The sequence below is a fragment of the Mchenga conophoros genome, linkage group LG1 (assembly GCF_057382185.1).
Source record: "Mchenga conophoros isolate Kocher_MC1m ecotype Shallow Benthic linkage group LG1, M_conophoros_male_GT1.1, whole genome shotgun sequence".
Taxonomy (NCBI): domain Eukaryota; kingdom Metazoa; phylum Chordata; class Actinopteri; order Cichliformes; family Cichlidae; genus Mchenga; species Mchenga conophoros.
In genome coordinates, this window is record NC_140526.1 from 23,300,514 (window position 1) to 23,443,736 (window position 143,223).

The 143,223-nt window shown below is 40.0% G+C and overlaps 6 protein-coding genes across 10 annotated transcripts in view; 4 read left to right on the forward strand and 2 right to left on the reverse strand.

The window, feature by feature from the left end:
* LOC146583376 (uncharacterized) overlaps positions 1 to 2,124 on the forward strand; it is a 7,260-nt gene extending 5,136 nt beyond the window's left edge. For 2 of the 3 annotated variants that reach the window (XM_085270596.1, XM_085270613.1), the window contains exons 6-9: positions 1 to 272; positions 571 to 729; positions 808 to 864; positions 1,294 to 2,124. The exon at positions 1 to 272 is cut by the window's left edge and continues 1,694 nt beyond it. In XM_085270596.1, coding sequence (XP_085126722.1) covers positions 1 to 272; positions 571 to 729; positions 808 to 864; positions 1,294 to 1,541 — 736 coding nt within the window. In that variant the 3' untranslated portion in view covers positions 1,542 to 2,124. The remainder of the gene's footprint in view (positions 273 to 570; positions 730 to 807; positions 865 to 1,293) is intronic. The other variant, XM_085270604.1, reaches the window with a different exon arrangement.
* Positions 2,125 to 4,547: 2,423 nt separating this feature from the next.
* Positions 4,548 to 38,041, forward strand: ano5b (anoctamin 5b). Of its 2 annotated transcripts, XM_085270624.1 has the most exons (21): positions 4,548 to 4,853; positions 9,475 to 9,519; positions 16,393 to 16,451; positions 20,186 to 20,293; positions 25,665 to 25,733; positions 25,910 to 26,194; positions 26,386 to 26,505; positions 26,581 to 26,687; positions 26,768 to 26,902; positions 30,365 to 30,470; positions 30,743 to 30,803; positions 31,119 to 31,270; positions 31,596 to 31,670; positions 31,756 to 32,002; positions 32,101 to 32,279; positions 32,405 to 32,502; positions 33,934 to 34,064; positions 34,170 to 34,375; positions 34,496 to 34,674; positions 35,428 to 35,533; positions 35,651 to 38,041. In XM_085270624.1, exons 1-21 carry the CDS (start codon positions 4,787 to 4,789, stop codon positions 35,876 to 35,878), a joined length of 2,763 nt encoding a protein of 920 aa, XP_085126750.1. In that variant the 5' UTR covers positions 4,548 to 4,786; the 3' UTR covers positions 35,879 to 38,041. The 2 variants fall into 2 exon arrangements, with proteins under 2 accessions (XP_085126750.1, XP_085126759.1); XM_085270633.1 differs by lacking the exon at positions 9,475 to 9,519.
* Positions 38,042 to 40,080: 2,039 nt separating this feature from the next.
* Positions 40,081 to 57,088, forward strand: slc17a6b (solute carrier family 17 member 6b). The gene is made up of 12 exons (XM_085270646.1): positions 40,081 to 40,732; positions 42,706 to 42,961; positions 43,816 to 43,934; positions 45,614 to 45,728; positions 46,904 to 46,991; positions 47,105 to 47,191; positions 47,600 to 47,742; positions 47,940 to 48,089; positions 49,272 to 49,404; positions 49,759 to 49,869; positions 52,363 to 52,490; positions 53,229 to 57,088. Exons 1-12 carry the CDS (start codon positions 40,659 to 40,661, stop codon positions 53,568 to 53,570), a joined length of 1,746 nt encoding a protein of 581 aa, XP_085126772.1. The 5' UTR covers positions 40,081 to 40,658; the 3' UTR covers positions 53,571 to 57,088.
* Positions 57,089 to 77,247: 20,159 nt separating this feature from the next.
* On the forward strand, positions 77,248 to 92,151 carry gas2b (growth arrest-specific 2b). The gene is made up of 8 exons (XM_085280663.1): positions 77,248 to 77,270; positions 81,097 to 81,366; positions 82,912 to 83,021; positions 83,570 to 83,711; positions 85,618 to 85,681; positions 86,094 to 86,658; positions 86,753 to 86,860; positions 91,776 to 92,151. Exons 2-8 carry the CDS (start codon positions 81,144 to 81,146, stop codon positions 91,995 to 91,997), a joined length of 1,434 nt encoding a protein of 477 aa, XP_085136789.1. The 5' UTR covers positions 77,248 to 77,270; positions 81,097 to 81,143; the 3' UTR covers positions 91,998 to 92,151.
* Positions 92,152 to 93,180: 1,029 nt separating this feature from the next.
* On the reverse strand, positions 93,181 to 108,142 carry tmem276b (transmembrane protein 276b). Its single transcript, XM_085270657.1, has 4 exons — positions 107,411 to 108,142; positions 101,807 to 101,920; positions 97,074 to 97,211; positions 93,181 to 96,829 (listed from the first exon to the last, which is right to left on the reverse strand). Exons 1-4 carry the CDS (start codon positions 107,805 to 107,807, stop codon positions 96,579 to 96,581), a joined length of 900 nt encoding a protein of 299 aa, XP_085126783.1. The 5' UTR covers positions 107,808 to 108,142; the 3' UTR covers positions 93,181 to 96,578.
* Positions 108,143 to 110,603: 2,461 nt separating this feature from the next.
* On the reverse strand, positions 110,604 to 130,535 carry slc39a13 (solute carrier family 39 member 13). 2 transcript variants are annotated; one of them, XM_085270669.1, is made up of 10 exons: positions 130,273 to 130,535; positions 125,060 to 125,441; positions 122,646 to 122,753; positions 122,302 to 122,444; positions 118,278 to 118,394; positions 115,200 to 115,289; positions 113,076 to 113,126; positions 112,806 to 112,938; positions 112,601 to 112,700; positions 110,604 to 111,527 (listed from the first exon to the last, which is right to left on the reverse strand). In XM_085270669.1, exons 1-10 carry the CDS (start codon positions 130,312 to 130,314, stop codon positions 111,449 to 111,451), a joined length of 1,245 nt encoding a protein of 414 aa, XP_085126795.1. In that variant the 5' UTR covers positions 130,315 to 130,535; the 3' UTR covers positions 110,604 to 111,448. The 2 variants fall into 2 exon arrangements, with proteins under 2 accessions (XP_085126795.1, XP_085126805.1); XM_085270679.1 differs by having other exon boundaries at positions 125,060 to 125,425; positions 130,273 to 130,533.
* Between the last annotated feature and the right edge of the window lie 12,688 nt (positions 130,536 to 143,223).

Here is a 143,223-nt window from a genome sequence, read left to right on the forward strand (position 1 = left end):
ACACCAGTGTGGAGCAAAGCAGCCTGAGTATCTAAGATCGACACAGCTCAGAAAACATGTTGCCACACTCTCACAAGTCCTTAATTTGAAAAACAACGAACTTGATCAGGTTGCAGATTTCCTGGGTCATGATATCCGCGTTCACCGCGAATTCTACAGATTACCAGTTCCCACAACACAGCTGGCCAAGATTTCCAAACTGCTTTTAACACTGGAAAAAGGACAACTTTCCCAGATCCAGGGGAAATCACTGGATGAGATCAAAATAGAAGGTTTGTATTGAAAGGAGCAAATATTAGGGCAGTAGTTGAATATTATGCTTTATCAACCGAATTAAAACCTAAAAGCACAGACCATTCTGTTAAATGTCCATGATTTAAGGTTCTTGAAGTCTATTGTTTCATCACTTTGCAACATTTGGCAAACTGCAGAGTGGTGGCCTTAAATAGTAAAACTATGTACTATAATTTCCAGTATTTGTTCTGTATTTTGTCATATCTCGTTGTTAATGTGAGGTTTTTGGGGGGTTTGTGTTTGGTTTTTTGGGGGGGTTTTCCCACAATTTCTCAGATGAAATTGCATTAAGTGATGCTGAAACAAAGGACAGTGAGAGTGAATCAGATGATGATGACACAGCACTCACAATGTTGGCGTGTGGCACCAGTGAGCCTGTACATGCAGTAGCTGATTCCACAAACACAGCGCAGCTCCAAGACACTGTAGATTGTGGTAAGTTACCACTAGCTTGGTTTCTGTGGATAAAATGTTTGTTACAAATATTAAAACTTAATCAAATTGTGTAATCAGCAGATGAAGGACCACTCACAATGCCTGCAGCAAGTGAGACTGCTGCTCCCTCTGAAGGTAAGGGGTGCAGTTGGTTCTCTAAGCTTATTATTGTTTCATCACTTTGCAACATATGGCAAAGTGCAGAGTGGTGGCAAAAAGTCACTTGGATGAGTGACAAAATGTTTCTCCCACTGAAAACGCTACGTCCAGATTAACAGAATCAACGTTTTGGGATTTACTTACCTGGATGATTGAGCATGCATCAAGAGACTTTTATTCAACTTTTTATTCAGTCTTTTATTCACAGCGGAACACTAAATGTCTCATTTTAGAAATTTGATAAATTTTCAAAGAGAATTTTAGCTCGTTTTGATATTGATGGTAGCAACACATTTCAGAAGTTAGTACAGGGTAGCATCCATTCTTTTAACCACCAAATGTTTTTTGTTTTTTTTGTTTGGTTTTTTGTTTGTTTTAACTACTACTACTTTATATATCTTCCAGAGAAAAATGCTGCTCAATCCCACAATTCCCGAAGAGCTCCCAAAAACATGTGGTCCAAGGCTGAGGTTGCTGCAGTGATGAGGCATTTTAAAGACCACATAAACGAAGGGAAACTAGCCACCAAAAATGAATGCAGTCATTGCAAATTGGTAGAAGATCCGGTGTTGGCAGGAAGAACAGTTCAAAACATAAGAGATTTTGTAAGAAACAGAGGATTAACTGCAAAAAGGCAGAAAAAAATGAACTAAAATAACTGTTTAGAGAGCTGTGGTTTTACATCTTGGTCAGATTGCCAATTGTTGTTAACACTGATGTTCTGTTTAAAGAAAAAAAAGTTCTTGTTAAATACAGAAGTAGTTTGTATTTCATAATTTTTACATTTAATTTATTTAGGGGTTTTTTTGACGGGTTATATTTAAAATAAAAAATTATAAATGCATATTTTCTCCCCTTAATATTTACCTTTAAACTATTAAAATTCATTTTAAATGTTTTTAATTTTTCTGTTTTCTATATTTTTATATTTCTGTGGGAAGCGTGGGCATTTTTGTCCATAGATTTCTTTTTTTATTTATGGTTAAAATTAATGTTCAGATCCAAGAACACTAATAAAATGATGTTCCAGTAATCCTGTGTCCTGTCAGATGTGTATTCATGGTAATGATGAGCTATTTACATATTACATCATTGTCCCTTTAAAGACCCAATATTGTTTTTTTTGGACCTCATAAAACACATTGTTGTCAAGTGGACAATGTCTCCAGAAAACACAATAGAGTCTGGTTGGTGTGTATCAGTGTATCTAGACTTCTATAGGGAGTGTATGAGGTCTGAAGTGACCCAAATTTTTTTCAGATTTTTTCGAACACTTTAACCTCGCTCCCTTGGCTCTAAGTCCTTTCAAAAGGGTAGTCCACTTAAACCACCACCGGGCGGATTGACGTAGTATAGTCCCGCCATACCACATAGACCCGTGTGTGTGTGTGTGTGTGTGTTTTACCCAGAGTTTGGTGGCTATAGCATTGGCTTGTGGAGGGAGGAGGAGGCCTTTTCTGTCAAGCAGACAGAGACCTTGTGTGTGCTGCGAAATAGCAACAAGGGTTGAGAGCAGTTTATCAGATGTAAGCATCAGCAAGGTCTCAGCAAAAAAAAACAATTAGGCAAAGCAAAAAGCTTGTACTAATGTGTGTGAATGAGTGAAAGATGTGTAGAGTAGAAAGTGCTTGAGTGCTCAGTTAATGTAAAGAAGTGGTCTACGAGTACTAAAACATCCTCGTCAGCTACTGAAAATCATCTTTAGCATCTTTAGTTTTTGCATTTGTTGTGGTCAGGAACTGGCGGGAGAAAATGAATGAGAATATTCCTCTGGTCTTTAAGATAGAGTCATTTTTTTCTGCTCATTTCCAGTTAAATATTTTATTTGTGGATTCCACTATATCGCTTCGCATAACTCACAGTTTTCTCTCTCTCTCTCCACATATATAGATATAGATATAAAATATCCCCCGCTCACCCCTGCAGGCAGTCTATCCTTCAAGCTCAGGTCTTCTACCAGAGGCCTGGGAGCTTGAGGGTCCTGCGCAGTATCTTAGCTGTTCCCAGGACTGCGCTCTTCTGGACAGAGATCTCCGATGTTGTTCCCGGGATCTGCTGGAGCCACTCACCTAGCTTGGGAGTCACCGCACCTAGTGCTCCGATTACCACGGGGACCACCGTTACCTTCACCCTCCACATCCTCTCGAGCTCTTCTCTGAGCCCTTGGTATTTCTCCAGCTTCTCGTGTTCCTTCTTCCTGATATTGCTGTCATTCGGAACCGCTACATCGATCACTACGGCCGTCTTCTTCTGTTTGTCTACCACCACTATGTCCGGTTGGTTAGCCACCACCATTTTGTCCGTCTGTATCTGGAAGTCCCACAGGATCTTAGCTCGGTCATTCTCCACCACCCTTGGGGGCATCTCCCATTTTGACCTCGGGACTTCCAGGTTATACTCGGCACAGATGTTCCTGTACACTATGCCGACCACTTGGTTATGGCGTTCCATGTATGCCCTGCCTGCTAGCATCTTGCACCCTGCTGTTATGTGCTGGATTGTCTCAGGGGCATCTTTACACAGCCTGCACCTGGGGTCTTGCCTGGTGTGATAGACCCCAGCCTCTATGGATCTTGTGCTCAGAGCTTGTTCTTGTGCTGCCATGATTAGTGCCTCTGTGCTGTCTTTCAGTCCAGCTTTGTCCAGCCACTGGTAGGATTTCTGGATATCAGCCACCTCCTCTATCTGCCGGTGGTACATACCGTGCAGGGGCCTGTCCTTCCATGATGGTTCCTCGTCTCCCTCCTCTTTTTTGGGTTTCTGCTGCCTGAGGTATTCACTGAGCACTCGGTCAGTTGGGGCCATCTTCCCAATGTATTCTTGGATGTTCGTTGTCTCATCCTGGACCATGGTGCTGACACTCACCAGTCCCCGGCCCCCTTCCTTCCGCTTAGCGTACAGCCTCAGGGTGCTGGACTTGGGGTGAAACCTTCCATGCATGGTAAGGAGCTTTCTTGTCTTTATGTCAGTGGCTTCTATCTCCTCCTTTGGCCAGCCTATTACCCCAGCAGGGTACCTGATCACGGACAGGGCATACGTGTTGATGGCCTGGATCAACACATATATATATATATATATATCGATCGATCGATAGATAGTGATATTAAAACTTAAAAAAGTAAAGTTTCACAGCTCCTTGGTGCAGCCCCTCAGCTCATCCACTGTTTTAGCTCCCAACCCTTTAAGCCAACTTTCTTCTGATTTGCTGCCCCTTGCAAACAGAAGGTTTGAACAAAAGATGGGATTCTGTGCTCATATCAAGAACTGCACGCCCATAGAGATCACTTGCACATATACTGAACTCAGTTATTTGAACCTCTAGCTGTGTTGAATCCATTGTAACACTATATGTATATATATGAGAGAAAATAAGTCCTTTTAACATGAGCCTGAATCGAACAAAGTAGGATTTTTAACTCTTTATTTTCAAACTCTTCATATGAAATATTGGCTTGTCTCACTACAATAGGAGGCCATAAAAATAAAGGAAGTTAAGCTTCAGTACTACAAAATGACCACAAGATGGTGCTATTTCTCAAAAACAGCCTCGCCACATGACAAATGTTTCCTACACGATCTCTCTCTCTCTTTTGCACACACACATACACCCAGTTTTGCCGACGTAAAAAAACAGAAAAAAAAAATCAGAGCCACTCCCCTTTATGCCTGGTCTCCTCGGTTAGCACTCAGGAGCCGTGTTGGGACCGTTTCAGTGAAAATCGATTATAGTGTAAATATGATCCATCTACCCTCCCTTGACCTGGATCTCTTCGCTGATTTCAGTGTGTGATCACCCAGTGCTGGTCTTCACAGACACCGAGAGGAGACAGCGGCATCCTCACCGCCTTACCCACTTTCCCGAGAAGGTGAAGCCGTTATAATAACAGCGCTAGCCGCTATGAGACGAATAAGTGGTAAGGCGAAGGATGAGACTCTGATCGAGCTGCAGAGCGCCAGGGCTGCAGGTAACCGCATAAATGCACGGTTTTATTTCTAAATGTGGCAGCTGCTGTGGCAGAGCGACGCTCTACAAGTTACAGTAATCCGAGGTTCATTGTAAACTCGCAATTCAGCAGTGAAGGGTGAATATTTATATGTCCTCTAGTTGTTTAGTCTTACGTGGCAAAACCATTTCTACATGTGGCTGTAATTTGGTTACTCGGCTTGTGCTTGTATACAGCCCAGTTAGTGATGCTGGGTTGCACCAGAGATCCCATGACCAAAACACACATGCTGTTTGTTCTTCTTGTCTACTGCTTTGATACAGCCAAGTCCCTTACAACTGCAGGGTGACACTGAGGTCACACACATAGTCTGTTTCCCAAACTGAGCCAGACTGCATATTTATTTTTAGCGCACAATATCTCAGTGTACACTGTAGTAAACTATCCTAGAAGCATCTCAGGCATTTTTTAATGAATTAAATTAGAGAAGAAGACAAATTGATCCATGCTGTAAAGCATGTGAGTAAACATACTTTTTGCTATCTGTCAAGCCTAACATGTGTCACCTTATCTAATGGGACTAGCCCCCGGTGAGATAGTCAGGCTTTACTGACTCTTCGCCTATAGTCACATGAAGTCACCTCTCTGGAGGTTCACAGTCTGAACAATGTGCCACCACAGGAATGCTTTCAGACGTGGTTGAATTATGTCGGCTTACCGTGATTTGTTGCTTCTACGTGGACATTAGAAAGTCAGTTAAGTTGATGGAGCACTGTGAAACCTAATGGTTTGGTTCTGCGGTCGTTTTAGTCCTGAGAGGATTGTATGACATTGCTGCACAGGACTTGTGTCCTGAATGAATCTTACTAATGAATGAATGAATTAAATGACTTGCTTTCACTCCAGTATCTAAAGTAGCAGATCTATGAGTTAATGACACTTTTAATGTTTTGAGCACTATGTGTCAGTCCATCCCAGTCTGAATAACCCATGTCTTTGCCTCACAAACACTAAATCTTAATTTTTATGCTGTCCTCTCGCTGACATTTGAAACTCTGCACGTGTGCAGTGGGAAACTTTTCAGCATTTCTAAAACTGAGCCACAGACGTCTGGAGGCATCCAGCAAGATTTTGCATAAGTCAGGAGACGCTCTGGTTTCCAAAAGAAACACAAATCCATAACAGGAAAAATACAAGTATACTCAAGTTGCAGTAAGAGCATGGCATGTGCTGATATCTGCTGACCTGCTGGAGGACAAGATGAATTAGGTTCACTGGAAACCTCTGTTGCTTTTGTGACAAGAGCAGCCGGGCCTTTTAATTTGTGAGCCTGCTTACCTCTGCCTAACAGACCACTGCATCACAACAAGACCATTATGAGAAGAGAAAAACAAAACGTTTATAGAACACATTTTCCAGCATTTTCATTCAATCAAACCATGTCTGAGTTAAGATTACGATGCCTCAATTACACCTTTCCCTGTTTGTATTTGCATATCCTCCGCTGTGTGTATTAGAGGGTTGTTTATAAGGACACGTGGCTGTTTATTTAGAGTGAGCAGTAGATTAAAAGACTGCTGTTCTACAGAGGCTTTGTTCGGGCTCTTATCAGGCCAGACTTTCAGCCACAAGTGAAAGGGGAAACAAAGGAGAGGAAGGATTCAGTCCTCACTTCAGTGTGTGTGTCTGTATGTGTTACCTTGTTCACAGCTGCCCAAACACTGATTTATAATCGTACATGACATTCTGCTGCTGGATAAACACCAGATGTCCATGGACAGCGTATACCGTTTGGTGGATGGTTTTCTAAAATCAACCTGCTGCTTGTTGTCACCCTCTGTCAGTAAATCTTTTTCTTGGCCAGTTCACAGTCAGGGAAAAAATCTTAATGACTCCACTTTTAAGTGCCCTCAATAGTTATTAATTACTCATTTATATCGGGATTTGCCTCCTTTTAAGGTGATCTCAATCCGCAGTCCAGCTGATGAAGTCATCTGCCAGTCAGAGGTGAAGCAGAGCAAAAGAGTTGCTATGGAAACAGGCCTTGTAATTAAATTACTCCCTTTGAGGAGGCAAACAGAACAGAATAACACATGGCAGGCAAGCAAGACGTCCTCTCACCACAACCACAGTAAGACTAGATGAGGTCTTATTGTGCTGCCAGAACTATTTTCAGAGTACAGACCTTTTGTTTTGGGCATGAAATACATTTTTTGCTCTATAAATTTTTAATCATAGGTGGCATATGCCTCTTTTTTTCCTCTGGGCTTTCACCTTTTGGTACGTTTTTGTAGAGACAAGTGACAAATAAAAAACCCATCATGTGTCTTAGTAAGGTGTCGGGCCATCGCACGATGCCAGAATAGTTTTAGCGGATTTTCAAAAGTTGTTTTCACACTTTCAGACTTCCCTGAACGTCTCTAGCCACTGCCTGACAGAGGTGCACGTGAGAAGGCTGATATCAGCTGGATCAGGCATTAGACACTCTTTAAATGTCAGTTCCCAAGTGCAAAGGATGCTTGATGTTACGCTGTGCTGATGTGTGAACAGCGCTGTTTAGAATTCGTTGCATTTACAGCTAGTGAATGGGCGTCGTCTGTGCCGCCTCCGGCATGCAGGGAGCTCCCTCGCCTAAACCACACAGAGCATGTGCAGTAGCGCGAAAACAGCTGAAGGGAAGTGTTTCCTGTTGTGTTTTGTTTGAGAAAGAACAACAACATCTATCCTGACTCAATTTTTGCAAAATTTGCCCAAAGCTCACATGTGAAAACACCTCTGAAAAGTCGCTGGGACTCTGATGAAAACTTGGAATATCGTTTTTCCAGAAGATACGCCCCTGATTTGGTGCTTTGATGACTGTAGAGGAACGCACTATCTGTCACCACCATCACCGACTGGGTGGAGATCTTGTGAGGGAAAGTTCAGTAGCAAATGATTCGTGTCATTTTCATACTGATCAAAAGATTCAGTGACCCATTGTGCCAGTCCCACCAGGATAGACGTGTTTTATCAGGGCAAAAGGTAACACCTCCATATTGATTCTTTTCTTAGGTGATAAGGGCACTCAAAGCAGCAAACCATTCCCCCTCACCAACATCCTTACTGTAGGAGTGTAGGAGTTTTTCCTTTAATATGTCACCAGTCTATATGGGTGCTCTTTACAGGGCAGCTTTGGATGCAGGAACCTGACTCACTGTTGTGCCGTCTCTCATTGGTTAATGTTGTTAATCTACTTATTGGGCAAACAAAACGCCCAAGGCCTTCATATCATAGACGCAAGGAAGCTACTTTTGTGCCCTAATCTGTCTCGTCCAGTCATCCTTTCAAAAAATTTCGTCAAACATCTCTTCCTTAAAAGCCCGTCAGACACGTCAAGTGTTGAAGTCCAGGTGTGTTATGTTGTGTCTGTTTAACGCGATGAATTATGACTTCTGCTCTGCATATGACCTCTTCAGCTGGCACTGTTCAAGCTTTCCGGTAATTGTCAGGAAAGTATCAACAATTTCCTGATGATAAGAAAGGAAACTTGTGTTCTTGGCAACAACATGAGCATGATACAAATGTGAAAACACAACTGTCAACATTTCAAACAATGCTTTCTAAAAAGAAGACACCATTAAAAAACAACCCACTTTATCAGTAGTGTTCCCTTGTATATGTTTAAAGCCTCACGTATTCAATGTTTTCAAACAACATTTATATTAATCTGGATGCATTTTGAATATAGTCAGCTGTATTGACAGGAAATGTTGAGTGGCAGACTTTGAGGATGCCTCGTCCTAGAAGACAGAGGCCCTGGGTTTGAGCTCAGGATGTTGTGGTTTGACTGAAACAGGGTGTGCACCGTGCTTGCAAGATTAAAAGTTCTTATTTGCGTTTTTGCATCAAATTTTAAAATTTAATTCAGTTCTTTTTGTAAAAACCTGACATACTTGCCTGATGCTCTCATCAAGACTCACTTGTGGTTCGCGTGATCCTGCATATTGGATGACTTTGAGTGGGAACCCCTATTTAGACTACAGTATTGTTCATCGCATTAATATTTCATATACCTCGATTTGCAATTGAGCCCTCATGCCCCATCTGGTATTATTAAACTCATGAATAGAGAGAAGTTGTAGAGCAGTCTGTGATATGTTTGTATTACTTCTCTTGAGAAAGGATTATGCTGTCATAATAAACCAGTGCTGTGTTTTCCATTTGTCAAAGTGGAAGGTCGAACGACACTCTGAAGAGCTCTTAATCGAGTAAAATATAGAACGCCTGTTTCAGTACAGCAAGCAGGACATTCTAGCTCTGTGCCAGGCACACTGAAGAGCTACACGAGAGTTGTTAGCGGGGCCTCTTCTGAACCATAGGCGCCCACGCATGTTGCTTGAGTCATAGTAAAAACGATTTGCTTGATACTGAATCAAAGGTACAAAAACACAGCGAGTGCTTTTCATCAGTGGTCTCGATGATCTGCAACATATAAAAGCTGTGGTCTGATTTCCAGCAGTGATAGGACTCTCTGTTGTACTTTTATGCTGTTCTTTTAATGCTTGTGTAAGTGAAAGTCTGATGGCTCAATATTTAACCTTTGTGTTGTCCTGATCTACAGTTTAATTCCACCTCCTAACCACTGTCTGTCTGTCCCTTAAAGATGTTCCTGCTGTGTTGACTGCATTCAGGATTAATCTCCACCCAGGTATGGGCAGATCAGAGGCTTTATGTGACGCCTGTCTGTCCGTCCTCGCGTCATTGTAATCTCTGCTATTTCTCTTCGCACCCTCCATCGCGTGCCGTCATCATGTTTAATGTCACTGCGTATGCTCCATTTATGTAAATTTGTTACGGCTTTCCTGTTTGTTTGCTGATCAGAATCAAATGCCTCTCTGTCTGCTATCTCAGCTTTCATATTGTAGCCATTTGCTTAAGTGTCTGCCGTCTGGTAGCTTAATGTGCTGTGTACTGTGTCAAATTTGTACTATTTGTACTGGTGCATGCACCCAGACGCTGAATTAAGATATGTGCCCATGGTATTTCAACTTGTGGCTAGGCTATTTGATGATTTATATCATAAGCAACATGTATAACTTTTTATAGCAAAGTTTTGCTAGTACTATAAAAGCAGAAAAACTCCTGCATGTATAATTTTACTCACAAATGCGGTATGTAGCACAGCCTGTGGACTCTGTGGGCCCAGGAGAGATATGTTGAAGCTCTAACAAGCTTCTGCCTGAATACTTTGCCTCAGTGCTTCCACTACAGCATCAAGAATGAGCAACCTTTGATAACATTACCCAAAAAGGTCCACTAATCACCGAGAAATTAGGGACTACCATATTCAAACATAAGTCTGACATAAGAAGAAGAAAAAAAAACTCATTTGGCTTCAGATAGTCTTTTGCTGAGTAAAGAAGGATAGCTACTACAGCTAGCTTTTTCTTTAGGTAGCCATCAGTCCTTCTGCAGTAGCTTATTCTTAGCCTGTGGTATGTTAGCCTGTAAAGTATGCCTTCATTATTACAGGGAGTAACACAATCATACTTTGAATGCATTCTTATAGTTCAAAGTAAAAATGAAATACAGTGTGTTCCTCTCAAATGTGGTGGCACAGAAATGCAAATAAAGCACAAGCACTGAAGTAAAATGTAAGCGCAGTCACAGGACTCCATGCAGGTTTGTGAAAATCTATGTTCACCCCACGAGTGATTAAATTGTATAACCGTCCTTGAGAGCAATAAGTTGAAGTGACTTTATCAGACTCTGATATCATTTTGGAGAATGCTGTTCTTCGAGTCATTGTCCTGTTGCATGATTAAGTTTAGCTTTTGGACAGATGACCTTTCATTTGACTCCAGAATTCTTTGGTATACAGAGGCGTTCACAGTGGGAATGAGGTGTTTGTGTCATGTTGTGTGTGGTTTCTGCCAAACGCGGTGCTGTGAATTATGACCAAGCATTTCCACTTTGGTTCCAGAAGTCTTGTGGTTTGTTCAAATGTAACTTTGCAAACCTAAGTCTTTTAAAGTCTGAGATTCAACTCTTTTTTGAGCATCGCATTGAGGTGAATTTGCTAGAATGTGTTCTTGGGAAGAATGGAAGCTGTCTTGTGTTTTTCACTTGTGGATAATGTTTCCCACTGTAGAAGGATGAACTTCAGACGGTGTGGAAATAGCCTTATAATCCTATCCAAATTAATGAGCAGCAATTGTTTTTCTATTATTGATGTCCCTCTTGGTAATATGTAATAACACATATTGTGTGTATTGTGATAATAACACACACCTAGACCTCCAAATTGCCCAAACGTCTGCTTTAATAGAGGTGTTCACACTTACAGTGATCTTTAAATCAAGTGTATTTGATTACCAGCACCTGCCTGCTATTCTTCCTCTTAATTCCTAGGGAAGCAGTAAGGGGGTGTACATTAGCCATTCATGTGGCTAACGTACACATGAGTGGGTGACTGAGTGGGTAGGTGATGTAAACTTTCACATCCTCATGTTAGATAAACACTAAACCCAGGATGCTGTTTCAGATTGAGAAATGCAGGTTGACTTTCATAATCTTTGTTTCGGTGACTCAGTGTGATGAGGCTGCTAGCCTTACAGCGTCACACAAAAAGTGAAGCTATGTGTGCGTCTCATCTGGGGGCTGCATGTGTCCCCAAAGCTGCAGAAATTAGAGACACCTTTTCTGTAACAGGCAGTCCTGTAGCAGAAATGATTGTGATTGTGCAGAGGTACATTTGACTACTTTGGTTGTACCTTAGTCCAGCTTTGCATATATCTTCATGAACACATATCCTTCGAGCAGGCTGCCTGCCTGCAAAGAGTGGAGCGAGCACAGAATCAAGTTTTGTCAGTTTACTGTAAATAGAAAGGCAGCACGGGCTTGTCTGTATTTTCATATCATTAGATTGTCTGGATAAAGATAGATTATTGTTAGACGATAGCAGTGACAGAAGTGTTATAGCCCCTGCTTTCTTTTCTTTCTATTCTGCAAGATCAGTGCTGTCTTTAGGGAACCGGTATCCTGGCACAAGGTCTCCTCTTCTCTTCCACTCATGTAATGTGAATTGATTTCTGATTTCTTTAATTATTTAGAGTAATGGAGATTTTCCAACTCTGATGCTGGTCACTCCTCACTGTTCTTAATCTTGCTGACGGAATAAGTTTGATGTGAATCAGTAATTGAGGGGAGATATTTGTCTGGAACGCAGCGCCAAACCAGGACGGCGCCTCCACTGTGTTTTACAGATACAGATGTTGTATCAAACCAAAGGTCTGAAAATTGGATTCATTTAGTCCATTCCTTGTGTAATTTGGCATACCTCAGCCTCCTTTCCTGGTTCCTGTTCGTTAGAAATGGCTTATTGATATTTCTGATGTGGCTTCAGCAAACATTAGATGGATCAGTGGGTGCATCTCCCAGGTCCTGTGTCAGGTTCATCTCTTGAGTTGGTGATTTTTTTTTTTATTGTTGAACGATGATTAGGTCAGTTTTAAGTAGAGATGGCACGATACCACTTTTTTATGTCCGATACCGATACCGATATCATAAATTTGGATATCTGCCGATACCGATATGAATCCGATATAGTGTTTTTTAATCAACAAAACTTTTTTTTAAAAATATCTTGCTGCATTTTGTATAAGTTCATACTCAAGTTTAAAACAACAACTACACTAAAGCTATTCTGTTATACCTATATGCAAAAAAAAAAAAATTTCATAGTTCAGCAATACTGATCAATCTAATAAACTTAAACCTGCACCATCCTCCCTATTCTGGTATTTTAAAGAGTACTTAGCGTAAATATTAAGCAACCTAACTAATAGGGTTCCAACTCCCAGCAACAACAAAAATAAATAAAAAATAGGGAACCACCCCTCACACTCCACCTCATGATGCTTAATCAACGTAATCAACTTTAATTTGATGCAGTGTGAAAAAAAATGCACAGAAATCAATTATTTTTCAAGAAATATTAAATAGATTCAACATCTTTCTTCAACAAAATTGCAGACTGCACAGATGGTACCTTCTCAAAGGAAAAAGTACTATAGCTTACTAGGGTATATATATTAGACTTAATAGTTACTATATACAGTAATGGACTTCTATTCATTTTACATCAAATTAAAACTTTGGGTGTCAGATAATTATTTATCAAAAGCTAGACATTTTAAATGAGAATAAGAAAGAAAAGTATGTCTTTGTGCCCCCTTTTCCCTGTTAATGCCCTATCGGCCCCCCTGGCTAAACTTTGCTAGATCCGCCCCTGCACAGTTACCAGCGTCAGCTACGTAGAAAAAGATCCTCGAGTAGAAACTAATATTAAATACATTCTAACAACAGCTGATCAAGCTTAAACGTGCTGCTGTTGTTCAGCCGCTGGTTTCCTCTTTCTGGTGCAAAGTGGGCCAAAAGCAAACTAGAGACATGGACTCGCGACAGAAAAGCCGATCAGCTGATCATTAAGCAGTTTCATGATTGAAGTAGCAGCCGGAGAGCGAGAGGCAGTCGCTTGTTAAACTTAACGCAGGAATGCTTTACAAACATTCAGAGATGGACTTACACACTTGCTTTACTTCTCTCGGGGATAACTTTGTCGGAGATGAAATGCCGGGTTGCTAGCGAAGCTCCAAATAATATCCAGACCACCGACAGGTCCCGCATGCCACAGCCGCTCTATCACGTGATGCATACTGCTCGACATGCTAACGTTCTGAGGTGAGTTACGGCATGTTGCAAGTTTTGTGAGGTGCTTTCGTGATATTTAATGGATCGGATTACATTTTTTATTTTTCTCCGATATCCGATCCAGTAATTTAGGTCAGTATCGGACCGATACCGATACGTAATATCGGATCGGTCCATCTCTAGTTTTAAGTGGCTTATACAATAAAACAAATGTTCCTCTGAAAGTGGGGATTTGTAAAGAGTAGACTGAAAATAAGTGAAAAAACAGCTAATGACAAAAGAAAACTTTGAGAGACCTTTGGAAGGTCTGAAGAACTATTGCTGAAGCCCACTATTACAAGAATGAGGGGTGGCTCAAGACTTTCGCACAACACAGATAGACTTTATCTTAAAGATCTTAATGATTGTTATTTCCTAACACGATTCAAATTCCAATGATGCAGAAAGTAAAGATGCGAAAATAGTTTTTCGATTGTTCTTATGATAAAGCTCTGAAAGCTCAGTGCGTACATCTGCTACAACCTTGTTCTGTTTACAGCTCATAACACCAGCAGATGCCTCTGCTTCGGCTACATGTGAATCTCTCGCCTTCCTCTGCTCCGTCTGAACATCAGTACAGCATCATGTCTCTGGATAGAATCAACTCATTTAGGAAAAGAGATTAGTTGATTCTGTTCTTGGCTGCATCGCACATGTATAAAGTCACTACCTCCTGGATGAGTTTGCACTGATCTACTTCCAGTTTTGGCCTTGTGGTGTGTCTTACAGGGCAGGACCTATGGGCATGAGGTATGCACAACTTTTTATGAACTGGAATCACTAAAAGCACATCTCTCAACTGCATCTCAGTCATGCAACAGGTTTTGAAATGCTGTTTGGCTATATCAGGGTCAATACTCAGCAATGGTGCTCTAATTTGTTTTGGAGATGGTTCAAAATGCCACTGTTCATTTCCCACGAAGTTAGTAACATGTTTTTTGACAATCATGCTGACGAGAGAGTATCTCAGCTCCTGTAAATAGATAGCAGGAGACGTGTAATTGGGTTAAATGGGTGGAAAGTGGGTAGTTAAAAGAGCGCATGGCACTTCTCACTTATTCAGTTTTGCCCAAATTAATAGCTGTCTCATTTTAATACGTGGTAGTAATTTCCAGTGAAGACTCATTTATGGCCATCTGTTCTAGTAAGTGTGTCTGTTGCCCTGTTTCCCAGAGGGAACGCTACTTTGTGTTTTCCTTCAGTCTGTCTCTCTGTGGAAGTTGCTGGCCTTTTGCCTTTGTTTGCTCTAAGCCAGGTTGTGATAACTGTGGACGGCTTGGCACAGTTGGAGTTAGACCAAAACAAGTGGGATAAAAAAGATAGGAGAGGAAAAAAGCAGCTCACACAGGGTTAATTGGAAAGACGGTGTAATATGCTACTTATATTTCCTGTGGATTCTTATAGTCTAACTGATATGCCATATTCTTACTCCAAGTGCCTCTTTAGGCCTCTCAGTGAAGTACTGCTGCTATTGGCTGTCACTGCTGTCTGTCAGACCCTCCTGCTTAACGAAAGGTCTCTGCCAGTGCAAGCTGAGGGAGACTGAAGCGCTTTGTGTTCTTTGTGTGCTGCGTGTGTGCTTCTTTTAGGAGGAGGCTGGACCCTTTGATACAACAGCAACCTCAACGGCCAGCTCCTCCCTCTCACTGATGTTTTTGTCATGCAGCCTCCCCCACAGGAAGTGCAGCTTTCCCACCATCCAGGAATAATAGGGAAGCAGGCGGCTAGCAGAGCAGTGCAACATGAGCACATTTCCTCTGCCAGAGTCTGCCACGCAGGGCCGGAGAGGCTCTGCTGGAATGTGGCGAGCCATTGCATAAGTGTGTATGTGCAATGTGGCCTTTGTGTTTTCATCTCTCTCAACTCAGTACTTACAAACATGGTGATAGTCAGTATCTCCTGATATTGCCTCCTGTAGTCTTTTTTTCATTGGCTCTTGTTATATTGATGCTGTCTACTATGCATTTGTAGCCATAACAGTAATTTGGCAGCTGATTCTTCTTAAAGGGATGTTTTTGTTATGAGTGAGCTTTAATTTATCCTGCGGTCCAAATTATTTGAACTAGTTTAACAGTTACTTACTGTCAATTTAGATGATATATATGCAACTATTGCTTTTGAGAAGTTAGAAAAATCAATCATGTTTAATTCATTAATCATGTTTTTTGCTTAAAGTCTGCAAATTTGTAAGTATGTGCATTTTAAGCTTAATTCACTTCAACCAGGTACCCGTCTCTGGGTTACCTGTTTAAGATTGGCTATGTTTGAGTTTATGTGCTGCTAATCCTTCAGCAACACAAACTAACATGAAAAAGACCACTAAGTCCTACGTGAGACAACCATTTACTGACATGAACAAATATATCATTTAATGATTCGACTTATTCGACTGGGCAGCAAAGTGGTGGAGTAGTTAGCATCTTGTTGCACCTCAGAGCAAGAAAGTCTGGAGTTCATGGGACCGTTCTGTGTGGAGTTTGCATGTTCTCCATGTGCCTGTGTGGTTTCTCTGCAGATATTCCTCACACTGAGTTGTGTGTCAAGTTAACTCCTGTCTAAGGTGTATGCCACTTTTAACCCTATGGCAGCTGGAGGAGGCTCCACCACCTCCGTGACCCTGAATTGGATTGGAAGCAAATGGATGGATGAATGGATGGAGTGTATTTAGACCAGTTCAATTACAATACAATAATACGATAATAACTAGATAATTACTATGCTATTACATACCAAAGACTGAATTCTAAAACATGAACAGCATTGTTACTGCACTCTTCTGTACAGCTGTATAATTCTCTTGATGTTATTCTTTTCTTCATTTATTTTGCAGATGAAAGCAGCGGAAATGGTTCTTTATCTGAAAGGGCACCACTGCCAGGAAATACAGAAGTGAGTGCTGGTGTATCTGTGAGCATTTCAACACATTCCCTTTCTATCTAGCTAGCTAAAAAAAATTAAGACATTTTGGGAATGACAGTTAAAGGTTTATCACTTTTTTGCTAGTTGTATGAGAGGAGCTGGTCAGCTCAGAGCAACTATTTTTCAAAAGTAAACCGATGTGCACACAAAGCACTGGTTAATGTGCTATGCCTCCTTTGTTTAATACAATACATACTGGATGCATTGAAACGCTGCTAGTTGCTAACTTCATGATGATTCCTATCTCCCTACTAAATGTAAACAAGCATATATAAAAATATCTATTTCCATTAAGATTTCCATTAACAGTTAATTGAGCAGCCTTTTGTCTGTGTGTTATTTCCTTTGTAGTCAACTAAATTGTTTATGTCAGTGTTCACTGTATGTATGAGTAATTTTAAAATCTTAGATGACCCTTTGGTGACTCACCCCTCTGATTGATGACTCTGATGAGTCACAAGATAGCCATGTTATCACAGAGTGCCGCTCATTTCAGCAAGACTGAAATAAACTGTCTCTTTGGTTTTTCAGTGACATAATGAGGTCATTCCACAGATGCACTATGTATCTTAATAATACAAATGATGGTATATTTCTGATATGTGTGCATGAGGTTTCAGTGCATAACCATTGAACACTGAATCGCTATATTTTTAAAATTTTCTCATTAGGTCAAAAGATGTTTTATTAACCGTCCAAACAGGGTGTAGTTGACCAAGCTGTATTCCTCTGCCTCTGGTCTATATGTCCCTGCTTCTGCCAAATTATTTTTACCGCCCCATCTGATTTTTAGCACTGCATCTGAAACGATCCACAGTGCAAACAACACTTAAATCAGATGCTGTCTTTCACTTTCAGCACTGTGATCCTGTGACAGGTATGACACAAAGTAGGGGAGGGGAATGATCTGGAGTGCTTCTATTCTATTTTTTTTTTTATTAAACCACTAAGCACTGTTGTTTCAGAGTTAGCTAAATTACCTGGAGAAATCAACAGGAAACTCACAAGAAAATCCTAGAAATATTTCTACTTTGTGTGGAAAAAAATACTTGAAAAATACTGATTATCCCCGATTGTTAACATCTGAATTTCCTACAACTATGAGTTCTGCAATGCTGTATTTAAAATCGTTGAATTGCACTCAACAGGCCGCTGTCTATGAAGAAATGAAGTGCACTGCTTGCTGGCTTTGAAAGTAATGGTGCCGCTACTGTGATGGGCCGATAAAGAATAGCAGCCACACTCCTGAGTGAAAAGATCGAGCCTAACCTGAGAGTCATTCACATATGGTTCAGGATGCTGTAAAACACATAACTTGCATATATGTTAACTCTAAAAATCAGAAAACAGACTTTTTCTGCAGGATTGCAGAAAAAGTCTGTTTTCTAAGCCTAATATTGCTGCATTATTTTTAAACTGGCAGCATTTTGTGCAGTTGAAATTTAAGATTTTTTCATTTAAAACTGAGGTTAAATAGCAATAAGTGGAAATGTGATTTAATCTGGGATGTTAAACAGTTTGTCTCGACGGGGTCACCTGTGTTTAAAGCCATAATAAGACAGATAATGTCACAGAAAAATGTTGTAATATTATTTTAAAGGCTGTGGTTGTGTGATCTTGTTTAGCTGAAGTTATAATTAGTTTAGTTGTTATAAATGGGAAACTGACAGCAGTAATAAACACTAACAGGATTCAGACAATAAACCCTCTGTGGTTTTCTCCCCACAAATTGCACCCTGAATATAAGAAGCTGAGTCACACTCCTTTAGAGGAAAGTCTGTTAGTCAATGACAGCGTCTGATAAGAAAGAAAAAAAAAAACCCTGGGTGGAGTGCAGCAAACTGCTCAGGCAACATGGCACTTCAAGTCCTAGTCAAGTCACTGTAATAGTATATAGTTCTTAAAGTATGTTTTGTTTTTTTTAAACATTTCAATTCAAATGTATGTTACCTTTTTTATTTTGTTATTCTTTCATTGCAAGACGGGTCATGCAATCAATGACAGACAAAAATGATTAAAATAAACAAAAATGGAAAAGCAGCAAAGATTTAATATCATAATAAGAAATGAAGCCATATAAATGTGAAACATACTAATAGAACAACAAAGCTAATCCACAAAATGACATCATTTAAACTCAAGTTTTCCATGTAGTGTGTTTTGGGCATTAAATTAATTAACATTATTTTTAGACTTTATCTATAAACATTAAAAATATATATACAGGCAGTTCACACTAACTAGCTCAAAGTGGAGTTAAGACATGCTATTTCTCACTATTTTTATTGAATATCAGCTCAAATATCTCGTTTTGCTACCTACCATGCAGCACCAGTTATTTCGAGATCCCAAGCTAAATTATTTAATGTATAGTACAAACTCAGATTGCCTTTATATGCAGAGAAAACTAACATACATTCAATTTCTTTTTTTGTTTAATGATCGTGCGTGCATGGATGCATGATAGATGAAATTAGAGTAGCTGAAAATAATGGTTATTGTTTATTTAAGCGTAAAGGTTTCTTATATACGGAAACAGTAAAGATGAATTTCTACATTAATGGAAAAGTATTTAATGTTAGAATTCTAAATGCATTCAGGTAATCAAATACTGAAATTTAAGTAACGATACAGACACGACACATTTTTCCTCTACCGTCCGCTATTTTTGTGTAATGTTAGGCTTTGATTGTGTAGCGTTCAGGCTTTGCAGTTAAATCTGGTTTCTTTACAGTCATCATTGTTGCCCTCTAAATGTTTCTAGTCAGAGAAAGTGTTTTTTTAAAAATGCTTTTCGGCTGAAGAGCCAGAACGGGTTGATGTCTCTGTAATCAGTGGTCTAAACTGCATATATCATCCTCAGACCCAGCAATTAATTTTTTTCCTATGTTGGGGACATGAGTTTACGATCACTTTGTCAAGCAGCATTTATGGAATCTGCATGACTTCTCTGACTTCATTTCAAAATGATGGAAATTTCAGCTTCCATATTTTATGGCCACAAGAGAGGTTAAGTAACACTGTTTGTTTTGGGGACTTTTTGCAGATATTATAACTCATGGAGTGGGTGTGAGCTATTGTCAAGCACTGTCTTTATCTTGGACAACATCCACCTCTCCGACACCACCTTTAAAGAGTTCATTTCCACCCCTACAACATTACAGGCTTTACGGATGAGTTTATTGGGTCTGTTGGCATCCAGAATCCTCAACCTGCTGCCCCAGCATGCAACAGCATAGAGTATGGCACTGACCACAACAGATTCATAGAAAATCCTGAGTATTGTTTGGATAAAGAAAAAAAGAATAGAATAAAGCCCTCTGGAAAGTGAGAACTCTCTTAAACAAAGTGGAACAAGGCTGCCATGGAAAGATTATTTCCTTCAAACATCTATCATATACAATACTTCTTATCCATAATGGACTTTTGAAGTTGTCATTTTAGCCCCTTCTCCAAATTTTGACACAAGGTGTTATGTCATCTGTATGATCTTTAAGTATGATTTCAGCTTAATGTCAAAATATTTTTTTCTTTGTGACTCAGGAGGGTATATTTCCTCTGTGCTTTTTATGTATCCAGTTGTATGAGTGCAAGCCTGAGTCAGTTTAATTTGTTTCTGTCTGTATCTGTCAAGGGTGGACGTATGTTTGGCTTCCCAATGTTTCAAAGCTAAAAGCTCTACTTTGTGGTTGTTTCTCCTGCAGACAGACAAACTAGACCCAAGCAGAGACACTGTGTTCTTTAGGGACGGAGTACGAAGAATAGACTTTGTGTTGTCCTACGTAGATGACAAGGACGGAGAAAAGAAACAGGTAAGCGTAACAGAAAAGGGCCAAATTGTCATTACTTGCCTACTCAGCGTTTTAAAATGCTAGCAGACAATATTATTATGCAATTTCTAACTGGAACAGGAATCCATGCTGTAAAGAGGAAGTGAGAGTCAACCCCTTTTCTGTGAACATATGACATTTGTAAATGGAAACCCAGGCTGTTAATCATGTGAGACATCCTATGAGCCAAGATACGAAGCAAGGCCAAGATGTGAAACCTCTATAAGACACTGTGCCTCCTCCTCATCATGTAACTTATTGAGATCATCTCAAGCAATGTGAGAATGGGGCTTTAAACATCCTAATAGCAGTGGGTCAACAACCCTCCAAAGAGAAGATCCTCTCAAGGGGTTAAATATCTTGAGTTCTCCCTCAGTTATTTAAGAAGTGAAGGTACACGAAATATCTTCGTGAGCCTTCATGAGTTGCCTTCCTTTCAAGCAGTGAAGAGGGAATAGTGTCATACAATTGCAAGCTATGACACATCCTTGTACCGGACGCACAGTCAGCACTAAATCAAGATTTCAGACACTTAACTGGTCATCATCAACTTTGCATTATTCATCACAGTCATCGCTGCGGTTCCATTATGGGAAGAAACTATGTTTGCATAGTTTATGTTTGCAGAAACTAATATACAGGCCTTGGAAAACTACTATATGTTGCATTGTGGATTTGGTGGGTATTGTAGAAGAAACAGATTAAACAGAGAAAGATAACATTGTGGATTGTTATATCGTGCCCTCGAAAGGGGCTCTTTTGGACACAGAAGCTGGATGGTGAACATAGCGGATCCAAACAGCCAGATACATCCTTCAGGAGACTTTAAAGGCCCAAAAACAAACCTTTAAAGAAGTGAATACCTGCAATATTTCGCTGTGTGCTTCTTTTGTACTCAGAAATTTGTTTTTACTGTCCCCAAGTGGTCAAAAAATTGCTTGGGGAAAAAAGTAGACGTGCAAACATCACATAGATGATAAATGGTAAATGGCCTGCATTTGTATAGCGCTTTTCTAGTCCCTAAGGACCCCAAAGCGCTTTACACTACATTCAGTCATTCACCCATTCACATACACATTCACACACTGGCGATGGCAAGCTACATTGTAGCCACAGCTGCCCTGGGGCGCACTGACAGAGGCGAGGCTGCCGGACACTGGCGCCACCGGGCCCTCTGACCACCACCAGTAGGCAAACATGGGGTTAGTATCTTGCCCAAGGATATTTGGCATGCAGCGAGGAGGCAGCCTGGGATCGAACCACCAACCTTCTGATTAGTGGCTGACCTGCTCTGCCACCTGAGCTACAGCCACCCATAGATACAAAGCTATTAAAGAAACAACAAGGGAGTGGTCACCTGAGGAGTGGAACAAGTTTAACATTGCCAGGCTTTGCTGGCTAATGCCATCTAGCTCTGTTTATGGGTTTTTACTCCAGTCAGAGACAATATCAGAGGAACTGATGAGAGTAATTCTGTGGAAATTATCACAAGTGCACAGAGTGGTAAAATAGGCCTAAATATATTAATATATTTCTACTACATTGGCACTACTGCTTATTTCTAATGTGAAAACTGCACTTTAGAGCTCTGAAACTTAAAACTGCATGCACTTAAAGATTACAGGTTGCTCAGTGTGTTTAGCTTTTACACTTTTCCTTAGCCTCCTAAAGGAGAATTGCTTAAGTTTGTCGCCAGATCAAAGTGGAATTAATTTTGTTAATTGAATATCTTCAGTGGTTAATATGGTGCAAATATAAATGGACAGTTTTCTCATTTGTGTTCTAGAAGCTTCAAAACAAAGCAATGTTTAAAAAAAAGGCCAAATCTAAAAATGTACACGACCTTCTGAATATAAATGAAAGGAAATTACTGTGACAGTGTGACACAAGGCTAGGCTTTACTCAGTAGCGTTTAGTCAGCTCTACTGATTATATTCTGAGTAGTCTTTAGCTCAAGAGGTAGAACAGGTCATCTGAGTGGAAGGTTGGTGGTTCAATCCCTGGCTGCTTCAGTCTGCATGCCAGATACTGAACCCCAATGTGCATTTACCAGGATGTGAATGTTACATTAGCACTCAGGTGTAGAAAAAAGTGCACGTTGTATGAAATGCTTTGAGTGCTCCAGTAGAGTCAATTTACCGTTTATGGAGCATATTCAAAGTATCTATATTACACTTACAGGATACGGTGTCAGAGAAAATGCAGCTTACTGAAACCTACAGTAATCTGGTCTGGAGCAGGTTATCTAATAGTTACTATGCTGATTTTCTTTTATAGTACACCCCTCTGAACACTTATTATGTCATGCTTAAGTTTACCACATAAGAGATCTGATTCACTATTTAATGGCAAATTCCAGTATTTTCTTTTAACAACCTCCAAACTCGAGACAAATGGCAGTAGACTGAGTCTTATCCCTTTTAAAAATACTTTCCTTAATCCTCCAGGAGGGACTTATCAGTGGGGTGCATACTCTCAGAGTATCACATACACCCACTGGATAACAAGGAAAACCACAAAGAGACACATGCTCCCACAACAAGTGGCATCTGTCTCATCTAATGTCCACGTGGCCTAGCATATATAAAAAAGACACAGAGCTCTAAGATCCAGGATAGCAGAGCACAGGAGCTGCGTCTGGATACAGGGCCAGTGCTGCTCAGTTGCATTTCAGGGAGAAAAATCACTGATGCAGTGACATAGAGCACACTAGATCCCCAAGGAAGTGTTATAAATACCCTTGCACTCCGAGGAGAAGATGTTTACATTTTCACTCTCACAGCCCTCACGGATAAGATTGTACGAGATCAAACATTCATATGTAGGTATGATCTTGGTAATACAGTTTTTTGTTAACTTTGCTGAAATGTGTTCACTCAATCAAATGCAAATGTTTTGTCATTTGCTAGGGTACCCTCATGTTAACCACACCTGGCACCACAGGGCGTATAGGGGTGCGTGATGTATAAATATGGGCGTGTTCACCTCTGTTCTAAAAGTTTGATCTGACCAAGATGATGCTGGATGTTGAATAGCAAAACGACAACGTTCAAGCTCACGTGGGTTTTAGCAGACGTTAGAAAACCAGACATGGTACACTTTCATGATGGCATCTGAAATGTTCTGCATGAGTTTCCAAACATCCAACACAAACATGACACTTTTTGTCATTTGCTTTAAGAGGCTTGCCAAGATTTCAACTTTAATATATACATAAGCTATTTTTTATAGCTCACTGTTGTCATGTTTTATTTTGATTCATTCAAAGTGTATCAAATAAAGGTACATTTTTATATTTTTAAACAGAGGTGTGGACTCGAGTCACATGACTTGGACTCGAGTCAGACTCGAGTCATTAATTTTATGACTTTAGACTTGACTTGAAATAATGTTCTAAGACTTGTGACTTGACTTGGACTTTTACACCAATGACTTGGGACTTGAATTGGACTTGAACCGGTTTACTTGAAAAGACTTGATATTTCACCCCAAATATAAAATTTAACATGCATATTATATAGAGATTGAAAATGTGACGTCATTCACGGGTAGAACCGCAAAGGATTCTGGGAACTCGTGGCAAGCGGTACTAGCGCACGCAGGCTTTCAATTAAAATCAGTCACACAGCGATAAAAAGAAACACAAAAATGTCAAGAAGCTGTTGTATTATTAACTGCAATAGCCGGTCGCATGACAGCCACGGGAAGCCGACGGGTAAAGAGATCGGTTGTTATCGGATTACGTCGTTGAAGAGAAATTGTTCAAACCATGTTTCCGAAGTAACAAAGACGCGACGGGTGTCCTGGATTGCAGCCATTCAAAGATCAAATATAACGTCCCAGAACACTCCAGCTCACAGGTTAGTCTGCTCCAAGCATTTACACAAAGGTCAGTCTGCTGTTGTAGTTAATGTGTCATTTTTCTTAACATAATTGGTGATATAGGTTACAAGCAAGTCTGGCGCTGAACAGAAATGGTCGCGCTATGTTCCTTTATTTATTGTGCATAAATAGTGAATTATCCTGACACAATATTGCGTTTCGCTTCTGTTATTATGGTACATTGACAAAAACACATACTTTTATTCACAGGATAAAACAGGTTTTTTGTATCACTAATTGCCCAGTACGATTACAGCATACAATATTGTTGTCACTGCTACATTTCTGTGATGGGTACCAGAAATTATTTCCACTACTAATTAATTACCGTTGAGCTCAAAGGTCCTATTAATAAACGGTTAACGAATGTGTATTTATGAAGACAATTTGTGAGACTGGTAAACTTATGATATGTACGATGGTCTTTCGTTCTACACGGTGCATTTCAAGGTCCTGCACCCATCCGTCGGTAAACTGTACCTGGGCTTGTTGCAGTGACCGGAAGTTACTAAACTTCATGAGTGTATGCACTCACTCCAAGAACCGTATGATTATAAATATGCATATAAATATGCTACGATAAGATAGCTGACTTCATCTAACTAGCAAATGTTTTCCAGGCTACGTTGGTGATGCAGTTTTTTTTAATGTGTATGATATTTTTGTCATGCGATTTTAAAGCCGGTCCTACAACCGCATCCAAGAATAACATGCAGCTTATCTCAGAACTGTCGGTGAAAATTATTCTAGGAGCTAGGTTTAATTGAGCTGCATTTTAAAGAGGTGCAATTTCACAATTTGTGTATATTTTCTAAGTTCACTATTTTGTATGTGTTGAGAAAAACACAGATTTTAAAATTACATGGTCTAATATTTACATTTAGCATATAACTGCAACATTATTTTTTCGTTTGTTTTTTTTAAAGACTCGAAAGGACTTGAAATTCAAAGTTTCAGACTTGTGACTTGACTCGGACTTTTACACCAGTGACTTGAGACTCGACTCTGACTTGCCTGACATTACTTGAGACTTGACTTGAGACTTGAGGATAAAGACTTGAGACTTACTTGAGACTTGCAAAACAATGACTTGGTCCCACCTCTGTTTTTAAATGTTTTGTTATGTGGCCATCCCTCCCTACATTAAGGAGTGAAGGTCACTTTTGTGCTTCTGTAGCAGACATGTGGGCAGTTGTGCTGTCAGTTACTGACATGCTCAGTGCCTGTTGTTGATTAAGATGTCAACTTTTCCCTGAATAAGTTGCTGGTGCTTTACCAGTTTTAATCCGAAACCCGTGCCTGTAGGCCTTCATACCTTCATTTGGGAAAACTGTAAAGGTTTGAGTCGTAAATACTCATAAATAAATAGGAAAAGGCTTTGGCTGAATGTCCCTGTCATGGATCCGTAAAAAGGAAAACAGGCATGAGTCTGTTGAGCGCCAATGTTTTTGGTTTGTGTGTTTATCCACAGGAGAGAAGGAGGGCGTTTGAAGCCAACCTGGAGAAAAGAGGACTGGAACTGGAGACAGAAGACAAATCGGTAAGAAATTCAACTGTGTAGTTCAAGCGCCACCTAGTGGACAGTGTGCTAAGGCACACCTGAGTCCAGATATAATTGTCTTAAAGGGATGGCTCAGTGTTTGACAATGCCATGATTATTGCCTCAAAAATCCTAACAAAGATGCTTCCTTTAAGTGTTCCTTATTTTTCCACCAGGACTCCAAGGACCAAAAGACCTATTTCCTAAAGATCCACGCTCCAAGGGATGTACTGGCCACCTACGCTGATGTCTTGAAGATTAAAGTTCCCTTCAAGAAGAGTGACATTCCTCAAAGTCAGGATGTCGCTCTGGAGTGGCTCACGCAGCCTTTTCGACTGCCGGGCAACATCATGCACCCAGAACCGGACTATTTCACCTACCACTTCGACAAGACCAAGACTGACTTCTTCCTCATCGGGGACAAAGACACTTTCTTCCCACCATCCACAAGAAATAGAATTGTTAGTATTTCAAAGATATATTTTAAATCTCTTAATGATTTTGTTTTTTATTAATTAAGATCCTTTTATGGGTTTTACCCCAATGACCACAAAAGTGTTTTGTATCAGTCAGGCAAAACGTAAAATGCATTTGGCTGAAAGGGTAAATCCAAATCCTTTAATCTTCTGTTAAACCTCCTTCTCGTTGGTAGGTGTTCTACATCCTGTCTCGTTGTGCGTACTACAAAGAGGGGCAGAAAGATAGAGAAAAGACGGGAATCAAGCGATTACTCAGCAATGGGACCTACACGGCGGCCTTCCCCCTTCATGATGTAAGACACGTTGCCAACTTCAAAGTGTGTTTTGTTCAGCGGGTCCTGTTTTGACATTGTGTCTTTCGCTTTCAGTGTCGGTACTGGAAAAAGGGCAGAAATGCAGAGGAGCGTTACAACCTGTACAAGCACTGGGCCAGGTTTCTCTGCTTTTATAAAGAGCAGCCCCTCAACCTCATCAAGTAAACAAACACACGTCCCATATCATCTTACGTCTAAAATTTCCATTTGTCTTGATGTTAAACTCTTCATTTGCTTGCAGGAAGTACTACGGAGAAAAGATCGGGATCTACTTTGCCTGGTTGGGTTTCTACACAGAGATGCTCTTTTTGGCAGCTGTTGTGGGCCTTATATGTTTCATCTATGGAGTGCTCAGTTATGATGACAACATAACAAGGTTAGTGCCACCAGGGGGCATCGCAGCTGTTTGGACAAACCTAAGTAAACAATTTACTTCATCTACTTTATACAGGAAGAAGTCTTTTTATTACTGTAAGTACACCTGGCTAAAAATAAGCTTATCTGATGTTGCAGTAAATCCTGCTTCCTGTGAAGGTTATAGTTTTTTTTTCTTTTGTTTTGCTTAAATTATTTTAGAAAGAGACTAATTACACTTTGCAGTCAATTAAAGCAAAGTTATATTTTGTCTGTTATATGTAGTCTATATTGAGCAGAGTAGGCTAGTTAACATACACAGCGCTCTCTATAATGTAGAAGGTCATCAGCACCACAAACTGCAACCTTCCAAATAATAATAGCTCTCAGACTGTTTACTGTAAATCATAACAATAAAACTTTTCATGATCTGACATTTTAGCTGACTGCAATAGTTCAGGCTAGGGGAGACCATTAAACTGCCATTTAAGTGTATGTAATTGTTGACCACAGGCAGAGAGGTGGTACAGTGAAAAGGTCCTGGCTTCAAATCCATCCTTTCTCTGCGGGTATTCTGGCTTCCTCCCACAGTGCAAGGACATGCATTTAGTGGGGTTAGGTTAACTGGTGATTCTAAAATGCCAATAGGTATGATTGTGTGTGTGTTAACCCTGAGGAGCTGGTGAACTTTCCAAGGTGTACCCCGGCTCTCACCCTGTACTAGCTGGGATGGGCTCCAGCTGCCCTGCAACCCTGAACTGGATAAGAGGAGGAGAATAGATGGATAATTGCTGACCAGTGAAAACTAAAACCAGCAGGCATATTGTATAATAAGAACCTGTGCTCTTTAAGGAAGGCACACTGATATTTTTTCTCACATTCACCAACAAGGGGGCTGGTGGAGTCAGTGATGGACTACTTGTTTCACCTGTTTAACAGTCATAAAGTGTGTGCTGGGATTAATGTCAGGGCTCTGTGCAGGACTTTCAAACTGGTTAATTTCTATATAAACTATGTGGACAAAAGTATTGGGCCACACCGCTTCACCTGTGAATTCAAGCGTTTACAGTCCCATTACTATAAATATATACAGTGGGGCAAAAAAGTATTTAGTCAGCCACCGATTGTGCAAGTTCCCCCACCTAAAATGATGACAGAGGTCAGTAATTTGCACCAGAGGTACACTTCAACTGTGAGAGACAGAATGTGAAAAAAAAAATCCATGAATCCACATGGTAGGATTTGTAAAGAATTTATTCGTAAATCAGGGTGGAAAATAAGTATTTGGTCAATAACAAAAATACAACTCAATACTTTGTAACATAACCTTTGTTGGCAATAACAGAGGTCAAACGTTTACTATAGGTCTTTACCAGGTTTGCACACACAGTAGCTGGTATTTTGGCCCATTCCTCCATGCAGATCTTCTCGAGAGAAGTGATGTTTTGGGGCTGTCGCCAAGCAACACGGACTTTCAACTCCCGCCACAGATTTTCTATGGGGTTGAGGTCTGGAGACTGGCTAGGCCACTCCAGGACTTTCAAATGCTTCTTACGGAGCCACTCCTTTGTTGCCCGGGCGGTGTGTTTTGGATCATTGTCATGTTGGAAGACCCAGCCTCGTTTCATCTTCAAAGTTCTCACTGATGGAAGGAGGTTTTGGCTCAAAATCTCACGATACATGGCCCCATTCATTCTGTCCTTAACACGGATCAGTCGTCCTGTCCCCTTGGCAGAAAAACAGCCCCATAGCATGATGTTTCCACCCCCATGCTTCACAGTAGGTATGGTGTTCTTGGGATGCAACTCAGTATTCTTCTTCCTCCAAACACGACGAGTTGAGTTTATACCAAAAAGTTCTACTTTGGTTTCATCTGACCACATGACATTCTCCCAATCCTCTGCTGTATCATCCATGTGCTCTCTGGCAAACTTCAGACGGGCCTGGACATGCAATGGCTTCAGCAGCGGAACACGTCTGGCACTGCGGGATTTGATTCCCTGCCGTTGTAGTGTGTTACTGATGGTGACCTTTGTTACTTTGGTCCCAGCTCTCTGCAGGTCATTCACCAGGTCCCCCCGTGTGGTTCTGGGATCTTTGCTCACCGTTCTCATGATCATTTTGACCCCACGGGATGAGATCTTGCGTGGAGCCCCAGATCGAGGGAGATTATCAGTGGTGTTGTATGTCTTCCATTTTCTGATGATTGCTCCCACAGTTGATTTTTTCACACCAAGCTGCTTGCCTATTGTAGATTCACTCTTCCCAGTCTGGTGCAGGTCTACAATACTTTTCCTGGTGTCCTTCGAAAGCTCTTTGGTCTTGGCCATGGCGGAGTTTGGAGTCTGACTGTTTGAGGCTGTGGACAGGTGTCTTTTATACAGATGATGAGTTCAAACAGGTGCCATTCATACAGGTAACGAGTGGGGGACAGAAAAGCTTCTTACAGAAGATGTTACAGGTCTGTGAGAGCCAGAGATTTTCCTTGTTTGAGGTGACCAAATACTTATTTTCCACCCTGATTTACGAATAAATTCTTTACAAATCCTACCATGTGGATTCATGGATTTTTTTTTTCACATTCTGTCTCTCACAGTTGAAGTGTACCTCTGGTGCAAATTACTGACCTCTGTCATCATTTTAAGTGGGAGAACTTGCACAATCGGTGGCTGACTAAATACTTTTTTGCCCCACTGTATAATATATATAAATATAAAACCAAGCACCAAGCTATGCAGACTGTAGCTGTTGTGTTTGTGCTCTTTTCTTTGTCACCAGTGTTTACATCCTATCACACTCTTGTCACAGATAGAAAGACACTTTTTCAATCCATTTAAAAACCAAATAAAATATACAGGTTCTAGACTTCCTGCTCAGCCCTCTGCCTCACACCTCCTCCAGTGCACTTTGGGTCAGATTCAGGGTCTTCAGCTGGTAACCTGTCACTAATGTTTCACCCTGTACCCTGTACATCTCCAGGTGAGGCGGCAATTGGCTACATCAGGATATCCCTCTGCCACCCCCTGCATCTGACCCTCCTCTGTAGCCACAAACAGTAGCTCATTTCCTCCACTTCTTCGGCTAGTTCCTTGACAGACCTCTGCAGGCTTGCGCCTCTTGTCCCTGTAGTTGGTGGAGCTGGATCACCGAACTGTTCACAAAAAAACCCTGCACACCCAATTTTAAGTGGATAAATGGAGGCTGCCCAGCCTGCAGTTCACTGCCAGATCCGAGCACTTGAGCCACTTTAGGTCATGTGCCGCTACTATGCCCTCTAGGTCTAGAATGGACGAACAACACACGAGGCCAGAGGAAACCGTGAATGTGCTTTAGAGCGATGAAATGTCCCTTTAATGCTTATACTATGGCAAAATACCCTTTTTAGACAATATTATATACAGACACTTTGAATATTATTGAATTGCCTTCTACTGTGTGTACTGTATGTTCATCTGTGGGTTTCTTTATTTTGTTTTATTTTTAGCAAAGAAATATGTGACCCTAAAATAGGAGGCAGTATCATGATGTGTCCTCTTTGCGATAAAAACTGCACTTTCTGGAGGCTCGACTCAACGTGTCTCTCATCCTGGGTAATTATTCCATTTCATATATTAGCTGGTCGCGTTATTATAATTTCATTTACACATATGTTACATTGTATCAATTTATTTAAATCAATGCGGTTTATGTAATCAGTGAAAAAAGGTCAACTATTATTGCATAGACTAAAATGTTTTAGATTGACCACATTTAATCATACAGCTACATACTGAGTAACCAGCATGTTACCCTGTTTGTTCCCAGCATGTGATCTCTTGTGCTTGTCCGAGGAACCTATACTTTTCCATATTCTCTCTTCCAGCAATCCCATCTGTTTGATAATGAGGCAACCGTGTTCTTTGCCATGTTTATGGGGATCTGGGGTAAGTGTCAGTCTGTGCCGCTCTTGCTGTTTTTGACTTCTGTAGGAGATCCAACGAAACCCCCTGTTGGCCAGATTTTCCCAGTTAAAGCCCTTTCACACGAAAAGAGCGTCCAACTTTGCCTAAACTGCTCCAGTCCGGGAAGATTTGCTGGCACAATTATGCTGTTATGCCAAAGCAGCGGGGCTGTTTGTAGGTAGCATAGCATAAAATGCAGCATAAAGCCAAATGGATGTGAGAGTTATGAGAGTTTTGATCGATCTTGACCAGTTATGGTTTTTAAAAAATGCCGTGTCTTTTTCTTGACTTTGACAGTAACTCTGTTTTTGGAGTTCTGGAAGCGGCGCCAGGCCCGGCTGGAGTACGAGTGGGACTTGGTGGACTTTGAAGAGGAACAGCAAGAGCTTCAAACTCGGCCTGAGTTTGAGATCAAATGCACTAACAGGAGACTCAACAAGATCACACAGGTGCTTTTCAAACTATTAAAGTTATAATAGGCAAAAAGCTTGGACCTAAAGGAAAAAATGGGAATTACACTGAGTACAAAGAGTGCTCCTCTCTCTGTTTTAAGGCTCCCCTTCCCAGGATTTAAACCTCATTCTCACAGGTTAAAGCCCTCATTGCATTTTGCACCCATTTCCCTCTTCCTGCTCCTTTACACTGCCAAACCTCCTGCCTCCCACTCGGCTTTCTAAAGCTGGAAAAACAGATATTGCAGTTAAATTTGCTGAAAAGGTTATTTGGTATTTTTCTGTCTGTCTGAGCTTTAAATAACAACAATTTATCTTTCAGGAAATGGAGCCATATCTCCCCCTCCACACCAGGTGTGCTCGCTACTGCCTCTCTGGAGCCACTGTTACATTCTGGGTAAGCGATTATTCAGCTGAAGTGCATGTGTGTGTGATTTTATAACTAGTCACAGCTTTATAAATCATGTGTGTTCTCTCCACAGATTTCTTTGATTCTGGCCTGTATTACTGGGGTCATAGCATATAGGTTGGCTGTCTATGCATCCTTCGCAAGTATCATTGGCAACCATAAAGGAGAGTCCGGCAACCATAAAAACAAGACCCTGCTAGTCGGCGGATTGATCACCCCACAGCTGGCGACTTCTGTCACTGCTTCCTGCATCAATTTTGTCATCATCATGATCCTTAACTTCTTTTATGAGAAGGTGGCCATCTGGATCACTGATATGGGTACTGGGATTTAATTGGGCAAACAGGATTTAGAAAATACAATAAAACTGATGATTTACTATCTGATCTGCTAACTGATGATGCTTTGCTTCCTGCAGAAATACCAAAAACTCACCTGGAATATGAGAACAGGTTGATTACGAAGATGTTCATGTTCCAGTTTGTCAACTACTACTCCTCCTGCTTCTATGTGGCCTTCTTCAAAGGCAAATTTGTGGGTTACCCGGGTAACTACACATACATGTTTGGCAAATGGAAGAAATTTAGGAATGAGGAGGTGAGTTTTAAAAGACAGCATTTAAGCATTGTTTCTTTTTTTCTAAACTGAGACGTATTTCTTTAAGCAGACATCCTCATAAATACAAGAAATGTGACAGAAAAGCCTGTCTCTTGCTGTCCTAGTGTGACCCCGGAGGCTGCCTGATAGAGCTGACCACACAGCTGTTGATCGTCATGGCGGGGAAACAGTTATGGGGGAACATTCAAGAAGCTCTGCTGCCGTGAGTACCGTCAAATGTTTGTCTTATTTGGCCGAACAATAAGCCACAATCTGTGAAACCATCATCAGCTCCAAAGTCTGGAAAAAAGTCAGAGATTTACATGAAACCACAAAGATAATACATTAACTATCTATGGCGTAAAGTTTAGTTAAAAATATTTTACCCTACCCTTAGAAAGAAATGTCCAAGAGTAAAAAATGTAACTTCAATTTCAGCAAATATGAAGTTAATTTTCATATAAACATTTAATCCAACAACCAAATAACTGTGTGTTAAAGTCCTCTCCAACCTCCTGACGCACACACACACACACACATGTAGACACAGCATCATTTACATATACACACTATTGCTTACCCACACACATCACAGTTAAGTGTATGACACTTAACATGCCACATTCACACAAGCACTGACTCTAAACTGAGTGCTGTCTGAATGCTCTCTTCACACACATTCATACTCCGATGGATGCATCAGAGAGCAACTTGGGGTTAGTGTCTTGCCCAAGGATACTTGGCGTGCAGACTAGAGGAGCCAGCGATTGAACCACCAACCTTCCGATCAGTAGGTGACCTGCTCTACCTCCTGAGCTACAGTCACCCCACTCCTAAGGACCCGAGTCCCTGCTTTAACACACCTAATTAAAGTGATTCGCGTATTAAACGCCTGATAACAAGATGATCACTTGAATTAAGTGTGCTGTAGCAGGAAAGCACCTAAAAACCTAAACAAGTATCCACAAGGATCGGCATCTAGAAGCACTAGCAAAAATTGTCAAACCAGGGCCTAACATTGGGGGTGGAGCCTATCCCAGCTGTCATAGGGCAAGAGGCCAGGTACACCCAAACCCCTCCATTTAACGCACGGAGCCACCACATCCAGTTCCCATTGTGAATTTGACTGTATTGCTCTTTGTATTGCCTCACCTTACCTGATTAGGTAGAAAAATGCCTTGCTTGTTGACAGTCTTCCATCATACAGTAAATTTTCTAAAGCCTGAAAACAAAGCCCAGAGGCAGTTGGGAGAGTTTCCTCTCTTGAATTACATTAAACTGAAAAGCTGTCGTGCATTTTTTGTCCAGCCATGCTAAAAGAATTTCTGCCTATTGCAGCTTAAAAGTGTAAGTGAAGATCATTAGCTGGATTTTAAGTCCCTGGCGCATAAATGAAAGCGACTTAACAGAAAACAGTATTTATAAAAAACTAAAAAAAATCACACTTTTTACATGAACCCATGACAAAATGAAACCTTCTTGAACCTTTGAAATTGCTACAAAACAAGCAGGGACTTTAGAGGTGCTGAGGTGGTGTCTTAAACTCCCAGAGGAGAACTGCATCTTAAAATCTGCAGCTTGACGTCACCATTCTTGCTCTGAAAATCTCGTTGTGGAAAGCTCCACCATATTTTTTCCATATTTTTTTTGCTAGGTTGATGCGTAACTGGTGGAGCAGCAGAAAGGGACGTCACAACCCCGAGAACCATTACAGTCGATGGGAGCAGGATCATGTTCTGCAGAACTTCAGCCAGCTGGGCCTGTTCTACGAGTACCTAGAGATGGGTGAGATGCTTCACTAGTCTCTCTGATAAATTCAAATATCAATTAAAAAGTCACATTAAACAGGAAATGTTTAACTTGTCCTGACTGCTTTCCCTGTAATTCCAGTGATCCAGTTTGGCTTCATCACTCTCTTTGTGGCCTCTTTCCCCTTGGCCCCCCTTTTGGCCCTGTTCAACAACATCCTGGAAATCAGGGTGGACGCCTGGAAGTTCACCACCCAGTTTAGGCGACCAGTGGCATCCAAGGCTCGAAACATCGGAGCATGGCAGGAGATCCTAAATTCAGTGGCCATCTTGTCTGTTGTTACCAATGTGAGTTTTTTTTCCCCTTTCATCGCATTTAAAATGAGGTTAAACTTCATGAGATAGTGCTTACGTATCAGCCTGGAAATAAGCTTCAGAAACAACTTTTTGTGGTCCCTTTTCTTCCAGGCTTTCATCATGGCCTTCACCTCAGACATGATCCCCCGTATGGTGTACCTGTATGCCTACAGCAACAGTACCAGCATGAAGGGCTACATCAACAGCAGCCTGTCAGAATACAGAATACCGATACGACCACAAAATATGACTGAGGACAACTGGTTTCGTCACTTCAATACGACCTGCAGGTATTAGAGCTGAAAGAAGCTCTTTAGATATTTTCAGCATATTTAAAGCATTAATAAATATCCTTTACAAAATATTGGTAGAATGAGTTAACCAATGAAAGTCATTGCAAGACTCTGCAGTTCGTGCCTGTCAATGGAGTGTTTTAGGATCTTTCATCTGAGATTCAGGCTCACTAATCTTACAGTGTTGTTTCCAGCTGCTACATGCAGCAATTGGTGGTGAAAAGGCTTTCGTGAGGCAAAAATCAGAGTAAATATTTGGCATTCTCACTGACTGTAGATGAGTACTAATGTTGTGTTTACATGTTAGCAAACATAACTTTTATGAAAGGCATTTCATCAAACTTGTCAGTTAGGTTCAAATTACTGTTTGCATAGATCTACGTACTTTTCAGTTTATTCATGTTTCTGTCTGTTATGGGAGCCTTATTGTACACTCACTGGTAACTTCATTAGGCACACACTGCTAGCAGCATATTGAACCCTCTTTCGACTTAAGAATTGCCTTATTTCTTCATGGTTGGCTGGAAAAGTTCCTCAGAGATGTTGGTTCACATTGACATGACAGCTTCTGTAGCCCATTCACTTCAATTTATAAGGTTCTTCTGCAAGCATTGGTGGTGTATCGAGTGGTTATTTGAGTTAGTTTCCCCCAGAGATGTCAAACACTGGATATTTTCTCATTTTCAGACCATTCTCTGCAAACCCTTGAAATTTTTGCATGTGACGCCGCTCTCTTGTTGGTCTGTACAGATACCGTGACTACCGGCACCCTCCAGGCCACAAGAACGAGTACACTCACACCATGCAGTTCTGGCACATCCTGGCAGCCAAAATGGCCTTCATTATTATCATGGAAGTAAGACAAAATACACTTTTCCCTCACACGTTCCTCACTCGTAAAAATAAATAAATAAATAATAACCTGAATTAATGTTGCAAAGTGATGATATCTTTACCAACGCTCTCTTTGCAGCATGTGGTCTTTGTGGTGAAGTTCTTTATTGCGTGGATGATCCCAGACGTCCCGTCAGATGTGAAGGCGCGCATCAAGCGAGAACGATACCTGATTCAAGAACACCTGCATAACTACGAGGTGGAAAGGCTCAAACTGCAGCTGAGTGCCAGCTTCATCACAGAGTCGCAAACTTCGGAAACGTCGTTGACGCCAGACAAACACGAAGTGCTTTCTGAGTGCCTGTAGCACCTGCGTCGCACCTCCAGCTAACCAAGCCGAGGGCGGACATGTCTGTGTATTCTCTTCTCCCTGAGAACAGCCATATGCAAGGGCTTCTGTCTTTGAATTCAAAACGCTATTTGTTTCATTTTGGATGGACAATAAAGCCTTCCACATTATACTCCTATGTTAGGAAACGCATAGATACAGCATTTAAAATCCAGTGCAGTATAACATTTTATTTTCCTTAAAATCAGCTTCTTTTGCAGACGAAGCGTTCATTTTCCATAAAAACTGTATTTACATTCATCTTTCTTTGTCATAAAAGCATAATCTCTGTGTTTTCTGATACAGTTAAGGTTTGTTTTCTTGAATGTGTGACAGTGGGTTTGATTCCTCTTTAAAGAGCTGACTGTGACGTCAATTTAGTATTCTGCATCCTAGTCTTTGATGAGAATGAAGGACTGAATATTTAGTCAGTTGTGAATGTAGAAAACACTCATGCTTACAAATATTTAAAAACATATGCGAGATGAAACACAAGTCAACTGGCGGTGCTTCCTCGGACAGCTTCACCATGATTAGTTTTTTATTTTTATTTTAATAGGTAGCTACATAACAATATGTCTACTGATCTACAGCCGAGCTAGTAGACTATGAGTTTCATTGTTTGAGTGTTTATTATATGTAGAAAAAAGCTCTTTAAAACTGTGCATTTGAAAACCAAGTACCTCCATCACACTGCAGTAACACTGTAACAATCAGATGTGTGGTGTTTTTCCACTCACTCTGACCTGAGTTAGCGACAGAAATAATGCGTTAAGACAGCAGCTGCAGGCTCGTGTCTGATCTTCTGCTTGTATTACCAAGTTGCTGCGGGACCAATTGTAAAGTTTCTCTAAAAACAAACAAACAAACAAAATAGACTACATGAAGAACACGTTGTCAGGGCGCTGGACAGATCATGTGTTGGTTTTACTTTTCCCCGTTTATACAATAAATGGCCAACTTTTAATTTTCAACTTTCACATTAGTTATGTCACCACATATTATTAATCGTCCAACCGCAAGCTGAGAACTATACAGGAAGCAGATCTTCTTGTAGCCTGGTGGGGATATGTATGAGTAACCTGAAATGGTTTTAGTAACCAGCTCATTAACTATAGCTGACGTCTAAGTGCTGCTGTAGATATAAAGATGCTGTTTTTTTAAGGGGCTATAGTGCAATTAATTTATTGATCCATTTCTGCCCTGTGGCCTGAAGCATTTGTGTTTAGAGTTACTATTTTTATGCTTTTACATTTGCCTATAAAAGACCTTGCAGCATTTGGGTTCTTTCTTTTAGATCAGGGGTCCCCAATCTCAGTAGACGAGGGCCAGTGTCCCTGCAGGTTTTAGATGTCTTCTTGATCCATCACAGATTTAAATGGATAAATGACCTCCTCAACATGTCCTGAAGTTCTCCAGAGGCCTGGTAATGAACTAATCATGTGATTCAGGTGTGTTGACCCAGGGTGAGATCTAAAACCTGGAGGGACACCGGCCCTCGTGGACTGGGATTGGGGACCCCTGTTTTAGATTGTCCTCTTCATCACCTCGTAACTGGCCAAGAAGCAGTGTTAGCTCAGACAGCTCTTCCACCACACTAATGAAAAATAAGACTCCTGCTTTACATTTTACATTGTAGCAAGCGTCTGATTGATTATTTTTTTAATAAGTTGATCATTTGTCATATAGAGTGCGTATAAATCTGTTATGCTTTTTTAGGTTTCCGTGTTTGTGCTTTAACTTCTTACAGTAAAGCGGCTGATGCAATCAGCAGGATATATCTGACAGTCGACACTCACTCCAGTCTCAGGATTTAAAATCTTTCAGTGTCTGTTGAGCATGACTGTTTACTGAGGCGTGCAAAATCCCGCAACATCCATGATGGACTTCCCAACAAACGAATGCCTTAAACATCTGTCTTAATTTGTTTTTGTATGTTTTTTTTTAAAGAAAAAAAATTCCTATCTGTTTCTCAACATCTGTTGCATAGTATTTGTTACTGCTGCAAACTATGTGCAGTGTACCAGTTTTGTGCATGAACTGTGATCATGTAAATATTTTGTCAGTATCAATATGTAAGTTTTCTGTCGACTGTTGAACAGGAACTTATTAAAATTGTTAAAATTCCCAATAAATAAAGAAAAGTCATTTTTTGTTGGAGCTTTATTTTCAATTACAATAAGACACCCAGCGCATCTATGTTTTGCATCTTTCTCCAACATAAAGATCTCATCCAACTTTATTTTAAGATCACGTTTTTCTCCACAGAAAAACATCTGTACAATTTAAACAAGCTTAACAGTTAATATTTGGCACAACCACCTTTATTCTTCAACACAGCCTGAACTCTCTTAAGCTGCTTTTTAGTCATTTCTTTAAGTAGTCTTCAGGAATAGTTCTCCTGTTTTCTTGAAGGACATTCAAAGCTCTGCCTTTTTCTGTATTTTGTGTCAAGATGATCCAACACTGCTTCGGTAATGTTGATGTCCAGGCTCTGCAGAGGCTGATCTATGACTGACAGTGCTCCATTTTGTGTTTTTATATATTTGCTGAAAATACTTTGTCCTTAATGAGGCTCCACTGTGTTTTACAGACTGACCTGTAAATATTCAAGACAATTTGAACTAAAATTGTCAAATCTGGATTCATTGGTCCATCAGACCTCTCGCTGCTGATTTTCAGTCCAGTCCTTGTGTAATGTGGAATACCTCAGCCTTTCCTCTCTGTTTCCCTCTCTTATGGTTTTTACAGCCACCTTTCCATTAAAACCATGTCTGGTGAGGCTTCTGTGAACTGTGGATGAATCAACTGAAGGGCCGAATGCATCTCTCACGTCTGCTGATTTTTTTCCCTATATCTTAAAAGACATAACTTTCAGATGCTGTTCATCAGTGGTTTTTAGTCCATTTCTCTTGTCCTCCCCTTGTCCAGTTTCTTGATTTTTTTTAAGGAAACTTTTTTCTAAGGTTTTTATAGCTCTTTGGGGAATCACCTTGTTGATAAATAAGTACAGTTTTATCCCTGTCAAACTGTGTTATTGTCAGCATTTTTCATATATTCAACTGAAGAAAGGGGAACAAATTCTGTGTTTTTGTGTCAGGCTACTTGTAACAAAGTGTCTCAAGATAGAATATATCTCTGGTTCTTTGCTGAGTTGTCTGTTATATGTAGACAACTCACTGGTTCATCACTTGGTTTAGGCGGCTTTTATGCTTGAATGTTAACAACAAAGAAACACTCGAACGAAAGTCTTGCTCCTTTGAAACGTGTGTGCACTTTCATCAGGTCAGTGTAAGAACTATGCACACTGTTGCTCCGGCACATCAGTGAAGACAAACCCAGTTTTTGAATAATGACTTCAGGAGAAGCCAAATATAAACTATTATACAAATGCAATATAAATACAAAAATCTAACAACAGACACACAAAATATGCACGAATAATCTCAAAGATTGTCACACAAAAGTTTCAGACTGCTATTTTCAACCACCAGGTGTCGCCCCATACCAACAAATAAAAAGAGCCTGGTCGCTTCCCCCAGGTTATTTGACTGTGAATAAAATAAGATCTTCGTATTAAAGCATATTATTATTATTATTATTATTATTATTATTATTATTATTATTATTATTATTATTCGACGTATGCTTTTGAGAAAGATTTCTTTTTAATTATTCTAAGATTTTCTTCATGCTTCTGTGGGAAGATGTGGTTGTCAAGGAGAGGAAAACCGGGGAGACGGCTAAATTATTGATGGATTCCTGCGTTGAGGAGCTTTTTGGAGGGCAGCACTGGGATGGGTGGGGGAGATCCACTCCTGTTCCATTGGTTTCCATAGCACCGCCCTCAGGAGAACTGCAGCTCTCATATGTACTGTTGCTGTTAATATTCGTTTTTTCTTCAAAGTGTTAAAAAACACAAGTTGATATAAAATAGCTTCATTTAGTTTCACATTTCAGCTGATAAATAAAGAGACCGATTGAGCTATAAAGCAGTTCCTTTTCTTCCCCTCACTATTTTTTTTTATTTGCTATTAGACACAGGCTCATTTAGCCTTTATAGCGTCTATATATAAATATATAGACATGGCGTTTGTGGGCATGTTGTGTTTTGCGTGTGGCCTTTATTTGGGCTGAGCAGCTGGCCAGATGTTTGGACGCGGAGCGTTGCTGTCGCTGACCTCGGTGCTGAACGCGACGTCAGATGAACCTGCGCTCACCACAGGAGACACGATACAGCCTCACTCGCTCTTTGATTTATTGAAGCCACTCCAAACGCCCACTCCCGCTTTCTGAACTTTAACTTTTGTTTTGTTGGATTTTTTTTTTTATTATTTCATATCCATCATTCATTAGCTCTGTTTCTCCCCCCTCTCTCTTTCCTTTTTGGGTGCGAAGAGAGATCCATATCGCTCCACGACGCCGGCTATCAATTTTTTCGCTCGCTTTCGTCGTGATGGCACTTGGCTTGGCTACTGTACGCCAGGCAGGAGATGAGTTGGTGGTGGATGAAGGCGAACTGCTCGCTTGATCCCCCCTTTTTACACCAGGCTCTTTTCGCCTCTGCGCTTTCAGCCTAGCGCTGAGAATTATTCCCGGCTGTTGGATCGTCGCCTTCCTTGTGGGCTCATTTTTTTTCTCGTAATTTCGTTTGTTGTTTTCCTTGCAGCCGCTGCAGTCCAGCCATCCTGCGCTGTAACATGACGCCTGAACAGTAAAACAAATATTGAGAAAACAGGCCTGCATTCAGAAACTGGATATGGAGTCAGTAAAGACGAAAGCAACGGCGGGGGTGAAGGAATTTGCGGGGAAGACCCTGGGTCATATGTACAGGTAAGGACGGGCTCTTCTTTTTGTGGGTAAATCTGGACAACAGCGCGTTTGAAACCGTCTGAGCCCAAAATGCGATTATTTGTATGCTGGATTTTAACAAGGCACGACGTGTGGGTCCAGAGGGCACCCAGCACTGTCTCACAACTTACAGGGATGCTTAGTCACGCCTCTAGAAGAAAATAAGAAAATTCTCTCTCTCTCTCTCTCTCTCTCTCTCTCTCTCTCTCTCTCTCTGTGTGTGTGTGTGTGTGTGTGTGTGTGTGTGTGTGTGTGTGTGTGTGTGTGTGTGTGTGTGTGTGTTGCTGGCAAGGGTATGGATGCCACTAGATCCTGATGCAGGGGCCTGCACATGAATCTGATTGGCAGATTAGGTTAAAGAGGACGCGCAGGCCGCGCGAGAAATTTGTGGGACTCCACTCGTGATTTTTAAAGCATTTCACGATGTCGTTATAACCAAATAAAAGGAAATTCTATTCATTTGAATCATTTTAATCTACAGCTATCACTTTGATTAATTCAGCACCTCGATATGTGTGTGTGTCTTTTCTTTAATGTTGATGTTTGGTGATTTAAAAAACCCGTTTTATTTATTTTGTATTTATTTTTGAGTGTTCAGCAGAATAAATGCGTTTTTAGACTTTCCGCTATATTCACATCGGGCCTATTCCCTTGCGAATTCATCTTCTCCGCCTTACATACCCTTGCACCGAGTGCTTGCTCAAATCTGCAGGAGAAATGGAATTAAACCGACTTTCGTTAAACATCAGTGGCTCTCTGTATCCTCTCTGGCTTTACCCCCTGAACCAGGTCTTACGTTTCACCCCAAATACACGCATTTAATTCTAATATTCTGCTGTCCCTTTTATTTAACTTGGAATGTCTTCATTCGTTTGCAGAGACGGAGATTTACATGTTTTGATAACATTTTAGATTTAGACAATTAACTGATTGCGACAAACGCGATTTTCCTGGACAGAAAAAATTAATACATAAAAAAGAAAAGCACGAGGAGTTTGAGGAAAGCCCACAGACGGGTTGTCTGCAGGCTGGAGCTGTTGCTCGGTCCCTGAATGCTAATGAGTGTGAAAGCGAGCTGGGTGCTGCAATGCGGTACAGTCAGGGGCATATTCGACTTAATTCTGCTCTACAAGGGGAACCTTCATTCTCGTTTCCCATTAGAAGCTTTCCCCTCCTATTGGAGCAAATAAAAGCATCAAATTTATTTTTTTAATTCGTTGCAGGAGTCGTCTGACTAAAGCCTCACAGACATGCTGTCCTCAGTGTGAATAAATGCTCTCCATAATGTAAATACATCACAGAGGCCTAAACCTCCCACTACCTCTCTCTCATTATGGTGATTCTACAGGAAATGCTTCCAGGATTTACTTGACTGTTTGACAAGACGTCTCAAACAGTATCCTGGTCACACACACACACACACACACACACACACACACACACACACACACACACATACTCCCAAGCACCCAGCCCCTACTAAAATATTCATGCTAAATGGAAATATTAATGGGCCTCCATGAAAGAAAGAAAAAAATCGGTTGTTTTTATAAATTTGAGAATCTTAATTTCATGTGGTGTTAGTTGGATCCGCAGACAGTGTTATTCTTAAGCGGTAGAAATCAAGATAACTGGACTTTTGTGGTTAGTGAAGAAGTTTCACCTCCCATCCAAGAGAGTCCCAGGTATTTACCCTGTGGACAAAGGGTGGGTTAGATCCTCCTCCAAAGGGACAACCCCATTAGACAATAAATACCTGGGACTCTCCATCAGTTTTCAGAATGAAAAAAAAACCCCCAAAACTCTTGGATGTGGATGAGGTATGAAATCTCTCCATGAACCTTAAGAAAGAAAGAAAGAATCCCAGTTGGCTTTATTTCAATCGCCTAAGACTGCCATGACCTGGATGAGTGAGGATCCACACAGACAGAGTTATCACCCCCTGGTTGTTGCAGGGTTATAGAAAGGAGGCAGAAAACCGGGGAAGTGATCGAGCTCACGGAGGATGGAAGGCCACGGGAGGCCGCTGAGAAGAAACCCCCGCTGTGCGACTGCAAGTGCTTCGGCCTGCCCCGCCGCTACATTATCGCCATCATGAGCGGCCTGGGCTTCTGCATCTCCTTCGGCATCCGATGCAACCTGGGCGTGGCCATAGTGGGCATGGTCAACAACAGCACGGTTCACCAGAACGGCAAGATCATCATCAAAGAGGTGTGGCAAAGCGAGCGAGCGAGTACACCGTGTACAGACGAGGCACATCATGGCACATGGTTATTAAAACGAGTTTCTCTGCACATGATAAATGAGAAACACATAAAGGCCTTCTATTGCTGGCACACTAGGCCGTGAAATAGCCCCCCTCTAAGTTTAAATGAACCACGGTAGTCATTTCTACAGAGCTTTAGTATACATACATCTGTGTGCAGGGAAAGTAAAAATGCGCCAGAGATGCTCCTGATTTAAATGGCACCAGGCCTCCACAGCTTACACAGGATATTCTTAGGATTAAATAGCATACATTGATGGTTCAATAAGATTTAAGATCAGTAGCGTCACTGTTTCCTGTGTATGGTGTAATAAATTACGTAGAACAGTGTCAGTGTCATGATGTAAAAGCCAGTCTTTTTCTTAAAGGGATATTACATACAAAAGGTGCATTAAAAATGTCTGAATATTTCGAACAATTTCTATAAAACATGTATTTAGTATTCATCCTGACCCCTATATTATACAACTGCATTATCTCAAATTTCGTCCAATATTCGTCTTTACCAAGAAAGCCAAACTGTTACACATAACTAGCTTGCTTTATATTATTATTTTTTTACGGGAAAATTAGGTGCTTTAGTAATCGGATCAATGAAAATCCAGTCGAAATAAACACATGCAGGCCTTTATTAAAAAGGCCCCCGTTTAGATTTATTCTTCGATAGAGTAAATTCGTTCATTTCTTGGTTAATTAGCCACAATAGAGCTCACATGCAACACATGTACGTTTTTCCAAAGCGCATAGGCCACTTGTTCATTTTAACTCCACTGTTTTTGTTTTCCATATTATCTGCCAGAAAGCCAAGTTCAACTGGGATCCAGAGACGGTGGGAATGATTCACGGATCTTTTTTCTGGGGCTATATCGTGACACAAATCCCGGGAGGATATATATCCTCCAGGCTGGCAGCGAACAGGTAGGCGGCACCTCCCCTGAATTACCATAAATACGTCACAGCTATATTCAGTCGGCAGATTTTCGTGATTTGGTGTTGGGTATTAAAAGAATTGTTTGAACAATTGGCGTGACTTTCGTTTCCTCTTACTCCCTTTGTCTATTCATTTCTATATTTGCAATTTTTATCAACAGTGGGAAAACAAAAAACCCGTTCAGGCGGGGAGTGGAATAAAATCACCTCCGATTAAAAAGAATAGTAAAACCAAATACAGCCAAAAGCAGGCATAAAAATATCCGTGTCTGAACTGTGAAACGGATGAGCAGGTCACGGTTATATGCAGAGCATCTCTGCACAAAGGGAGCAGACAGTCTGCAGATCTGAAGTGATGCAGAGCTGCAGGGAGGGCACTGGGCTGGCAGGCCTGCAGCTCCTGGTGTCAGGGCTTTCTGCCACCTGTTAATGAGCTCCCTTGGGGGAGCCGGGTCTAATCTGTCGCTCTCTCAGGGCATGGATACCAGACCCGGTCCTGTCGCCAAAGGCTTTAATTCACATGAGCACTGCCAAATGCGTCAGTCATTATAATTACGTTAAACTGCAGAGACTGTATGCTGTCATATCAACAACACGGCACACATTTTAGTGGATGGACGTTGATATGGTACCAAACATTTCTCATCCAATCATTTTGCTCAAATAAAACGGAAAATTGTTTTTTTTAAATGATATTTTTGTGATATTTTTATTTAGGGCCCGCGACTTTTACAATCGTATCTCCCTGCAGTCCGTTTGTGTGATTGACACGAGGATGTAAGCGAATCAATCGGTCTCGTGCTCAACACTAGTCTCCACCGGATTAGGGCTTGTCCCCCCACGTGCGGAGGAGAGGGGCGGGGGAGTGTGGGACGTGACAAAAATGAGAAATAGCTGTGTGTTCGGCCTTGCTCTGCTTGCTCACCTGCTCCCTCCTAAAAATAAAGATGGAAAAATATGGCCTATCTATAAAATAAAAATAAAATAAAATAGCGATAATAAAAGCATTCCTGTTTCTACAACCTTCCATGTAAGCTTTCAGAATAAGCAGTGCTAGGGCTAAATTTAACAGCCTGATGAATAATTAGCCTGCATGAATCTTTTCTCCCCCGAGTTATAATGCAGAGCAGTCATCGGTTAATTTTCCTCTTCGCTCTCGGTCAGCGTCAAAACTAAAATTAAACGCCATTCTTCAGGAGAAACACGTCTCGAGCTGTACGAAAGCGAAAACGGTTGCTAAGCGACACGTGACGTGGTCATTTACGGGGTGTTGCTACTTCAAATATTCATTTACATGACGTCAAAGAGCGCGTGTAAGGCAGAGCCAATCAAATCCGAGGACCGGCGAACAGCCCTGCATCCTCCTCAGGTGCAGTGATGGTTTAAAGCTGAAATGGAAGGTTTCGGCTTTTTCCAGCAAAACAAAGTAAAAACAAAGAGATTTAAAATTACCATTGGAAGTAACACATACTATTTTTTGTTTGTTTTATGGATTTGCTTTACTATGAGTGTCTGGAAAAAACCGGGCAATGTTCACCCAAAAAGCACGCTGTCGACTGTTGTGATACTTGATTAATAAAATGTGTTGCCATACGTTCAGCACAGTTAATAATGAGGCGATTTGCTATGATTGAAATTTAAAACGCTGGTCATTGTGATATTTTCAGGGTATTTGGTGCAGCCATCGTCCTCACCTCCACTCTCAACATGTTCATTCCCTCGGCTGCCCGAGTCCACTATGGGTGTGTCATATTTGTCAGGATATTACAAGGACTGGTGGAGGTAAGACACTGTCAGAGGTGCGTCACAGCAGTCTATGTTTTATTTTATGTTATTTTATTTTATTTTTATTGTGTGCATGAATAAAAAAATCAGCAATGAATTTATTCTCTCACTTTATTCGCTCACTGTATAATTTTAGTTCCCGAGAGAATAAAGAGTATGGCGTGCAGTTCAATAAAATGCGAGATGCACTGTATTGATCCAGTCCACTCCAACTGGTTCCATGGCTTTGTCCAGCTCATTTTTCTTTCCTTTAATGTGCCTTTTTGTGCCTGAATACAAACAACAGTAAAGTGATCCTGCAGAGATGGATAATGGGGAAAATGTTGATTTGCAGAGGGATATCAGTCCTCCTGGCTTTGTAGTGAAATTAGACACTCATGTTGATGAAATATACCTATTGGAGTAAAAAACATGGAGGGCTTATAATGCAGTTCTCACATGGGCTATAAAGTCTGTTGCGATAGATATAAACATACAAAGATACAGCTTTTCCTGGACATATAAACACGTGGTAATGTACACAGTTAATTTCCTTAAAGACCAGCAGGCCCTACTGTAAGGAAGCCTGCAGACTGGATTTAAAATCAGTGAAGTTTGTTCAAATTAGAGGCTGATTAGCATTTAATGTCTGCAGGCCTGTTTTGCTTCTTGAACAGCTCATCAGGTCATCACGGTGCTGAGCTGTTTGTTCATGGTAATTACAAGGGCGAAAATGTTAATTTTGATTACTTATGACATGTCTATTGGTTCAGATTCAAGTCTAACTGGGTATTCCAGATGGACGTTTAACACATCCTAAACCTGAAAATATCTGTATTCATATACATATAATAATACATCTGTATAATAATTTAATTATGCTTTGGTCTAGAAATCCTGAAAGCCTTTCCTGTTATAATAGTATTCATACAGTAGCCTACAAAACAAGTGCAAGCTAATGAAAGTACATGCTCTGCAATTGTGCCATTGTTCAAATTTTGCAATATTTTTCACACAGACCATATAGATTGGCTACATTTATATAATCCCTCTGGCCTCTGGGAGACAAGAGTACATGCATCTCTATAACAACAATAGCTTAGAAGAACAGGCCAAAGTGCAGAGAGTTTCACTGATGATTATTGTTTTACTGTAACAAATGAAAACAGACTGTTCCTTGTGGTTGGCTTTAGGGAGTGACCTACCCAGCCTGTCATGGGATCTGGAGTAAATGGGCGCCGCCATTAGAAAGGAGTCGTCTGGCCACCCTCTCATTCTGTGGTAAATACTTTTGTTTCTGTTTCTCCTTCTAGATACAGATATGATTTGTTAAACTTTACTTTACCTTGATGATGTCTGTCCTTGCAAGCACTGAATCGCTTTCTCCTTGCCAGGCTCCTATGCTGGTGCTGTGATTGCGATGCCTCTGGCTGGGGTCTTGGTTCAGTATACAGGATGGTCCTCAGTGTTCTATGTCTACGGTAAGACTGTAAGACTCAGTGAGGGACTGCATGGGATAGGCATGCATATTGATACAAAAAGAACTGGAGATAAATTTTTATATATGAAAAATACATGTAGGTTATAAATGTAACTGTTTTTAAGCTTGGCGAAAAACTAAGAGACTTCAGTGAAAGTCAAATGGATTTAGCCAGGCAGACTATGTATTGATTTTCCCCCCCCTGATGTTTTGGTGTGTCAATAAATAACCCCCATGTCTTTCTCTGTGGACTGGATACAGTTAGCTTTCCTGTCTGGCTTTTATTCTCTCAGGCATTTTAGAAAGATCAGGCTGCCAGAGTCTCTGCATGTGCTTACTGCTGAGGTCAAAATTAGTTGCAATGCTTCTTCTGTACACCTTCTGACTTGTAATTTGTCCATACAAACAGGATGCTTTGGCATCTTCTGGTATATGTTCTGGATCTTGGTGTCTTATGAGAGCCCTGCTGAACATCCAACCATCACTGATGAGGAACGCTGCTACATTGAGGAGAGCATTGGAGAGAGTGCCAAGCTAACGGGACCTGCAGAGGTGAGGGGACACCAAAAACGTCAAAAACCTGGGCTTAAGTAACCTCACAAAATACCCCGTTTTTAGCCCATTTTTATTTATTTATTTTTTTGTAAGAAGCATTACAAAAATATGAACACAGTTCCAGAAACTGTCAGTCAGGCAAAGCTCTTTACCTTCATGTGAACACAACCATCATTTTTCTTAATCTTTTCCAGAAATTCAAGACACCCTGGAGGAAGTTCTTCACCTCTATGCCTGTCTATGCAATTATTGTGGCCAACTTCTGCAGGAGCTGGACATTTTACCTGCTGCTGATTAGCCAGCCTGCATATTTTGAAGAAGTGTTTGGTTTTGAGATAAGCAAGGTGAGCTTACAAAAAATGTCACAAGACAACCAAAAAAAGAAAAAAAAAGAATAGAGACATGAAAGATTAAAGTCGTAAAGAAAACCCCTCACCACTCAGATTCAGTCTGTTTAAAGCTGAGAGTGACGCTTTGCTCTTGGACAGATTCATTGATTTATTATGAGAATCAGTGTGAGTGCAGCTGGTGGCCAATAGTTCTCTCTCATGAACTGATACACATCATAACAAAGTGATGCAATATACATTTCCACTATATATCCATGCTTATCTTTTAAGGCCTGTGTGAACTTTTTCAGATGATGGAATAAAAAAACACATCAAAGCAACTGTAACTTCAACAGGTTTAAATTTAAAAAACAAAATGCACTGTAGTTATTTTATATATTGCACAGAATCTCTTAGAGCAACGATGTCAAGGTCATTTTACATTAAGGGCCACAAACAATCCACTTTAATCTTAAATGGGCCTGGTGAGTGAAACGTTTAATTATGTGGGGATTAAATTACATATTTAATCCCTGCGATATATTAATATGAGATAAAGAAGTGCAATTTCAACAGGATGTGTCAGTTTTTCTACATGATATTGTAGGTCAGTGCCGGGAATGTCCTGTAGTTTTAAAACATTGTTTTTTTGTCAATTGATGAAAATTTTACTTGTTTTTAACTGAAATTTCTATATTAGACAGTAAACAACTAGAACTTTTCAGTAATTTAATTGTTTATCTTTTAATTAACTACTTTGGTGTAGCATGAATGGCTGTGGGGAGGTCTTTATCAACAGAAAAAGGTGTAAAATGTAGAAATATACAGTAAAAATTCCAAAGATTTATGCCATTCATCTTATTTTAGTGACTTTCAAATCAGAAATTTGTTATTTGCTCTATAAGACCAATATATGCTCAAAGTGTGTTTGAGTTTGATCCTTATTAGCTGCTCATTCCCTCAAACATTCATTTGACAAAGTATGAAAATGCATTAAAAACAGGGATATTTTCTATTTTCTGCTCAGCTACTTTGAATAAGTGAGAAAATACGAATAATGAAAAATATAGAATGTCCTAAATTGTAGAGCCTTTTAAAAATTAATGGAGAAACATCTTCAAAAGTATAAATCTTCATCTATTATACTGGCATTCAGCTGTGCATCTAATTTTATTGATTTTCTGTATGGGACTTTAGGTCGGTGCACTTTCTGCCCTCCCCCACTTGGTGATGACCATCATTGTGCCCATTGGTGGCCAGCTGGCCGACTACCTGCGCAGCAAGAACATCCTGACAACTACCACTGTCAGGAAAATCATGAACTGCGGAGGTGAGAAGTCTGAACCGAGGATGAAATCAAAAATTTCCACACCTCTCTTTGCACGGCTGCAGGGTGTTATTTTGATGGTGTCAGATCCATAGTGTTGTTTTTAAGGTGCTCTTAACGGCCAGCTGGGCTGCAGAGATGGTTTTGTTTATATTTTTTGGTAAAAATCTATCTGCTCAATACTTCAGTACACGGGTTGACTCACTGATTGTGACTGTGCATTGATTTCATATCTGACACTTGTGTAATTGAGTGCAGATCATGTATCACGCTTAATTCAATTGGCACCACAATGACCAACTGCCCGTGGGCTTTGTCTGTGCTTGTGTGTGTGACACTACTGTCTCTCCCTGCCAGGATTTGGCATGGAGGCCACATTGCTACTGGTGGTAGGATATTCCCACAGCAAAGGGGTGGCGATCTCCTTCCTCGTGCTTGCAGTGGGCTTCAGTGGATTTGCTATATCAGGTTAGTAGGCGTAAAAAGATCAGAATATATGTGGTATGAAACAAGATGTAAATTAAAAGTGATTAAATAATGTCATCACTGTTTAGATTTAGCTTTATTTCATTTAATGTTTAATGATTTGGGGCTTCAGTGAAAAGGATAACAAGCTAGACAAAGAATAAATATACTTGTAAGCAACACTTGGTGCTACTGCACTGCTTTTTGAGACAATTTATAAAATGACCCAGAGCTTACAAAGAAAGTGTGCACTTTTTTAACATTAATACAGCAGCAATCAGCTGCCCTTTATGGACAAAGTATTGGGCCAAGCCTCTTAATCCTTCAATTCAGGTATTTTTATTTGTTTATCCTTTATGTAATCAGAAAGTCCTTTCAGATTAGCATCTCTTTTTTTTTAGGGGAGTCCTGCCCAAGAAGGCCCACCATTACAATGTTACACTGTTTCAAATTAATAATAAAACATAACATCAATATACATAAAACAAGTCATAGTCAAAATAATACAAGGACAAGCTGGAGAATGCTCTGAACTCACATAGGGCGACAAAATCATTCCACTTCAATGTGCTCTGACGGTCATTCTATGATCAAGGTGCAAAACAAGAGAGCGCTGTTCTACCCAGTTCAGACAAATGCAACCCAGTTACCACAGGAGTGGTCCTCTTCAGTCCTCTTTACAAGTGAACGACTGGGTCATTCTGAAGTGCTCAGTGCACAGTACTGTAATATAACGTTACCACAGCAAAAAGGCAGTTTATGAAATTTCTTCCCTCCTAGTTCTTCTATGAACAACTGTTAAGTGGGATTATTGCAAAGTGGAAGTATTTAGGAACCACAGCAACTGAGCCACAAAGTGTCAGACCACGTAAAGTTACAGAGTGGTGTTGACACTCTAGTAGGCGCTCTTTTGAGGCACATCATCAAGCCCAACCGATGTTCAAGGGGGTGTTAATTATATTAATAATAAAAGCCAATATTACGTATTTGCCACCTTGCCACCATATTGTATCAACATTTTTAACGGCAAATAAAAATAAAATCCTAAAGAAGAGATGGGAGAAAAACCCTTTGATCACTCAGCAAGGACACAACAAACACCTAACTCAAGCTTAATCGGGCAGAATGCAAAAGAGTGATTAATGACTTGCTTTGATAACAGACGGCATATATTTTAAAACTACATTGTTGGGTTATCTTAGTGAGGACTCATAAATAACTACACATAACAGTTGTTAGGAAACTCCTGTAACAAAAATAAATAGCAGCCGAACAAATATATATATGCCTAATATCAGTCTAGATACTGCTATGTATGATGTTAAAGGCAGCTCGGTACTTTTTGTCTATATAATATATGTACAGTAAGGATTTGATGGAGCCATTGCATGCTCAGCAGAGATCATAGTGACACTCCCTCTGTGCGTGTTGTATTACAATTTATGTGCCTTTGTTTCCATTCAGGTCAGTTTCAGAGTCTGCTCTTTGTTTCACCTCAATCTCAAATTTGAATTTTGTCCGAAATAATTGTCATTCACTTTGTTTTTAAGACTACCATAGGCTGGCAGTTGTGGCTTTGAGTTTTTCAGAATCAGAATCAGAATCCTCTATTGATCCCTAGGGGAAATAATTTTTGTTACAGTGCCTTTTGGACTTTATTTACAACTTCTTGGTTGAATGAGGCATAAAATAAGACGACGTGTGACAGATGTGCTGATTTGTTTTGGTATTAAATGCTGTTGCTCTGTGTTCTATATTTGATGCTAGAGCTAGAAGACTAGCATACCACAATGAGTAGAACCAGGAGAAACAGCGAGTGTGGCTTTCTCCAGCGTTTTAAAAATAAAACAAGCATTTATGAAGCTAATTAACACATCATATCGTGTCTATTTAATTCATAATAAATAAAAGTGTTTATTTATTATTTCTTAGCTAAGTACAGACTTCAAGTTGGATATTTGGACAAAAAGACTATAAAAATGACCTTTTTCCATGGAAATTATCCATAATTAGAAAGCTGTGGAGAGTAAAAGTAGAAATTTAATTTCATTAATGATCCTAAACCTTTAGGCCAGCTATTCATTCAACAGCTGTTGTCATGTTTATGCTCAGTTATAGAAGCTGCAGATATCTGTGACTACGTGCAAAATCAGTTTCTTGCTGGTGTTCTCCAGCTTTCTCCAAGAGTGTTTAATAATTCAGTGCTAGCTGTCTCGGGAGACTTGCCAGGCAGGCGGCGTGCAGCAGCTCACGAGGACACTTACTCATTCAGCTCGTCAGAGTGGGGGAGGAGGTCGTGTGGCGAGTTGGTGCCTATTTCTGCAACAAGATGGTCACCATTTGTGCTACTTTTATCTGTAACTGTGTCATGCATCAGTTGCCTTTTATACTTTACTCATAGCATTTGCCCTTTCTGTATCAAACTGGCCTTTAAATTATGTTAACCAGGCTTGTAGCTCACAAAGATAAAATCTTTTGTTGTTGTTTTGCTGTCAGGCTTCAATGTCAATCACCTGGATATTGCTCCGCGTTATGCCAGTATCCTAATGGGCATCTCTAATGGTGTGGGCACCTTATCTGGCATGGTGTGCCCGCTGATTGTTGGTGCTATGACAAAGCACAAGGTAAGGGCTTTTCCTCCAAATGTGACAGAATCATGAAAATCATACATTTCAAATGTGTGCAAAAATTAACAAATAACTCTGAAGTTTACTTTAATTTTCCCTGCTTGACATTAAAAAGCATACAGCATACCTTTCATTAATGGTTTCTGGCAACATTTGCATAAACAGTTAAAGAAATAACAGCATGTTATACATTTGCTGTAAAAGTACAGAGAAATTATACTTCACCCAGACATTTACAAATTCAATTCAATTCAGTTTTATTTATACATGAACAAAATCGCACTACAGTTACCTCGAGGCGTTTTGTCTTCTAAGGTAAAGACAATAACAATAAGAGAGAAATGGCCTAAATCTGCATGCAGTGACCTTGTAGTTTTTTTCACGTAGCTATATGAGTATACTATATATGTATTACTATATATGAGTAAACTCTAGAAATGTCTTGATTATCTATTATTTATTTAAATAAATAAGACTAAGACCATCCCTCTGGGAGCTAGCCCACAAAAGTATAACTTGCTTTTACTTGTACTTCTCGGTAGCAAGTATTGTTTTCTACATGGACTGATGTCATTTCTACACATAATTTGATGTGTGCAGCCACAGATTTACAAAGTAGACACCTTTTAAATATTTCTCCAATACTCTGCTCCAAGGTCACAAATAATAAACAGGCAAATTGTTGGTATGATCAGCGTATTTATGAAAACACTATTTTTTTTCTTCCCTCTTCAGACCAGAGAGGAGTGGCAGTATGTATTCCTCATAGCCTCCTTGGTGCATTATGGAGGCGTGATCTTCTACGGCCTTTTTGCATCAGGAGAAAAACAGCCGTGGGCTGACCCGGAACTGACCAGTGAGGAGAAGTGTGGCTTCATTGATGAGGACGAGCTGGCAGAAGAAACAGGTGACATCACTCAGAGCTACGGTGCTTTCGGAGGGCCAGCCAAGACATATGGTGCAACCACACAGGTGAATGGAGGCTGGGCTGCCAGCTGGGAGAAGACAGAGGAGTATGTCCAGGAAGAAGCACAGGGAGGAGGCTATGGATACAGGCAGGATGAGGGATACTCCTAAACCAAACACGCACTCACTGATATATGAGTAGGTTTATTTTCCTGAGTGTCAGATTTAGTCTTAAAATGATCTACAAATGATAAACAAGAAAACCTACAATCCGTTGTCGTATTGATTGCACAAATTCTAAAGAAAACAAATAAAAAATGTAAAAAAAAAAAAAAAGATCAACTCAATGTTAAAATGAGATCATATAAATAACTAAAGCTATTTGATTAATAGAGGTGTAACACATATCAAATTGGCAGTCTGTTAACGTATTATTATGCATATTAATGATAGATATATTTATTTGGAGTCCAACTGTGTATAAACATGAACATTTTCATCCCATCAGCTAAGGTTTCCTGACCACACTGAAGCCTGTAGAAGTACATAGAAGCTGACCCTTATTAATCAAATGAACAAGTACAGTACAATGTCCTCCAAGCCAGCCATCTCAGTGTGTGAATATGTCACTGCACAATATTGTAAACAGAAACTAGACACTCTCTTGGTATAGATCGTACTCTCTCTCTCCTGAATGCACTCGCAGTCGTGTGTCCTTTTTAATGCACATTACTTTTGATTTCTCATCACCAGCCTCTGTGTGTCTTGAACATGGAAGCGACCTGGTGTGGAGGCTTGTAAAGCGGCATTGTAACTTGTGATGCTCATTTAGTTACACATGCAAACGATAAAAAAAGAAGTATCCTATCTGTAATTCCTTTTGTGACCCTGTACTGCTGCAGTTGAGCGTTTTTTTGTGTGTGTTTGCAGCCCAACACATCTTAGCAGTGTAGTGAAGGAATTAAGCCGCTCCCATTGTAATACTCAGCATCACCGTCATGCCACTTAGAATGTAACTGTACCAATGCATTGTTTTAAAGATTTATCTAAAATAAAACATATATGAAAGAAATATTGTATGAATTCAGATATAGCTGGATCACAATAGTTATTGTCATATAAGACCTTATCAAGGGTTTGTGCAATGGAAAGTCTTTGGGGACCAACCAAAACAAGTATGAGAGCCTTACTATTATAGAACTGCAAAATTAATATTATTTAAAAAGAGAAGAATAAATAATAATAAGAGATATTTAGAAATTTTAACAAATGGATGCATGAGGACATTTGAATGCATCATATTAAAAACTCCTGAAAGATTCATGTTTCCTCACAGCATCTATTAAGATTTTAACACAGAGGTTTAATCAGATTTGACTGACAGTAACTAAGCAATCCTTCACTACATAAATGTTGTAATGTTGCCCTTTTGTTCCCCAGCTGAACCCCGCACACATAAATCCGTCATCTTACAAGAGTGAGAAAAATGCAGGTGTTCAAAGCAAGAGGTAAAAATTGTTTACAAACATTCCCCCCAAAAAGTATTTGTATGGTAACATACAGTATGTTTTCACTTTTCATGAGATTCAGCAAAACGGGAGATTTCTATTTATATGGATGGAAAACCAAAAGCAGCACTACAGAAAGGAGGCAGTTTATGCACTGATAAACAGTGTGGACGTCTGACTTATCGAAAGTGTTTTAGAGTCAGAATTAGACAGAAATGCAAGACAACCCAGAACCATCTGTTTGTCCTCAGTCTGCACTCACACTGACGAGATCTGAAGGGGGTACATTTTCTTTATTTTGTCTCAAGTTGGCACTTCACAGTGTAGATGTGTGTGGCTGTGTATTTATGCATGGAACAAAGTGAAATGTGTAGTGTGTCCTTTTTTAACGTTTCTTTTTTCTTCCAAAGTTTTTCGTCTTCGTCTCTGAAACTGTTACTGTTGCTTCAATTTCTTTGCACAATTTACCAAAGGTGAAAAGCTGAGCTGGGTTTTAGCTGGAAGTCAAACATTTTTAAGGTAGTACAGACCATCAGCAGTGAGGTTCCAGCATATTGGACCTTCAGTGTGCAGGTGGCACCAAACATTACTCAGTGTACAAAGCAATAAATCCATAGTAACAGTTCTGGTCAGACATCATGAACACTCATTGTGTAACTGTTTTTTTTTTTAAAAAAAAGGCATTTGTTAAACATGTCGTGTTTTTTGTGATAACAAATGTAGAAAACAAACACTTGTAAAGAAAAATATGTAAAAAAAAATTACATTTATAAAATATTGTACTAGAGTCCAACGCAAACGTCTTTGACAACACGAAAAGTCTAAGGAGTTTGTGAAGGGGCTGCTCACCAGATGAGAATGATAAACTGAGCTCTGCCTGAGTGGCAAATGCTCTTCCTCTTCTTCTTCTTCATGTTTCTGATTTTGTTTTGCCGTGGTCCACACTGACTTTGTGCTGTCGTTGTTCTTTCACTCTCTTTCTCTCTTTCTTTTCTCAGCACTATGTTGGGTTAATGTGTTTCATTCAGTGGCCGGACCCCCGATGTCTTATTACCCTCCTCTCCTCTCCTGTACAACCACTAATTCAGTGTCACAATATTCATTGACATAAAGGTTGAAACGTAAACATGCGATTTTGAAAAATAGCAAATGTTGCAACCTGAAGTAGTAAGAAGTTTCCTGTTTTTGTGCCTCTGAAGTTAAAGTGTGAGTCTATGGCTTCTGTTGCTGTGTAAATTGAGAGGTTTGTTGATGTCAAAATGAAATACTCCATATCCTTTTTGATATAAAAAATGATGATAAACAAATCTGTTTGTGTCTCGAGTATTTGTACTGGCAACAAAGACGAATAAATAATGCAAAATAAAATTCAGGCAACACTGAATAACTTGTTACTTTTACCTCATGCTGATCTAGTGAAGTAGTTTGCAAAGAGTTTCTGTTTTACACATCCTGCAGGCAATGAAGCAACATCGCCTTTAACTGTAGTCATGTTTCCGGCCATCTGCGGCCAGTGTTTCACTTCTATGGAGTCATATAATACCACTGAATCGATTACTGTCAGTGATTTAAAAAAGCTACGGTCACATCAGAAGCAACAATTTGTAAAATGTAGATTACTTCTAGGGAAAAAAAATCTTGGATGATTGAATTTATTGCCAAACAAAAATTAAGCTTTTGACATAGCAACTCTAATAAATCCTACATTCTTTGTGAATTGTTGCTTTTTTTGTCTCCAATTATGAGTTTATATAGTTGATAAAGATTGGACGATAACAAATGTATATACACGTGTCTGTACTCAGTGTCCTGGTGGATAGCTTTGCATTTAAGCGCCTTGAGGCAACTGTTGTCATGGATTGGTGCTATATAAATAAAACTGAATTGAATTGAAAAATGTCATCCAGAGGTAAATGTGGAAGATTAGAGCTTCACTTCCTGTGCTGTGTGGTGTGATGATTAAGTTTAAACCTTGATGCTCTGTCAAACGAGCACTACGTCAGTCGTGCAATCAAACAGGGTTGAACTCTCAAATGCATATTTGTGAATGTATGTTTTGTTTTGCACTGATAAAAAAAAGGTTTGCAGTGAAGCAGGTCTGAGGACAGAAAACATTATGTGTTTCCCCCCTCGGTGATATTTTTTAACAGCAGAATATAAATAAAAGAAACATGTCACTGAGTTGGCTGTTTTGGATCTTTTGTTCTTTTTATTTAATCAACCAATTTAACATAATTGGATTCTTTCTCATCACAGCTTCCTGTATTAGAGTTCAGACAAACAAGGCCTCTGCATTTGTCATAGTGATGCAGCAGTATCATTCATGAGACCTGCCAAGTTGTATCTTATTGCTTTATTTCAAGTTTATATTCATAACATATGTCAGGTTTTTTGTGGACTTTGGTCCAAAAAACACAAAAGAAAAACAGGAATAATTAAAAGAATTTGCTTTATCCAGGCAATCGTAACTGTAAGGCTGAGATTTACTGTTCCACCAAGGCCACAGGAAGTACACAGTTAATGGCTGCCCTCCTTCCCCCTTCGGTGAAATCAATAGGGTCAGTCTCCAGTGTTCTGCGAGACCTATTGACTGTTCTAACCTCTTAATGGAGATGAGAGGGAGGAGGAGCACTTATTGAGCTATTTGGAAGTGTTACTTCGATTTAAGTGCTGACTCCTTCCTCCATTCTCAAATCTACAGCACATGGTTCTCACAGATGGTCGCACATATTCAACAAACTGAAACAGTGTGTCCCAGCCTGATAAAGGTCCCACTCAGAAAACTTAAACAATTATGAGCTCTTACCAAAAAATATTAGAAATGACCAGGAGGAAAGAAAGCTTTCTGAAAATGTCTACAGTTTACCCCTTAAATTTATTTGGCTTAAAATACTTGAATTAAGCACGAAATCATTCAGCCTTGATGGTTGTACATTGTCCTTCTGCTACTATTTGCTCTTTAAGGACGCTCTTTGACAATAAATACAAAAAAGCTTAAGTGAATTGTTATCACCCAACTGTGGTCACTGATATAAAAAAAATTAATACCGACACTCTGTTATAACAGAAGGCAGTTATTCCAGTTGTGAATGACTTTAATAAGTAAGGAATCTTTATATTTTGCTCATATCAGGGCTGCTGAATACACATATACAGGGAGTGCAGAATTATCAGGCAAGTTGTATTTTTGAGGAATAATGTTATTATTGAACAACAACCATGTTCTCAATGAACCCAAAAAACTCATTAATATCAAAGCTGAATGTTTTTGGAAGTAGTTTTTAGTTTGTTTTTAGTTTTAGCTATTTTAGGGGGATATCTGTGTGTGCAGGTGACTATTACTGTGCATAATTATTAGGCAACTTAACAAAAAACAAATATATACCCATTTCAATCATTTATTTTTACCAGTGAAACCAATATAACATCTCCACATTCACAAATATACATTTCTGACATTCAAAAACAAAACAAAAACAAATCAGCGACCAATATAGCCACCTTTCTTTGCAAGGACACTCAAAAGCCTGCCATCCATGGATTCTGTCAGTGTTTTGATCTGTTCACCATCAACATTGCGTGCAGCAGCAACCACAGCCTCCCAGACACTGTTCAGAGAGGTGTACTGTTTTCCCTCCTTGTAAATCTCACATTTGATGATGGACCACAGGTTCTCAATGGGGTTCAGATCAGGTGAACAAGGTGGCCATGTCATTAGTTTCTCTTCTTTTATACCCTTTCTTGCCAGCCACGCTGTGGAGTACTTGGATGCGTGTGATGGAGCATTGTCCTGCATGAAAATCATGTTTTTCTTGAAGGATGCAGACTTCTTCCTGTACCACTGCTTGAAGAAGGTGTCTTCCAGAAACTGGCAGTAGGACTGGGAGTTGAGCTTGACTCCATCCTCAACCCGAAAAGGCCCCACAAGCTCATCTTTGATGATACCAGCCCAAACCAGTACTCCACCTCCACCTTGCTGGCGTCTGAGTCGGACTGGAGCTCTCTGCCCTTTACCAATCCAGCCACGGGCCCATCCATCTGGCCCATCAAGACTCACTCTCATTTCATCAGTCCATAAAACCTTAGAAAAACCAGTCTTGAGATATTTCTTGGCCCAGTCTTGACGTTTCAGCTTGTGTGTCTTGTTCAGTGGTGGTCGTCTTTCAGCCTTTCTTACCTTGGCCATGTGTCTGAGTATTGCACACCTTGTGCTTTTGGGCACTCCAGTGATGTTGCAGCTCTGAAATATGGCCAAACTGGTGGCAAGTGGCATCTTGGCAGCTGCACGCTTGACTTTTCTCAGTTCATGGGCAGTTATTTTGCGCCTTGGTTTTTCCACACGCTTCTTGCGACCCTGTTGACTATTTTGAATGAAACGCTTGATTGTTCGATGATCACGCTTCAGAAGCTTTGCAATTTTGAGACTGCTGCATCCCTCTGCAAGATATCTCACTATTTTTGACTTTTCTGAGCCCGTCAAGTCCTTCTTTTGACCCATTTTGCCAAAGGAAAGGAAGTTGCCTAATAATTATGCAGGGTGTTGATGTCATTAGACCACACCCCTTCTCATTACAGAGTTGCACATCACCTAATATGCTTAATTGGTAGTAGGCTTTCGAGCCTATACAGCTTGGAGTAAGACAACATGCATGAAGAGGATGATGTGGACAAAATACTCATTTGCCTAATAATTCGGCACTCCCTGTATGCTGGAAATGTGGATCCTTTTTTGGGGTACTGCTGCTTCGCTCTGAGTGTTTGACCTTGACTGTAAAGAATGACGCACTTTGTGAAAAGTTTGGCTCCTGTTTTACATTCTCCTTCTGAAGATGGAAAGTTACACTGTGTTCACCCAAGTTTGCCTACTTACCTCAGAGTGTAGCACCACAAACTGGGCTGAAAGCCAATCGTCAAGCAACACGTAGTTTATAAAAGTGTGTGTAGAAACATGAGTCACACAAATAGTCATGGACCCAGAATTTATTAAATAAAGGAGTAGGTGTAGATTTGCTTAAGAAAATATGACCAATGTCTAAAGAGGACTTTTTTGCAGCAGATAATCACAGTCCGAGGACTCAAGGTCATGCTCAAGTTTCACCTTAATGTTGCATATATATCCACGCATCCATTTTCAATGTGTACTTTTTCTTCTTTTTTCTATGGATCCCCATCTGCAGAGCGGGATGGGTAAAATTCAGACCACACACTCTCCCAACAGCTCTGACGTCAAACAACTCTGCAGGCCTTCTGAAAAGCCCAAGGTGACACAGAGATCAGTGTTTGATTGATGCATTTCTGGATCAGGCGGATTCCCAAAACATGTCTCTGTCTCTATCCCCCCCCGTCTCTATCTGCGTGTGTGTTATTCTTGTCTTGGCTCAGCTCATTGCTCCTGTTAATTTGACAGGCTCAATAAACGTGTCACCATTCACCCATAAATAGCATTTTCTCACAGTCAACCAGCCTGAACCGCCATCCTGCCCCCAGTACAAGCAAGGGAGCTGACCCGTAACCCTTTGTCATCGTCACACCAATCACAGGAAAAAAAGCCACAGCTACACCCTGCTGAAAAGGTAAAAAAAAGAAAGAAAAATCATCACGGGAAAAACCAAGCCAGCATACTCTGTCAGCATACTGATGCAAGTTCTGTGCAGAAACGCGTCATCCAGCAGCCCTTTTGAGATTTAACTTTTTCATTTGCATTGTGTGTTTAAATACAGCATGTGGGCACATGTGTCTGACAGCATGGATGCCAAACTGAGAGAATGAGTGTGCATATGTTCAGCATCTTAAGTTGCTGCTCAGACGTGGATGGGGGGCAGGTGCTGCTACAGCCTCAGGGGAGCTCGGGGGTGGGGGGGGTGGGGGTTAGTGTCGGGGGATGAGAGGAGGATGCCAAAATCACTTTTTAATTACTCAGGGGCTGTGCTTGTGTCATGCTCGGGCCCCTGAGATCCTGTGTGGCTCATAAATAAGCTCTGGATTTGCACAATGTGCCTCCAGCACCTGTGAGCATCACACAGGATGATGAAAGACTATCATTTTTTTATATAATTCATGCAATTTTTGCATGAATGAATGAAGGTAGTTTAAGCTGCAATAAGGAAGGGCTCATTAGTACTTCAAGAACTATAATTCCAAACAAAAATATCTTTGTTCAGTGTCACTTCTGCTATCTGCAGTCACATAGACCCACATGTGAGCCGTCCATGGTGCTCACTAAAGGATTGCTGCATAACACAATCATGTTTGTGTTCATCGAGGTGCACACATATGCACACAGCAGGCAAAACACAGCATAGAATCCTATCATGTTTGATAAGTTGAAGTTCTACACAACAGACCAGGATCAGCAGCAATTGGTTTGGAAAGACACAGCGGGATCCTCCTCCTGCACGAGTCAGGAAGCACGATTGGTCCCACATGACAGCCCACAGCTGGTATATATTTAGCAGGACACCCCATCCTCACGCACACCAACAACCCCTATTTCCTAACCACACCTACGTCTCCTCCCTTTTTATACCTCCTGCCACCTTGTCAGGAAGTGCGTCATCAGCTCGTCAAGGGGGAGCCTCTGGGGCGCGGCACTTTGATATTGTTCCTCCTGCATCATGAGTTCTTCAAGATCACACACACATATGGACGCACGTGCGCAGGCACACACTGAATACATGACGGTGAGATGCTGGGATATGTGCATGAGGCAGAGGGATGTGCAGGCACGTGCGTGGAGCGCACATAAGAACGCAGTCATTTTAAAGCAGTTCTACTGCGTAGCAAATTCTACCATTGTCCAGAATAAAATGTGGATTTAATGTCTCTTCTCAAAAAAGAACGAAAGAAAGAGATTGGAATTTGTTGTTGCTTCTCTCTTACTGACCATATTCTTATTGAATTTGCTGATAAGGGTTGATATTTGGACCCTTCCCAAGGAGGAACACTGGGAATTATGGAGTGAAAAGAGAAAGGAGGGGGTATTTTTTTTTCTGGACTAATGCAACTAAGGCACCTGGATTAGAGTGTGCATTTGTGTCTGTGCAGAGACATGCATGCACTTGTGTGCCAGTAGCTCCTTATTCAGACTGGCCTCTTAGTGCTCTATCACCAGATGGGAGCCAGCAGTAGAGATGTGTGTGTGTGTGTGTGTGTGTGTGTGTGTGTGTGGCAAGGGGTGGTGGTGGTGGTGGGGGGGGGGGGGGGGGGGGGCTTCTTTTGTCCTCCTGCCTGTCACCGATGGCTTCACAGTGGGGTGATGAACACACTCCAAATCTCATTAAAAAGTGAGAGAAGGGGGGAGAGGGCTTTTATGTCTGATGGGTTTGCAGGAAACACTGAACAGCAAGTCCAACTTGGTGCGCGCTTCGTTTAGCTTCAAATGGGTTTTTAAATCAGAATCATGTTTCATAGCTGCGAGATACGTTGCTCATGAAACACAATCAGATTATAAAGATAAATCACAAACACACATCCCTTGAAGCGTTATTGATTTCGTGCTGTCGCCACTTTTTGTTCATCTGATTTGATTGGGTACAGTGACGTGACACGTCCTGATAGAGAGGTCTCAAAGCAAAGTGATAAAACAAGCACAACACTATCACCATCTGCCCCTTTGTTCTGCATTTAGAGCCCGGGCAGAGTACACGCTCCTCACTACTAGAGCTGACTGTGGTGAATTCATTTTCTATTACAGTCATTTGTTAGATGATAACAACCCCCAAAATACATGGTAAGCAATCCTAATCTTCAAAACAGGCCTTTCATTATCAAAGTTAAACCACTCGCTGTAACTGCCAGTGCAAATGGCACAACACCAAGCCCCCTTTGTAAAACCTGCAATTTACCCATTAGGGCTAGAAATTGGTTTGAAATTGCAGGCGATTACTTCTCATCTACAGCAGAAATCTCACGCAGTTGATCCTCGACTGAAAAAACGCCCTCAATGCTCCTCACACTCTCTGCTCTCCGCTGTCGACTTCCTGCAGCCATTTTTAATGAGAGCCTACCGACACACATTTGCATTCATCTAATGGATTTTGTGCGTGTGTGTATGTGTGTGTCATTGCAGTGATAAAATATTGATGCCCGGCACCTTTAAGAGGCGAACCCGTGTGAGCAGACACCTTGGGACGAGTGTGTGGGAGGAAAGGGACAGACAATAAACAAATAGGATAAAACACACAGGAGACCCCGCCTCTGATGTTTGCTTCTGAAAGATCGCAGTAAAAATTGTGCAGCTCATACAAAGTAGGGAGCTAATACTACATCTCCCTTGGGTTTCATATAACAGCCCATAAACTCAGGCCAATTGTACTGCTAGATTGTGTGAGTGTGTGTGTGAGTGTGTGCTCTTTATTAAGTGATTGATTTATCAGTGATGACTGTCAATCACATAAATTCATAAAGAGGGCTCCTCATCAGTAAAGAAAAACAAACTAGTTCTTGATGTTCATGTAAGATATATAAATCAGTTCTCTGATTCTAAAATGACATCTTCCTTTGTCATTAACACCATCTCTTACAGAAATGTACAGCATCATTTTGGACAGATGCTGAGAGCCTTGTTAAAACATCCATTAAAAGCAACACCTGTGAGTTCTGCATTAACACAATATCAGTCAGACCACGAGACTAGACCTGTCAGACCAAAGTGGGCTAAGTGAAGGCTGCAGAAAAGAATCAGATGAAAAGGATAAGATAATGTCATGATCTTTCTTTCATCATATCAGCTTCCTTTGTTATCTGGTCTGCTTCTTTTGGCTCTCTCTCCCTCCCCTGTTCTCTTCCTCGCTCTGTCACTGCTGCATGGTGACTCAGACACTGCAGAGATGCTACATCTGAATGATATACCAGATGAGTCACACACTGATCGGCCGCTGTCCGACTTTCAATGTTTTATTTTATTCATTTATTTTTTCACGCATACAAGCACCCACCGGTGGGTTATAACCTCTGGACCACTGCACAGGTTCAAAGTGCAAAGACAGGGAGCTGTCATGATGGACGTACCTGAGAATGCTTGTTTTCAGGCTCTGCTCTGCACCTACGCTCCACACTAAACAAACAATCTGATTTTAATGGTGTTTCCTTCACACCGCCCTGACCGCTGCTGCAGGAGCAGCATGCGCATAGTTGGTAAATCTGTCAATCCTCTGCTCCACAGAGGGGCAAGATTTCTGTTCATCCCTCGCTCTCTCTGTCCATCTGTCAGTCTTTCTCCCGTCTGCTCAAACAGTGAGTCGGCAGACTTGGCATTTAGGGTTTTAAACCACATACAGACTTTATTCTGTGCTCTGACACATTAAAAATAAGAAAGAAGTTTTTCGCTTCAGCCAGTCAGTGAAGTTCAAAAAACTCCCAGGAATCTGTCATGCAAAGTAGGGACACTTACCTACTGCACTTCTACTGGTCTCTTTAAGGGTCACCACAGTAGGTCGTCTGCCTCCATCTCACCCCATCTCTAACATCCTCCTCTGTCACGCCAAACCTCTACATATCCTCCTTCACTACATCCATAAATGTCGTCTGTTGTCTCCTTTGTCCAATATATCCACCGTCCTTCATTCAAGCTCATCCAAGCCATGTCAGAATTTTTTTCTTTGTATTATTGTAGGGTGTTGCCTTACAAAACAAAGCACCTTTAGGCACCTGTTGTTGTGATTTGATGGTATATAAATCAAAGTGAATTAAACTAACTTTGTCTCCAAACTGCTCAATCTGTGCTGTCCCTCTGATGTACTCGTCGGTTAAGCACTAAAGCTTCCAGCTCAGCTTCCCGTCATTTTGTCAGTGCCACCATCTCCAAACCATCCTCCATCATAGCAGGTCTCACTAGAATCTTGTAAATCTTCCCTTTCACTGTTGCTGTTATCCTTCTGTTACTGCTACTGTGTTCAAATTGAAGGTGTTTAACTTGAGTTTTTCCACTGAATCGCCTTGTGACCACTTTTGATAGTAAGGTAGTTGCACAGGTCACCTGGTGGAATGCATCCTGCCTCCAAAAAATCGGGGTCAAACTTAGACTGACTGGATTCACTCTCAGACAGACTGGCAACACGTTGCAATCAGTCGGACTCAGTGTGCACCGAACTTCAGTCACAATAATTTTGTTTGTTTTGCAGTCTCCAGAGATAATAATAATGGATTGGATTTATATAGCGCTTTTCAAGGCACCCAAAGCGCTTTACAATGCCACTATTCATTCACTCTCGCATTCACACACTGGTGGAGGGAAGCTACGGTTGTAGCCACAGCTGCTCTGGGGCAGACTGACAGAAGCGAGGCTGCCATATCGCGCCATCGGCCCCTCTGGCCAACAGCAGGGTAAAGTGTCTTGCCCAAGGACACAACGACCAGGACAGAGAGCCCGGGGATCGAACCAGCGACCTTCCAGTTACAGATATGCTTCCTAACCCCCTGAGCCATGGTCGGGGATGTAGCATTGACCAAACAGTAAGTGAAATTCAAACTTAACAGCGCAGAAATAATACAAAAGTAGTTCCACTTGGGACTTTAACCCACGTCTCCTGGATCAAAATCCCTCACACCACAAATCGGAATGCAGGATTTAAATCATTGAGTAAACTTGTTAGATCACTGCTTGCACATAACCTCTGTTTGGGGCTAGCATCCACATCTACAAAAAAAGATCATATATTGTATCTGCTTCAGTGTAGCAAGTAATAAAGTAATATAGCAAGTAGTTCCTACTGCTGATAGAGACTGAAAGAGTTAAGTTGAAGAGTGATCACACTCTTCTGCAAGGGTGAACCTGGATGAATTCACAGAATTTAAGAGAAAGGCATGTTGAACTACTGAAATGGCTCATGGTCTTTTTTACAACAATAGAAGAAAATTCATTTTTTCAAGGCTAAGCTCCATAAGCCTCAAAGGCTGGAGTGATGTCCTACAGTGGGGCAAAAAAGTATTTAGTCAGCCACCGATTGTGCAAGTTCCCCCACTTAAAATGATGACAGAGGTCAGTAATTTGCACCAGAGGTACACTTCAACGGCGAGAGACAATGTGAAAAAAAATCTATGAATTCACATGGTAGGATTTGTAAAGAATTTATTCGTAAATTAGGGTGGAAAATAAGTATTTGGTCACCTCAAACAAGGAAAATCTCTGGCTCTCACAGACCTGTAACGTCTTCTGTAAGAAGCTTTTCTGTCCCCCACTCGTTACCTGTATGAATGGCACCTGTTTGAACTCATCATCTGTATAAAAGACACCTGTCCACAGCCTCAAACAGTCAGACTCCAAACTCCGCCATGGCCAAGACCAAAGAGCTTTCGAAGGACACCAGGAAAAGTATTGTAGACCTGCACCAGACTGGGAAGAGTGAATCTACAATAGGCAAGCAGCTTTGTGTGAAAAAATCAACTGTGGGAGCAATCATCAGAAAATGGAAGACATACAACACCACTGATAATCTCCCTCGATCTGGGGCTCCACGCAAGATCTCATCCCGTGGGGTCAAAATGATCATGAGAACGGTGAGCAAAGATCCCAGAACCACACGGGGGGACCTGGTGAATGACCTGCAGAGAGCTGGGACCAAAGTAACAAAGGTCACCATCAGTAACACACTACAACGGCAGGGAATCAAATCCCGCAGTGCCAGACGTGTTCCGCTGCTGAAGCCAGTGCATGTCCAGGCCCGTCTGAAGTTTGCCAGAGAGCACATGGATGATACAGCAGAGGATTGGGAGAATGTCATGTGGTCAGATGAAACCAAAGTAGAACTTTTTGGTATAAACTCAACTCGTCGTGTTTGGAGGAAGAAGAATACTGAGTTGCATCCCAAGAACACCATACCTACTGTGAAGCATGGGGGTGGAAACATCATGCTATGGGGCTGTTTTTCTGCCAAGGGGACAGGACGACTGATCCGTGTTAAGGACAGAATGAATGGGGCCATGTATCGTGAGATTTTCAGCCAAAACCTCCTTCCATCAGTGAGAACTTTGAAGATGAAACGAGGCTGGGTCTTCCAACATGACAATGATCCAAAACACACCGCCCGGGCAACAAAGGAGTGGCTCCGTAAGAAGCATTTGAAAGTCCTGGAGTGGCCTAGCCAGTCTCCAGACCTCAACCCCATAGAAAATCTGTGGCGGAGTTGAAAGTCCGTGTTGCTTGGCGACAGCCCCAAAACATCACTGCTCTCGAGAAGATCTGCATGGAGGAATGGGCCAAAATACCAGCTACTGTGTGTGCAAACCTGGTAAAGACCTATAGTAAACGTTTGACCTCTGTTATTGCCAACAAAGGTTATGTTACAAAGTCTTGAGTTGTATTTTTGTTATTGACCAAATACTTATTTTCCACCCTGATTTACGAATAAATTCTTTACAAATCCTACCATGTGGATTCATGGATTTTTTTTTTCACATTCTGTCTCTCACAGTTGAAGTGTACCTCTGGTGCAAATTACTGACCTCTGTCATCATTTTAGGTGGGGGAACTTGCACAATCGGTGGCTGACTAAATACTTTTTTGCCCCACTGTATGTCAGTGACATACACGCCTCACTGATGCTGATATTAAATACGCTGGTGACAAAAGCATTGAATTATAATTTAAAGAAAAAACCCTGACACTGTGAAACTTTTTTTTTCTTATATCACAAAGAAACCATTTGTTAGAGCGGCTTTATGTTGGCTTTTGCAAAACCTGAATCATGTGGTGAAAAGCATCCTTGCATTTCTGTTCCTAGGTTGTATTGATTAGCGCGTCGCTACATGTATTATACCTGTATGTCCTTGCCTATTTTGATTTTTTTCCTTTCTGTTTCTTTTGTCCATGTTTCTAAAACTGAGATGAGTTGCTATGGAGACCAGGATACATGTGTAAAAGGGAAGAGGCAAAAAAGCGAAATGTAGTGTTCGGGAGACACTTGAAGGACCATTCAAACTGAAGCCGAAAGAGCAAGCGTACACTGTACGTCACTCACATTTCTTTTTCTTCTTTTTGACTCATTATGCTTCAAAAACACAAAGGCACAATTTCGTAAAGGTGCAAATGATAATGAACAAATCAGCATCTCTCCTCACGCACCTCTGAGTGTGAGTGACGGTCTGATCTTTCATGTGCTGACAGAGGTTAAGCGACTCGCCAGTGATAATACAGCCATTTCAGGCACTCCATCACTTGATAATTACATTACACCGGTACTCCATTGCTTCCACTCGCTTCCGGTAATCTTGTTAAGATCCCAGTGATTGGAATCGTGGTGACAGAGACAAATGACAGCGGGTTGGCCGCCAGTGGAGCCAAGCCCTCTCCATGTCTGACTGAAGGTTTTGAAGTGCATTAAGCCTTTGTCATGTAACTATGGAGCTGTAGAGGCACACAAGCACTGAAAAGCAAAGGCAGACTCTTTAAGTTCTCTATTAAAATAAGTCCATTTGCTAATTTGCACTTTTAGGAAGAATTTCTAAAATCCAGGGTTCATAAATGCGGATACATGGGTTTCCTACACAATGGCTACAGACCATGTCATTAAAAGTAAACATGGCTTCCCCTTTTTTTCCTTTTCCCCCTACTAACAAGGGCTTGTGATTGAGTTGCTATGCTGCCCTCTGGTGTCCATTTGTTAACACTCCACTCAAACCACTGGTGTTTTAGGATCCTGTATGCTGGTTTGCTTCATATGGAGTACAGACCTGTAAAAATGTACAGCTCTTTTTTTTTTTTAGGTTTCATTATTCCCCGCTGTAGACTCAGAGACAAAGTACAGTAATTTACCAGCCCTGCTTATAGACCTGCTTCACATTTAGATGCTCAGTGTGACAGGTAGCTTAATTAAAGTAAAGGTCTGCCCTGCAGCTATTGACCGCCTGGCCTGCCAGCCTGTGCTGAGTTAACCAGCATTCATCTGTCATCTGCAGCACTGGCTGACATATTTTTTATTAGTCCTTTAAATGAACGCCTCACAGCCTGATATCCACAGACAGGCTGTGACACTGAGACAGTATGAGGGTGATTGACATGATTTAAATCAGAGCAAATACCTGTGAGAGAGAAAAACAAGTGACAGACTTCAACATAAAACGTAACATTATGATGACACTAGATAAAAGGTGCATGGTCATTTAAAGGAGCTACATTTTCTTCTTAAAACATTTTATGACTTGACAGAGAGCAAATGAGGGGTTTAAAAATTAAACAAAGAAAAAAAAACAATAAGACAACAATAAAATTGATTTAAAGGCTACTTTAGTTTCAGGAGATTTTTAGGATTTATTTTTTTCAGGGGAATGTTAAGACCTCAAAACACAGCTATCCTTTAAATTATTCAAGGATGTAAATAACCACTATAAGGCGAATCCAACCATAGAAGACATCACAGAAATGCTTTCATTAGTTGAGAGTTTTACCACAACAAGTGTACTGACTCTCCTTTCTTTCAATTTAAATGGGCTATAAAAATATAAACAGGCAATGATTTGAATGGGAGGAAAACGGTGCATATGAAGTGAATAAAAAGCCAGTGTATTCTTCTCAAATCAGAACAGAAAAACACACACACACAGATGCATTGAGTTATATGAAGGAACCTCATTCCACCTTAAAATGAAATCTGCTTTAATCTGACAGAATGATAAAACACTTGTGAGTCTCTAATAAGTGTGGCCCCATCTGATGGACCCCAGGTCCTTTTGACCCAGGGGACCAATTTGAGTGGTACACAGCACATGGTGCCGGGCTGAATTGTCGACCCCCACCTCCACCACTAGCTCCACTAGCACCAAAATGGAGCAGGATTAGGGTTCAGTTGTCTTGGCAACCTAAGATGCCATCTGTCATGTGTGTGCTGATCCACGTCGTGTAGCTGAGACATTGTTTTAATTCAATCATTTTTTCATTGCCAGGCAGACTTGTGTCTGTGTGTATTTAACTAGGGCGGAGTTAAAAGACAGGGTCTGTGTGGAAATCTCAAATGTGAAGCTTTAAGAAAAGCAATCCAGCAAACGGCCAAGAAAACAAAGAAAGATGTAGAAGAACACGAGGCCAGTTTCGGTTAGGGGGTCTTAAGAGAGGAAACAAAAACATGCTGTGAGTAGCTATGTTGTCTGGCTTTGTTTAACAGTCCGGGCTGTGCTCCAGATGCTGATCAGGGGACTATTTATTAACTCTGTGGGTGCATCTGAGTCATTGTTAAATTGGCTTAACAGGTCTTTAAAATATCTCTACTATACAAGCCTCTGCAATTCACAGATTCACACAGCCTCTCTGAAAACAACTGTTGGCTGTTGTAAGAACTACAAAATGGTTTTATATCTAATCTCATATGGGTGTAGCATGAAGTGAGACTAATGCACACCGTACACACATTAAAATTCAATACAGCAAAGGTCAGCGAATGCTAACCAGTGCAAATGAGCAGGAGGGCAGCAGGGAGGTATACTTATCGAGGGAAGGGGGAGTGTCTGATAGACGTAGGAACATGAGGGGGTTGTCCCCCTTGGGGCAGACTGCAAATGAACCAGCAGCCACACCTGAGACACACACACACACACGCACGCACACACACACACACACGGACAGACACCAAACACACAAAGTGGTGTTAGCTTGTAGCTACCTCCGCCACCTACCTGACTGATTGACGCCCCGGAGCTACAACTATTAAAACAAAACATCATCATCTGAGGAAGTGTAATTAACATCCATGCTGTCTCGGCAGCGTTAATTAACATATTATAATGAGAAAAAAATGTGTTACCACTACAGAGTCCTTAGCAGAAACACTGCTGATGTTCATCTTCTTAACCCTGAAGGGGCACAGGTACAGAGCGGGAGGGAAAGAGAGAGAAAGAGAGCCAGGGACAACAACAAGAGACAACATCGTCACATTACAAAGGTATAGTAATCATCCACAACTATTTTCAGTTGCGGATGATAAAAGTTTATTCATCCCGTGAATCCTATGTATGCAATTCAAAAGCAGGAAAACACTCTCCCAAAAAATCACCCCAGGCGTATATGACAGAGAATGTGCATCTGCTTTTTTGAAATGTAATTAGTTGCTTTTTGTATTTTATAATTTATTTATTACATTTTATGTGGAGTGAATAAATAAAAGTATATTTACGGTGGCCCCTAGAGACAAAGCACGTCCAAACTCTGAACATGTACAAACTCCAAAGCATGTACAGCATGGAGTTTGTACATGCTTCGGAGTTTGTACATGTTTTGTTAGTCCAAGGATCACTGGACTAAATGACTACAGACCTGTGGCTCTGACATCTGTGGTCATGAAGTAATTTGAACACCTGGTCCTCTCCTACCTCAAGACCCTCACGGCCCCCCTCCGAGACCCCCTGCAGTTTGCATACAGAGCCAACAGGTCTGTAGACGATGCTATCAACATGGCTCTACACTTCATCCTGCAGCATCTGGACTCCCCAGGAACCTACGCCAGGATCCTGTTTGTGGACTTCAGCACTGCCTTCAACACCATCCTTCCAGACCATCTCCAAGGCAAGCTTTCCCAGATGAATGTGCCTGATCCCATATGCCGGTGGATCACTGACTTCCTGACAGACAGGAAGCAGCACGTGGGGCTGGGAAAGACTCCCGGACCATCAGCACCGGGTCCCCCCAGGGCTGTGTTCTTTCTCCTCTGCTCTTCTTCCTGTACACTAACTGCTGCATCTCAGCTAATCAAGTTTGCAGATGACACCACCGTTATTGGACTCATCGTGGACGGGGATGAGTCTGCATACAGGAGAGAGGTTGAACGTCTGGTGTCCTGGTGCAGCCACAACAACCTGGTGCTGAATGCCCAGAAGACAGCGGAGATTATTGTGGACTTCAGGAAGCACACAGCCCCACTCCCCCCCATCATCCTGACTGACACCCATATCACCACTTCAGACTCATTCCACTTCCTGCGTACCGCCATCACCCAGGACCTCAAGTGGGAGCCCACCATCACCTCCGTCATAAAGAAGGCCCAGCAGAGGATGTACTTCCTGAGGCAGCTGAATTCAACCTGCCAACACGAACGATGATGCAGTTCTACACTGCAATCATCGAGTCCATCCTCACCTCTTCCATCACCGTGTGGTACGCTGGAGCCACTATCAGGGACAAACAGAGACTGCAGCGTGTTGTGCGCTTTGCTGAGAAGGTGACTGGCTGCAGACTCCCATCTGTGCAGGACCTGTACAGGAGGCTCCGGTCCATTCGGACCAAAACCTCTCGCCATAAGAACAGTTTCTTCCCCTCTGCTGTTGGACTCATGAACAATAACCATATGACTATACTGTGTTCTCTGCATCTGTTCCATTTTTGCACTGATCATCAACTGCATTCATGTATATATCGATCTGCTTAGCACTTTTAATTTTAATTTTTATGTTTATTTAACTGTTGTATTACAGTGTGTTTTGCACTAAGTACCGCAGCAATTTCCCAATGTTGTAAACCTGCTCAACATTTGGCAATAGAACCCTTTCTGATTTCTGAATCTCCAAAACACATTTAAATTCCAAAACACATGAAACCTCCAAAACAAATACAAACTCCAAAACACAACGAAAGTGAAACAAGGTAATTGCAGTTTGTGTTTTGAAGTTTGTACGTGCCCAGCATTATGGACCATTCTGGGCATCCTCTGCATCCTCTGCACACGGCCATAAACAACCAGAGGAGCCTGTTCAGTGAGAGATTGCTTCTCCCAAAGTCAAGGACCACCAGACTTAAAAAGTCCTTTGTCCCACACGCCATTAAACTGTTTAACTCCTGGCTGGAGGGGAGAGGGAGGGGAAACGGGGACAAAGGAGGGGGGAACAAGTAAGCTGTAGTGCCTTTTCACTGTGGAATAGTTTTTGTTAATATCCAACGGTGTAATAGACTCACAATACTAGAAATGTGCGGTTCCCTTGTATTCTTATTCCTATTTATCCCTTTTGTATACTCTGTATTTATATATGTGTATATATGGTACACTTCTGTCGGTGCTGTGCTACTGGAAACCCACCCGAGGGATAAATAAAGTTTCATCTAATCTAATGTAATCTATAGGGCAGTACAGGGCTTTGTATCTACCACTCCACTGTGATATAACGAGCGGTCACAGTCACGTGGCTTTCCGTTGCCCTGGAGGTCCACCCATTTGTAGTTAGGGCAACAGAAGATGCCTGGGACAGTTCACCCATAACTTTAAACTTTTCCTGCTCATACATGCTTGGAACGATCTTGTCACACTGAAGTGGACACGCAACGAGATATCATAGCGTGGCTCATGCACGTTTATCACAGTTTAAACCCCTTGTTTTGCACAACGGAGTACGGCCTCCCGTCTGCAGCTAAACACCCCAGTAGCTTTTGTAATAGCTTTAGCCCGGTCGGATTGGGCAGCAAAGGGCTGCTTAAATGCCGCAAACTCCTCTGCTCCGCCACTTGGATCGCAAGCGCTGACCATAACTATCGCTTGACAGACCCACCACGCGCACCACACACATACTTTTTTTTTCTCTTTCAAATCTTCGGATCACGTGCGTGCCGAACCGTGGAGTGGGATCGGTTCGGATTTCGGATCAACCGTGATCCGTTGCACCACTAGTGACCACAGTGCACACGTCTAATGTTGCTCACAGTGGTTCAAGGGACCGCTCAGGGAGTTTGTGTGTTTGCTCAGACACATGAAAAATTAGAGGGAACATTGACCGTATGTATTTATATATAAACATATATAAATAAAACCACCGTTTTTTTACATTAGTAATTCCTTTTGTGCATAATTTTATATTGTTGTTGATAATAAATTAATTAAAGCAAGAAAACAACCTGAAGAGCCGGTTGAGGGCCGGTTAGGAGCTGAAAGAGCCGGCTCTTTTTAGTGAGCCGAGCCGAAAGAGCCGGTTCTCTAAAAAGAGCCCGAATTCCCATCACTACTCACCATGCTGATGGTATTTTATGGCTGTCAAATGCTATTGTATGGTTTTTGGTAAATTCAGCTAAAGAAATGGAAGGAAAGTATTTGTTTTTGCAACTGGCTTCTAGTAACAAAGTAAAATTGCTTCTTTGGTAATATTCTTGTTATGTGCACATATCACGAGAAAGTCTGGCTCCTTGGAAGAAAAATATAAAAAAAATGAAAGGTGGCTCAGACTTGTGCTGTACACATCTTTATTCATCTATTTCTGGGTTTTAATTTTTTAAAAAACCTAAGTCCTGTTGATATACAAACCATTCAAAAGTACAAAAGGTGGACATTGTGATACCATGATATCTGAATGAAAGCATGAATTTATCAGCTAATGTTAGCTAACTTAGTTAGCAAGCTGCTTTCCTAACTAGGTGTAAGATGCAATGCAAAAACACACATATAAGCTAAGTAGTGCTATTTAATGACTAATAAAACACTACAATTTCACTTACCAAATCCAAAGCGTAAAGTTCTTGAATTGTGAAATTTTCTTAGTGCAAAAGAAGATGCAAATATGTCTACAGTGTTGGGAAGGTTACTTTTAAAGTGTATTCCACTACAGATTACAGAATACAAAATGGCCCAAAATGTAGTTTGTAACGTATTCCATCACGTTACTCAATGTGACTAACGTATTCTGATTACTTTGGATTACTTGATATATTGTCATGCTTTTTACAACTACATGAATGTACTATTGCTGTGTGATTTATTACTATTAATGAAGGCTAGTCGCTACCAATCTAACATTGTTAGCTGGCGTTAGTTGAGGTTAGTTCATAGACTGCAGACTGTTAGACTTGATAGATAGCATTAACAACCTGCTAGCTGCAAATAATCATGTGCAGTTCTGAAAGCAATACCAACTAGATTTTTAAATCTTAATATAAAATGAGTAAGATTAGGGTGGACATTAGATAAGGCTGCACTTTTTGCAGCAATCTCTTATATAAAACTATTTCTGTATCAGTAATGTTTTTTTTCTGTCTGCTTTCAGAAACTGCACATGATTATTTGTAGCTAGTAGGTTGTAATGTAGCCTTCATTAATAGTAATAAAACAAACAGCAATAGTTCATCGAAGATACTGTAGTGGCACACAACCCAGATAGCTACCACAACTAAAACAAGGTAGTTGCAGTAGGCGAACTTTAGTTTTTAAAAAAGAACTTACTTCCAGATGTTTCTTTAGGTTGGAGGTGGAGACTTTTGATGCTGAGAGCAGCTTGGTTGCTGGCAAACAGAGTTTACATTGCACATCAGATTTCACCCATCCCATTCTTCTTTAAATGTGAAGTGGTGTCAGAATTTCCAAGTAAGAAATGCATTCCTGCCCGTGCACTGCTGGCTCTGTTGTGCTGGCTCCGGGTCCATTGTGTAACTGACACCACCAATATTAACAGGATGCTTACATTAGCGCTTCTTATTCCGTGTTTTGTTTGGGTTTCCGGCAATGTGTGGAATTACCAAAATAGAGAAGGGATAGCCTAACATATGAAACAGGAAGAGACCACCCTGGAATCCATTTATTTCAACAAAGTAACTGTATTCTAATTATCACCTACTTAAGCGGTTACAATTACTCATATTTTGTATTTTAAATACGTAATGCCGTTACTCCCCAACACTGTATGTCTTTAACATACAGTTTTGTTTTGTTTTTTTGTTTTTTTTCTCTGCCCGTTCTGTTGGTTTTTGTCTTTTGCCCTTCTCCCCCGTCCCTCTTCTCAGCTGTTTCTCTTTCCCTCTTTCTTTCTCCCCTTCTTTCCCCCAGTCAAGTCTGTCCCGTATTCAGTAAGTGAAAATAAAATAAACAACAAAAGGTGAATCAAATGGACCATTACGGCAAGGCTGGGACGGTCAATTTGGTAAAGTAAATCCGTTGGGCATCTTTCTTTGCCTTTAGACAACAATTCTGATGGCAAAAGAGGCAAACGGGACAGGCAAAGAAAAAACAACAAAAAAAACCAAACAAACAAAAAAAACCAAAAAAACAAAGTAACTGTATTCTAATTATCACCTACGGTACTTAAGTGGTTACAGTTACTCATATTTTGTATTTTAAATACGTAATGCCGGTACATGTATTCCATTACTCCCCAACACTGTATGTCTTTAACAACAAACAGTTGATTGCTTGCAGAGTGATTGCATAGGCAAAAACTTTACCCTCATATGCCAGTCAGAGGTATTCTTTACGCCCCTTGGTATCACCTCCATGAAACTACTAAGATATTTTTATCTTATTAGTATCTAAGTATCATTGAGATTTTATGTTCCCTGGTTGCTCCATTGCTGCTAGTTGTGTTTGGATGCCTAATAAGAATAAATAATTTAATTAATTAATCTTTAATTAGTTAGCCAATGAACATACATGATCCTTTTCTGAAACACAGCATGACCAAAATTTACAAAATTACACATTTTTGTTGTGAATATGACCAAAAATGAGTGACTGAGTCCATAAAGTCAACAGGAAAGTATTTTCTGAGATGAGAAGACTTATCCATGGACTTATGGAAGCCTTTTTGCAAACACAGGGGACATTAAAAACACTACAGATTCAAGTCACTTCCTCACATGGCTCCACATTTAACATACCTGGAAGATACATCCATATTTTATACTGTAGGGGTGCCTAAAACTAGGACAGCTAACCATTTAGCCAAATTGCATCAGACCAGTCATAAGCAAACGTAAGACTGTCCTCAAACTACAGAGCAGTCTGTAATCTCCACTCAAGACATTTTTTAAAATTCCTTAATTTCACTGATTGTTTTAAGCATCCATATCTGCAAGCACACATAATTAAAACTAATAGAGAAAACAAAACTCCAAACTCTGAGGCATTGAAAGAACCATCTAAATGTAGATGGCAACTTCATGATTCCTTACCCATAGTGTCATTTTTTAAAAAGTTTTTGTTATATTAAAACACTGCAAACAGTCATGCAAACTAGATTTTTTTTAAAGGATCTTTGTTTTAAACATTTTTAATATTCAGTAGCTATTCGACTGTAATTGTAAATGTGTTGCTATGGGAACCAAGTTTACTTTCTATTAACAGCAGGAGAAGGAGAAAAATGTAATTTAATTAAGATATCCTGTTTAAATATATTTATTTAAATATGGAGGGGGGAAAAAATCCCCGACAAAAACGAGGGAACAACAGATATGTATTTCCTTCTTTTCTCCCACGGTCTAACCTGTCTTCAGCGGTTGTAAGCTGACACCACAAACTTGCAGGCATTTAAAAGTGACGGCCCCCTTTACATACTTTAGTGTACTCACATGTGGTGGACCTGAGGGCGCTGAACATCTGGTCGTGAGTGATGTGTGTACCAGACGAAAAACACGTAAGAAGAAGACTGTGAATAAGAGACATCTGTGGAAGAATCCTACAGTTACTGTGAGCGTTTTGTAAGTATATTTTATATTTATGTGGAATTATTATTATTATTATTATTATTGTTATTATTATTATTATCATTATTATTATTATCATAGCTGTGGTCATAACAATTTATTTCAAGAAATAGAAAATGTATCAAAATTTACTATTTCAGAGTTGCTTGTGTATTTTACAACAACTACCACTACATGTAGTTAACCATAACTAACCATAACTTACCTTTTTTCTGTCAGAAGAAAACGTGTCTTTAAATGTCAGCTTTGGAAACTTATTTTCACATAAGCACTCACAGAAGTTACTAAATGAAGAAACTGTTCTGAGGAGCTCATTGTTTGAACCAGTGGAAGATTGAAAAATGTATATCTTGGTACCAGAATTTGATTTGATAGGGTTTTACTGGAGCAAGAGCGTGTTTTATCGAAGGAGCATAAAGAGGTGCAGCAGGCGATAGACCTTCTCATCCTGTGTTGATATGGAGTTTATTTAGTCTAGAAGCATCGTAGGGTAGGTCGTGGAGTGAGAGCTGAAGCCTCTTCTTCATTCAGTAGTTTTACATTACCTCTTCTACTTTCCAACAAGTCAAATGAGACGGACTCAAAACTGATGGAGTAAGATGCTGCCAGCAGCGCTACTGCCGTCCAATATTTTATTGATAGTCATTTCAAATAGTTGCCACACAGAAAGCATCAGATTTTGTTGGAAGCTGAAGAAATGATTTCTACTTGTTTTAACCCCAAAGTAAACACCAAAGCTGTGCCTGCCATGTAGGAAAGGAATGTAGTTGTTTACCAGATGCTGCCAGGCTTTGATTTCATTTAATAGCAGAGCTGAGCCGAGGGTTGCAAGAATCCCATTCATAAATAACATCTTGTCTTACTTAGACACATTTAAATGAATGCTTTGGCTCAGGTCCGTAATAATTCAGGTAGTCAGGTGTGTAACTTTGCTAGTTTTCCTCTAATAGCTCATTTAGAAGTGAAGATTTAGGCTTTTATTTTGAAAACACATTAAAGGGTGTGAGATAACAGTGAAGCACATCTCTCTTTGGAAGCATTAAAGTTTGGGCAAAGTAAACAAGGTGTAAATCAGAGCTGCATGCACGGACCTGTGTGTTTGTTTATTCGGCATTGATGTGTGTGTCTTACAGCCTTTACACGCAGCTCTGCAGGAATATAAAGGCTGCTAGTGTCTGAGAGCTGGGCCAGTGGTTGACCTCTGCCTTCCCTTCCCAGCAGAGCTCTCCTGTAGCAGAGGTGTGAATATTGCACCTGGATGTTTTCTTAGAGACAGAGGCTCCCGTCTGTCAATCTGTAATCCAGCATCAGACTAGGCAGCCTGTGCCCTCCACATATAGCTTGCCTCCGTCCCACATCTGCATGAAATGTTTAAAAATGATATTTTACACTGTGTCTAGTCAGAGTGGTATTTTTACAAGTTTCCCACATTCATCTCACACAACCCAAGGCCAGAATTCAGTGCAGCTTTGCCTGACATCTTTTGTGAACATGCTACAAAGAGTTTGCTGCCAAGAGAAGTCAGCTTTACAGCAAACTACACCTGAACTTGTAGTGCTTATCTGCAACGAGGAGCTACATGTACTTTGATAGATAAAACACAGGTGGTATCAAAAAGCCAGCTGCGATCCTGCTGATCTGGGTCCCTAACATCTATCTTCAGGTGTGCATTTACTTCACTATTCTACTAAAGGTAATAAATATTGGGAGTGGGATTTCCCAGAAACAGGATTTTTATCAGTTATGTTAGAAGCACAGCTCAAAGGACGCCAATATCATTTTGTTTTTGTCTGGTGTGAAACAAGAGTAAAATATTATTATTATTATTATTATTATTAAAAATCTGACACGTTGTCTAAGCAACACACCAATTTCCCTTGTTGGATGGCTACCACAGCATTTATGAGGGTCTCAGGATCACATACTGTATATAATAGATTGACATGGCCAATGTGACGTTACCTACCTACTAGTTGACTGGTTTTGAACTCTGCATTTTGAAGCTTCAATAGTACTGAAGCATAAATGTGTGAACAAGCGGATGGTTTGGTAAATTCTTAAAATGCCAGCAATCTTTGTCATCAAGCTCAAACCATTTAGGTGCAACACACAGAAATACATATTTGTCTAATATTGGCAGATAGCTGAATAATAAAATCCTAGCTTCAGTCATCATAAGCATGAGTACAAACTTCTTGAATGGGCTGCAACACACAGCAGGCATATTTGTAAGGTAACAATGGGAACCAATCTCTCATTTGGCTCCTGTGTGACTGGTTTTAGTGGAAGTGAAAACTAGCAGACAGCAATCAACTACAGCTCTAGGTAAAGTCTTGATGGTTGAGTCAGTCAAAATCACCCGCCCTACACTGGTTATGAAGAGCCACCGGGAGCAAAACAATTTTTTTGTCAGGCTTTTAATCCTGTAAAACTGTCTACCTTTAATATACAGGCCTACTGTTAGCCTCAGATGGCCACCACATGAGCAGCAGTTTTTGGTATTTCGGCGTTGGCTTAATTTTGTTGCTGCTGTGTCGTGACTTGTAGACTACGCTCAGAGAACGCACACATAAGCATCAATGAGGCTTGTTTCCTGGTGCAGCTGAGGTTGCTGTAGGAATGTGTAGTAAAAAAGATTAAACTTGTCTCTGCTTTTAATTAATGGCAATATATCAGGTTCTGCATTGGGTCAAAGAACTACAAGAAGCATATCCTTATTCCAACTGTAATATTTCCACCCTCTGTGAAGTGTTTTGCCATTTGACAAGCCTTAAAATTAATTGATTTTTTTGCCTATGCTGGACTGCTCAGATCTTATTTTACATCTCACCGGTAGCTTAGAAAAACACCCCCAACATCCAGAATGTTTTCTTGCCTTGTTACTTTATAGTAACACATTAAAGTCAGTCAACTGGCTCGAAGTAATCATATCTCTACTATATATCAGTCAGCACACCCACTGACCCACTGTACATGTTGTCATCTTAATTCTAGCTGATTAGAGAGAGCAAGCCTTTGCATGGTGCTGAGCTTTACGATCGTGACTGCTCTGGGAACAGGACAAATGAGCCATGCAGCAGCACCAGGAGACTGGCTCGGGGCTGTGGCTGTACATCTTATTAAACACAAGCTGCCTGCAGTCAGTTTAATCCCTTTGATTAATGATTGTGTGGATTGTTTGGTTGTGAAAACAGGGTTTGCACATGAAAACCAGTGCTGCAGCTTTGGGAGAAGGTTTCAACATGTTTTGTTGTTTTTGTACATTCACTTTAAAGGACTTACAAATATTACCCTTGAAAAACCATTATATTTTAAATTATGTATTTGGCTTTAGATGTATTATAATCTAATTAGATGTAGATGCACCTTTACAACATTTAGCATATAGGTATATGAGTTATTTTAACTGCTATTCATAGTTTGAATATGTCTGATCTATTTTAACTTTCTTCATGGGTAACAGATATAAAATTAAGGCCCACAGTTATAGGAGGGATAGTGTACATATAGGACAAAGGATGGTGAATATGACAGGAGGGAAAGAGAAAGAATAAGATTCATTGATGTAGTGAAGGAGGACATGCAGAGGGTTGGTGTGACAGAAGAGGAGTGAGATGGAACTCATCCGTAAAGGGAGCAGAGGAAGTCAGGAGGTCAGCTGTGTGAATGTCATACCCTAATTTGAGACAACACTACTCTGCACATTACTGATGAAGAGCAGGTGTGCTTGAAATTACTTACTATTGAGATGCAATAAATGAATAAAAATTGGAGGACCGGAGTCATGTGCGGTCTTAAATGGTCTTCTTTTAAAATCCAGTTTCTCTGGACTAGTGGGATTCATCAAAGATCATTTGGTGCTGAAACATGGACAGTGAAGTTGGAGCAACGAAAGCCACTCTTGGCAGTCCCATCACCCCGAGGCAGTTGACTGGATTGGGGATGAATGGCTGTCTCTCACTAAGGTACAGACACTCTGGACCAGGCCTGGCCTGTCCCCAGGAGTACCACCAGTGGCTCCCCTACCGCCATGACTCCAGCCTTCTGCCCATGAAAGAAGACCTGGCCTTCTGGCTCAACACCATGATGGGTGAGACAACTTTTTATTTAGTAATAAATTGTATTGAATAATACTGTTTTTCGCCAATGATGATCAGATCTTGCGGACCTTAGAGGCCTACTAGGTTTTTATCCATTAAACACCTAAGTTATATATTTAGGCCCAAAGCTATTAAACAATTTCTAAACAATAACCAATACTTTTTATTCTGTATTTGATTGGAAGCCAAAACAAGTAGCTGAGGATTAGAGTAATATGCTCGTTTTCCCTGTTTCTTGCAGCAGAATTCTTAACTAACTGTAATAAAAAGCATTGCAAAAAAATATTGCAGTATTGCACTGCAGTACTCAACTGGATGATCCATAGATAACCTTTAGATTTTGCTGGGACTCAGTCTAGCTATAATACTATACTTTCAAAACAAAACATGGCTACAAAATCTTGAATTTAGTTTGGATTTTTTTTCTAATCCACACAGTCACACGCCCAATAAATGTTAAATGCAAGTTGCGCCTCAATCAGCCATCAACAAGCTTCTGGCTTAATTCTGGTTCAATATTTGATATTTGGTCGATATTACACAAATTTTCAATAAGACTGAGGTCTATTGATTTGAGGTGAAGTTGAAGAATTTGGAAGTCATCCTCCAGTCCTTGACAGCTGGTACAGTGTTCCAGAAGGTATTTGGCTTATCCAAATGTCAGACAAGCTTCAGTTCTGAGCAGATGCTTCTTTCTTGGTCTTTGCTCTCTTAGTCCATTTCAGTGTAAAACTTGCTTCACTGTGGAAAATAATTCTGGTGTTCCTGCAGTTCCCAGTTCATTGCAGGGTTGAACCTTGGTGTTCCTGAACATCCAAACCAATTTCCTTTCATCTGAAAGTGACAGTTTTGGCAGAGTGGTGACACATCTGAATAAATTTTACTTAAATGCATTGAAATGCAGTAGTTTAGAAATGTCTCCAAGAGACCTTCCTATTATGTGTAAATCCATAATCCTTTTAGCTCTTCACTGAGTTTCTTGGACTTTCCAATTGCTCTGAGTCAATCCAATAAGTGCTGTCAAACAAATCCTTTTATGCTGACAACAAGAAACTGACGGTTGTAGTCAATCATGATAGCAAGGTGTTACTAGATCTTTGTGTTGCCAACTTAAAAGAAATGTGTGGATTAGAGAAAACTCAATCTGAATTCAAAGTATTAAAAGATATTATTAACACTATTTACAATGTGTGAATATATGAGTCATTATGTTTGGAATCAAACATAATGACTGAAAAAAATTGATGTAATCATGTCATTATTATTTCAAACTTTGGTTCACCCATGTTCACTTTCACTCAGCTACAGTATAATCCAGAATTACTGATTTCATATTGGATTATTCTGAGTGCATCTGATTGTTAAAGAATCCTTCTTATGAAAGCAAATGGATAAGATCCTCTTGGAAAAACCAATAGAGGAACATATTTGATCGACTTCTAAGATCTTTTTTTGAGTAAAGCAAAATGCAAAAAGCAAACAATCCTGAGTTACAGTTGTGACATTTCTGTGTGTCATGTGTGAATTCTGCCCAGGAGTGGACCTCACAGCAGATAATCTGATGGAGAGTTTGGATAATGGCGTTCTGCTCTGTGAGCTGGCTCAGCTGCTGCAGGACAAGATGATACACAACAACAATGGCAAGGTGATGTGACAACACAAAGTAATGTGCACAATTATTTGCACACCAAACGGAAAAGAAGATAAGGCTAATGTAAAAACACGTAATGTGAGTCATTTTAATAACAACAAAATAAAAACAAAACAAATGAAATCTAACTTAAGAACAGTCAGAGTTCAGGTAGAAACTAGGTCAGGTCCGACGTTGGCAGTGATAATGTCTGGCATTTCATTCAGTGCTTGTCTATGTCTTTTATGTCTATTCATGTTTTCTTTCAGTAAGCCTCTCCTTACTACAGTCGTGTTTTGTAAAGATCTTACCCCTGATATGCCCTCCTTGCACACCAAATGCTGGCATAATGCAATTGGAGAGGAAGTTGTCTCTTCCACTCAGTGTGTTTATGCTCAAACTCACTAAAGAAGGCTTTTCTATTGTTGATCATTGGACAGGATCCATTGTGTACCCTGAAACACTGATCCGGGATAAAGCCAGTCAGTGTGCTTCTTAGAAATGAGAGCTTATGTTTCCACTGCTTCTCTGGGAATGTGCTTGTTGAAAACAATCAATCACAGGTCTTCACAAGAAGAGTGATCCACTGGCGAGCTGATGCAACTTCTGGATCATTTTTCGCCAGGGACAACACGGCCAACTTCCTCTACTGGTGTCGAAAGATTGGTGTTGATGAGGCTTACCTTTTCGAGTCTGAGGATTTGGGTGAGTTAAGACCTAATGAAGCAGAGAAATTCAGACCTTTGTTTCTTTTAACAATACAAGGCTCAAGTGAATCATGCCTCACAGCACTTACAGCACATTACTGATTAACATGAACATGTTGTATCTCAGCATGGTGCGCAGTGTGTCCTTAAAGAAACTGGACAATTGGAGAACAAAAGAAGAAGCGGTAGGCCTAAAAAAACAAAACTGTACAGCAGATGAACAGTATCTGAAAGTCATGTCCTGACCTTGATCTGACACAGGACCTAAGAGATACATCTGGACCTTTAGTTCCATCTACTGTTCACTGAAGTCATTCTTAAGAAAGGGAAACAGAAGGAAAAGGCTGATGCATGCCAAATTACACAAGAACGGGACTGAAAATCAAGTATAACAGGTCCTACGGAATAACAAATCCAAATTTGAAATATTTAGCATTTGAGAGAGAGTTACGACACTGAGACATGATGGAGGCCCAGTGATACTTTGAGGCTTCATTTTAGCCAGCCATGTCAGAGATCTTGTCAAAATTGATAGAATTATAACCACAAAAAAGTCAAATCATCCATCCACTATGCACTGAAAAGGTGTCTGACTGGCAATGGCTTCATTTTTCGGTAGTGATCCAAAACACACTGCCAGTGCAGTAAAAGCATACCTCAATACAGGTGCACACAGTGGAACACTGTCAGCCATGGACTGGCCTCCTCAGAGCCCAGACGTCAACATTATTGAAGCAGCGTTTGATCAGCTTGACAGAGAACTGAACAAAAAGCTTCTATCATCCAAAGAAGAGCTTTGAATTTCCTTCAAGAAGCCAGGAGAACTATTCATGAAGACGACCTAAAGAAATTACAAAAAAGCTTGCTTGAGAGAGTTCAGGCTGTATTGAAGTGGTCATACCAAATATTGACTTTCAAACAAGTCCAAATCCTTTTTTGCCCTTATATACTGTGTTGCCGTGTATGTTTTCCCATGATAGGTGACTATAAACATTTGCACAATACTATAGTAACAGTTGCAAAACTACTACCAATTGTTTCAAATAAAACATTAACAGTCCAGTGAGTCGGTGATACAATGTTTGTGACTCAGAAAAAGTGAAGTATACATATCTCACATCTCACCCCAGTCAAGTCCAATTGAAGTACCGGTTTTAATCAAGTTAAATGCAGTAAGTAAGTCTAAGAAAGAACATTTTGCACTTCTTAGATGGGCATGTCTCTGCAAGGTGGCAGATGCGTAGGAATGATAATGTACAGGCTAATCCCCACCAGCAACAATGAGTCTCCCCTGCAGGCAAAGTTACCCACTTCACTTGATTAATTGAAGGAAGTGGGAAAATACAGTTACCACAATTTGACAGACTTAAGTTTACTTCATCAGTGACACAAAGGGGGGATGATATAAACTTCTTTCTTTTGTCAAAACAGATGAGTCAATAGAAACGCAGCTGTTTGCTGATTGTATAACTTTTTTTTTTTTGCCATAAGTGAATGCTGTGGCTAATGTGATGTCTTTGGACTCAAACGTTTGTCATCTTGACAAATAACAAATTAATAATAATGTTTTCTGACACAAACTGAGTTATTTTTATTTCATAAACCATAATGGACTGAAGTGGCTTACTTGTTGATGACTTCATGCCTTCATGCCATCAGCAGCACATCCAGGGCCCTGAGGAATTCCTGGTTCAAAGAGAGAGATGCACAATAGAGACAGAATACCTCCTGAAACATATCCTCTATGTTCAGGCTGCAGGCCCCGCTTTTTTTTTTCTTTTTTCTTTTTTTTACAAAAACAGAAGCTTATCTCTGGAAAGATCTTTCCTTTCAGATAAGTGACCTTTTTTTATTTGTACCCCTGTATCCTCTTTGTCTGTACGTCACGCATGTGCTGCCTGAAGTCCTCCACAAGCAGCCTCGGGAGGTGTGCCTGTGCCTGATGGAGCTGGGACGGATTGCAGCCAGGTAACTAGGAATAACCAACTGTCCATCCACAGAGCAGCTCCAAAAATAAAACTGTGATTGCATTACACTTAAATGAAATGTATTCTTTTTATATCATTGTTTTCATTCTACTGCCAATAGCTGCATGTTTTCCTGTTTAATTTTCTTTTCTATATTTAATTTTCTTGTCATCTCATTTTCTGTTTATCCTTCATGATGATTTTCACTGCTATAGCAACTCATTCATTACTTTTCACCTCTTAAGTTTTCATTTCTAGCTGCATTAGGTGCTCACTTTAAAAAAAAAACTAAGTGATAACTGCTGAAGTATCTCCAAGAGTTTAAGCACCTTGATGTGAAAATCACTATGTTCTCTCTCCTGTGTTGATTTGTTTGTGCAAATGCAAATTTTTTTGTTAAATTTCACTTTCAGGTACGGCGTGGAGCCACCGGGGTTGGTTAAGTTGGAGAGCGAGATGCAGAGGGAGGAGGCAGGGAGCTTATCTCCATCATCCCCTATTTTCATTTTTCCTCCTCTCTCATTGTATTCACCATCCCAGCCATCCCTACCACCTGCCCCTTCTCCCCCTCTCCCTGCACCCGCTCCCCTCACTCCAAGGGCAACCAGTCCATCTGAACCCCTCGCTGCTTCGCTTGCCTCTGATCTTCCATCAGCCACAACAAACCCAGTAACTATGTTTTCATCCCCTCCTCAGTCCCCCCTCTCATCCTGTACTCCTTATACAACCACAGTCTCGACACAAACACCTTTGTTCCCTTCATCCTGCACCACTAACACATCTGCCTCAACTCCGCTGTCAGCGCCTTCACCAGGCCAAACCCTGGAATCCACCACCAAAGTCTGCCTTACCGCAATAAACGCCCGCCGTGCGACAGCTACACCTCCCACTAATTCCCCACCTGCAGCCTTGACTCCTCGCTCATCAAACAGGTCAACCATCAGGAGGAGCTCCTGCACCAACATTTTGGATGACTTTGTGCGTATTTTGTTTCCAGTGAAATTAATCTCAGTGGTACACTGTTTAAAATACACTCTTTTTGAGTTTGTTTTCTCTGTGGAATCTGTAATAGGTAAGAAACATTATTGAAAATCCACCCTGCAGTTGTCCCATCACCTTCCTGGTTGAGAAACAACCAAAGGGCTGTTACCGTGTTGGGGACAAAGTTCTTTATATACGAGTAAGTATGTTTCCGTTATCCCTTTCTCCTAAAAATTACTTGTATTTTGCAGTAACTTTGAGATCCTCCATACAACTCTTTAGATAATTTAGCCAACATAATAGAAGCAGTAAATACACTCTCTGACCCTTTGTTATGTACACTTTGCCAGTACTGAGTTGGACCCCCTTTAGCCTCCACAGTTATATTAATTATTCATGATATAGATTTAACAAGGTGCTGGAAACATTCCTGAAAAATTGTGGTCCAAATTGACGCGATAGCTTCATGCAGTTGCTGCAGATTTATCAGATCCATGATATGAATCTCCTGTTCCACGACATCTCAATGGATTGAGATCCAGTGGCTATGGAGGCCATTTGAGGACAGTGGTTTTTGGTGACCTTGTGCAAAATATAGCCGCAATTTCCTGTTCTTGGCTGACCACATAGCAGTGCCGTGGTACCCTATGTAGTTCCACTTCTGTACCTCATCTGCTTCAAGGTTCATTGTGTTGCTTGTTCAGAGATGTTCTTCTGCATACCTTGGTTGTAACAAGTGGCTGTTTGAGTTACTGCTGCATTCCTTTCAGGTCAAAGTCTGGTCATTCTCCTCTGAGCTCTAACATTAACAAGACTTCTCTGACTTTCACCCAGAGAACTGCTGGTCTCTGAATATTTTGTCTTCTCTGTAAAGATTGTGTGGGAAAATTCTAGTAAATCAACAGTTCCTGAAACACCCAGAGCACCCAGTCTAGCACCAACAACAACACCACCTTCAAAATCACTTAAATCACCTTTCTATCTCATTCTGCTGCTCAGTGTGAACTCAGTAGGCTGTCTTGACCAAGTCTACATTCCTAAATACACTGAGTTTCTGCCATTTGATTGGCTGATATGTATTAGTGAGCAGGTGAATAGCTGGACCTAATAAAGTGGCTGGTAAGGGTATAAAAACATAATAAACAAATAAGTAGTATGTAAATATATATTTTTAATAGAAGTTCGGTTTACATTGCATTAGTTTGATGACAATGCTTTTAACTTGTTGTTTTTTTAAATAAAATATTAAAGTATGTTTGCTAATAGGACAGGAGGCTTTGTGATACCAAAAGACAAATAATAAACCACACCTAATGGGAGCATTTGTCACAGATAACACATAATCACATATGAGGTGTGAACGTTTAATCAAGAGTTGAGTCAGCAACAAGTGCAATGTGTCAGAGGGACTGATTTGCATCACTTGGGATGGAGACCCTGATGTCTTTCAGCCTCCCTGAAACATCCTCCATCTGTATGCATGTGTTATGAAGGCTCAAGGATGGGGAGGCAGGGTTGCTTGGCAACCAGTGGTCAGGATACGAATGGGCTCACAATGATTGTATTCAGTACATAGACCTTCAGTGAAGAGTTCAAACCTGGAAGAAAAATAAACATGTTTCTTTCAGGGTGATTCTGCAAAGATATGACCCTGGTGCGCATTTTAAATGGCAGCCCACTCGGGAGTGCATGTATGTGGGTACGGTTTTGAATACAAAGATGTACTTCAGTGTCTTTCATACATCCCTCCATCTATAAAAACTGAAAATGTGACCTTGATGCTTGCTGTATGTTCTGAGTACACGATATATCATTTTAACATAAAAATAATCACTGGGAATCTAAAAGGTGAGATCTTGATAAGGTTTCTCACAGGTTGGATCACAGTGTTTGTTCAGGAGATGAAATTTATTAGATGCATAAGTTCTGTTGCAACAGCTACATTATGACATTAGTGTCAGAATGCATATTTCTTACTTCCTATTTAGAGAATCATATCTGTCATATCATAACAGATATAACATATGTTGGAACACCACTTCTTAGAAACCTGAGGAAGTACAGATGCATGATAGCCAAATCATGGGCTGGCTAAATGCATATGCATAAGCAAGATTAAAGCTTTTCTATGCTATCAAAACTGCCTTGTGTGCTCACATTCTTTATGCAGTCTTTCAGATATAACATCTGTCCTTGAACCTGCATCACGTCTTCATCCCTAATTATTAGTTTGTAGATAAATTGCACTGCTTCCTTTTTTCCCGGTTGCTGAAAAGCAGACAAACATGAGCTGTTTGAATAGAGTGATCAGTAAGCCATCCATTACCTTGAAACCCACAGCTGCCTACACGTGAGTGGGGAAACACACCATAAACCTCCATTTCCATATACCGTGATAACCCCCGTGTCGCTCCTAGGGGAGTGTACCCTTCAGTGTGTACAGACCTTTTTAAAGAGCAGATACTATTGATTACAAAGACAAAGTCATTAGCGATGGGTTTAATCAGACAGCTTGTTAATGAGCGGCTGAGCATGACCGCCCCTCCTCACGTGTAAACTTTCTACCCCGCCTCTCTCTCCCCTTCTCTCTCTATTCCCTTTGGACTCTATTCAATCACGCTGGCCCTGGAGTGCTTTGCTATTCTTTGGTGTTAAAAAAGAGGAAGGCTTCTCTTTCTTCTCTCTGCCCAATTAGGCTCTCGTTCAGCTTTGTAGCAGAGACCCCGTCTGGCTGTGCTGATGGAAGGAAAAGAGATTTATAGCACCTCACAATATTAAGACACATCATGCTAATATAGTGATGAACCTAAAAAGCACTCTTTTTTTTCATGATCACATATAGCTGATTAAAATCGTTTTCATAGAAACACTTCTTCATCTTCCTTTCTCAAGTGCTCTCGAGAAAGACGTTGACTCAACAGAAGCCATGTGGTCTTTGTTCTATAGCCGACCTTTGACATAACAGTGGAACGTGAAGAAATGATGAACAAGGAATGTGTGAAATATTTATGAAACCTGTACTCGGACCAAATCTACTGCCTTTGTTGTCATCGTTTTACCTGTTAGTAAGCTCAGATTTAGTAAACATTACAATGTAGCTGAGGCTTATGTGAGCGACGTTAGCTTTGTAGAGGTAAATTTAAGATTATGCAAATCTTCATCACCACAACTGTCCTCCAAATCATGAACGTGTGTCCAATCTGATGAACATCTTTACTGTAGTGGATTTGGGGATAACTAAAGTCACTAAGCTTTATCTTCTGGCGAATGAGGAGTTATTTTTAGCAAGATATCTCAATTTGACCTTTTAGTGCCATTCAGAATCTGCAATGGTCTAATCAATGTGCTGTCTTATAGGGTTTCTGTTATACTGTCTGCACCTAGACATACACCCTGTATTCAATAAGGAGGTCTCGCTGATGTGAGATCTCTAGTAAAGGGGAAACCGAGTACAACAGGCGAAACAGATTAATGGCATTAGAACCGGTATGGCTCATCAATTTGTGTGTTTGCTGTCAAATTTAAGAACTGAGCGCGCTCACAGCATCAAAATCAGCGCTTGTGGCTAAAGCCTGCCTCCTACTGGCATGTGTATAGAGGACTCCTTTTCCCTGAGTACACTAATGCATCTTTCAGGAGGAGAGGGGGAGAGAGGGAATCGATGGAGGACACAAGGGAATCCAGACGTTAGTTTATGGGCTGCAGACATAGCAGGGAGGGGGAGGAGGGCGGGGGTTACAGAGACAGAAATAAAGGAGCCTGAAATAACAAAGAGGGCTTTGGTAGATCATCTCCTTCAGAAAGATGCTGACTTGTTTCATTTTTTGTATTTTCTTCTTAGATGATTAAGTTGGTCTCTTATTTGACAACATTAGTCCATGTTTGAAAAATTACACCCAGAAAATAGTAGACTGCAGAAGCTATTTATAGTCTACATCAAATAACAAATCTAAGTTTATCTTTCACTTTATTTAATACGTTTAAGCTTAGACAGTCCATTGTTAAGAATCTGGACTGAAACACGAGGTTTGCCAGTGACAGTAAATGAAGACAAAGAAAAAAACAACTGTGTTTAGACAGGTTTTTTTTAAAATTTGTATTGTGACTGATGTTTTGAGAATGATAACCAGTCACACTGATATTTCCTGGAAGTGTGACAGGAGAGTGGTTTATTCAGGATGTCAGACTTGACCCCTGTCAACCTCAACAGTTTAATCTGCAGGATAACAGCTGAGACGCACCACGTCTGGAGTTTCCTCTAAAGCCGCCCGTGTCTCCCGCCTGCGTGTGTGCGTGTGTCTGTGCTTGTACCATTGATTTCTTTTTCATCCCATACACGTGACACACACACACTTCCATACATAAAGCGAGGAGATGTGCTTGTATTATCGCATTCTTAATGGCCCTGTAATGAAGGCTTTATTGCTGATAAGGCAGGGGGTGGGTGGGGGGGTTGCTGGCGCTGACAGAACAACGGATGGCTTTGCAGGGCCTCTTGGGAATGTTAATGTCTGCTGGGAGTTGAGGGACTGAGCTGAACTCATCTCAATTTCTCCTTCCATTGCTTTTTTTTCTCCAAGGCTCTATATTGTGGCATTAGTTGCCATGGCAGCAGTTGGTTTTCAGCTGTAAGGACGGCTGTCTGTGTACGATTTGTTGATTCAGACACGACTGACCTCACTGTAACTACTGTTAACAGACAGACTGGTAACGCTGCAATTATTATCATTTAAAATAGTTCTGCTAGGTGGCTTGTGCTTCAGATCTGTGCGGGTGCGCCATTGTGCGTCACGGTGTGTGTGTGTGTGTGTGTGTGTGTGTGTGTGTGTGTGTGTGTGTGTGTGTGTGTGTGTGCGTGCTCAGCTGGTTCCACGAGGAGCTGTTTCATTTGGCTTAATGAGATTTTGACAAAGCTTTCCAAGACATCATTTGCCTTTCATAGCCAGTGCTACACACACTCACGTGTATGTGATTATGTGTGTGTGTGTGTGTGTGTGTGTGTGAAGCACTGCTTAACATATATTTGAGAGTTCAAAAACATCCTGGAAATGCATCAGCCAGAAACTATATGGAAAGTTTATTACCCAGCATTCCCTCCCATGTCACCTTTGCAGATGCTGAATGAGCGTCACGTGATGGTACGAGTGGGTGGAGGATGGGAGACCTTTATGAGTTACCTGAAGAAACATGACCCCTGCAGAGGAGGAGAAGGAGGAGCAGTGCTGGCAGGTAAATCTGAGGTCAGGCTCTGTAAGGACAAACCAAAGCCACCCAACTTGAACATCTCACCTGACAGTTACATGGTGGTCGGAGCCCATTATCGTGGCAAGAAGTAACTGCCTCCGGCTTCAGGTGGCAGCGGGAACTCTCACCTAATCAGAGCAAAGTGTTCAAGGTCAGTGATTCAACACAGCTGACGTCCATTTTACCTCAAGTTAAAATACAATCCAACCTTTTCTCCTTATACACAGATGTGACTGTTCTTATAGCTGTGTGAAGTACGCAACTGACTGTGATTACAAGCTTACTTAACTCTGCGTATGCCACAGTGCGTTAGGAGGCAAATAAATGGCAACAATTTTATCAATTCACTCGCTTTCACCGCTTCCTGCTGCTGCAATTTGTGCTTCAGCAGCTTTATTTTGAGCTGTAAGAAATTGCAGCGCAGATATTTTTGTCAGCGCACCATCTTTTGGATGTACATCATTACTTCCATATATACTTCATTGTGAAACACTCTTTCAGGAAAAGGTTTTTTTTGATACTCTGCAATAATGTGTCTGGTGTAAAGTCATGTTTAGATTTGTGCAGTTTCTCAAGCTCACAATGTGTTTATCTTTGTTTGAACTTTTTTTATTTTAGACATCCACATTCCTTAATCATCTGTGTATTTGAGTTTCATTGGATGTTTGCCTGTAATTAAACCTTTTTTCTAAAAAATATGTTTTTAAAATAATTGTAACTTTTAAAAAAAATATAGACTTGATTGCTATTGCAAGAACTAAATAAAAGATTTCTTAATGCTGCTTCATATTTACTTACTTCTCACGTTATTTGTATGTTTTGGGCCTTTTAACACAGATTCACTCATCCAAGTCTCTTTTAAAAAAAAAAAAAAAAGCAAAAAGCAAAGACACAAAATGTTAAGTTCTCCCTCTAGGTGGCACCATGTCCTCAGTGACAAAAGGCCAACTGCCGCCGTGGTGATTAGTTGGGGAAGTAATGTGTCAACACTGGCGCTATGATGGTGTCCTACCTTCCTGGACATTCATCTCTTAGCTGGACCGTCTGTTTTCAGTTCAGCTCCAGAAAGCACCTCTACCCTACAGATTTAACAGTACAAAACATCTTGCTGCCTCAGACAGACGAGGATCGTCACATATTAAAACTTTCAAGATAAAGGTGCTTTTTTTGTCTTGTTTTTTTTTTTAAAACAGAGTGATTCACATATAGCTCTGCAACTTTGGAGGGCAGAACTGCAGAGTCCCGGCACAAACACAAAGACAGAAAGCAACAACATGTTAATAATTACATGTTTTATTTCAGTAAAATAAACTAATTAAAAATGGACACACTTTTTCATATATTGAAAGAAACTAACTGTAATGAGATCATGCAAGGCTGTAATGTCTGGCTTTTGTTTTTTGTTTTTTTTTTATCCCCACGTAACATCTGCAGTGGATGGAACCAGTATAAATGTAGAAAATAATAGCTGTGCTACTGAAATGAGAGCCACTCTTAATGGTGGCATTTTCATGGGTCATCTCTCATTGCACAGAGTACTTCTCTAAGTTTCTCATGAAAGCTGGATTATACAACAATTTCCAGTATCTTGTTACACGGTGCTCATCCGTCCTCTAACGTTCGTTGTTTTTTGTTTTTTTGTAATGCTTTGTAAATCTTGCTACTGTGTGCTACTGTTCTTTTGTTTTGAGTTGATGACAAAACTTCAGCTTCAAAACACAGACACTGCTTTGTGTTGGTGTTCATTGAAATTTACTATTTGAGACATGGGGGGCTGGGGGCTGGGGGGTAGCTGTGTGCTTTCAAAATGGATCATGTGTTATGTTTTGACTGCACACATGCAGTGGTGGCAAAAGTCTAATTCCTTCCCCACCCCCATAATACGCAAAAAAGAGTTGTGTGCAGTTGTGCTTCAGTCAGAACAACACATTGTACTTTCACCATGTACATATACATTACACTTCACTGCTTACAGTATATTACTGTGTTTCAGTTTAAGTGCAAACTTAAAACTTCATTAAAACACCACACAGCGTCGCATTCTGTCAGTTAGCAGTGTAGCGAGCATAGATATAAAAAATTTCCATATTTATAGTATGCCCTACTTTCAGGTGGAAACATTTCCACATTAAGAGCCTCGGCCGATTGACCCTGACCTCACAACACTGTATAAACGCGGACTCACAACAGGGTGCTTGTTACATGCTCTGATCATCTTTTGCTCCCTTGTGTGACCTTGCAAACAAATATAGTGCCACCAGCTTAAGACTTCAGGTTCACTAAATCATGAAACGCAGCAAAGTGCAAAGATTCAACAAGACACTGGCGATATAGTTTTCTATCATGCCTCAGTTCATTTCCTCATTGATGGTGATGGTGAAATGACCAAACGTCACACACAGTGTTGTTAAGACACTATAACACCTTTTTTTTTCTAAGAGAGTTAATTGACATAGCTGATAGAATATCTCATGATTCATCTCAGGCAATCAACACTTATAAAAACATCATGGCTGTAATATTCTTGTATCATGTAGTCATGGATCGTGGAGGTGGTGAGTTTTGTCCTTTTAAAATATATTACCTCTAGTGACTCGGGAACAAAAAATTACAGCGTTACAAAAAAACAAAACAAAAACCAAATGGCTTTTGTGGGTTATTCTCGCCCAGTAGTGTTAACAGGGTGATAGTTTTTCCTTTTATATTTAACAGCTTTAAGTCCTACACTTTATTTTCAGACATTTTTACATTGTCCAAACCATGTTGCACACTATGGAATATGTCATTTTCCAACTTAATACAGAAAACCTGGTGTATTTCAAATCAAAAATAAGTTTCCAAGAACGCATTCCTTAAATTTGACTTATTATGGATACTTGTCATTTCAAGTTTTCTCAGTCTAGTTATTTTCGATGTGTAAATTAAATAATTCAAACTGAATGTGTATTTGCAGTACAGCTCGAGACACATGTCTAGGCATATGTTGCTGTAGGTGCTTTGTTTCGACCTCGGATTTGGAGGTGTAAGACAAAAATGAAGAATTCCTCTGTTCCTCTCACACACAACAATGTGTAGTGTACTGTTTTGTTAGCTAGTACACAGTACATTTGCATTTTACTGGTACAAAATATATTTTTACTAAAATGATCAGTCATTGTGTGAATTCCAAGCATCACAGCCTTCAACAGGATTTTTTCTACTTATAATTTTGTTCTTGTTGTTGTTTTCTAAAGATTAACATCCATATAAAAAAAATTGTAAACAACTCTTAAATTCACAATATGCATTTGATTGCTGGACAATGAGGTCCATCACAGAAATGATCTTTTATTGTGCTCCTTTCCTTATATTAAAACTAACATTGCAGGATATTAAATGATGATAGTTTGGCCTTCCACTAATGTTTGATATAGTCCGTTATTGTACTTAGTACAGATGAGAATTCTGTGTGCAGATTGTGCTTGTATTTTTAGTGGCATCACTGAAGTTGCATTTCTTTCTCTTCTAAAATTGCTTAATTCGCTTCTATTCAGAGAAAAGAAGGACTGGCCAATATGAGGTTAAACAGCGGAGCAATCAAATACCTCCTCCATAGTTTGGTTTAATTTTTCTTGCTGTCAGGTTATGATTCAGCCTTCAGCAAACACACCGGTCTGTCAGATCCATGACAGTGCAGCAGATGCTGTGTTTCTTTTACTCAGATTTACCTGCTTACTTGCATTACTTTCACTTGGTAATCGACTGAACTCTGCCGGCCATCACTGCCTCTGAGCAAACAGAAAACAAATATTCAAAATCTACTTTACACAAACAATGATCTGGATCTACACTGAGATGCATTTGTACATATATAATTGTCAAAGAAGCGTCAAACAATTTGCTCTGGAAGGCAAAAATTTTACTTCTGTGTATTTTATCATACTGACCGCACTGCTAGACCCAGTATAGGCTGTAGACGTGTGCCCTGGGGCTCATGTTTGATATCAGTTAGTGTGCTATACTAAAGATAGGCAATGGGCAGTCAGTGCCAAATTTTTTTCTTCTTCTTTTTTTTTTTCCATTACGAACAGTAACACAGCACACTTCACTCGACTGACAGAGGAATGCTGACAGGATGTTCTGGCCTGATGTTTGTTCCTTTTGCTGGATATCTCTCATGATTCATCCATAGTAATTGAGCATGTGTGGAAAGGCTGGTGTGTGTCTGTGTTTGTGTGTGTGTGTGTATATGTGTGTGTTTGTGTGTAAATGTGTCTCTTGTGTGGGATTGTGTGTGGCTTTATGTATTTAAGAGAGCACCATTTTATGACAATTTCTCTTCAGAGAAAACAGTCACCATTAGATCATCATAAAGTCAGCATTTCAAAAATCAAAACCAAAAGAAAAAAAGTCTTATTTGTGCTATTAGAGCCATGTCCCAGTCAAACATTGCTGTGGGTGTCACTCTTGGCCTTTACGGAGGTCCCTCGGGGATTTTCAAGATTAGGTGTGTGAAATTTGCCGTTACTTTGTTCCTTCTGTCACAACTCAGGCACACTGAACACTGAAGGGGGATGGCGATGCTGAGGGTGTTGTGAGATGGTGATCAGACAAAAACTGTTTCAGAGTTAAACATCAAGGTTGGAAGGGTGTGTTTGTGCGTTCGGTGGTTCAATCGCTTCACAACGCCCCTGTCACACGGTTCCGTTCTCCTGCCTCGGCTTGTGGATGGTTGTGCGAGTGGCAGGCGTACTCAGGGATGGAGCCAAGGTGCAGAGGAAGCCAGCCAGCAATGTGAGACCGAGGCCCCCCCAGGCACAAAACATGGACCAGCCATAGCCATGGCTAATGTCTTCAGGGAGGCCATACATGTAGCGAGGATAGCGGGATAACTCGAAGTTGATTCCTGCCACACATGTGCACAATGAGATGATGCAGCATGTTCCTGTGTGAGTGGAAGAGAACAGGACTGGTTTACATGGTTTTCAATCGATTATTGAATTTTTACATGTACTCTGCATCTTACTGCAGGATGAGAATCATGTTACTGCGGGACATTGAACTGTTATCTCATGTTAACACAAAGGTGCTCTCAGCTGTCATCAAATAAATAAATAAAGTGAATAAAATTGGATTTTGCATGCATGCATTCGTGTGTGTGGATGTGGGCATATGTGCTCTCACAGTACCTCCCATGAGAAAGAGTAGCCCAGCTACATATTGCATGAGGTCATGCTGCTGGCAGCATCCCAGCACTCCAATGATCCACCCGAAAAGAATGATGGACACAGCCATGCCCACAAAGCCAGCTGTCATTCTTCTTAGATCTGCAAGCAGAAACGAAAACTTCACCGAGGGAATCGTAACTTACAGACACTGAATACTAAAGCTAAAGGCTAAAGTATTATTATTACTATTATTGAATTCCTTATGTAAACACGTTGCATCACTGAGAACAAGATCTCTTTTTCATGACACACCTGTGTGCAATAACATAAGTGTAGACAGACTGCTAGACAGGCAGAAACCTAATACAAAGAGACATTATACATGGTCATAAATTATGAAAAGTACTTCCCAGGGTAGATATAGACATGTAATGTTTTAAAATCATCCAATTAAATAAAAAAAACAACAACATTGCTTTAATTGTTTGGTTGTTGTTGATGGGGTTTTCCCTTTTTTAGTCTTTCAGTTTTTCCAAACTGTGTGAACAGGAAGTACAGCTAATATTAAAATGTCATCAGACATCGTGCAGTAGAGCCTTGTAAATAAACTTTATACATTGCTGCTCTATTTGCGAGGCAGGAAAATCGCACTGTGTTTCACAGTTAGAACAAAGATACAAGAAACACAGGAGAGTAGGACAGTAACAACTACTCTGTGATAATAGTTAAGATAAGCATGAGTCAAGAGGCAGGCATAGAAACAATATCACCATGATAGTGTAGACAAAACTATAGATTGTACAATGATGTTACTGGGAATACAAAAGTCAAATCCCTGGAGTTCCACAGCAGCCTTAAAAGTGAGGCTAGCACCTATCCAATCAACAATTTCATGTAAACTAGGCTACATGCTAACTTAGAAATAAAGTTACCAATGAATGTTTACTTCTAATTGTATTATCAATAGCAAAGTTGTGACGGAACCAACTGGCTGTCCAGTTTCGTCTTTCAGAGGAACTAATATTGTAGTATGCTATGATATACTTACTCGTGTGTCAAGGATTTAACTAATGCCAATAAAACAACTTAATATAGATCAATATAATATTCAAAAATCAGAAATCAGTGAATTCAAAGCTCTAACTGAACTTTATTTCGTGCTAAACTATCTGCTTTTAGACAGCTTTTTCTGCTTTTTCGTGTTGAAACAACCTGCTGTGTTAGAAGAGGAAGTGTTTTAAGACATCATTACGTAGTTTCAATACACAGTTCTTTCTAGGAAATAGTCTTATTTTCCTCATCTTCTAGATAGATCCACACAGTGAAATCAAATGAGGATCCCACTGTATACACAAATAAAACTAATTCAATCTGTTAGTAAAAATAATTACATATATAATTAAACAATTCAAAAAAACTGTAATGCATTAAAATGATATCACTTTTACAGAAAACCTTTTTAAGCCAGAACCATGAAACAGTTGCCAGAAAATTCTAAACTTTGATAAATGAAGTGTTCAGTGAGCCTTCTAATAGCTAATGTAAAAATGTAGTACTCGTGCAACAAAATACAACGAGAATAAAAATGGAAAAATATAGCAAGAACACAAATAACAAGAATAAATGCAAGGATGTATTTTTAACTCATCTTAACTGAACATCTCTGCATTACCAACGCACTGTATCACCCGTACTGAATATAAAACAACACACCTACAGGCAATAAGATAAAAGTAGTGGAACATGATACTGGAAATCACTACTGATGGAATCTAAGGTCTGGCAACTCACTATCTCATATTAACCTAAAGGTGATCTCGGCTGTCATGAAGAACAGAAACTGAATAAAATTGTATTTCGTCTGCAGACTCATGTGAGGATGTGCTTTTCACAGTACCGTGATACAAGGATGCCAAGAAGTACAGGTCTACTCAAGGGTTTAAAGGGGAGGTTTAAGAAAAGAAGCCCCTGTGTTAATAACCCTGATAACCGTGAGGTCAGTATAAGGTCAGCAACACATTTACTATTGATAGGCAGCTATGTGTTAAAAGTGGTAAATATAGGTATTTTAATTATTCAGAAATGGATAAGTATCCACTGCGACGAAGCGAGCGTCTTGCTAAGGCTTATAGGTTTATAAAAGACTGCAGGGAATGACAGCACAAGGAGATTATTTCACATAAACGTTTCCAGCAAGACTGAAAAAAGACGTGGCTTTTGCAAATGCATTTGAAATAGTGAGGGGGGAAAAAGACAAAAAAAACATATTTATGTTTAATATTTCCACACTTATATCATCATATCTGTACTGTAAGGCAGCGGTCCCCAACCCCTGGGCCTCGGACCGGTACCGGTCCGTGAGTCGTTTGGTACCGGGCCGCGAGAGTTGAGGCTCAGGTGTGAAATGTATGGTTTTCAGGGTTTTTATCGGTTTTCAGCGTTATTTTGTTATCGTTTTTATCGTTAACTCGGTTTTCCTGGGTCTTTTCACGTGTTATGAATAAATCTTCTTTTTTTCGGTACCGGTACTAGTTTTATTTTGTTGTATTTATCCGCAACACCTTAAAGGCCGGTCTGTGAAAATATTGTCGGGCATTAACCGGTCCGTGGCGCAAAAAAGGTTGAGGACCGCTGCTGTAAGGTATAAGAACAGTATTTTGATTTTGGTGTTATACGCAGTTGTACATTTTTGCCATTATTTAAATTGCATTTATACAGTATGGGTACTTGTATGTATAGTTGTATCTTTTAATATTTGATGACATCTAGAAGGCAAATAAAAATCACAATAAAATGTATTGACAGAAACAAAAATGTCTATTTGAATTTGTTGTTGAATGTGTTTTCACATAATTTTTTAATAAAAAATCAGCAATCCATCCATGCGCTTCCGCTTATCCTTTTCAGTGTCACGGGGGGCGCTGGAGTCTATTAAAATCAGCAATGATTTAATAAAAGTTTATAAATAAAATTCACATTAGCCTCTGGAAGTGCTCAAGTTACCTTCATTTGCTAAAACTAATTAATTTTGTCACTGCCTCTCACATGAAAATAGTTTCGGACATGTTTGAGGCTGACAAGAACTGACAGGATGAAAACACTGTTATGTGAACATGGCATCTTTCATCTATGGATCAATTTTAGTTTAACAAGCAGAGCTAATGGTAGTTACAGTAAAACTGTCTGTCGGTACAAAGAATAAATAAGAGCACAATACAAAATGTGTTTGTCTGTGTCCACCTGCCAAACTTATGTTCAACTTTTACTTCTGGTTTGGGTCTCCTCCACCTCCAGAGGGAAATATCTAGCTGATAAGCTGCTATATGTTCCACTGCCTGTTCCTATTTTTGTCTGCTATTCAGTGCTGTGCAAGCAAGTCTAAAGTGAGTTCCTTTTTCTCTGAAAACAGTGACACTAAATAAGAGAAGAAATGCGTGTTGATTCAAGTAGCAAAACAACGACTAAAACAGGGATAACTTTCATAACTAGCGTGGGTTAGTGGTAGCAGGTGTGCTGCTGTTTCTCTTTTTTTTAATTAAATGTGCAAACATCCTTTACTTTCTCATGCAGCTCTGATTTTTCATTGGTGTTTCACAGGTCAACAGTTTCAGGACTTAGTAATAAATATTGCATGCTTGAGCTGTTTTTATGGATTGTATGATTAAGAGCCTGTATGTGATAGTTATGTAGATGCTAAGAGCAGTATGATAAATCCAGAGCACTAATAGTAAGACTAAAGCAATCCTGTTGTACAAACAATAAAAAAACACCACTTTCCCTTCGACTACACATCATGTTGAGTATTGATATTCATTAAACAGAAGCAAATGTGATTTAATGTGAGAAAAAAGTGAGAAAGACTTCCAGCAGTTCTTTAGCTGGCAACATGGTGTTATTTTGATTTGGTAATAATAGAGACATTTGTTTGACGAAAAAAAGACATAGGACCCAACACAGTGCCTTGGTGCACACCAATGTCACTCAAAAACAAAGCCCATTACTAAAAAAAGATTGTTATTTAATTTTCTCTTTTTATTTTTTTAATTATCATTAAGCTAGTCTAGTAATGCTATGATCACACTAGGAAAAACAGTGGCTGGAAACTGTGTGAAATAAACTTCTAATCTTCATGCTTCAAAGATGTAGATTACATGAGCAAACCACTTGCAGTCACTTGCTGTGTGACTTTGACTTTGAACAGCAGTACGATGGAATTAGCCTGCTATCAGATTGTGATTGAATGGGTTCAAACTGGCAACGACATGCAATCTGTTTGTGATAATGCAGCAAATAATTGTGATAAATCAGTTAAAATAACAAATCTGTTCGCATCTACATAAACAGAAATCCACATTAACTTCAGAGTCCAGCCAGAACCTCAGAGATTTAAAACAGGAATTTAGATTCCCTCCAAATAGTGAAATTGTTGCTGTAGATCAGCAATTTCAAGATAATATCAAGAATGCCACCAAATGACAACCAGCTGAGTCGAGTATCCAATACAAAAAGAAACGTCACAGATGAGATGCACTTATCAGACTTGCTGAGTTAGACTGTAATGTTTTGGCAATCAGTCTGCTTGTATTGATCAGACAGCAATTATTTACAATGCCAAACCCTTTCGAGTCTGACCGAAATTCTTTGTAGAAAAAATACATGTGTATTAATGAATAACTCCAAAAACCAGATAGTCAATCACCAAACACAAACACAGCCAACACCAGCTCCATAAAGACAAAAACTTTAATACTTACGGAGTGCATGCCACTCATCCTGCCGTATAGTCTTTGTGATGTTGATGGGTAAATTTCGCGGTAAGATGGACGAAGAATAGTGATACTTGACTGGGATACATCTCTGAATTATGCCTGGCAGAAGAAAATGGAAACAGTTGTAACTGGAGGACAAATTCCTTTAATTCAAGTAAGTAAGAGGGTAACAAGCAAGAAAATTAAGTAAGAATTGCATTCTGAACCTTCGCCCTACTTCTGGGATTGTAAGATAATGTGTGTATGCAAACATGGTAGAAAAGCTTCTTATTTATTTTCCACCCTCACTGGGTTTTAATTTTCTGAGCTGGCCTTATTAACCTTGTTTTCCCAACCACTCCTACATTGTTATTAAGGGAGGGGATTAGGGAAACAATATGGAATATGGATTATTCCACCGACAGCCACAACTGTTAACTGTTCTGCCTTTAAAGTGAATCTATTTTGATTTTTGCATTTGGTTTTGGGAACCAAAGTCTATAATCCAGATCCTGCTTTTCATATCAGATCTCATATTAAGGAAAATTGTGGATACTTGGCAAGCCATTAAATGTCCCACACACCTATTGAAGATTAACATAAATTAATTTAGCTTCATGACTGGAGCTGTGATCAGTGAACCGGACTGTGCTTGACTGACGCCTCCCTGAGTCTCCTTTTTGCTTTGTTGTGAGTTCAAATGGGACAAATCAGACATTTATCACAGCTACGGTACAATGAGTTTGATTATTACTCGTAAGCATATCGGTGCCCGGCTTTAATCTGATAACGCAAGTGAAGGAATCTTTGAAGGTGTCACATATTGTGAAAGTCTAAGTCCAAACATCTATAGGGGTAAACTCTGTTCCACATATGCTGAAAAACTATGTGAACAAATTAAGATTTTGAACTCCTAATACTCTGTATAGATCTGGAAATGCATTCAGAAATGTTTGCATTAATTAAGAAAATAATCTCCCAGATGAGACACAATCAACTATTAAAATGCTTTGCAGCTTTGACCTTTCTTTTCATCTGATTCCGAGTGCAGTTCTGTAAACTGTCTCACTTAAAATTTGTGTTATTATCATTTATTGTTTGCCTTCAAGCAGGATGACAGAGTTTAATTAAGGTCACTTTAAATCTGACAGACTGGTTGACGTCTGATTGCACAGTAATCACATTTTGGCTGCTTGAGCAGGAAGTAACAACGTTAGCACAATTCTGATGTTCAATTACATACATTTGTGAGATCTAAATGTAATAACAGCGGACGAATCTGCGTAATGCTTCTGGTGTATATTCATTGTCACTGTAGTGAACATGCCAATGGCAAAGCAGAGCTACTGCAGCGAAGAAAGATATAGTTTGGTTTACATGTTATTATTCTCCACATAATGCTGGTGCTTTATAGCCAGTGACCATTATAAATAATCAGTTTTCTTCTATGCCATCTGTACCACTCTTTGCACAAAACATGATAAATGAATGTGAAGCTATAAAACCTGAAGTTAAAGATGATCCTAAGACTCAGGCAGGGCTATCTAAATCGAGTAATAAAATCTATTTACTTAGACTGCATACAGTATTTACTTCTGCAGGCACTTATAGTAAATACTGTAAGTTCTATTATGCTTGAAATTGAGCCAATTCTAATCTGCACCTCCGTTCTTGCTGATAAGAGCTCAGTATGGTAAATATCCCAAAGGCATGGAGGCTAGTAGCAGCAAGAACTTTTAACATAAGTTAAATGTGTTGTAGTCTGTCAACACGCATAGTGCAAGATGTGGACATGGTCTCATGAACACAGCTCATAACCAACATAGTAGTGCTCGTTTAAAACTCAAATGTTTTAAAAAGAAACGCAGTCCAGTTAAATAATAATACAAAGTACAGCCTGAAATAACCCGAACACTGAATCACAACCATTCAGAGACAAAATCTGAATAAGCTTCATCAGAGTTACTTGCTGCTGCAAAAACTACATCGCACTAATGTGTTTATGCCATAAAGTCAGCCTTTACAGGACAATGGGGCAATCAGTGAAACATTAACACTGGAATTCCCAGCTTCTACCGTTCTACCTTTAAAAGCCGGAGAGCAGTCAAGTCAAGAAGGCTTCTACCTGAGACCCCCGCGGAGTCATCATTTTGCGTTTCTACCTTTAAAAGCCGGAGAGCAGTCAAATGCTGGAAGTGGAAGCTAAATTGGCTAGTCATTCATATGTATATTGGGTCGTTACCTAGGAATTCTGGAGGGAGGGGATTGGGGGAGAAATCAACACACATGAGTCTAGGTCCTTTGTTGCTGACATTTATTGATAAAAACAGTAGTTTCATTTCATGTTATTTCCTTTTTCATTTCAAGCAAGGAAGTGGATGTAGTTAGTAAGTAAGATATTTCAGACATTATTCTGACACAGAGGAGGAGATACTGGAATTATAATTAGTATCTATGCATGCATTTGTGATTTTGTTTGACCTTCCCATTGCTCACAATTTGAATTTGTTCACACTGCAGATGAGTGTCTCAGTCCCCAAACAAGCTCTCTTTTTCGGTGGAGAAGCAGTCTCCTCATCCGCAGTGAGTGTGGAGAAATCAACACACATGAGTCTAGGTCCTTTGTTGCTGACATTTATTGATAAAAACAGTAGTTTCATTTCATGTTATTTCCTTTTTCATTTCAAGCAAGGAAGTGGATGTAGTTAGTAAGTAAGATATTTCAGACATTATTCTGACACAGAGGAGGAGATACTGGAATTATAATTAGTATCTATGCATGCATTTGTGATTTTGTTTGACCTTCCCATTGCTTACAGTACAAAAAACCAACCATTTGTACACATATGTACTAATAATAATAAAAAGTGAGTGCAACACTGCAACCCGTCACCCCGTCGTTCAGTGGTCGTTGATCAGTGGTCCATTGTGGCACCATTCAGAGCACTGGTACAATAGTACCAGCAAGATATGGGAAGACATTGCAAATGTACTTGGATTTTAGGTTGCAAGCCACCCAAAACTTGATCCCAAACTTGTCAGGTTTACTTGCAAACACTTGGAGTGTTTCAGTATGCCATCTTAGGGAGAACTCAACACACATGTAGGTCCTTTGTTGCTGACATTTATTGATGAAAATAGAAAAAAAACCAACCGTTTGTACACATGTTTACAAATAATAACAAAAATTGAGTGAGTACATTACAACATTTTCAGCAATCACTCACAATCCTGGCACTGCCACGGTATCTGTCGCCTGCATTTACCACATGTGTACCTGTAGCAGTGAACACATCGCACAGTGGCCTGATTTTTTTTGCATCTGTGTTTGACCTGACACGTGGCCCTTTTTCCAGGGCTCGGTGTGGAGGGTTGTGTCCGAAGCAACTGTTCTTTTCTTTCCTTCTTCGCAGCTACATGAGAGTGAGCCAATTCGGTTGCAAGGGCTACCAGGAAGTCCACCCGTCTTTCCTTCGTCCCGGTGCATTCTTGATACAGCACATGTGCATTCAGTGCTGCCATGTCAATCATGTTATAAAACACGGCAACTGGCCAGCGCCGTGTTCCTTTGCGGACAGTGTACTCCCGAACCATCTGGTCCATCACATCCACGCCACACTTTGTCTTGTTGTAAAGGGTGACAGTGTTTGGCTTCCTTTTGGTAGTGTTTTCGGTCTGAACCACGCTGTGCATGCTGCTAAGAAGATGGCATACTGAAACACTCCAAGTGTTTGCAAGTAAACCTGACAAGTTTGGGATCAAGTTTTGGGTGGCTTGCAACCTAAAATCCAAGTACATTTGCAATGTCTTCCCATATCTTGCTGGTACTATTGTACCAGTGCTCTGAATGGTGCCACAATGGACCACTGATCAACGACCACTGAACGACGGGGTGACGGGTTGCAGTGTTGCACTCACTTTTTATTATTATTAGTACATATGTGTACAAATGGTTGGTTTTTTGTACTGTAAGCAATGGGAAGGTCAAACAAAATCACAAATGCATGCATAGATACTAATTATAATTCCAGTATCTCCTCCTCTGTGTCAGAATAATGTCTGAAATATCTTACTTACTAACTACATCCACTTCCTTGCTTGAAATGAAAAAGGAAATAACATGAAATGAAACTACTGTTTTTATCAATAAATGTCAGCAACAAAGGACCTAGACTCATGTGTGTTGATTTCTCCACACTCACTGCGGATGAGGAGACTGCTTCTCCACCGAAAAAGAGAGCTTGTTTGGGGACTGAGACACTCATCTGCAGTGTGAACAAATTCAAATTGTGAGCAATGGGAAGGTCAAACAAAATCACAAATGCATGCATAGATACTAATTATAATTCCAGTATCTCCTCCTCTGTGTCAGAATAATGTCTGAAATATCTTACTTACTAACTACATCCACTTCCTTGCTTGAAATGAAAAAGGAAATAACATGAAATGAAACTACTGTTTTTATCAATAAATGTCAGCAACAAAGGACCTAGACTCATGTGTGTTGATTTCTCCCCCAATCCCCTCCCTCCAGAATTCCTAGGTAACGACCCAATATACATATGAATGACTAGCCAATTTAGCTTCCACTTCCAGCATTTGACTGCTCTCCGGCTTTTAAAGGTAGAAACGCAAAATGATGACTCCGCGGGGGTCTAAGGTACTACCCCGAAATGACTGCTCTCCGGGGGTGTAAGTGTTTAACAGAACACTGAAATGATGTAAGTGCACTGCTCTTACAATATGATGATTTTTGAGAGCAGAAAAGAAAATGCACTGTAAATTATTCATTGGAGAGCCTGAAATCTTGTGTTATTCGTGCAATTAAATGGTTTTTAATTGTAAAATGAGTGGCAGTAGTTATAGTAGTTGGGGGGGAGGAAAGTGGGAAGTATTATGTAACAGAATTACTGCAAGGTATCTAAAAGGCTGCTAGATTTGGTGTGAATTGGTTTCAGTACAGCATGCTGTGGCTAAATGAATGTTATTTACTGGTCTGTTTTAGCCATGCTGATCTACTTTTATTGTGACACTAACCAACAACAACAACAACAAGGACCACAAAAAGTCCCCCAGTTTCAGGACCTTACTCTTTTCCAGGTATGACATCAGGCCTGATACAAAGGTTTTCATTGTTGTTCACTGAAGGATGGCTGTGCACTGAGTTGTCTCTACTGTAGCCTAATATTTAAAGCACTTGCATTAAAGATTCAGCTTCTGGTGCACACTGAAATTGTTTTATTTATCATATTGACTATTACTAGACCGCTTAGGCTCTTATAGACAAGACTATCCTCTTGTTATAATAATATTATAGAGAGAGAGAGAAAGAGAGAGACTTAGCACCATGGACAGCGAAATTACCCGCTAAATTAAAAGACACAATAGATTCCAAAAGGCCATCCTCATGTTTTATAAAATGTCAAAGCAGAGACATGCTGATGTGAGAGGCCTCTGGATGAGTGTGTGTGTGTGTGTGTGTGTGTGTGTGTGTGTGTGTGTGTGTGTGTGTGTGTGTGTGTGTGTGTCAGGCTAGGTGAGCTCATCGCTGAGCATCACGGCCTGGTGGTGCACACAAGAAAAGCCAGGCTCCAGACTGCTCGTGTTTACCTTTGTAAATGAGGTCCTCGGTCTCCGGGTCGAATCCTTCCCGGTGACATTTCCTCCAGAGACCAGAGATGGTGGAGTTAAACTGCCGGCTACAGTGAGACTCCATGGCAGACGCCCCGGCCAGAAAGTGCCGCTTCCTCCTGAAGACAGGAGCAGCATCTGGGCCGTTACCTTCCCTCTCCAGGCTCTTTGGAGGCATCTGGAGGGGGAGGTTGTGGCTCGAAATGTAGATGTAACCCGGGTCGTTTCGCTTACTGGCATAGTTTTTACACCTCTCTCGATGTCTCCTCGCGTCCGTCTCGTACCAATAATCGGTGCAAATCGCCATGGCGAGCAGCCCCAGCGCGCAGAGAGCCAAGAAGAGCCCCGTGCCCGTTAATATTTTCATAGCGGCCATCTTCCCCACTCGACGGAGAGCCCAAACAGTCGCAAGAAGGTTCCTCCGTGGCCGTGGTGATACCGCGTGAAATAAATCACGACGGCACTCACAACCTCGCGCAGTCCCGCGCTGGGAGCATGGTGCTGAAAGGCCAGTGATGTCCGGACTAGATGCTGCGGTCTATTGTTGTGGTACCCGGTGAATGCAATGTTGTTCCCACCATCTGTTATGGTACAGGAGGAGAGGGGATGGATGGCGACCAACGCTGTGAGGAGGAGGCAGGGGCAGTGATGTAGTTGCGCTCTCTCTCCTCCAGGTTGTTGCGGGATGGGGGAGCAGACAGAAAGCAGCTCTGTTGTGGGGGAGTGCTGGTTTTTAATGCTCGGATAGTCACCTTTTGCACTAAACGTGTAAAAGACAGGTGCTGTGGAGTCACAGCTGAGCAGTGTGCAACCGATCCTTCAGATTAAGAATCATCTACTTTTTTTTTTTTATGTGTGTATTTATTGTTATTTATCTCCCACAACTGCGTTCCTGCACAGCAGCAGAAACGATGCACAGTGTAGAAATGATGTGACATGCTTTAAGTGATAATTGTTCTATACTGGGCTTCATAACTCAGCCATCCAGGCAATGTTCACGAGATGGCTGCCAGCTGATACACAATCACATGTGTTTCAGAAGCGAGTTCCAACACAATTAAATTTGTTTCAATAAAGGCACAAATAGAGCTATATATATTCGTGTGTCTGTGTATATATATATATATATACACTTGTGTGTATTGCACGTATGTATTAGATAATGGTCCAGCAAGAGTAAATCTGTTAAAGATTCATTTACTCTATATTGGGCCTCTGCTTTGTTACAGAATAGTTTACAATCCCAAAACATATTTTAATCTGGGCACCCCAGGAGAAAACATGTCTTGATGACATGATGACTTTAGTAGATTGAACATAGACTGAATTCCCTTAAGGCCTTTATGAATTAATATATATAATTTAAGTTGTAAGGCTCATTTTTTTCCCCGTAAGCAGAAACGTCACTTTACATTTTACTACCCAACTACCTATAATGTCGCATGTGCATGCCTCTTTTCCCTTCAGAATTCTCTTAATACTTCATGACATAGATTCAGCAAGATGTTGGATGCATACCTCAGAAAGTTTGGCCCACATCAACATGATAGTATGACCCAGTTGCTGCACATCCACGGGGCGAATCTCCAGTTCCACCAGGAGGCCATTTGAGTAAAGTCATTGTGTTCAAGAAGCTAGTTTGAGATGATTTGAGCTTTGTGACATGTGACTGGAAGCAACCATCAGAAGATGGATGTGGTCATAAAGGCATGGACATGATCAGCAACAGTATTCAAGTAGGCTGTGGAGTTACTCAGTTGGTACCAAGGGGCCGAAAGCGCGCCATGAAATTATCCCCGACACCATTACATCCCCAACGACCTGAATTAGGCAGGATGGATTAGTGCTTCCACGTTGTTTACACTAAATTAAATTCTAAACCTGATTTCTAAATGTCACAGCACAGAAATTGGGACTTACCATCATCACCATCAACATTGTCCAATTTGGCGAACCTGTGTGAACTTCCTGTTCTTAGCTGACAGGTGTGGAATCTGCAATGGGTTTCTGCTGCTCTAGCTCATCTGCCTCAAGGTTTGATGTGCATTCACAGATGCTCTCACACATGAAACCCTTGGTTCACTGGTTATTTCAGTTACTGCTGCCTTCCCATCACTTCGAGGAAGCCTTGACCATTCTCATCTGACCTCTGACATCAACAAGGCATTTTCACACAGAGAAACTGCTGCTCACTGGATATTTTCTCTTTTTCAGAGATGTCCCCAGAGACGTTCATGTGGGAAAATTCAAGCAGATCAGCAGTTTATGAAACACTCGGACCAGCCCCTCTGTCACTACCAAACATGCCAAGTTCAAAGTCACTTCATTCATTCCTCTGATGCTCATCTTGAACTTAAGCAGGGCATCCTGACCATGTCTTTTCCTAAATTCTTTGAGTTGCTGCCATGTGACTGTCTAACTGGATACTGCATTAACAAGTAGAACAAAGTGGCGGGTGAGTGGATGCAGAAAAAAAAATTTCAGTGTAAAGTTATGAAACACAAAAGCTTTTGCAAAGCTTCATGTTTTGATTTGTTTTTTGTTGTTGTTTTTTTAACACTAAACAGTTAAATCCACTCTGAAAAGTGAAGTTATTAAGAGGACGGTGTAAACATCATCAAAATATTATGATTAACATCCATCTGTCACATATTCCAACCCCCCGACTCCAGGAAATAAACTCTTGGGCTAAACTACGCAAGGATGAGAATAAGAATGAAAGATTTGTTTGTACCATTTGCCAGTGAAACCTCTTCCACTACAGAGTAAATAGTGGTTGCTGGTTGTCCTTCTGTGCTGTGACTTAGGAAGGCTCCCACAGACAATAAGCTGCTCACAGGCTGATGACTAAGGAAGGCAACCCGTGGAGGAGTCGTTATGGCAACAGAAGCTTGCCAAATAGACTGTGTTGAAATTGGACAAGTGTGAACACACAATCAATACCCCCCCACACTGCCATATGACATTTTAGGCAAAGGACCTTTTGCAGTAAAATTATGCTCACGGTGGACAACAAGGTCAGCTGAACACGTCGCACTGTCTCAGCACCCGCGCACAACTCTATCAGTCAAAATATCCCCAAATCCACTGAATCATGTGTCCCAGTGCTTCCTCTTGTCTGCTAAAGCATGGTGCTTAAAGTTAAAAATAAAATGGCTTCTTTAAACAGAGATGCTGGAAATTTACTGGTGATTTTATTCAGTGGTGGAAACTTTATATTAACAACATGACATGAACATCTGCATGGTTAACTTTCTAAAAATGTGTCTTAAGCATTACAAAACTGTTAGTGAAAACTAAATATGAAACCATACCAATCATCTTCTTCCTCGTGAACTAATTTCAACTTTGTCAGAGTCAAGTATACGGCGCCGGCACAGCTTTGTAACGAGCCCCGACTTCTGCTCGACAAAAGGTGCAGCCTGTGTTATGTTAGGGAGATAAAAGCATATCGAGTGTACTTTGGTGAGGAGCCGACTCTAAAGCGTTAAACCGTCCTGATTTCTTGGCACTTATTTCTGAACAAGGCAAAATGACAATGTGGTGCACGTCTGATGAATCCGTTTTCTCGTTTTCAATAAATACGCAGCAGCTACATGAGAAACAGAAGATGGGCAGCAGTAACAACACACAAAAGATTTAAACAATGTAGCTCTGAATACACTATAAAGAGGGAGGTCCTTGTACAGGGCCGGTAATACTTGTTCTGACCAGGTACGTCAGGCGTACCCGTGTAAAGATACATGTGCAAAACATCATGATTATCTGTTCAACAAAAGACAACTTGGTAACAGAACTCCAAACGATCCAAGTTTGGCACATTTTGAAGTGTCCACATCATTTGTTCCGTCGACAGTCGTCCATCCGTAAGGTGCCAATGCTCTGTCAGACGTTTTTTTAAGCATCACACAAAAGTTTCTATGAACATATATGACGGGTAAAAGATATGAGGAGAACAGGATGTTGCTCCGCTATTAAGTTTTAGTTTTTGGTAAGGCAAAAAGGGTGTTTCCGCCATTAGCAGTCGAGAATGGCAGAGAGCAGAGCCATGACAGCCACGCCACAGAAAATGAGCAGTACCTGCATCAGGGAGTGTCTGGAAAAGCAAACAAAAAGATAATAAAACTTTAGACATTGAGACTAATTTGAGCACATTAAAGGAAACCATCTGCCCTTTTTGAAACCACAGAGCCAGTTTTCCATTCCTTGCTAAGTTTTATTCTACTAAACGATCGGTCACAAACTACACACTGGCTCTTTCAGCCATCTCCAATGTCTCCCCCTGTGGCCTCGAGCAAAAACTAGATTAATATGGAGCATGGGAATAAAAAAATGGCCATTTGTTTTAAGGGTGTGCAACCAAAGGACTGATAAGCTCATGCCATGGCAAGGAGTCCATTACCCATCATAAGAATGACTACCACTCCTACAATCCTCTATTCTGATTCCTTTGCACAAACACAGGTAGGACTGAAACTGTCCTGCAGAGCTTTAAATAGCTGCTTTGTTACAAAGCTAGCCTAACCCCCCCCCCCCCCCCCCTCCCATAAAAAGGCTAATATATGCTTTCCTTTTACTTCACACTTATAAAAAAAATAAAGTAATTTGTTATTTCAGTTCTATAATTTCATATACGCATCAAAATCAAGATGTTGCTATAATAAAATGCTACTGCAACTAAAAGCAGTTAGGTGTGTCAAAAGATTTCAATATTTAAACCTATTTGTGATGTTGATAGGCTTCTTTATATTAGGCTGAAGCATGTTTTCCATGCAGATTTATTTTAGGTTAAACAACAAATAAACAAACAAAACCCCACTCTGGCTGTTTTGATAGTAAATGCTGGTGTCCCATGTATTAATCCATCTTGGCTCACATTATTGCCAAAGAACACATAAAGATGTGTATAAATATACATGTGGTGTGAGTCAAAGCCGGACGTTCGGTTTCCGGCAATACCAATCACAGATGAACATCTGTTTGTGAAAACATGCAAATTATTAAAACAGATAAAAACAAACAAACAAACAAACATGTGATTTAAAATAATTCTTCTTGTTTGAAATCCATTCGACATGCTGGTTAGACCCCGAGAATAATGCTGTTGATTTCCTCAGTAGCAGTAAAAGCACTTTAATAAAGGACTTCTTTAATAAACATCCATCATACCTGAAACTGGATTCCTCGAGAAGGTCGGGCACTACATTCACCAGGGCTATATAGAGGAAGCCTCCAGAAGTGAAAGGCAATATCCAGCTACTGGCATTTTCTAGGCACAATATGAAAGTCTTCTTACTGAACATGGCGACTGTAAAATGCACTCCAGTTATTAATAATGTGTTTGCTTGTGTGTTGTGTATTGGCCCCATCCTACCTGTGCCTTTTGGTGACTGAGCGCACAGAGCGAAGAAAGCTCCGAGGACCCCAACCAGTGCTGTAGACAGCTGCATGCGAGCAGCACTCCATCTGTCAAACCCGGCCCTCAGCAGAATGGCAAAGTCCCCCACCTGCAGATGATGATGTTACCCACATAAAAAAAATGGGTAAACATTCAGCGTGTTTACAAACACTAGAGCACTTCCATTCTTCCGATACGCCTTAAGCAAAGTAAACTGTACAATTTAGCAGCAACTCTGATCCTCACCTCGTGTGGGATTTCATGGAGCAGGATTGCGAAGGTGGTGAGGAACCCAACCTGCAAGAAATGTATCATTAGTGCTGCTTTGTCCTACACAAAGAGCCTAAAGAAAACCACAACTGAGTCAGGTATGCGTCAATTATTTCTTGTTTTGTTTTTAGCATGAATTAGGGAAGACAAAATCTCAGCAGATCACTATAAGTGAGCTTAAATTTTTTTAGCCACAGTCAAGGAAAAATGAAAATCTCATGAAACAAAAAATGTAGTTCATACATCAGTAAGGTCAAGTGACAGTGAAGGTAACTTAAGCTGGTTTAGGCTTTAAAAAGCTAGAGTAATAGCAGCAATGACCACCTGCTTTTGAAACAAGACCTCATTGATCTGAGGGAAGTTGACAAATTTATAAAGTCCTGATTATTTCATTCTCAAAATAAATATGTTGAAAGCACGATCATAGACCAGTGTGAATGAAAAAAATTGCTAATTTTACACTGTGCTAAATGCACAACGAGTAAACAGAAGACACTGGTGAGATGTCTTGTATGTGCATGTTTGAGACATTGAGTTAACTTCCTCTCTGGCACACGGATCCATAGTTCACGCTGCTTGCCTTATGTCTCTCCAGCTGGACTCCCATCCCACTGCTACAAATATACAATAACTTACTGAAGCGATACAAATTCATGTTACTGCAGTTTGGAGTGCAGATTTTTTCAATAAGACCGTAATGCACCAACTCAAAGGCTGCTCCCACAAGCCGAGGCCGTATATTTCTTCAATTTCAGACACTGTTTCGTCGTTTGGAATAATTATTATTGTATTTTGTATTAAAGTATTTATTATTCAACCTTTTGAAGTGCAAACAACCAACTTTGTATTCACACTTACCCACACTCAGTGGACATTATGTTACTGAGTCTGATGTTTCCTCCTCTGAGGTTCCAATAACAAACCACTGACATGTATTTATAACGCTGTGAAAAAGTATTTGCCCCTTTCTGACTTCTTTTTTTTTGGTGCATTTTTGTCACACTTACACGTTTGACATCAGATAACCTGAGTAAAAACAAAACACTTTTTAGACGATGATTTTATTTATGCAAGTGGGGGAAAAAGCTACGAGGTGGTTGAATTATTTGTGATTAACCACTCAGTTTCACTTGCCATACCTGCAAAGTGAAGCAGGTTAAAAGATCACCAAAAGTAACATATCATACCTCAATCATGTAAGTGTGACAAATTAAAAAATCGTGAAGGGGAAAATATTTCGGTGCATTGTATAGTTTGTATAGTATACATTATACTTGTATAGTGTAAAACATAAGGCCCGAGGGCCAGAATCAGCCCAACAAAGGCTCCAATCTGGCCCACTGGAAGGAGTGAATAGACTATGATGTTTAAGCTTTCCCCCCCTACTTATATTAAAATCACTCAGGAATTAAATGTTTAGTTAAATGTTTTTACACTGACAGAAACGGCACTTTCACTTGTCAGGGCCAGTTCGATGAAAACAGAGTAAAATGTGTGTCTTCAGACAAATATTGCTTCTTGTTCAAGAAACAGAATTTGAGGGGCTGCTACTCGACAGTCAACATTCAAATACAGTATCTGAAAAGCTTCCATTATAATTATAAAAGAGTCCAGCATCAGCTACTGCACTGTATTTACAGTAACCAACTGTCAGTATGTGACTGCAACTTCAGGGAACATCGGCAATTATATTGTAAAACCAGGAGTTCTTTCATGAATATGCATGCAGGAGACTAATTGTGAATAATCACATTCTCACAAAACTACTTTGCTGAATCAGTGTGGTTTTGAATTTGCATATTTTCAGCACAAAACTATCCAGATAAACTAAAACAAGGCGCCGCCACTGTTTTAAAGCACACTTTCGAGACTGTCACAGCTCTGTTGCCATATTGGTTAGCTGGCATAAAGCACACATAGAGCTTGAGTTATTGCTGGACCCAAAATAATAACTGCATCTGAAACCAAGAGCAAAATAAAGAGCAAGCACCTGAGCTTGAAAAAGCAAAGCTGCTAATATTACATGCAGAGTACTTTAGATGTAGGACAAGCTGTTGGCTTTTGTGTGTAAACTACAAAAGAGGTGTCACCTTATCTTACCTTTTTGCTAACCAGGAAGCTCCCAGATACTGCCAGCCCATGGGTGAAGTTGTCAATGCAATTGGCGAGTAGGTTTAGGTATCCACTCATCTGTGACACAGAACACATGACACATATGTCACTGTTAGTCACATTACTGCATATTAGTCAGAACTGAGAAAACAGCAGGAATGGATCACTTCTGTTACAGCACAGCCTCGGCAGAACTCCACCGCAACATTACATCCATGACGTAAAGTGTAGATGTTTACAAAGTTTACTTTGTGGACCACATACAACTAAAAAAAAACTATTCTGGAAAATAAAAATAGTTTCTAGTTGACTAAATGCTCGAGACATCTAGAAAATAATTAGCGCAATTTCAGTGTCTTTAGTGTCTCAGTGTTTTTCCACATTTAGTCAGTCTAATCTCACCATAAACAAACACATGAACAGGCCTTGGGTTATGTCCAGATGTCTCCAAATCTGACTTTGGTGAAATTTTTCCATGATGCGACTTATTCTTGCAACACATTTTTTTTAATGGTGCAATAAAGCAGATTTTTTTTGTTTTTTAAATTTCTTCTCTGGAGCTCTGGCCGACCAAAGTTCAGTCTTATCTAACACATGTTTGACACCCACGCCACTGCGAACGAATAAACTAAACATAATAACACATAAAAAGATTTTGGTGATTAACTCTTGACTTTCTCTGCCAACTTTCTTGTTACCGTCTCCAAAAATAAATTGTTTATTATGCTGTCACTAAACACTCCCTGGTTCAAAAAACTCAGTGCTCCAAGCATGATATGTGGGGAAAGTGAAACAGCTTTGTTTTTCAGTAAGCTCCTGCTTTGTCTTTTCAAGGATCCCAGTATTTATTTGCACATACACAAATTGCATGTAAATGCAAAAGCAATGTGGTCCAATTCCCGGCTTGTATACCGCCACCAAACAAACTTTATACACAAAATGGAAAACAAAATTTAAAAAAAAATTAGTTACAAAAAGTTATGACTTTATACTTTTAGCTCAGTTGTGATCTACCCATTTTCACAAATCAAGGTAGGTTAAATATACACACAAAAACACATAAAGACAGACAGACACCTCCCCAGTGTATTCATCAGACTGGTCATATACTGGTGGAAACCCTTATGTATGGGATCACATTTGATCAGATATTAAATTGGTATCACTAACCTTTAAAATCTTTAATACATACGCTATATGTGTAAACAGCAGCACAATCTGTTTGGTGCAAGTATACAAGCTGCGAATGGCACCCCATTGCTTTTGCATTTACGCACGATTTAAGTATGTGCAAATAAATATTTACATACTTGAAAAAGGTAAAGAAGAAGCTTATTGAAAAGGGAAAGAAAAAAAAGAAAACTGGTCCACTTTCACTACATATCATTCTTGTTGCAGTCAGTTTTTAAACGACAGAATTGGATAGGGCGCACCATGTCCAATACAGGGTTGTGACTGAGGGTGAAGTCATATCCCAGCTGTCACAGGATGGGGCAAGGTACACTCTAGGTACACATAGGTCACCTGTCTATCACAAAGCTAACAAAGAAAGACTGACAACCTTGCACACTCCACCTACAGCCAATTTAGAATCATCACCTGGCTGAATATTAGTAGTTATACCTAAATTATTACAATTAGCAAATTAATAAGAAAACACAGCCCAAGCCATCCTAAGAATTCCTCTATAGACACCTCGTGAGGTGAGGACAACCATGTAATTTAAGACACTTTCACTGCAATTTCAATAGGTGTTACAAGGGGCCATAACACCCCCTTAAAAGGGTTTATTTAGGAGAAAAATACATTTTGTAATAATTATACCTGTTATAATAGTTGCTGCTGGTGCATTACTGAGGACCAGCTTTGAGGCAACTATGAATGCTATAGCCATGAGCAGGGATATGGTCCACTCAGCAAACCCCAGCTGGGAAACCCACCCAAAACTAACTTGTATTAGCTACACTTCATTGCCCCCTTCTTAAATAAGGATCTGAAACCTAAATAACCAAGTCCCATCATACTTCACACACCTCAAAGTAGGGCAGGGCAATATGGCCAAAAATATTTATCACAATATATATTTGAAAATTTGCGATAATGATATAACTGATGTGAGACAAAATACTTCACAACTCCACAACTTTATAAGTGCAAAAAATCCCCATCACTTTATTTTCACTTAAACAAACAGCTGTTTTTAACAGTGCAAATGCAAATTTTTCGCTGACAGCTTAACCAAAAGGCACTTTTGGTTAAACATGCAAGCGGACCGGAAATAACGACGGTCTGCTTGCATGTTCTACAAAAAAAAGAAAAAAAATTGCTTTGGTTGCCATCTGACAGACAAAAACGAAACCAGTTCCACATCACTGAAGTGCACGTTTTTAAAAAACAATTCTGGTTAATCTGTTTCATTCAACGATCCGCTTTTGCCCTTCTCATTCTCTTTCGCCGCTATGCTTTTTCCGCCATGTGTGTATGAAAACAAAGGCACTGCGCAGATAAGACTGTGAACTTTCCTTTGTGTCCTCTCTCACCCTTAGAATGACCCTCACTCAGCCTGGCTCTGGCTGAGATCTCAAAAAAGGAGTTCTTCATCCCCACTGTCGCCATGTGTTTTGCTCATAAGGAATCGTTGTACGCTTGAGGTTGTGCATCTTTACAATCCATTGCACGATGAGATAACTATTGTTGTGAACGGGCACTATATGAACATTTTTATATTGAATTAACCCATTATTTATGTTACCAACCAGCTTATGAGACATTTTAAAATGTAGCTTATACCCTAAAAAATAAAATTGTTAGAGAAAAAGGCATTGCAAAGGACCCACAACAGAGTCGTTCTACAGCAGAACTGATTATGCAAGTCTCTCTTCCTGGTTTCACTGAACCAACTACGTTGCTATTTATTACTCAGTTGGAGAAAGTAAATTTTTTTTTCTTTAAATGTATTTCTTACATAAGCAAACCATGTCAAATTCTTAACCCAAGTGATGCCCCCATCTTTCATCATTTTCTGTCTTTTTGTTAACCGGGATATGTTTTGGTTGTCAGCCTTACCTTGATTTTCTCTGATCCTTCCTGCAAACTCTGCTTGGAGGATTTCCATGACTCAGCATGGTGCCTGTTACTGAGTGATACCACTGCTTTTCCACTGAAAACTGAATTAGGCTGTGTCTGTGGAGGAAGAAAACGGAAGGGGGGGAGAAGGCACAAATGAACACATCTTCTCAACAAGAACTTTAAAAAAAAACAAAAAAAAAAACCTCATTTAAAATACAGTTATGGTCAAAACAGTAAGGAAATGGTAATGCCTGAATCCCACAGTGCAGTAAACAGTCATGTTACTGCTGCTCCTGCCGTGTGTCAAACAGTTCACCCACAGGCAGCTTAACAGCTGGTAAAACATTCTCATTATATTTTGACCTTCTTACATTTGCGCTAATAAGCAGTCGTTTGTACTTTTCATTTGTTTTCTCAGAAACAACGAAATCTCCTTTAAATTCGACTGCCGCTCCATCATGTTTACATTTTCATATTATAAACAAAACAGAACGAGAGAGCGAGAACCATTCATCTTAGGCTGTAGGGTTTGTTTTCCGAGAACAGCCAGCTTCCTTGTCCCATTATTCAGAAACCACTTACGCTGCCATTTAAACTGATAGTCAAATTAAATGAGAGGGAAATAGGCTGCTGACTGCTGGTCGCCGAAAGGAAATTTTTGCTCCATGTGTACGATTGAAGCATGAGGAAGTAATAAAGCGTGATGAATTTTGGGGGGTTATCAATCTCCTCCAACAGATTGGAGCTAAACTGTCGGTGCCAAATAGTCTGAGTTTTGCCTAATGAGAAATTCAAAATGACCTAAGAAGCCAGAAAGTGATAAAAATCCTATCTTGACATTTTCCATTTGACTCTGAGGCTCTCCACGCGTTTGTTCGTTCTTCTTAAACACTGACCCAATTAGAGTAAAGAAATTTAGTTCAGCTTGTTATACTTTTTGCTTCCTATGGAAAGATTTGCCACACAATATTATCAGAGAAAACACCTATAACCACCTTCTCGTTCTCTCATTTCCCGTCTCTTGCTGCCTGTGTCTATAAGTTGAGTATTATCCTTTGGACACTCAAATGGCTAAAGCAGCTGCTACACCCCAGCGCTATAAATAGACACCAGTGGAGGAGCTGAGCCATGGACTCCAATCTTCTCCCTCAATAGCAATAGAAAGATAAGAAAGGGAATGAGGCTGCCTTTACAAACGTACTGCTATCAGCCAGTGTGTTTGTCACTTTATATTATCTCCATCAACCCCTAAACAATAAACTTAAACAACTAAGAATGCTACAGTATTTAAAGTTAATAGTTCATTTATAGATATTTAAATAATAACTATAAATAGTTGTTTTTTAAACCAGTGCACATAAATGCCACGTCTCATGTAGGTGAGGTTGTTCATGAGTAAACATATATGTTTACCTACAGGGGATGGTAAAGGCAGAATTCAGATGAATACACATATAAGGTGTTGTGAAAATGTGTTTGCCTCCTTCCTGATTTCCTATTTTGTTGTATATTTGTCACACTTAAATGTTTTAGATCCTCAAAAAAATGTAAATATTAGACAAAGATAACACAAGTAAACACAAAGTGCAGTTTCTAAATAATGTTGTTTACTATAAAAGGGGAAAAAAATCCAAAGCTACCTTTTCCCCCCACAAAGACAGAGCAGACACTCACTTTGCTTTCATGCACATATGCCCAAATTTATCACCCCAGATACATCGGTATCTGTATTGTCTGATTTCTGCAAATGATTTCTGATTTCTGATGAGATGACTCAGGAGGGGTGGGTTATTTTTATCCTCCCATGAGGCTCTGTGGAATCACCAACGGCCAACAGTGTTGTGGAAAAAGTATTTGCCCCTTCCTCATTTCTTGTTTTTGCACATTTGTCATGCTTACATATTTAAGATCATTACATTACAATAATGCGGTTTTAAAATTACTATTTCATTTATTAGGGGAAAAAGCTATCCAAACCTGATCTCCCTTGTTAAATTATTAATTCTGACTAACCACATTTTGTGGAAAATTGATTTCAACTCCACTAGGCCCCACCCAGCCCAGATTAATGCCAGAACTGTTGAATCACTTGTATAGATGCTGTGTGACAAAATAGCTCAGAAAGCAGCTTAGAAAGAAAATCATTGACATCTTTCAGTCTGGAAAGAGTTACAAAGCCACAATAACTAGAGAACTGCAGTTAAGATCAGAGGTCATGACTGAACAATAAGAAAGAGACTGAGCAAAAATGGCATCCACAGGAAAGTTCTAAGCCAAAAAAAACCCTGCTGGGCAAAAAGAACACAAAGGCTCGTGTCACATTTGAAGCTGGAATAACTTTGGAATAACCTGGATGACTTGTCATAAATGCTGGAACCATGAATTCTGCTCTCCACCTGAACATCCTGAAGGAGACTCTCCGAACATCAGTTCATCCCCTGAAGCTCAAGCACTTGGGTTATGCTGCAGTACAATGATCTGAAACACACTAGCAAGTTTACCTCTGTATAGTTAAAAAAAAGTGACCTAGTCAAAATCTTGGACTTAAATCCAATTGAGATGCTTTGGTGTGACCTTAAAAATGCCGTTCATGGTCGAATACCCTCCAGTGTGGCTGAAATAAAACAATTCTGTAGAGTGAGCTACAATTCCTCATTGCTATTTACCACAAACACTTGATTGCAGTTCTTGTTGCCAAGGGTGGCACAACCAGTTATCAGGAGCACATACTTTTTCACAGCACTGTTTGGCATTGCAGCCAGACACCAGAGGAACGTATCATTATAGTAGTGCTATCCAACCTCTGAAAAAATGTGCGGCCCAGACGTGCAAATAAAGAAGTGCACGGATGAAAAAGGGACGCACACACAACGGGAGTTTATTTCTCACGTCCAGCGTGAAGAAATGTTTGCACACTGATATAAGCTGAGGGATTTACCCAACCATAATAATAAATGCTAATTAGTGAACATAAGTAGCTGGATATCAGATAAAGAGCTACAACGTTGAGTCACGATATTTTCCGGCTCTTTAATTAGGGGTCCAGATACACAAGTGTATGTGCAAGTACAACCTTATGCTCTAATTTTAAAATCAGTCCAAAAGTCAGTTTTATCCTCCTGTTGTCTCTCATTTGATGATAGGTATGAGGGATCAGTGTAGCTGCACCACATACACACCAATTTCAAAGTGCGCAGAAGTCCAGACCCAGTCACATCTGCTGGGAGCGTCACTTACATGTAAAAGTGCAGCACGAAAGCATAGCTTGGCAGATTAAATTGATCATGAATCTCAGAATAATCACAATATTAATATGAAGCATCAATTTGGAAATGAGATAAAAATTGACCTGACTGTCAAGCTACCCCAAATCACTTTGATCATCATAACCCTATTACTCAGCTGTACGACACGTAGCTGTCCTCCCCTCTGTGCTGATAGTAGTGCGGACATGAGCAGTGTTTGTGTAATTTGTTAGCCTGTTAAATACAACGCTGGAAAACTGGCAACAATGACCCTGTCCAATATACAAATCCTTACAAATGAGCAAATTAAAGAGAAGACATAAAAATCCATCTCTGACAGCACAGTGATGCTGTTAGCATCGTTAGCTTTCTGTGTGGACTTTGCTTGCTCTTTCTGTGCCTATTGGGGTTCTTCCCAGATCCTCCAGGGTGAACTGATGCTTCTAAATTGGCTATAGATGTGAATTTGAATTCTGTCCAGTATCTGTCCCCGATTTGGTCAAATAGCTCACAAAATGGATAGATGGCTATTTCTCTCTCACTGAACAAGAATGCCGATGTGCATATTTCCCAAAATCTCAAGCTGTTGGTGAAAGCGTCATGTGATGTTTCAGTCATAGAAAAAAACTGGCAGAATTATGCTGACTGAACACAAATGCATTCTGCACCAAGCATACCAATGAAAAGATAAATATGTGAAGGCTTGTATTGACATGTGTGTGCGCAGCACTGAGCATATTCTTCTGAAAACGCAGCATTTCAGCAGAAATACTTACAGTCGAGTTAAAATTCAGGTCAGAAACTGAAGTGGAGTTCTTGGGGCTGTCTTGGTCTGGGAACATTTTCTCCAGGAGCAGGAAGGCCAGCAGACCGATGATTACCCACAAGCCTTGTGTCATGTAGTGGTTTTGTTTACCAGCTGGAAGGGTAGCAAACAGACTGCAAATAAGGCTGAGAGAGCAAATACACTTCATAAGATGCTTCAGGAGAAGCAGACTGTTAACAGTGAAAGCAAGCTGGTGTCTAAATATTACAATGATAGTAAACATTATTAGCAATTATAGAAGAATAGGTCAAATTGAATAGAGGTGGTGAAGGCACTGGTGGAAAGGAGACCCACCTGAAGAGCCAGAGAGCTCCCAAGCCTCGGGAAGTAGGTGGAGGAATACATCACCCAGGAGACCACCAATAGCAAAGCTCAAGAGCTGTTTCAGCTTATGGCATCCAGCTGACAAAACACACACACACAAAATATCAAGGTAACAATTATTTTGCAGAGTAAAAGTTATAAATAATTTTATACAATTTTCATGTTTTTGGTTTACAATTACAAGCACAAACTGATTCCACTTTCCACTCATCAACTAATCATTTTGTCACAAGAGACATTAATACACAAGAGAATCTCTGGCTCACCTTACTAATATTAACCATGCTTACTCACACGCCCTGTTTTTATTCCTGAGGAGTTTCCTTGGTAATGACTAATGTCTCACAGCCTAAAATACACATTTGGCCTGCCACGTTCTTTAGGGTGGGGCACCTGAAAGAGGCCTCAGACTGACCTACAATAACATGTCTAGTTACTGAAGCTCAACAGTAAAAACCTCTCTCACTCTTCAACCATATGTTAACTGGTTAAAATTACAGGCAGGTATTGTAAGGGTACATTACTGCCTGCCAGGGATGGGTACTAATGCCTGGTACTAAACAGGCAATGGGGTGAAATGTTAAATAATGAATAAGCTCTGACGTAATTGGTTCTGCTCTCAGGACTGGGGGAGGATGTAATGCATTTTCACCATTTCCAATCTAGAAACTTCTCTTGTAGACTGCGTGCGAGGCCCACTGGCACAATGCTGCACATGTATCGAGACCCTTCGTTTAATAACAACCACAAACGAGAATGCAACATACAAAAATGTGTCTAGAATTCAACACCACTCACTGCCACAAGCGCTGCAAGTCTTTTCTTGTCAGGGCAGAAATGACTAATATCTTGAAATATCTAGCGGACATCACTTACTGATAATGTCGTTTTCCACTGCCATGTCCAAAACAAGGAAAATACTGCATGTGACTGCACAACTCAGTATTTCTCATTGAAAATCCACTGCACAAGTAGTGCCAGATCTATTAGTCTCAGATGTACAAAATTTTGGTTCCAATTAGAAAATGTCGGTACGTGAATAAGTTACGACTAAGGTGCTAAACATCACAGTGCCTCAGTGCAGCCTCACAGAGCTGTTGGTCCGGCTTCCATTTTCCCGCCTATCGGGCATTTCTCCTTTCATTTTTATTTGGTGTGGACCTGGGTGACCTTTAGACTGACAGTTTGAGAGTCTTTCTGTTCAGTATGGTATTTTAATGCCTCGTGGCAGGGGGGTGGAATCATTATCATGAGGTCACCACAGGAGACGATCTGTTTACCAGGAAGCAGCAGTTTTCCAAAAGGTTTGAGTACCCTTCACATTAAACCATGAGGAATGTGCAGCTGGGTTTAGGAGAGGCTGACCAGAACTACTTGTTGATCATACCGGGATTTATTATTCAACAGCTGGAAATCTGGAGATTTTAGCTATATCGTTGTAAGAAGCTTTGAGAATCAGCGATGCCAGGTCAGACTTCTGTAACTGTAACATACTTCCTTGATTCACTACAAGCATTTGAAGTCTGAACTCTTGTCCTTTAAAACACTGCCATCTCGGTTTATGTTGACTATTGACTATACTATTGTCAAATGTATTTTTGAGCAAGTAAAAAGGATTATAAATCTAAAAGTTTTGGCCAATTGGTGACAACTAGGGACAAATAACCCTCTAGGGAATGCCCAGACTGGTCGGCGAACTTTTATGAGAATACACATATTTTTGGTTGGCAGATGGTCACCAAGCAGTCTCTACACCCATGTGACTGAGGTCTTCCATATTTACATCACCAAGTAACAATGCAATGTCATAAAGCCCCGCAGAGCAATTATTTAGTGTGCCCTCAAAGAAAGAATGATAAAACGAAATGTTCTCTTGTTGGCTGCAAGACCAAACACAAGACTGCTCATGCATTCCTCGACATCAGAGCAACTGAAGACTCAGTGGGCGACCTTTACTGTAATAGCTATGTTAGCTCAAGAGAAATCTTTTTATGTTTAAGGTTAACAACATCCAGCGTGACAAGGGTTACCATCTGTTGTCTTCATTCTGTGTGCATGTTGATTATATTTAATACAATTACAGTCCCGCCAACTGTGTTATTGTTTACATGTGTGTTTTGTTTGTTTTCACTGTCAGATGCATGAACATGAAACAGTGACACAAACGCAGCCCATTAAAACAGGTGCACCCTAGCTTTTGTTATGCCAAATGACCCTCACAGCATTGTCTATTGTTTCACCTACACAAATATGTGTGATCGGCTTCTCTTGCATAGCGTCACATATGGTAAATGTCTATGCAGGTTTATCATTGCAGTTATAAAATACATGTTATAATATAAATAATGCACAGGCATACTGATGTTGCACATCGTCTCTCTCACCTTCTGTTTTGAGGGCTGCTCCAGCTTCAATGGGAATGACAAGAAGGGGGAAAATCCCACTGAGGCCTACAGCAACAGAGCCCACGAGAGACAGGAGCCAAATATGAGCACGCTCACTGGCTAAGAAGTCTGCTACTGCCTGGAGGCCTGGGAGGTCATCTGTCAGGCTGGGGCCTGGTCCTGCAGCTGTGGCCGTCGCATGAGCCATAACTGTTTGTGTCATCTTCTGGTTGCTCGATGCCCCCCTGGAGGTCAGCATCAGCAGGGCAACCGGGATAAACAGAGCCGCTACAGCCCAGCTGGGCCTCCAGTAACGTCCACCTTTCATCCGTTCCAAGGTCCGAAAAATACTTGCAACCAGTAATTCTGTAAAGGAAGGAAACTATAACAAAAACAGGTCTTCTCTGTAGCTTATAAATGTACTTTTAAAAAAACAACAACAAAAAAAACATATAATTAAACTGAAAACTTCTAAAACCTTTCAAAACGGTTAATCTTTGCAGCTGAGTAGATGGAATTGGTGTTTCTGCTGCAGTTTTTTTTAATTTTTATAATAAAATAAAATGAAAAATGAACAGAAAGATTGAAACACAATCTACAAACATCCTTCTGAAGAACAGCGATTATTTCCATGGAACAATTTCTTAAAAGTTATAAATCACACAGTACTGTGAAAAAAATCTTGAGTCACCCCTCATTTCTTTTTATTTCGCTCAAAGGAAGCCAGGCTCTCTCAAGCTATTTCAAAATGTGTCCACTCATTTTTTCAGCCCAGTTCTTGACCCTTAACATTTTCATAGGACTTTTTTTTTGGAGCCAATTAACACTGACCTATGAAGCATAAAAAGAGATTAACAAGTGTTCTGTTTACACATATCGGACAACTTTTAACCAGAAGTAATTTCAAATTGTGTCTTTAGTCAGTTCCAAAAAAACAAAATTTTATTCCAGTTTCTTTAACAGAATCTAAAAACAACAAAGATTTCACAGTTTGCCAAGCATAAAAAGTTTGTTTGTTTGTTTTTTGCACTAGGAAGGTGATTCCCACAGACCTAATACCGTAAAACTTCACATATCTCAGTATGGTATGAAGAGAATCCTTAACAATTTGAGAAAACTGGACAAGTGGAGGACAAAAGAAGAAGTGGGAGGCCTAAAAACTGTCTATAACGGATGGAACAGTATCTAAAAATCATGTCCTCAAAAAGAAAGAAAGAAAGAAAGAAAGAAAGAAAGAAAGAAAGAAAGAAAGAAAGAAAGAAAGAAAGAAAGAAAGAAAGAAAGAAATTATTCCCAAAGAGTAATGTCTTTAAGACATATATAAAAAAAAGAAAGAAAAAAAAACACACACACCAAAGACCTGACACAGGACCTAAGATGATCCCGGTACTGTTCACTGAAGGCTCACCAGAAATGACCTCAGTGTAAAGGAAACGGAAAAGCTGAAGTATGTAATTACACATTAACTGGGTGGACAAGTAGTGACAGTAAAATATAGCGATGAATCCAGATATTTAAGTTTTGGTTCAAATCCTCATCAGAACAGAGTGTGACACTAAACAGAGAGTGTCTATATCCAGCTGTAAAACACTGTCATGGTTTGGAACTGCGTTTCAGTGGTGTTGGGAGTCAAAATTGATGGGATTATGAACGCAGAGAAGTACCATCTGATTTTGATCCATCACGCAATGTAGGGCTGCTCGATTATGGCAAAAATGATAATCACGATTATTTTCACTGAAATTGAGATCTCGATTATTTGACGATATTTATTTAACCCTTTAAGACCTACTATAGAACCAAGTCCGCCAGAGCTTATATTATTTTTTTACATGTTGTAGTGCCATTTGTGGGAGCATTTCAAGTTGCTATACAACTATTATAGCCCATATTTTAATAATATGTATGCATTAAGTCCATAGTAATTACATTAATTGCAAAAAAGTGCAATAAACTACAAAAAAAATTGAAAATCATTTTTGTTTTTTTTACATATATTTCTACTTGGAGAAATTTAAGAGGCTTATCCCTCAAAACTTTAAATACAAAAAAGTTGCAAAAAATAGTTTACAACAACAGGAAATTTATTTTGAGTGTCTTCATAGTTTTATTTTGGAGATACACCAATTTTTATATACTGCAGGAAAAACGAAAAAACAATCCTATGATGCAAATTTGCAAAGAAAACAGCAGGTGCATCAAAATAAACTATTTCCAGCAGTGCAATTTGAGTTCTAAGCATCCCAGAAACAATTCAGAAAAGTCACACATGACCAGTAGAGGTTTTTAAGGCCTACAAGTAAAAAACTACAATTTCCGCGAAAATGACGTCACTTCTGGTTTCGGCCAGGAAATGGCGGACATGCGACAGTTATATTATACTGAATATTATACTGCAAATTTGCAAAAAAGCAGCATATGCATCAAAATAAACTATTTCCAGCAGTGCAATATGAGTCCTAAGCATCCCAGAAACGACACAGAAAGTCATAAAGTCAAAGATAACTTTCAAAAAGACGAGTATAGGCCCTGAGGCCCTGATAGTAAAAAAGACTACATTTTATGTATGTATGTATGTATGGCAAACTACATACATAAAAGACTACAAATGCAAAAGTTCGCGCTGACGTCTATTCTTTTATATTATTCATGATGACGTCACACAGACCTTACTGGAAATGATATCAAGTCCAATAGATATCCCAGACCAACGTAGGAAGTGTTATGAACAGCTGATCGGATCGGTAAAGCGTGTTTCTGGAATATTATGTTTTTGTTCCTGCAAGCGCTTTTTATGCAGTTTTTGCAAAGCTTTATGTGGAAGGAAACCGTGACCGAGGACAAGCTGATGGCATCAGATGTAAGTACAACTCCTCCGGTTTCATATGCAAAACAAATTATTGCGCTAGCTTACATGGTCCAGGTTCTACAGCGATTTAAAAATAGTTACACAAAACGGAGCGTGCTGCTCTGACCGGCTTTAAAGGGTTAACAATGACTTTAAAAAATAATATAAAATAGTGTGCAACACCACTGAAGTTTTTTTAACCTCTCTTTTCAACCAACGGCAGTCACTCTCCTCTCCAAATAACTTCTGCTTAGTTTTCCGAGCTTCCTTCGGGTCCTCTTAATCAGCGGTCTCCAACCTTTTTTGCGCCACGGACGGTTTATGCCCGACAATATTTTCACGGACCGGCCTTTAAGGGGTCGCGGATAAATGAGGGAGGGGCTAATAATCGGCTCAGTCATTTTTAATGATCGTTGAAAGCCCAGATCGTAATCGTGATTAAAATTCGATTAATTGAGCAGCCCTAACGCAATGCCACCTGGAAAGTGTCTGTTTTGCAACACCTTCCAAACACACTGCCAATGAAGTAACAGCATACCTGGATAGAAAAAAAGCACACAAACACAAACAGAACAAATAGCAGCAACATTCAAAGAAGAGCTTTGAATGTCTTTCAGGAAGCCTGGAGAACTATTCCTATATTTCCATTTGTGTTAGTATTTAAGTGGAAAAATATTTAGAAATGAAAGGTGACTTTAGACATTTGCCCAGCACTGTAAACCAGGACCAGTATACACTATATACTGTGTATGTAAGTACTGGGGGATGACACAGTTTTATTACTGGCGCTGTACGCCACCACAAGAGATCTGAAATTAGACATGTCAAGACGAAACTCAAGTGCAGGTTTTCAGAGTTAAATCCACGGTTTCATGAAAACTATCATACTAACTATAGATATTAAGATATTACTGCCATTTTTTATTGCCTCAAAAAAAAAAAAAACTTAAATAAAATCATTCTAAATAATACAAGCTGCTTTTACCTCTTGTTGTTGGTTTACTAGAACTGGGAGCACTGATCCAAATATCAATAGTATCAATAGCAATGGTGGTTAACACCTCAAACATGCACTATGAAAAATGTCTGAAACTTTTTGTGTTGACTGCCACGTCCATTGTATTTATAACCTATTGAACTTTTAAACACAAGAAGCTGACCTGCTTTAGAGCATTTACAAAAAAACTCCACTTTTAATATGCATGAAAAGATGAAAGGTGTGTTTTGTTACCAAATTATTGTGAAAAGTGAGAAAAAAAATCAAGTGCTTCAATTTGCTATGATGATACTTAACTCATAAGTCATAACACACTGAGGTCCACTCCATAAGCTGCCTTGTAGGCTAAAAATATCAGTATTGATATTGATATTTCCAATACCTGCACTGTATTTACTTGATATTTGATTGATACCAAAATTTGCAATCTGGCCGAGCACTACTATTTACAGCATTTACAGCCTGTATCTGTCCACAGCTTTTGTCCACTAACAAAAACGAGACTATAAATTATAGAGCTGTAATTCATAAACCCTTCCTATAATTTGTATATACAAGAATACCCTCAAACATAAGCCAAGAGTATCCCTGTATTTATTAGGATAAACTGTAACTTAAATACGGTGTTAGGTAACAGTAGCACTACACATACTGGTCCCATTAAAACATCTGTGGATTTGATTTTTACTCAACTTCCATCAATAAATAGAAACTTTTTAAACTCTCGGTAAACACTGGAGGCATTAAAAAGACTTTGGCATACATGTGACAAAAGTTCAGCTATGCTGGAGGAAGAAAGTTCCAGAAATAGCAGACAGACTTCCTCCTGGCAGGAGCCTATTGATATTTTTGTACAAGCCTTTTTTTAACAGTGACTGCGAAAAGTTTAAGTGCCTTTAATTTATTATCGATTAATCACATTTTTGCAAGGGGAAAATGTATAACACGTTTACGTCGCTGTTAAACATCCAGTTTGACACTTCCCTGCTTGGGATTTCCCTGGAATTGCAGATTTAAGCAGCACGGAACATACGCAGTTGCGCTGTGATATTAACCGCAGAGAAGATGCAAGGACGGTGGTGAAAAAAGTCGCAAGCAGTGCGGCAACTTAAAAAAAAGCGGTTAACTCAAAGTTGTGTCAGCCAAGTTTACACTTGGGGTCTGGTTAGCAGGCTAACGTTAGCCCGTAAACGTGCAGACGGGCACAGCTACAGAGATTAGCCTCGCTGACACGCAGCCACTTCACATTAAAGCTAACCCTGCTATAGCTAGCACCAATTTCACAAACTTACAGATGGCGTCAGTGGTCAGGAAACCAAAACAAATAGCAGTCAGCATGTGGCTTTTTTTTTTATTTATCTCTAATACCTTGTGATTTCGGCAATCTTTGCACCAGTGTGTCCCTGCCATCCAGGCCGGCTTGATAAAATGCAGGCTGAGTTCCTCCAGACTCCAGCTGCTGCTGCTCCTGCAGACAGGGATCCGTTAGCTGCAGCGCACCAGAGACTGCGGGTCACCGCGGCTTCCCCAGTCTCCGAACCATACGCTGCTCCAGACAGCCACGTATCAGGATCATGGAGGGGAAACATAAACAACAGAGGAGAGGCACAGCATGGATCCCGCCCCACCAAAACGCTCCAGGAAGTAACTTTATTGCCCCCCTCCCTTCTTTCACTCGGGACCCTTAAGCTCTCTAAATCAAGGCCAAATATCAGCATACTTTTCTTGCTCGGGTAATTTTTATTTTTACTTCAGTGAAATGGCGGGATGTAACTAGATACCACTAGCACAAAAAAATCAAATCCTAACCCAAAAGAATTGTATAATTGGTAAGAGTGTTTGAAACAGATTTCAGAATCGACTGATCCGATTAGTCGAACAAAAAAAAGATTATTTGCATCAAATATAAAAAAAAACATGCCTCCCATGTTTTTCTTTTTTTAATGAGAGTAAACTGAATAAGCATTTGTTTGTTCTGCAAAGTAAGACAAATAACTATTATTGTGCTTTAACAGTTTACACTTAAAGTATATATAATAATAATTTTAATTAGCCTATAACAGAACAGATAATTCATGTTATCTATAAAGAAAAGTTTGGCTACCATCAGTATAGTCCATCACAGGTGTAAAATGTAGAAGAAACAGCTATATACAGTTGTGGTCAAAAATTTACATACACTTGTAAAGAATATAATATAATGGCTCTACCGAGTGTCCCGTTATTTCTAAAACTCTGATTTTTCTCTGATAGAGTGATTGGAACAGATGCTTCGTTGTCACAAAAAACATTCATGAAGTTTGGTTCTTTAATGACTTTATTATGGGTTAACAGAAAAAAGTGATCACATCTGCTGGGTCAGAAATATACATACAGCAGTGCTAATATTTGGTTACATGTCCCTTAGCCATTTTCACTTCAATTAGGCGCTTTTGGTAGCCATCCACAAGCTTCTTGTTGAATCTTTGACCACTCCTCTTGACAGAATTGGTGCAGTTCAGTTAAATTTGATGGCTTTCTGACGTGGACTTGTTTCTTCAGCATTGTCCACATGTTTTCAATGGGGTTTAAGTCAGGACTTTGGGAAGGCCATTCTAAAACCCTTATTCTAGCCTGACTTAGCCATTCCTTTACCACTTTTGATGTGTGTTTGGGGTCATTGTCCTGTTGGAACACCCAACTGCGCCCAAGACCCAACCTTCATGTTGATGATTTTAGGTTATGTTGAAGAATGTGAAGGTAATCCTCCTTCTTCATTGTCCCATTTACTCTCTGTAAAGCACCAGTTCCATTGGCAGCAAAACAGCCCCACAGCATAATACTCCCACCACCATGCTTGATTGTAGGCATGGTATTCTTGGGGTCAAAGGCCTCACCTTTTCTCCTCCAAACATATTGCTGGGCATTGTGGCCAAAAAACTCGATTTTTGTTTTGTCTGACCACAGAACTTTCCTCCAGAAGGTCTTATCTTTGTCCATGTGATCAGCAGCAAACTTCAGTCGAGCCTTAAGGTGCCGCTTTTGGAGCAAGGGCTTCCTTCTTGCACGGCAGCCTCTCAGTCCATGGAGATGCAAAACACGTATGACTGTGGACAATGACACCTGTGTTCCAGCAGCTTCTAATTCTTGGCAGATCTGCTTTTTGGTGATTCTTGGTTGACTCTTCACCCTCCTGACCAATTTTCTCTCAGCAGCAGGTGATAGCTTGCGTTTTCTTCCTGATCTTGGCAGTGACGAAACAGTGCCATGCACTTTATACTTACAAACAATTGTTTGCACTGTTGCTCTTGGGACATGCAGCTGCTTTGCCCCAAGTGACTTTCCTGACTTGTTCAAGTCAATAATTCGCTTTTTCAGATCCATGCTGAGCTCCTTTGACTTTCCCATTGTAGCGTTTGTGGGCGTTTGTATCCAATGAGCCCTATTTAACTGGCCTAAGAGAAGTCACCAGCTGTCGTCACTCATAATCACTCACAAGCAGTTAAGAGGCTATGCTATGAAGCTCAGTTCACTGACAACTTTCTAAGTCACCAAAATTGCTAATTCATGTTGCTGTATGTATATTTTTGACCCAGAAAATGTGATCACCTTTTTCTGTTAACCCATAATAAAGTCATTGAACAACCAAACTCCATGAATGTTTTTTGTGACAAAGAAGTATCTGTTCCAATCACTCTATCAGAGAAAAATCAGAGTTTTAGAAATAACGGGACACTCGGTAGAGCCATTATATTATATTCTTTACAAGTGTATGTAAACTTTTGACCACAACTGTATATAGTCATTGTGGCTTACGATAATTAGATATATGGATTAATCTTACTGCCTTCATGTGGAATATTTTTAGTATCTGAGGGATTTTTTGGCCTAATATCACTGCAAAACTAAACAAACCAGAGTGTGAAAACCCCCCCCAAAACAAAATAGAATAATGGTCAAAAAGAGAGATGCATACTGTCATTATCATCCTCATCGGTCCCATTATTGTTGCTGTTAGATACAGTATGACTGTAAGTGTCATTACAAAATGCAGGTCTTATTGCAGACAGTGTTACTTAATATAAATAAGGAAGAGAGTGTAAACTACAAGCAAGTTACTCCTTTGCTGCTTTCGTTGTATTTATTTACAGGAATCAAAAACACTTAAGTTCTGGCTTGTCTTCATATTTAAAAGCTGGTACAATTTTATCTTTAAATTCAGTTAATAAAAGTTTTAGAAAATGAACGTGGTATACTGTTAACCTTTATGTCCATTATGTGTTTTATTATGAAATCAAAGCTAAGTAGGCAAACAGGTCTTATTATCACTATTACAGGTTCCCTGTGCAGTTTCCTGCTTCTATTAATGCAATAGAGGAACATTTTAATGTGTGGGTTCCTGTTTTGTTTGTTCATGGACACATCTAGGTGGTCATGACTTATCAGCAACTGTGGGTAGGCCTATGTTTTTACTTTTGTCCACTATAATAAGGGAGGAACTAAAGTTTTTAATTGCAGTGGGTCACAAATGAATAAGTTACTTGTTGTTGTTCTGGATATTATTAAAACTTAAAACCAGTTTGAGAAGATTATAAAATATGTTGTTAACAATTAAACCAATGCTTTGCAATTTTCTAGCTTTATGACCTCTTAAAAAATAACTGGTCAAGTTTCAGAAGTTTTGCAGTAGCCAGCAGCTCCTGAAAGACAGAGTTCCCCTATGATGTTTAAATAATATGTGATTCAGTTAACTGTCTGAGAACTAAAGAGGTAAAATTGGGCTTCACAATATCACACACAAAAGGCAAAGATAATAGAAAAGTGAGTGTTTGAAAGAAGACCTGACAGACCTGAGTTTGGGAGACACTGAGCTACATCTCTGTAACGAAATATATATAGTTAAAACTGGATGCAGCTCAATCAGTAGCTAAAACAAAATTCGGCTTAACGAGGTTTGGTGTCTTCTTTATGTTTTTTAGTGTTTCGTTTATTTTAAATGTGCACATTAGAGTTGTTTCTACCATATATGGATCTGTAAGAGGGTCCACTTCCTCATCTTTCCTTCAGTGGAGCTGTTCAAGAAGTGCTCTTTATAAACTGCCTGACCACCAGGTGGTGCATGTGACAGGAGTTTACTTTTTAAATTACAGTGTGACATTTGCCCTGACAGTCAAGAAAATGGCCATTGTATGCCGACAAGATTTTAACTTAAGACTGGACGCATGTGGAAACTACTTTTAAAAAACTATAAGAAGTCCTCATTCCCCCCCAACTTTAGCATTTTTGCAATGCAGCATCATTGATTCATTCTTAAATCTTTTGATTCTGTAGGATTAGAAAATGTGGAAGAAGCCAGTCTCATGAGTAATGCGTACTATTTATGACAAATCAGTCTTATGAGACATACAATCCATAAAACACCTTGAACATAAACACATGCTTTTCTTTTCCTATTTCTTTTTGTGTGCAATGACTTTACACTTGTTTTTCAAAGGTAAAAACATTTCAGTGGGCCAGCTTATCCACCACTATTTCCCACATTCTTTGTTTCGATCAATTCCTAAAAAAGTAAGACTTTTTTAGTCCTTTAAAAGCAGAATATGGACAAGCTGCAGAATGAGCGCTAATATACGTAAATAAAAGGATTGCGCAAACAGTCTTAGCCCCTCTCAAGGGCATGTTGTTGAAGTCAAATTGACAACATGCTCTGAGGTTGTTTTTAACATTTGAAGTCTAACCAGAGTTTAAGTTCTCAGATTTTTAAAAATAACTGTGGCTCTGACAGGCGGACTTAGCAGAGTGAGATGTGAAGATAACAAAAAAAAAAACATGATTAATGTCCGCACTGAGTCATCCTTGTCTGACTTGAGCAATACATTAAGAAAGAGGAACTTGGTTTTTTGGTGGGATAGAGGACCACAACCTTATATGGTTATCTATGGGTTTCTGTGCTTGTATAGCAATGAAGAGTTTCAAAAAGAAGTTAAATTTAAAAGCTGTTAAACTGACCGTGATGATAGATTATTCTTGTTGTGCTAAATAGAAAAAGGGCGAAACAGGGGAAAAAAGTAACTTTCCACTGTGAACGGTTGCGTGTGTTCGTTTGCGTGCATCTGGGTGCGTGTGCGCATGTCCGCTTGCCTTGTGATTCACCCTTGTCTAATAATACCCACAGCCAAGTCTAATAGCTGATGCTTGTGGAGTCCAGAGAAAATGAGGAATCAGGAATAAGAAGTGAGAGGGCTGGATGTCCCCTTACACGCTTGTCAAGCGACCGTTCCATGTCATTGTGAAACACATGATGGCCACTGAAACCTCTGGGGACTGTCAGCCAGGAAATGTAGGCCTTCGTTGTGGAGTGTCCACCCACAGAACTGAAATATTCTGTGTGTGTTTTTCCACAATTCTTGAGAAAATTGCAAGTGAAACAGAATGCATTTTGTCCAAAACCCACCCGCTGACACGAATCACAAACCGGGGGGCCCAGTTTTCTGTAGGCTAATACAACCCTTGCACATAAATGCTGGATTGCTTGCCACTCAGTGATGATGTTTTGTCGGGTGTGGGCTCAGATCACATTGTGCAAAACTGCATTGCACGACAAAGTGACAGTATCTGATCGTAAATTGTGGCTGTAATTAGCCCTGCAAGAGTGTCAGTATACAAAAAAAATGTCTCACGCGTATATTTCTATTCTTGTAAATAAATATACTTTGCTGTTTTTGCAGATAGCAGGCCATGATGCATGTGCATACACGATAGATCTTTACACGTTGTCACACCATTAATCGAATTTTGCCAAATTTAACATGCATGCAACAAACACACTTCAGTGTTTAAAAAGTTGCTTTGTCTTGTTTACATGGTGACTTCTTCATTGCAATTTGTTTTATGTTAGACATGTGAAATAATGTGTTTAGCCCTTGGTATAACCTGGCAACAGCCTGGTAACAGATGCTTTAAATGCTTCTTGCAATCATTCTGTGAGAACAAGTACAAATCAAAATGCATCTATCTAACTGTCTTTTTTCCTCCTGCCACCCTGCTTTGCCACTGATTTAATTCAAAGGGGAAGCATCTATTGTTTTAGCCATGCCGATTACCATTCAGTTCATATTGTCACAACACTTCTGTTTAAGCTGTTTTTGTGCTTACATGTATTGCAACCCTTGTCACAGAAGTGTAGTGGATAAAATAGACTAAGCTTAAAGCAAAATTGCTTAAAACGCCAATCAAAGGTCACTTCTCTTGTGCCACCTTTCTTTCATTCTTTGCAACAAATGCGCATCAAACTGATAAGAAATAATAATAAGAGGTTTGAAACTAGACTGCTGATGTGGCCGAATGAGTTGAACTCATCAACATTAGGAGTTCGCGCTGGATTCACAGCTGTAACAACTTGTCTTGTAGGAAGTTTGTCACCTTCTTGTTTTAATAGGGAAGAAGAAGAAGGAGAAGAAGAAGAAGCCTTATGGTACCAACCTAAATTGGTAGATTTAAGGAAGTTTTTAGTTCCCCTGCTAATTCAGAGATATATAGAAAGCCTGCATTTTTCAGCCACCTTTGGCAATTTGCTTCCAGTAGTTCAGCAACTCCCGTGTAGAGAATTTACAGCTGGATGCTGTACATCAAGTGATGGTAAGACCCAAGCAGTATTTTTTTTTTTTTGTTCTCTCTGAGCGAGAATGTGGGCGTTTCTTAACTGATACGAGTTCGCTGTTAGTAATACTTTGTGTTTTTGTACAGGTTTTTAAAAGTGCAGTTTAGAACCAAATATATTCAAGCATTTAACCAACATAGTTCACATCTTTTATTTCAGTAATTTGGTTTTCTTTATTTGGATGTGTTTAATTTTCAGAAGATTTTAATTTGTTTTGTTAACATTAAATATAAGTGCAGATAGATATTCGTCTGTTTTACTGTTTGCCTTTTTGCATGTAACGTCACTGTATTTACTCAGAATGCACAATTTTGTGCAAGAAATGCATGTGACTGAGTTTGCTTATTTATTTTTATTTATTTTCTTTTTTTTGTAAGTTGGTTAGTGTTAGAGTGTTAATCTTTAATAAAAGCCCGCAGAATATGTTTATATACAAATATTTGTGCTTTACTTTCATAGCTTTAATATTTTCTGCTGCACAGAGTTAACCAAAGTTTATATCTACAAGCATCTGCTGTGAAGAAAGTGTAGTCTGCCTGGGGACTTTCTTTTAAGGGTGGGGGTTATAACCTTTTTTTTTTAACTGAATTACTCAACTCTCTCAGAGAAATGGTGAGCGAAGACGATTACGAAATTCGAATACTGCCACAGGAGTTACAGAGTGTGGACATCAACCTGCAGTCATTCTGGTCAAACTGATGTTCTGTGCAGGGGGAGTGCAACACTTCCTGTTGCGACGTACCCTGTATCCTGTTTTCCACAGTCAGTGGTCATGCATGTCATTCCCCTCAGCAAGGCTGTGTGGGCACAACCTCGTGACCATGCGTTGTGAATTTTCTGAGACTGAATCAAGGGAGACTCCACATGTCTGAGAAAAACTCTAAATGTCAGCAGAAAAAAAAATCTGCAGGCCTACGACGGCACGAAGAATTTATGCACGTCTGTTAAGAAAAGACTAAAAGTCTAAAATGTGTTTGACTTCAGTGAAGGACTGTATAATCCCTGTGTTTTGCAGTGTTAAGTAAGCTGTAACAGTACCATTTGATAAGCAGCAGATTACTTCCCTCAAAATATTAGTAATACCTTAAAATAAGCACATACAGGCAGTGATGAGAACACTAACACCTCCACACTGCTGGCCTTGACAAGACATGAGGGGCCACGCTACGCGACCGTGAATTAAGAGGTGGCAATTTAACTGTTTGCCTACATGTGTGGACTTGCAGATATGTATCTTGTGACTGTATTCAGACTGAAAACTGTGAAGTGCTCAGTTACACCCTGTATTGCGGCCAAACCAGAATGCAGTCCTTGGTCTGAGCTGCTGCAGGTCACAAGTATGTAATTTCACAGTGTGTCACTTACACTTACACTTAAATTTATCAACGCTGAGAGCCTTATTTTATATCTCACTGGACCTGTTTGCCTTAGAATAAGCAGCCTCTATTTAGGTACAAGACATCTCATGCTGCATGCCCTGTTACTGGGTGTACATTTTTAATGTGCAGCAGCAGGGACAGTGCAGGTATGTTAGCAGATGTCCTGCTGTTGTGTATGTTGGTTAACAACTGTGGCTTATTGGGGCATGTTATGGAAGTTAATATCTATGGAACTTATTCAATCCACCTCCACTTTTTACTCTTTGATGTTATTGTTGATGAAATCGGGCAGCTAAAGATTTGCAGTTGGTTTGCTGCCATTGGTTATTCTTATTAATAATAAAATATTATTATTGTTAGCTGACTCAACGCCCAGGAAATCAACGAACAAAAGAAAAGTAGGTCAAGTCCCTAGAAAACATGGACACTCCCAACAAAGGTGGTTCTGTTGACAAAATCTTTTACCGCGAGCTTTTCCTTTTTTTTGGATTGAATTGTACAAGAAAATAAAGCAGAAACTCATTGTGCTATGCTAACCATCCACTGACTGCAGCTTTCAATTTACCCTAATTAAGGAAATAATATTGATTTGTGTAATTCTCGTTGAACAAGTGGTAGTAAAACACCCAGAAGCAAAACAGGATTTAAAAGTATTCAAGCAGTGATATGGGACTTTTTAACAAAGCCACTAAAGGAAGAAGGACTATTAGGAATGAAATTGCCATGAATGGACCAGCCTCTTTAATATTTACATTCAAAATATTAATTGATGCTGAGTCGAGGTTAATGCCTTGCTCAGTAACCCTTAAATGTCATTAAGAGTGGGTACAAAATGTACAAACACGTACATTGCAGCAGATGGAAGATTAAATATGGAGCCCTCTGAGTACCTTTAATTTATACTATTCCAGTCTGCTTAGATTTTTTCATGGTCATTATTTTTTTTCACATCTGCAATGTGGGAGTATCTCTGCCAACGGAGATAAGTACAAACAACTTTGGCACAGCGATCACGCTGAAACTGGACATTAGGAGCACCTGTTTTAAGAGCAGCTGTGCTGAGCCTCGTCATGTTTTAGCAAAATGTCTGCCAGTGGTATAACAGAGCCCTAAGAAATAAACGCATGCACACAGTGTTAAGTAAAGGGATACTTTTCCAAAGGTTGCAAAGAAGTTTTTAGATTGTATTACAATTCACAGATGTACCTAATAAAGTGACCTCTGACTGTATTTCAGCAAGAGGTTAGTCAAAGTCACTGTAAAATCATACACACATGACAAATGGAAGGCTTTCAGAGAAACACTGTGTTGCATGTGATGTGTTGTGGCAATGGTTTTTATGTTGTGTTTTTGATGTTGCAACCTATCTGTATGATGTTGGAGTAAAAATAAAAATAAAGGTTTTACTGAACACTGAATAAGTTGTCAGTATTTCTTTCTTAAAGCAATATGACTACTGAGTTTGTGACTGTACTTGCAATAAGTTTCAAAGCTGTGTGGAAACTAGTTTGTTTTCAGCCATCTGTTTACTGCAGATGTTTCTGTTACTGCAGTTTCTGTTATGTTGCACAATGCGAATTACGTGTCAACGGTCAGCTTTGTTTTGTTATTTACGCCGGCATTGCCACTCTTTTAATAATACCTTTATATGCCTGATGCCTGTCTGTTTATAAACTGCATAGAAGGGCCTCATCTGGAGCTGGCCTGCATTAAACCTGCTGAACCGACCAGAAAATAGCACGCAAATTAAAATAAAAATGCAGCAGAGAGGTGACCCGCTCTTATCGAGACCTGGACAATCCAGACTGTATGACACGTAAAAGGATTCATTTAAAGTCAGCCTTCAAGGAACTGAATCTGAAACAAGAGTTCCCAGTTCCTCATTTAATAGTATAATACTGCTGTTGTGCATGTAATGTACTTCATCACTCAGGCCACAAGGAAAACAAACTAACACTATAAAACCAAAAAGAAGAGACGATTAAAACACTGACGTCGAGTGCAGTTTTAAAAACTTTGACTGTATGCTCATGTATAAAAACATTAAATGTTAATCTGTTTTTTCTGTCTTTACCTACTTTGGACACAGTGTTGATGCAATTGTTACGACAGAAATGAAACCACAGACTGAAAATGCAGTTTTATGTTACACTTAAGCAAGTTCAACAGGGATAGTTTGACTTATTTTTTTAGTCAGCATGTTCACACTCACTCGGCACAGTACTGCATTTTATTTACTGCATTACATATATTAGAGTGCTGATAAAATCAGAGACAAGCATGACACATTTTAATTCCTTTTAAGATTCCTAAGTATCAGGTCATTTTATCTGTGAGGATTGTTAGGTTTATTTTAATTGGTCACCAAAACATTTAACATGGCTCTCTGATTCAAGATGGTGTTGCTAAAACAAAACAAAACAACAAAAAAACCCCATAATGTAGTACAATTACTCACAGTATTTGAGTATTTCAATCTTTTGCAATATTGTACTTCTCTGTAGCAGTTCAGAGGAAAATACTGTAAACCTTTATTAAAGCTCAAGTCACTGATTATGCCTGTAGTACAAACTACTACAAATAAATTGCCTCTTTGCCAGTTACAGCATTAAAATGAAGAACAATTTTGCATTAATAATTATCGTGAAATAATATAATAAATATGATCTAGAAATGTGTTATTGTGCATAATGAGCACTCTTACGATAATAATAATAATAATGGATTGGATTTATATAGCGCTTTTCGGGGCCCTCAAAGCGCTTTACAATACCACTATTCATTCACTCTCACATTCACACACTGGTGGAGGCAGCTACAGTTGTAGCCACAGCTGCCCTGGGGCAGACTGACAGAGGCGAGGCTGCCATATCGCGCCATTGGCCCCTCTGGCCAACACCAGTAGGCGGCAGGTGAAGCGTCTTGCCCAAGGACACAACGACCGAGACTGTACGAGCCGGGGCTCGAACCGGCGACCTTCCGGTTACAAGACGAACTCCCAACTCTGGAGCCACGATCGCCCAATCCCATCGCCCACGATGGGATTTTTAAATACACATTGATGGTGAATCTACAAATACAACAGTTCTTTGGTATTTGTTCTGTGTACCAAAACTACTTTTACAAAAGTAACACATTAAAGTATTTCTCTCACCTCTGAAAATGATAACACATAACTTCTGTTATGAAATGCTGTATTAATTTTATTATATTTTTTATGATATGGAGCACATAACGGAGTAATCTAAATCGTATCCTATATTTAAATGATCATATTTGAGTTAGCTTAAATGGACGTTGAATGTTATGCCAAAAATGGTCATTATGTTGCTTAGTGAGGGGGGGGGAAAGAACCAAACATTATCTTTTGGCGTCACTGAAAATAGTTGTGATAGAAATAGTTCCGGTCTTGCTGCAGCTCACTCTGTGTATTAATACTCCTGGAAAATGCTACTGTACATATGGTTGGTTCAGCTCAGGCAGCTGTGATTCAGAGGGGGGCTGGTTTGGGGGTAGGCCTCCGTCTGTGTGTTTTTAACAGCTCCCTAAAGTGAGACAATTATGATCCCTCATCAGTTCAAGGGGAAAGCAGGTCACAAGGATTAAAAGCATTTAAATTTACAAAAGACCCTGAGGTGGCACTATTTCTGTGACGGACTGTAACATGACAGCTTCCATAAAGAGATAAATGCATATGTGCACTCCGTATGACTAATAGTGTGCATTTGCTATGATGTCTATGTGCATGTGTGTCGCATGTGTGTTATTTTAAAATGAAGTTTGACCGACTGATCGATGTATAGCTGAAATCTCTGAATCTGTGTGACCGTGATCTGTGTTCGAAGATAAAGATAAACTCGGTGTTTTGATCCTATGCCGGACTTTATTTTCAGCACAATGCCTTATCACAATACTGCATTCTTCCTCTTAAGCAGGCAGGTCTAACAATATGCACTCAGATTTATGCTACACTGTTACTGTATTATTTATCAGTTATTTCAACATCTGGGAAATACGCATTTATTTTCAGATGTTACAGTTGACATGATATGTTTCGAAACTGGCAACCAATGCAGCTACAACACTCAGCCACAACATTAAAACCACTGATAGGTGAGGTGAATAAAATCATCCTGTTACATCTCAATATTTTTGGGCCCTTGGAATCATGAGGATGAGACTCTGACATGTACCATCCACCTAAAGGTAAAGAAAAGGCAGACCATTGCCATGACAGACCTGGGAGGCAGCGGCGATAAGCCTGCCATACTGCAAAAAACATGCTCTACAACTTCAGAGAATACTCCAGATTGATATCTAGATAGGAATCTGTGGGATGTGCTGGAACAAACCTGATTCACTGAGGACCCACACCTCAATGCTCACGACCGAGAGGATCCACCGTCATCTCACTGCACTCCAAGAGAAGAGGTCAAAGCTGTTCTGTTAGGGTGAAAGCGGGCTAAACATTAATAATCAGGTGTTTTTATATATATATATATATATATATATATATATATATATATATATATATATATATATATATATGGTCGATCATCTAACATCTAAATTTGATGGCAGCCCGATGTCTTCCTAAACATTGAACATGTTGGCCAAAAGAATTAGTTTAATATATGGCATAACAATGCATTACTGAATTAAAAACAAACAGGTGTTTTCTCAGTTTCATAGACTGTCATTACTGTTTGGCAACAGAGGTACTCACTTCCCCCTCAGGAATTATTCCAACCGTATCTTCTCTGTGTGATAATCACAATCTCCATTTGCCTCGGTGAGGTTACAGCACAGACACTGTACCTTCATCTTATCTCACAGCTGTGCATTGCATGCGTGTGTGTTGTGTGTAGGGGCCACATTTTCCTCAGCAAGCCACTGTTTACATGACCAAAACAAATGTAGTAGTCATTTTGCTACAAAGCACTCCTTCAGTCTCTCGGTTTCAGGTCCGCAGTCAGGATCCAGGCACATGGTTGCCATTTACATACTAAACATAGCAAGGTTGGTAAAATAGCATGGAATTTTTACTTGAGCCCTTCAGACAAAGCAGCTGAGCATTTATAAGCACCATATAGCCATGTAATACATGCTTTATAACATGTTGTTGTCTATTTGTAAACTGCAAGGGATAGTTGACATCATTTCAAGGGTTGATTTTAAAGCTTAAAAACAAAACATGATGTAGCAATTGTGAAAAAAATAGCAATGTTTATTTTAAATCTACATGATTTAAAAATGCATTATAATGTGCAGAAATAATTTTAAAACATAAATGTTTATATA

What these genes read in the sequence shown, in the direction of transcription:
- ano5b (XM_085270624.1), top strand. Translation starts at nt 4,787, where the DNA reads ATGAGACGAATAAGTGGTAAGGCGAAGGATGAGACTCTGATCGAGCTG. An exon ending in CGGCCTTCCCCCTTCATGAT is followed by an intron (nt 26,506 to 26,580) that starts GTAAGACACGTT and finishes TTTCGCTTTCAG; the next exon opens with TGTCGGTACTGGAAAAAGGG. An exon ending in CCTTCATTATTATCATGGAA is followed by an intron (nt 35,534 to 35,650) that starts GTAAGACAAAAT and finishes CTCTCTTTGCAG; the next exon opens with CATGTGGTCTTTGTGGTGAA.
- tmem276b (XM_085270657.1), bottom strand. Translation starts at nt 107,807, where the DNA reads ATGGCCGCTATGAAAATATTAACGGGCACGGGGCTCTTCTTGGCTCTC. An exon ending in CGAGGACCTCATTTACAAAG is followed by an intron (nt 101,921 to 107,410) that starts GTAAACACGAGC and finishes TTCTTCTGCCAG; the next exon opens with GCATAATTCAGAGATGTATC. An exon ending in GGATGAGTGGCATGCACTCC is followed by an intron (nt 97,212 to 101,806) that starts GTAAGTATTAAA and finishes TTCTGCTTGCAG; the next exon opens with ATCTAAGAAGAATGACAGCT.
- slc39a13 (XM_085270669.1), bottom strand. Translation starts at nt 130,314, where the DNA reads ATGGCAGGGACACACTGGTGCAAAGATTGCCGAAATCACAAG. An exon ending in AAGATTGCCGAAATCACAAG is followed by an intron (nt 125,442 to 130,272) that starts GTATTAGAGATA and finishes TTTTTGTTATAG; the next exon opens with TTTCCTTCCTTTACAGAATT. An exon ending in AAGGATCAGAGAAAATCAAG is followed by an intron (nt 115,290 to 118,277) that starts GTAAGGCTGACA and finishes TCTGTGTCACAG; the next exon opens with ATGAGTGGATACCTAAACCT.
- slc17a6b (XM_085270646.1), top strand. Translation starts at nt 40,659, where the DNA reads ATGGAGTCAGTAAAGACGAAAGCAACGGCGGGGGTGAAGGAATTTGCG. An exon ending in CTCAGTGTTCTATGTCTACG is followed by an intron (nt 47,192 to 47,599) that starts GTAAGACTGTAA and finishes CCATACAAACAG; the next exon opens with GATGCTTTGGCATCTTCTGG. An exon ending in CAGTGGATTTGCTATATCAG is followed by an intron (nt 49,870 to 52,362) that starts GTTAGTAGGCGT and finishes TTTTGCTGTCAG; the next exon opens with GCTTCAATGTCAATCACCTG.
- gas2b (XM_085280663.1), top strand. Translation starts at nt 81,144, where the DNA reads ATGGACAGTGAAGTTGGAGCAACGAAAGCCACTCTTGGCAGTCCCATC. An exon ending in TTTCGAGTCTGAGGATTTGG is followed by an intron (nt 83,712 to 85,617) that starts GTGAGTTAAGAC and finishes TGCTGCCTGAAG; the next exon opens with TCCTCCACAAGCAGCCTCGG. An exon ending in CTGGGACGGATTGCAGCCAG is followed by an intron (nt 85,682 to 86,093) that starts GTAACTAGGAAT and finishes TTTCACTTTCAG; the next exon opens with GTACGGCGTGGAGCCACCGG.